The sequence below is a fragment of the Microtus pennsylvanicus genome, chromosome 19 (assembly GCF_037038515.1).
Source record: "Microtus pennsylvanicus isolate mMicPen1 chromosome 19, mMicPen1.hap1, whole genome shotgun sequence".
Classification (NCBI taxonomy): domain Eukaryota; kingdom Metazoa; phylum Chordata; class Mammalia; order Rodentia; family Cricetidae; genus Microtus; species Microtus pennsylvanicus.
The window spans coordinates 25,290,812-25,434,990 of record NC_134597.1 but is presented as its reverse complement, the minus strand read 5'-3'; the positions used below and the strand labels follow the sequence as shown (position 1 = coordinate 25,434,990).

The following is a 144,179-nucleotide window of genomic DNA, read 5'->3' as shown; positions in this document are numbered from 1 at the left end:
AAGAATCTAGCCCATATATGTACATTCAACATGCTCAATAAATACGTGTCGAGTCACAGGTTTCAAACACCTCATGGCCCCTTCTCCTGGCTTCCTCTCATTCTTCATCACTCTCTGAGACTCAGATCAAAAATTTAGTATAAGTTCTCCTTTGACGTCAGTAGCGCTAAAGCTGATGACAGGCACTGGACATATGACAAACACACGCTCATCCTTAACCTCAAGGATTCCACAACCCAGGAGAAAGGCCAAGGGAACAAACTCCCCAGGACTTGCCCTCCTAGGATCCCTCTATCCTCTGATGCTTGCCTCCGCACAAAGCTTCTGCTACTCAAAACAAAAAAGTCCTCCCTGGAGAAAGCCCAGTCATTTATCCAGCACCACCTGCCACACGGGTTAATCCGGCCCCAGACTTTTCTTTTATGGCCAACCACATTTCAACCACAGCTGATGCTCCACCCAACCCTTTAGCGCTCCTGAGATACGAGGGGCCATAAATCGCCATCCTCTCTACACAGCCTGGGCTCCCAGCCACCACACCGCCGCCACCACCGCCTGCCCACACACTTCAGAAGGAAGACTGTATGGGAGCCTCAGATGACGCTGAACTTCAATTAGGCCCTGCTGGCAAATTAGTCACGCAGGGTGACATTTTCCAATCATGGAGCATTAGCATCCACTCTAATTATGGGACTGTGCTACCCACGTGTGTAGACGCAAACAAGGCTGTGTGCTCTGTGGCTTGGGTGTGTAAAAACCTGCACACGTAGGCACATACACGCGTGCACGTGTGTGTGTGCACATACACACACACATACACACACACACACACACACACACACACACACACACACACACCTGGACAGCAGAATTTTTCAGTTCCTTAACATTGCTTAAAAGCAGACTTGGCATTTTGCTTAAGGAGAGATGGAAACCACCCAGAGGAAATCTTTCCATATTGGGGAGTACTCCTAAGTATCTAGTGGGCAAAGAGAATTGCAGGAAACAATGGTGTACTAAGAATGATGTACTAAGAATGCTGAACCCCTCTGCCTCTTTCCTCAGTAGGAGCTTGCATAGTTTATCCTCAGAGTGGCTTGACTGGGCCTCCATCAATAGGACATAATAGCCAACATCTTACGGGCTAGCCTTCCATCGAGCGGGTAAAATAAAAAGCTTTCTTGGGTTCCCCTCTCTGTCTTCCTTCCTTCTGATACCATCTCACCAGGCAATCTTAGTCCAGGTGATTCTAGAAGCTGGAGACAACTCAGGAGCTCGGCATGCTCAGAAATGACTGGAACTATGAGCAGCAGCTCTTGTCTCTATCCAGCCTCCATTGCTCCAAGATCATGGCTCTGTTTGTTAGAGTGAGGGCTTCTAGTCCAGCGTTATGTTTATCCCTTGTTCTCCTTCTGAACTGAACCAAAACAAACTATCCCAGAGACTGGTTGCCAGTTTGAAGGCTGAAACCCACTCTGCCCCCCCCCACCACCTCTCTTTCCCTCCCTTCTTCTCTCCTCTCCTTTTCTCTCCCTTTCTCTTTAAAGCCTCTCCTTGTCACTTCGATCTGATCTGCCAGTGAAATATTTAGACACACTCATGTACCTAAGTCATAACTCTTGAGTGATGAGCAAGGAGAAACCAAAGTTATAGCTATTCCCACCTAGGACGTGGAGAGACACAGAGGAACAACAGGCGGGGAGCCCCACCGTGGGTCTGTGTGCCTCTGGCTAGATCAAATTCTCCCGAGTTCAATACAACTCACTCCAGAGCTCACGGAGGACTGGGAGAGGCAGCGGTCTGTCCTCTGATGGACAAGGTCAAGAGCCTGCTCAGCCGTGTGCACTGGTCCAGGCTTCCAGTAACCACGCAGCTTCTACATCCATGGTCTCTGTCACCCTCTTAGTATCCAGATGAAAGTTAAATAAGCCAGTAATGTGCCATGACACCCCCTCTCTTAGCTAATTGTCACAACAATCCACCATAAAATGGAAATTAGTTTCCCAATTTACAAACAAAAAAGCTGAAGGTCATAGAGGCCCAGTAAATGGTTAGCTCAAGGTCTCTTGCAACCGGTCTCTGACTACAATCCTGTTATCTCAAGTATCTTTGGTGCTTTGCCAGATACTATATTTACCCAAACAACAAAGGGATACACCAGCCATCCCTAAAAAGGAGGTCGCCACCTGTGCCCACCTCCAATTTCACTTTTAATCACCTCCACTAGGAATCCTTGAGTTCTGTGGAAGCTTGCCATCATTTTGGGGGGAAATGTTGCTTAGTTCCTGACCCTAGGAAGGGGTCAAAAGCCAGGGACAGAACCTCTCAGCTTCCCGCCTGAATGGCTGCCCTGTGATGCATTTTTCAGCCCCTCTGGGCCTACTTCTATCTTAACTGTGCTAAAACTGACTTCAGAATGTGGAAGACGGTTAGTTCCCCTTCATAGACAGTCAAAAGGCTACTAGTCACTGAGTGTGGACTTGGATGTCTTCCCTATTACACCTGCTATTCCCAGGGGTAGGTAGAGGCTTCGTGTGGCTCTGTAAATCCACCCCCTTCCTGGAGACACTCTAGAGCAAGGATGACATCCTCTCCCTCTCTCTCAGACCATGGAACCTCAGCCACATTCCTGGTCCTGTTGACAATCCAAGGTGAGGACAGAGACAAACTCTGCAGCCAGAGACTCCCTGGACCTAATGACACATTCATAGTGGAGGCAGAGGCAGATATTATAACTAGTAACAATGCCTTTCTTTCCTGGGGAGGAGGGGGCGCAAGAGGGTTGTCAGACAATCACATTAGACTTCTACATACAAAGACAACCTCGTCATTCTCACTTGTGGGGTACATGCTTGCTTGTTTGCTTACCTATGTTTTTAACAAGATGCCGAATTTTCTAATAAAGTTCCTATAATGTAGGTTCAAGCAATAGAGGGAAAGGGAAGCTAAATCTAACACCCTTAGCCTAACTCGTAATCTCCAAACCAGGTTTTTCCAGCAAAGGATAGCCACTGGAGCAGTAAGGAGCTCGCCTAGCTTCTCAGAAAGTGTGTTTCCCCATTGCATGTGCCTCAATAGTCAATAGTGAGTTGAGACAGAGCAGAGGTGGGAAACAGGAGTCCTAGAAAATGTTCCATCCAATCCCGACATTCCTTCACCCCTGTGCCTTGTCACCTGACTGCACCCAGGATTCTCCTTCTCTCCTGAACCCATCGCACACAGCCAAACCTAAGGAAGCCATGGGCAGGGCTGCAGATGGGAGAAGGGGAGAAGGGGCCAGCAGGGTATATGGTCAGTGAGGCTGGAAATGCTCACACCAAGGAGGACAACTTCCTGCCAGGCAGAGTACATGTTCCTCTCCTACAGTCCAGCCACTCTGGAAGACCTTAGAGAGCACAGCTGGTGCTGTACATGCCAGTGACAGACAGCAGTGAGAGACACTTCCTGGACCAGTGTCAGTTACGTCACTTTCCAGCAAGTCCCATACATAGTGGCCCTCAGGTTCCTCCTCTGTAAAGTAGAGCTTGTGGTTGGTGCATGTCTCATCTGCTGGGTGTGAGAATCCATAAATGATGCCTTTCAAATGTTTCAACTGGGGCTGGAGAGATGGCTCAGTGGATAGCGCGCCTGTCCCACAGGTCCCCAGTGGTGCAGGAGAATTGTCTGTATTCTGTCAATCAAGTTATAAATAAACGCTGATTGGCCAGGCAGGAAATATAGGTGGGAAAACCAGACTGGAAGTAGAAATGATGTAATGAGAACAGGAGAATTCTGGGAAGGAGGAAGCTGATTCCTCCCACTCCTGCCCAGATCACCAAAGCAGCAGGATGTGATCTGTCCCACTGAAAAAAGGTACTGAGCCACATGGCTAACATAGATCAGAAAAATGGGTTAATCAAGATGTGAGAGTTAGCAAGTGAGAGGCTAGAGCTAATGGGCCAATCAGCTTATAATTTATGGAGGCCTATGTGTGATTTTCTTTGGGACTAAATAGCTAGGGGTACCGGGTGGGACCAAAACCCCAAGAACCAATAACAGGCCTCCCCGTTCGTGTTACACCTCAGACCCCACATAAAAGCCAGACAACAGTGCAAGTGTCTATAATCCCAGTTCACTCCTAAAAGGAGATGGCAAACAGAGACAGAGAGTCCCCAGAAGCTCACAGCCAGCTGGCCTGTCTTATCATGCAGCAGAGAGCCTATCTCAAACACACTGGAAAATGAGAATTAATACCAGAATATTGTCCTCTGAATGCTACATGCATGCTGTGGCATGTACCCACACACACAATCATATACACATACATTCACATAGCATACATGTGCGTGTGTTCACGCATGCACACACACAGAGCTCAGACAGTGCCTGGGACATGGTGAGCACTCAGAAGGGTAGGTGAGATACTATCATAACAGCCAGGTATGTGTGCAGTCTTTAAGCTGAAGGAAAAGTATGCCTCAAAATTGTGTACACTATTTTACAAATATGTCATTTTAATGAATTCAACATAAACTCATTGGAAATTACTAAATACACTGTATCATATAAATATAAATAAATATATAAATATATATATACAAGTGTGTGTATATATATACATATATATGTATATATATATATATCCTCATTCAATTAATCCCATACCCATGGTCCTATTATTTTCCAATTAAGAGAATCCCACCAATACATAAACCACATTGTCTTTACAGGGACTTAAACAGACCAGAGTACTTAGAACTGATGTACTTGTTCATCACAGAACTGATGGCTTGATCTATGTTTTCAAACAATGAAGTTATTTCTCTATTGCCCTTTGTGGCGGCTGCTGCTACAGAAAAATTAGGTAGAATCCACTGCATCAGCAAACACCAACCATCCCTGTTTGTCCTGTGATTTCACTCACCTAGATGGATAGCCAGGAGCCACACTGTCAGAATGACTTCCAATCCATAAATAGCGCTGCCATTTAGATGCCGTGGGGAGAACATTAATACCCAAGCACAGAGGCTAAATAAAAAGCCGTTAGCCATTGAATGGCCTTTAGATTTCCGAATTATTGACTAGGTGGAGCCTGTAAAGTTATGGTGGCTGCGTCTAGCTCAGAGAAACCTGTGCTGCAGATTAAAAAGTTAGCAGAAGTTAGAGTCACCTCTAACTGCAAGCCCCAGTGACGGTACTGGGGGGTGGTCAATTGTCCTGTCTACAGAGAAATGTTCCAGGAACTACACACACGCTTATCCATGCTAGTGTGGCCCAGTTTCAATGAGGCAAAGAAAGTTCAAAATTTCCAGCACCTTTAACCTTCAGGTTTTGTCTTCAGACCACTTTCCAAGATGATAATGAAACTAAGGAACAAAAAATGCCCATGATCAAGCAGGAAATGATTGCAAGTGGGGCCCCACAGCCAAGGAAACCTGCAATGCAGCTTCTGGAGTCTGTGTTCTTCCAACAGCGACAGCCTACTTCAGTGACTTTCCCAGTTTTCCTGCTCTGGGGTCTCCAGATGTGGCTCAGGGTCTCCTCTGACTCTTGAATCTTTATTGATCCTGTGAGATCCTTCGGTGTCCCTCCCAAACTCCATCAATGTGCTTGAGCCAGCTAGAATTGATGTGCATGGAATTACAACTCGAAATCGTTCCATATTCTATTCCCTTGTAAATTATTCTAAAGAAAACAGTTGGCTCTGTGCATCAGGCTCTAGAACAAAGATTATCTAATCAAATAGTCTTTTATTTGGTACAGAAGCTCCGTCTTCTGCAATCTCCTTAATGTAAAAGACATTTTTTTCAAAGGAAGGGAAGAGTGGTTAGTGGAAGTGTGTCATAAGTTGAAGGACCTCTCCTTAGCAAAATCTCTCTCTCTCTCTCTCTCTCTCTCTCTCTCTCTCTCTCTCTCTCTCTCTCTCTCCCTCTCTCTCTCTGCAATAAAATCAGGACCAAGGAAAGGGAGACCAGAGGACGGAGACAAGACTTCAAGCAGCAGAGCCTAGATTCCAAACAGTCCTGGATTCACTTGGTGCTCAGGAGGCAGGATGAAGGCCAGGGTCTGCTGTCATTTCTCAGCTCTTGGGCACACCAAGCACTTTGTATCTCCCACCCCGTAACTGTTTGCAACATATTTTGCCTGCGTTTGTGTGGCACTGTTAGCTAGTGGCTTAGAGCAGGTGCTGAGTAACCTGTTCACCTTAGAAGTCACTCTGCAAGGACCTTGAGACAGGAACCCCAACCCCCTGAGACTTAGGATGCTCACCTTTCAAAGGGAACGACAACAGTCACCTCATAGGGGTCTGGTAAAACAAGATTTAAAATGTGTCTGGCAGGAAGTATTCAAAAACCATGCTGATACTCTAGAACCATGTCACGTGAGAGCATTAACTGAAAGGAAAAACATATGGAAGTATAAAAAGTTGGAGACTTTTTTCCCTGGGGAAAAAAAGAGGGGTTCTTTTTGTAAAAAGAGCTGTTATTATCCTCTAGAACTAATTAGAGAAAAGATGAAATACTTAACGCTTTGCCTCCAATAAATCCTAAGAAGGATTATTGGATGGGCCAGCAGGAGAAGAGCTCTAAGTGATTTTCTGAAAAACTATACAGCGGGCTGAGGGCGTTTTTGACACTTTACCACCAAAAGAAAGTTAAGTGTTCTCCTCCGAGTGGAGTGGGGAGACCGTGATGAGGTTAAAGTGGTAATTAATGGCCCGGAAGGATGAGATAAAAAGGTACTTAATTTGGAGGCAGACATTTTAATTTCTCTTCATATCCTTCTATATTGTTGCCCTTCTTTCGTCTCATAATTAAGCAAAGGAGTTATATTAACAGAGAGTGATGTATACCCATTTCATTCCAAAAATTCATACTGTAGAATTCGGGTGTCCAACTTTTCCACACTGCTATATGATGTTGTGATGTGGGAGTGTCATATATCAATCTGTGATTTCATTGGCTAAGCAATAAAGAAACTGTTAGGCCCATTGGATAGGCCCACCCTTAGGTGGGTGGAGTAGACAGAACAGAATGCCAGGAGGAAGAGGAAGTGAGGTCAGACTACACAGCTCCGCTCTCCGGAGCAGACGCAGGAGAGACGCCATGCTACCTGCTCCAGGGAAGACTCACGCTATGAAGCTCCAACCCCGGATGGACTTAGGCTAGAATCTTCCCGGTAAGCGCACCTAGGGGCGCTACACAGATGATTAGAAATGGGCCAGAGCAGTGTTTAAAAGAATACAGTATCTGTGTAATTATTTGGGGCATAAGCTAGCCGAGCCAGGCAGGCGGCTGGGGTGTTTGGGGACGCAACCCTGCCGCCGCCCCTATTACTACAAATGGCACCCAGACGTGTGGCTAACTAAACCCACTTAAAAAACCTGAGAAGGCTTAAAAATAATGGAGAGAGAGTTTAGCACAGATTTTTGCTGTTTGTTGGTGGCGTGCTGTAGAGAGATTTCCTGATTCGGCAACAGCAGCAGAAAAAACGCTGTGTCATTTCAAAGCGTGGCTTCCTGGGGCTGTGCCGCCAGTGCAAACTCTGGCTTTATGTTTGTGTTCCCGCTTGGGATCAGAAGGAGAGTGCTCTGAGACTGTGACGATGACTCAGAGCTCCCCGCCTGCTCCTGGGCAGAAGGCAGAATCAGGCTTAGGCAGGCGGAAGAGCATGGCGGATTCCTGCCGCCATACAGAGACGTGTTTTCAGACTGCGCAGTGCTCTGCGTGTCAGATTTGGATGTAACTTTGATGAAAAGAATTTCTGTGCTGCATGCTCAGTCTCAGAATTAAAGTGCTGAGTGCCGCTCCTACCTGGTAGCCCCAGAGCTAGCACAAAATGGTACGTCCTCCATTTTGAAATTTTCCTGACTCAGCTTCAGCTGCAAATCCCTGCAGCTCATTAAGAGGTCCTGCCACAAAACACTTAAACAGTGTTGATGAAAAGCTGAACACATGCTTTTCGGTTTTCAGCCGTAGCAGGAAAAAAGCTGTGCCGTTTAAAAATGCCGGCTTTCTGGGCCATCCTGCCAGGGCAAACTCTGACTGTTTGAGGCAGGAGGGCCGGCTACCGAGAGAGGACTTGAGTATCATCTGTTGTAGCTTGCTGGCTGGCAGGGACCTTGAAATGCCAGGTGTGGTAGCACCTTTAATCCCAGTGCCTAGAAGGCAGAGACGAACAGATCTCTGTGAGTTCAAGGTGTAGTAGCAAACACCTTTAATCCCAATGCCTGGGAGGCAGAGACGGGCGGATCTCTGAGAGTTCAAAGGCAGCCTGGTCTACAGGTCAAAGATTTAAGCTCAAAAAGCAAAAAGTTAACCTAGGAATGTCACAGCTTAGATTCTTAAGCGCCTAGTGATTTAAAGGCGCAAATCAAAAGTGCTCCTGGATAGTAAAAAATTGCAGATTCACAATAGGACAGATTCAGACCACTAAATGAGTCACACTGTTGGAGTACGTTGGCTTGGGAGAGAGAAGAAAAAGAATACAGAGAATAAAGTTAATGGTTTAAAAAGAAAAAAGTAAAAGTAAAGTCTTTAAAGAGACAGAGTACAGATAGTTATAGATATAAATAAAAATAAGCCGCGTAAAGATGAAAAATTCACAGAGAGTCTGGATTCTTTGTATTATTGTGTTTTCTTTAAAATTTTTGACTGTGAAGGAGCTAAGTACAGAGAGACATTTCATTACATGGGCTGCCAAGCTAAACCAGAATGGATATAAGGGTATTACGATTTCAGAATTTGGGTCTAAGGATATGATGCTTTGGAGAGAGTCTTCTTTTGTTTTCACAGAGGATGAGACTCTATGGATTTCTTCTATTCCGATTTGGTATGATGGACCACGTCCTCCTGAAGGGTTGCTGTGAACATCTTCAGAAAATTGCCTTGCTCAACTGCCAACTGAGATAAACCTGGCACACAGGTTACACCCTAAAATCATTAACGACGCCCCCATTCAGCAGGAAGCAGTTTGGAGAGAAAAAACTGCGCCCATGTTCCCAAATATAGTTTATAAATGTTCTTTTACATTTAAAGGGGGATATGATATAGACATGAATAATTTGCATTAGTATAGATTTTGCTTTATTGATAGAGATTTATGGTCAATTTTGTTATATGTATAAATGTTTCTGATGTAACTTTTACTTGATAACTGTTTTGTTATATGTAATTTTGCTATGTTAAAGTTAAAACCTTCCTTTTTTTGTTTAAACAGAAAAAGGGGAAGTGATGTGGGAGTGTCATATATCAATCTGTGATTTCATTGGCTAAGCAATAAAGAAACTGTTAGGCCCATTGGATAGGCCCACCCTTAGGTGGGTGGAGTAGACAGAACAGAATGCCAGGAGGAAGAGGAAGTGAGGTCAGACTACACAGCTCCGCTCTCCGGAGCAGACGCAGGAGAGACGCCATGCTACCTGCTCCAGGGAAGACTCACGCTATGAAGCTCCAACCCCGGATGGACTTAGGCTAGAATCTTCCCGGTAAGCGCACCTAGGGGCGCTACACAGATGATTAGAAATGGGCCAGAGCAGTGTTTAAAAGAATACAGTATCTGTGTAATTATTTGGGGCATAAGCTAGCCGAGCCAGGCAGGCGGCTGGGGTGTTTGGGGACGCAACCCTGCCGCCGCTCCATATTACTACAATGTTGTCATCGACAAATGTGCTGGGCCTCATTCATGGCTATCCTAATATACATGTAGCTATATCATGTCAGCTAGATAATCCCAGTTCTTGTTTGTTTGTTTGTTTGTTTGTTTATACAGGGTCTCATATATCCCAGGCTGGCCTCAAACTGACTTATTGACTAGCTAGCTGAGAATGAGATCTTCATCTAATCCTCCTGCCACCAGAACCTGAGCACTGGGAAGACTGGTTTACATGGGCTGTCAATCAAACTCAGAGTTTTGAGCAGGACCGCTGAGCACTCTACCAGCAAAGCCCCTCCAGTGCATTAGGTAAACTGCACCCTCCGCACGGGGAAAACTGACGTTTGGATCACTGTGTATTTCACTCCGCGTTCTGCTTTACTCCATTTCATGCAAACGACTTGGTGGCAAATATAGCTATCCTAATTTCACATAAAGTAGGGAGCTAAGAACTCGAAGAAACTTGTATTAGTGAGAAAGCAATAATGAGACCCAACATTTTACCAAGAGCTTTCCGTAAGGGAAAACTTGTAGAAAACACATTTTCGAACAGAATCTCATTTAGTCTTCATAGTAATTGATTATTTTACTCGGGCGGGAGCAGGTTCAGAAGTGTACCAACACCATATACTCGAGGACAGGGGCTGTATCCAAACCTGGGTTAGATCTGCCCCGGAGCATTAGGCCAGGCCAGGCCATTCCTGAGGGCCCTTCTTTCTAACTTCCGTAACCCTTGAATGTCCCAGCAAGAACAGCTGCCTATGTCCTTTCAGTAATAAAAACCTTTCTATAAATGATGGAGAACAAAACCGTTTTCATAGCAAAACCTTTTGCGCAGTGGTTTATGAACAACTCCTGTTTTGTTCCTCAGAGGACTTTCCCTGGCCCAGGGCAGGACTGATGCAAAATTAATAGGAAGCGATAGGCCGGCATTCTTTCCCTGGGACCCAACTGGGCTTGCTTACCATCTCCGTCCCCATGAACTTCACCTGTCCACAGCTGCTGCGCCAGCCAATCAGGACACATGTACATTTGCGCCCCCAAGAGGACAGACTCAGGCATGTCTTTTCAGTTAGCAAAAATCTTCCATGGAGAAAAGCGGGACTGAGGTTCCTCACGCTTTGGCAACCGGAATGGCACGGTGAATACAAGTCTGAAATCTCATACTCAGGCAGACTGCTCGAGGAGGCCCCACCTGGGACTCCCTGCCCTCCCATCTGGATGGCTCTTCATCTTAACGATTCTCGTGTCCCTTTATCGTCTCCATGTCAAAACCACTCTTAGGAGGCTTTCCGCCACTGAAATATTTTGTCGTTACAGCGGTATGCAACTTCAGACAGAAAACTTGGAAACAGGGAGGAAAACCAAGTGGTCCGCACCTTGGCAGCTGGCACGCGGATTGTGAATGGGCACTGAGGTGCGCTCGGGACCTCCTGAGAACCACAGCAGCTGGGCTCTGATTGTCTGCTGCTGAGAAATGACATGCCTGGGAGCTGGGTGCAGGGACTGGAGAGAGTCTAATAAGAGGCTTTCCTGTTTTGCCTGTGGGTTGAGTCGGTAGCAACAGTTAAGACACACACGCACACACACACACACACACACACACACACGCAATGCCAAGTCCATCTGCTCCACCTGATATAAATGTCCTTTGGCCTAATGACCAAAAGCCAAAAGTCGCCTGCAGGTTCATCTACCAGCAGTGACCCTCGCAGAGTGCTCAGAACAAGGACAACTGACCACCAAAGCTGGCCAACTCTCCAACACTTCCTCCATTCCTTAAAGCGTGCGGCATGCACCAATTTGGGTCCGTCCATGTACCAATCTAGGTACTTGAAAACGTGACTGAGGAGACAGGCTTTCTGGGCAGGGTGCTGAACAGACACACTCAAAAGTCACTGGGGTTCAGAATCTGATTTGTCTCGGACCCCAAAGAGCCACCACTACTTGGAAACACAGACTGCCCAGATGCAAACGGAAAGGCGGAGCGCAGGGGCTGCTGTTAGGTTCATGGCGTTCTAACGTCTGCCCCACTGGCTCCTGTCCCCTCCCGCTAGGGCCTCCTGCTAATGAGAACAGATTTTTCAGGCTGCTGTCGGGAGAGGCGCGCTAACATGTCAAGCCACCCTCCCCCTCCAACCGCTTCATTCTCATTGGGGACTCCATTTTCCAGGGCTAAGAGCAGGGTTTTACTCGTTTACCAGAGGCCAGACACAGGCAGGTTCTAGGGACACAGAGAAGGCAAGGGCAACACAGCAGAGGAATCACCACCCGTGGTTAGTCAAGCACACACATACCAACCACATCATAGAAATCCCCTGTGACTTCTCTGCTCCTGTCCTGAGAGCAAGGCTGTAGACTCACAGTCCACACAAGCAGAACCACCGGAGCAAACTCTGTTCCCCCCTCAGGCTCGCTCTGACGTGAGCAGTCTGTCCAGCAAGGAGCTGTCTCTAGAGAAGTCTTTTGGGTGACATTGAACATTGTGTATCAAGAAGAAAGCTAGCATAAATTATTTCCATCTATTTGAACTAATTTGGATGGGTGAGCCGTTACTGGCCTGTATGCAATGACAAGGTCAAAGCCAATAGGGTCCACAGGAATGCCTCTCCATTCCTCAGAGAGAAGACGCATGGCTTCACAGCACCTCATGCTCAGGCCTCCTTCCTCAGCGGCTGCCTCTTGCTACAGCCCCAAGCTTCAGACTTAACGCTGCTGAGCACGGAGCGGTTGCTCTGAGGGTGGAGGCTGCAGTTTTGCCTGGGGTGGAAAGGAAGGTATGATTGACATGCTATGGATATATTTCCCTGAGAGGAGTTGGGGAGCCCCTAGAGACTTCCCCAGGGGTAGAGCTGGCAGAGAGAGGGAGCGTTCAGAAAAGTCAGGCAATCTACATTCGCAGACAGATCAGCCAAACCTCTCCACGTCTTCAAACTCATCTGTTCAGATGCTCAATATAGATACGTCACCTGGATCATTCACCTGTGAGAACCCTCTCCAAATTAGGTCAATTTTATCACTATATCATCTTTAGCGTGAGCAGGTTTGAGATCTTTCTTATGAAATTATGCCGTCTTCTCTGTCACAGCATCTTGGGAGACAATAAGCCTTACTGGACCTAAGAGGAAACGGATTCGTGAAAAGGTGAAGAAAAATATAACAAAAATAAAATAATAACACAGGGGCTAGAGAGCTAGCAGTCTGTGAGGTGCTTGCTGGCTTTTTGTATACGCATAAAGATCTGTGTTTGATCCCCAGGACCCACATTAAATTAATTAATTAATTAAAAAAATAAGGCCCTCGGTATGATGGCAAACACTTGTAATCTCAGAACTCGCGAGGAAGACACAAGCACATCCCTGAGGTTGTGCTACTTGGCCCTGTCTGTCTGTCTCTGTCTGTCTCTGTCTGTCTCTGTCTGTCTCTCTCTCTCTCTCTCTCTCTCTCTCTCTCTCTCTCTCTCTTTCTCACACACAACAACAACAACAGCAACCAAAGAAAAATGGTGGATGGCCCCTGAGAAAGAACACCCTTCACACGCATGCGCACACATGCATTCATGCATGTGTGTGCATATATGAACATGCATACACACATACACCTACAAAATAATAATAATAATAACAACAAAATTTCACACAGACAGGATTAGAACCAGGCATCCAGACTTTGATCCTCTGAGTTTTCTATAGGTATTCATGCATCATACACTCTTTGTTTTAAAATCCTTATTTATTTATATTGGTTTATTTAACATGCATATGCCTGATTGCCGCAGTGTACATATAAAGGTCAGAGGCTATCTTGAGGTATAAAAACTTCCCTTCCACCATGGCTCCCAGAGGCTGAACTCAGTTTACCAAGATTAGTGGCAAGCACCTTTACCTGCTGAAGTGCCTGGGGCTCCCCATCTACTTGAGTTTATTTTTAATTCTCTTGTCTTCCTCTCCCCCTTGAAGAACCCCAAAAGGGACTACGGATGTGCCCAGCTGTCCTTATACAATGCCCAACTATTAGTGAAACCCTCCTGGCTTTGTTCTAGCCGTTCACACGAAACCAGTGTTGCACTGGAGCATGTTCTGCATGGAAATGGATTGAACAGAAACTCTCAGAGCCTCCACTTCTGCATGAGGATAACCCCATACCCAAAGGGCAAGGCAGTCAAGGTCCTGCCAACTGTCGGGGGGAGGAATAGAGCCCATAGGCTTTCAAACACACTTAAGTCTGGTGGGCAGCAATGTAATGGAGAGGGCCCTGCAGCAGAACTGGGGGGGTGGTAAGTGGTCAGTGGTCCAGGGCAGGACCCACCCCTCCAGCGTCCTCATCTACCAGCTGGGAAACCTTTTACCCAGAAGTACTTGTCTTTCCTAGACTAATGTCTAAAAGCAGCTTGGATTTTAGTATCCTACTACTCCAAAATTCTCAAGTGGCTGAGCTCACAAAGTGGATGGTTCCAGAAGGAAAAGATAGAGTCCACCTGTATTTAGAGAAGGGACAGTGGTCACATCAAGGGAGAGAGAGGGAGGTAGGAGTGGGCTTTGTGGTTGCAAGTAGCCGAAGCAATCTGGGTGGGAAAGAGCCACTGGCTAGAGTTTGGACAAGACAGTGGTTCCTGCTGTTATATTGACAGCTTGACCCATACAACAGCACTGTTGCCACTATTGGGAGGTGGAGGGAACTCTAAGGAGGGACCAAGGGAGAGATCTTTGGGTCATTGAGACACACTCTCAAAAAGGATAGTGGGAGCGTGGTCCCAGTTTTTTAAATTCTCTTTGTTCTTTGATAGACATAGGATCAGTTTTTTTACCCCAACATGTTCCTGCTATGAAGTACTGCTTTTGTCAAAGCAAGCCCAGCCAGTCATGAGCTGGAGCCTCCAGAACAGTGAGCAAAAGCAAACCTTTCCTCTTCATAAACTGATGATCTCAGGTACCTTGTTACAGTAATAGAAAGCTGACCAACTTCCCTCCATACTCATCGGCAGGTGAGAAGGTTCCGGCAAAAAATGATTCTGTCTGGCGGGTTTCGGTGAGACAAAGGTTCACATGAGATAAGCTTTAGTATGGGTGACCATGACTCTTTCTCTGAAGCTCAACATGGCCTTCTGCCTCTCTCTGTGAGAGATTGTCACCTGCTCTCCGTGAGAGCAGAAGCTACTCAGACCTGCCACGGGCTCCAGGGAGCAAAGACCTTTGAAGCCTTGGGGACCGAGGATTCTGCCTTCTGTCTGCCTCCCCCCTCCCCTTCCCACCTCCAGCTCCCTTAAACCTAATACCACAATCCCTTACTGATATTAAAAACTGACAAGGAATTTTGCCACCGGCAGTAGCATTTTAATATTGAAAGGTTGTGAAATCTAATAAGAGCTACAAGGAGGTTGATGGGAGGAGAGTTATTTGCCCCCCTCTCGGGCTTCAGTGGAACCGGGATTCAATAAGCAAATGTGACAGAATGTGTAATTTCCCCTTGATCCGCTGTGGCCAGGCATTTCCTGTTTAATAACCTTAAACCAGCCGGCCTCCCCTTCCCCAAGCCTCTGCCGCCCAGAGAATCTGCCCCCTCCATCTTATCAGAATAATCCTTCATTTGAACGCGGCTCCTGCTGGCACTTTTGTGGTACCTTATCACCGCTTGAAGACACAAAGGGAACAAACTGAAATATTATTTTTCCCCTTTGCGGAAAGGTGTTAATGAGATCTTCCTGCTGTCTCCCTGCCTGCGACCACGGGGGATCCACCTGATCCCAGCCATTCCAGTCAAAGCCCAGCCTTAAAACCTGTCCATGAAGACAGGGGTCCTGGCCCAAACCCTGTGCACAGCGGAGGGGGCTGAGACAGATTTCCAGCTGGAAATCTACAAGTGGGCGGAGTCCCTGCCTGGCCTAGGAGACTCAGGCCTGGCTCTGAGTGTCCCTGTTAGCAGCAATCAGAGCTACATGTGACAATGACAGTCTGTATTCCTGCCTAGCACGTCTCACCTCCCTGAGCAGGTCCCATCAGTGGAGGGGTGCAGAGAGACCTCTGTGGCAAGCATCAAGGGAGAGGTATCCTTTTGCCACTGTGGTACCTACGTGGAGTCCCCTGGTGAGCTATGCACCTGCAGAGACAAAGAAATCCCTGGGCCTGTTCCAGTTTTCTCTGGAGTAGGACAGAGGGAGTTTGCCGGTCCTCGGAATAAAGTCAGTCCTCTAGGAGCCTCGCTGAGCACCAAAGTAAGAAAAGCGTTACTATGTGTTAATCACCATTGCTGAGGTAGCTCACACAAACCAGAGGTTTATCCTAACCCTAAAGCTCCAAATTCTAACCCTCTAACCCTAACTCCGATCCCACCCAACTCCAACCCCAACCCTAACTGCGAGGTGTTATGCTGAGTCATCACTAGGTGTTGTGCTGAGTCATCACTAAGTGTTGTGCTGAGTCATCATTGAGCATTTTGCTAAAATCATCTGTTTGCTGCTGTTGTTGGATATATCTTACTGAGTCATCATTGACTTTTTACACTCATTCCTGGGAATTTTTGCAAAGCCATCATTATGGCTTTTTGTTTTTTTGCCAAGTCATAACTTGGCACTGTTTTCTAGAATCATCACTAGGCGTTCTATCAAGTCATGACTGGGTAATTATTTGGGTGAGCATGGGTTTTTTTCCCCCAATCATTGCTGTGTACCTTTTACAGTGTCAGTGACTGCTGCCTCTGAGTCTTTACTGGACATTTTTGCTGAGTCATTGCTAGTTGTTTGCTGAGGCATCACTGGGATTTTTTGCTGACTTGTTATTAGGCATTTTCTTAGTCATTGCAGTCTTTTGCTGAGTCATCATTGTTTTCTACTGAGTCATTACTGGGCATTTGGAATTTTAAGAAATCTATCTCTAAGTATGACTTACATATTTATGTTGTCAACATATGCATACTATTATATTGTTTAAATAATCAGATTGGCATATAAGCTAATAGTTACCAACATCAGAACTGTTATGTTAAAGTCAATTGCTCTTAGTCCATATTGTAACTAAAACTTTAAAACAGAAGATTCGTGAGTTCAGGGATTGAGCTTAGGTCATCAGACAAAAACCTTTAACTATTACCTCCATTATACCTCCTGTCACCCATCTCCCCTCCATGGTCTATTATTACTTTCCTGGCCTTGGCATCCATATATGAGAAGGAATATGTGATATTTGTTTTTCTAAGTGTGGGTTACCTTACTCAGAATGAGCACTTCCAGCTCAATCTATGCACCTACAAATTTCAAAAATCCATTTTTCTTAACAGCTAAATAATATTCTACTGTGTAAATATACCACATTTTCATATAGGAAGAAGAATGTGGAAAATAATAATAATAGATTAAGAAGAATTAAGTGGGATGGAAGATGGGGAAAGAAGATAAAGGAGAGAATATGAGGAGAGATAACACTGAAGGCCTTTCAGAGAGCCTACTTCTATGGATATTTCCTCAAATACATACATACGCACATGTAGAGTTTAAGTGGACTTAGCCTATAATGAGAGGACACTGTCTCTCTTATACCATAGGCTACCTATAAAAAGCTCAAGTGCCAGGAATTACCTCTTTGGAAGTTGTTGGCCAGTGAGGTCCCTCGGATCCACAGTCCCATTGTTTTTGGTTCCTTCCAGAACTTCATGGTGAAACCCTATGTTGAAAACACCCTATACTTGAGGTATAGAATCTAGAAAAATCAATTTGTTGTTGACCTAGAAGCTTCATCTCTACTGATGTTTACAGCACTTGCTATGCATATGACTGGAGAAAAATGTATATAATTACTTTTATCCTGATGTGAACCCTGAAATCTTGTGGTGGTTTAAAGTAGATGGTCCCCATCGATGCATATGTTTGATTGCTTTGTTCCCAGTTAGTGATACTGTTTGGGAAGGATTAGGAGGTGTGGCCTTGTTGGAAGAGGTGAGGCATTGTGGAGGAGGTGTGTCACTGAGGTTGGCTTTGATGTTTCAAAAGCCCATGCCAGACCCAGACCCAGCCTCCTTCCTGCCCCCACCCTATCTGCTGCCTATGGACCAATCAGGATGTGAGCTCTCAGATACTGCTCCAGCACTATGCCTTCCTGCCACCACACTCTCCACCATGATCACGGACTAACACTCTGAAACTATTAGCAAACCCCCAGTTAAATGCATTCTTCTACAAGTTGCCTTGGTCATAGTGTCTATTCACAGTAATAGAATAATAACTAAGGCAGGGTTATAATAATGACTTGCCTGGCAAAATAAGCCTATTGGTGAAATAGTGACACAAATATTATGGAAGTAATCAACAACTTTCTAGTTCGATTTAAGGCTCTGCTCCACAAGATAGAACCCGTGCCTGGCACTGTTGCTAGGACCAAGAACCTGTGGCTAAATTAGGTCGAAGGCCTCCAAGCCTGTCTGGTCACCAAACATTTCCCCCCTCGAGAGCTGAGACACTAAAATCATTTAGGAGTTGGGTGTAGAGTTTGACTGGACACTTCTGATTTAAATGCAGCGTAGGGATGTTTGACGTCTCCACTCTTTCAAGCCTTGGAGGACAATCAAGAGAGTCCAGATAGACAGAGTTCAGTTGTAGCTGGATCCATAAGAGAGAAGCTGTAAAATTACGACAGCAATTAAGCAAGATCTAATAAGGTCCCTACTAAGACTATATATACCAGGCATAACCAACCCATCTTTACCCCAAAGATCTAGAAGTAGTCAGATATAGCTTGAATCTAATTTTGTAGGTAATATAAAGCAAATAAGACAGTGACAGAATGATTAGGAATATAAAAACAGCATTTTATGTAAAGTGAGAAAAAACATACAAGTCCTTTAATCTCACTATAGCTGAAGTGGGTCAGTAGCCCATTCTTGGGTCTAATGAAGAATCCTGTAAGCCTGGTACATTGTCCCTTCAGAAAATCTAGTCTAGTCTAGTTACTTTTGTTTCATATTATTATCTTGAGTGTGAATCTACAGAGTTTAAAACTACTACCAACACTTTAGGAGGGGATAAAGATGCTTTCATTAGAGTATTTCTTAAAAATCTTTTCTTAATTTCTTGCTCAAAAACTCTAAGTCTCTATAACAGATATTCTCTATAGTCTCTATAACAGATGTTCTAAGTCTCTATAACAGATGTTCCTCTATTCTGTTACAGGACACACACTAAGACTGACACACATGATGTTCTTTTCCTGATAAATTCACCCTGTGGAGTAACTACTACATCATATCTTCATTTTGCATATTACCAAAGGAAAGCACAGAGTGAGCCGGCAATTTGCTCTACCATGATGTGTTTAGGTGCTTGAAACCTGACCTTCAGTGCCCAAACCTAAGCTCTGCACTAAGTCAAGAGAAACCAGCAGATTCCACGAATATCCCAGGACTTAGACCTGGACTAGAAAAGATCAGAAGCTGTGCAAGTGACAAGAGAGTCACTTCTCTGAAGGCGTCTGGGTCAGGAGGAAAGAAGGGTAGAGGGTTGGTGAGAGAAGATGGGCTGAGAAAAGTAGGGGAGGGGTGTAGGTGTTTTAGAGTATGAGACTCCAAGTCTAAGGAAAGGAGCCAATGAGCAGAAAGGCAGTAGATGCTGTGGTGATGTCCTGGGATGGGTGAAGGAGAGAATAAAGGGATAACACAAAAGGACAGATCAGTGGGGAAGAAGAAGACTGACTCCCCTAGCCTTACCAGCAAGAGGAAGGGGAGAGAATGGGTCTGGATAATAATCATTCAGAACAAGAACTAGTGGGTGAATCCTCCCCTCCCCATCACCAGGTTCATTTATTTCTCATTCCTCCTCATTTATTCTCAAGAATGTTTCTATTGCTAGGCTACAACTAGCATTTTCAGATTCAGCCAATTCTTTTTACAGTGATGGAAGACTTTATGTTTCCAAGTCCCCAGGAATCCCACTAACTTCTCCGTGTCTGCCTCTGTCCTGGTCAGTTCATAGGAAACAAAGAGTCATAACATGTTGCATACAGTAGGTGAAATCTCGGGGGTCATTTGAGGAGGTAATGTTTAAACACTAGGCTTTGAAAGAATGACTGTAAGCTTTCTTGGGAAGGAAGACTAAAATATACCAGCCTGAGAGAAACTGCTGGGGGAAACAGACTATGGTGTTTAATCTTACTGTCAGCTTGACCGAGTCTAGAATCACCATGGATACACACCTCTAGGCATGTCTATTGGAATATTTCCAGACAGGCTTAGCTGAGGAGGAAAGACCCATCCTAGATGGCGCCCCCTCGGGACTGGGGTTCGGGACTGAGGAAATAGAAGAAAGGGAATCAAGCCCCAGCATCCATCTCTTTTTCTGCTTCCTGACTGTGCTGCACTGTGACCAGGGCTCCATAGAAACATCTGATTCTTCCTTTGTTCCCTCCGCAGGTAAGCCTTAGGTGAAGTCTGGTCCTTGGTACTCAGGGTAGGGACAAAGAGCTAGGAAGACAGTAACAACAAAATCAAGGGAGAGCTACACAGAAGCAGAAACCATGTACATAAATACCAGGCAAGAGTCTGGCCACACAGCCACGGGCTCTGATAGACAAGGCCAGACATCTCCTGCTGCCTGTCGTGACATCAGAGAAAATTGCTGAGGATGGGTCTTCCAGCTGCCTGAAGATAGAAAGGTCAAGCTGATTGCTGAAAGTTGATAGGAAAGTATCTCTGAATTTAGAAGGTCAAGCGCATCTTCTGGTCCACTGTGGCCCTAACTGATCCCGCAGCAGGTGGAAGCTCAGTAGAGGCCCCTCTTCAACACCATCCTATCCCACCATCTCCTTCTGAAAATGGATGAAAGGCAAGGAGAAGGATGGGAGGGTAGAGCTGGGCTCCTGTAGGGAGACCCTTCCTGATTTCCTACCCTGGATCTGGGAGAATATGTCTACGGAACATAAATTGGCCAAAGTCCAGCAAACAACAACAACAACAAAAATCCACGAAGCAACTCAGAGAGTGTGGGAAGCATGGGGTTCTCACACACACACACACACACACACACACACACACACAAATCTCATTTGTCCATCTTCTGTAGAGCTTTGTGGGCTTCAATTTGTTCACCCGTCAGGCACAATATTTGGAAGCAAGTACAAGCAATGCATCTACTTACAAGAAGAAGTTTATATTCCTTATAGACTATTTTAAGATGGTTCAGTATAAAGACAGTGAGATATGAGTGGAGCTGTCTCTTGGGTCACTGTAGAGGGGATGAGCATTCAAAATACCCTAAAATGAGCCATCATAGAGAGCTCAGCCAAAAGTCACTGCCTCCTTCACAGCTGAGCATTTAAAATGCCATGTTCACACACGCCTATAATCCCCACACTCAGGGGGCTGAGGCAGGAAGCGGGAAGATCATGAGTTTAGACACAGTGAGCTCAAGATCATCCGGGGCTATAAAACAACATCATCATTGTGTGCCCACATGAAGGTGGCATAACAGAGGCGATCCGGGATCCTCACAAACATCCCAGCAATGGCAACAACACTGGGCAATAGCCGTGTCCAATTAAGGTGACCCAAGGCATCCTTGGGACCCTAATGTAGCTAGGAAGTTCTGTAACCAATCAGTAGCTCGAAGGGATGTTGTATAAACTGCTGACCTAACTGCTTCACGGGATGGTTAGGGGGACCGTTCTTATTGCAGATGTGAGAGAGAGAGTGTAGCCAGAGGCATCTGGAAAAGTCGAAAGCAGAGAGCAGTTTATACAAATGTCACCTTCACAAAGCGGTTTTGGCTTTTCAAGAGTCTCCACGCAGGATCACATTTACGTAAACTCGCTCCTTTCTTCGAGGTCTCAGCCAACGGCACCCAGGAAAGCCAGCTGTATCCACGTCCTATTATTCTGGCCCACTTGGTCCTCTGGAGTGAGAGCATCACGGGCAAGCCCCTGCATCAGCCTGGCCTGTGTCAGCCTGGACTATGCTGTTGATTAGCTGAGGGCTTCGGACATGCTGTTTAGCCTCTGGATGCCTCTGGTAATAGATGTAAAGCCTTTAACATCGTATTCAGCAAACAGTAAGTGTGTTCATAGTCAGCATTATCACCCGCTCATGGGGGCAGCACCAGGCCCTCTGAACACAAGACACCAGGTTTTATTTTGATGGTAATAACAGCTTCCTTTTAATGAGCACTTTAATCACTATAAGCACACTCGACTGGCTTCTTCATGTACTTTAATCCTTGCAAGTCTTTGGGGGTTCTTATGACTCCCATTTTAAGGACGTTGAAATTGAGGTTTATGAAGATTAGGTCATTTGCTCTCTGTCATGTAGCCCCAAGCAGAAGAAGGAAGACATAAACTAAGCCCTGTGTGAGAAGGACTGGGTTCATGGTGATAAGGCACCAATCCTCCCTGGATTATAAAAGCATATGGGGGTCTTCTACCTGGAAGAAGAATGGGAACTGGGCAGGAGACTGCCTTGTGCTTCCCACCTTGTGTAATGCATGAGCACTCTGGTTTAGGGTTCAGTCTGTTGGACACTGGTTTGGACAATGGTTTAGGTCTTGACTGTGTATTTTTCTCTTTTAATAAATGTCCCAGTGCTTGAGCTACACTCCCCTAGACCAATTAAATCTCAATCTCAGGAACTGTAGCCAAAGCTTCCATTTTTCCCATTTCCTTAAGTGAAGGTAATTCCTACCAAGGTCATACACAGCGGGTTAGGGTTAACCAGCAAGGCTGTACTAATCGAAACTTACAGAAGAGGCTCTGATCCTAACCAGCAAGGCTGTACTAATCAACACTTACAGAAGAGGCTCTGATCCTAATCACCCTTAGGTTTGAGGCTTGTTTACTATGGCCAGGCCATCCCCATTAAGAACACCAAGTCTGTCAGTTCTCTGACGGGAGCACTGAGAAGGAGCCCCAGGTGCATGTGCGCATGGATATACTTCTTCCTGAAAGAGAAAGTAGTATATGAAAGCCTGGGCTGGTTCCGCCCACCTTCTCGACACTTCTCCCCGGTATCAGACCCAGGAATCAGCCTCTTGGAGACAGACAACACATTTGAATCTGGACTATTATCAAAACGAATAAGGCATTGCCTGGGATATAATGAGTCAAATAAAATTTTATAGGTCTCCATGGGAAGGCTGGCTGGGGGCCTAGAGGGGCTGGAGGCTAGGGGGGGAGGGGAGGCAGAGGGCAAATGGAGAGTGGCTGGAGGAAGAGGGGGGAATCTTTCCCCCAGGGCAGATAGTACGGCTGAAGTAGAATCCTCAAGAAGCCGGCAATGAGCAGAATTAGCATACAAACTGCCTTCTCCAGCCATTAGCCCTGGCAGCCCAGCACCCATGAGGGGCAGCCAGCTCTTACCTCCGCAATAAATGTGTAGTAAAGCATGCTGATGCCATAGCTCTCAATAGCGCAGAGGGGAAGGGACCAGTGCCTGGAGTCAGGTTTGGGGTTCAGAATCAGTCATCAAGAAGGTCAAGGACTGAGGACAGGAAGTGGTAAAGGGTCACCATGCAGCCGAGTCACAGGTAGGTTTCGCATCTACCCAAGAAGATCTCTGAATGGTAAGAAGCCAGTCCCTCTGCTGAGAACCTCCAGGTCGGTGAGCCTGTCTGGGACTCTCAGGATGGATTGTCTCCAGAAAGTAGGCAGAGAAAAACTACGCCCAAAGGGAAGGGCTGTGGTGGTGTTAACGGTGTCATAATCTCACGTGGCAAGTGACCCAGAAGGACTTAAGTTTCCCTCAACTTTACTGAATCCCTGGTGGGCTCCTTCCTGCCTCAAACCCAGACCTCTGTCTGCCTCTGGCAGGTAATTTAGCCAACGCTCAGCTCTAACTTCTTCTTCTGCTCTGGGCAGAAGACCTTCCCCCATTCCGTTTTCCACTCAGGAATGCTCAGTCAGCCCTCGGAAGTGCCGGCATCAGGGAGATGGGGCCCCTGTCTCCCACTCTGTGGGCAGAGGGATCTTAACTTCAGATAATTAGCAAACACAGATGTTCCTTAATCTTTCCCCTGATCCCATGAGACTCCCCTTCCTCGAAACCTCATAATATTTAGAAAATACCAGTGATTGCACCGTTCATACTGGTGTTCCCCTACATCCTGAAGTTTGCCTCCAAGCCAATGTAATAAGGAACCCCGAACGCTGTACCAGATCGCAGAAGCCCAGCCTATTCTGGAGAGATGGAGAGGGATGCGCACTCCCACTTCCCAGTGTGCCCACAGCTCTGTCCTCCTCAGTGCTGAGGCCCACAGCTCTGCACTTCCCTTGCCCTCTCCTGCCTCTTCCTTATCACCCCTTTTAAGATCCTTCCTGCTTTGGTACCACCTATCCTAGACCACTACCCGGAACGACCGCTCCCCAATCAGAAGACAAATAAGCATCTTCCCTTCCTCGCCCTACTGCTAAGACCATGGCTTCTTAGATACCAAAGGAAATATCTCTTATATTTATATTTGCTGTATTTCTAAACATCTTACATTTACTAAGCAGCCTTCTGCTAAGTAGGGGCAGTTTGGGGGTGAATGCAAGCATAGCCTCATCACACCCAGGACTCCGCACTTTTCTGTGGCTTGGCCCATCCTCTCACCTCCCGTTCCACTCTTCTTATCAGCCATCTCTGCCCCTGACTCAAACACGGCACTCTTTCCGGGTCTCTCCAGATTTCATGGCAAACTGGGAACTGGGACAAAGCAGAGAAGGCCTCCAGCCATGCAGATTGCTGTGCGCCGAGGCCCTGGCTTAAGTTCCACCACCACTGACCACGTGGACTCGGACCCTCAGCTTCTTTGAAGTCCAGCAACCTTCCAGGAGCAGCTGGATGATTTGGTCACGTGATTTTCTCACCCTATCACTTTTCGCCCACTGTCATACACACCACTATTGCCCTGTTCAGGTCCGAGGTTTATGTATCTAAGATTTTTCAAAAGGCAACTACCTGGGGCTGGAGAGATGGCTCAACAGTTAAGAGAGCCTGCTGCTCTTGCAGAAAATCAGAGTTCAGTTCCTAGCGCCCATGTTAGGCAGCTTACAACCATCTGCAACTCCTCCAGCTCCAAGGGATCCAGTGCCCCCCTTCTGGCCTCTCTTAAAGAAACTAATGATCTGGTTTAAGGTAAGTAATGGGAGAATCAGAGCCGTGGTTGCTAAGATCATAAACTTTAGCGGCCTACATCCTGCCCACCGTATGCTAAATGCCACGGATGGGCTGGATCCTTTATTCTTACAATAACAAAAATGTTAGAACTTAGGTAATTTGAGCTTTTTGCCCATGTTTAAATGCTTAAGTATTAAAGTCAAGATGTGAGCTAGCCTGGGTATGGCGGTGTATGTCCACAGTTATAGCACTTGGGAGTCAGAGGCAGGAGGAACAAGAGATTAAGGTCAACCTGGACTACGTAGTGAGACGCTGCCTCGCCAGATAGCCTGAACTCAGTCATTACACTCATGTATCCCGTCAACACAACACGCTAGCATCCACCCCTCCACACACCAATTTCTCTCTTCCCTCCCACCAACCAAAACACATCTCAGTGATCTTCTTGAGCTCTTTCTGATGAAAAAACATCAGTACCCAAAGGACCCACGGTTTAAAAGGGAACTCACCAGTTAGCCGACCTGCTGGCCTATTGCTAACATTTCCTTGCTACGGTTACCACTTTACCTCCAACCAGTTCTGCAAACTGCTTCCCCTAGCATGGTAACCACATGGCCCAGATGGTCTTGACTCATCTTAATGCTAATATGGTCACCTACGTTTTAAACAAGTCACTAAACACCAGAGATTTTATGACATCCTCATCCAAACCAGACAGCCTCAGTTTCTTGCATCCAAATGAACCCTGGATTCCTTCATCAGACCTCTGGGGTGCTGAAAACACAGAGATGGCCTCATGGGCCCTCACAGCACAGCCGTCGCCTCATTGGCCCTCTTCCATATCGTGATGAGGTCGTTTCAGCCCACTACTCGGGGCCAAGGCTCATTTACACTTTAGCAAAGTGATTGTGGCAAGTGGTGTAATCACCACAGCCGAGGCAGAGCGTCTCTGAGCCTCCGCTCTGTTGTTTAATTGGGCTCTGCAAACCTCTCGACTGCAGCCACCACCACAGCGTCTCTTCTTCCTCGTTTCGGACTTCTCTGGGTCTGCTACTACTGCTTTCCAGCAGTCACCCCCACTCTGCCCCAGAGAACATCCAGCAGATTGTCATAAGCAATGAAGCAAGTCCTTGCCAATACCCGCGTCATGCTGCTGTGTTGGGGTTATAAGCCCCATAAAGCCGGCTGGATCATGGGGGCTGGAAGCCTCGCTTGTGCCAGGGACACATGTGGCAAGGCATTCTGTGGGTTCTGGAATTTATAGGCTACACAGACGTGGCCGCTCACACCTGGCCCTTCACATGTGCTTACACAACCTTCCTCTGGGTTGTGTCCAAGAAACCCTAGAAACATCCCTGGCCAAGAGTCACAGAAGCTGGGCTCTGTGTAGCTAAATCTCAGTTCAAGGCAGAGACTGCGCAACTATTTCTCACTCTCTGTATCTTCCCTCTATGAAGCGTTTATCTATTAAAAAAATCTTCATCAATAAAAAATCGGGAGTCAGATATCGGCGTAAGAACAGGAAAGATCAGAGAAACAGGGAAGCAGCCACCAGTGACTCCCTACCTTTTCCCTTCCTTCCTCCAAAATAACCAAGATCTCTTTGGGGAAGAGACAGAAATCTTTAATAAATAAATAAATTAAAAAAATAAAATAAAATACAATAAATAACCAAGATTCTCCCTAAGCCCTGCCTTACTACTTCCTCAGTCCTTCAAAACCTTCAAAACCTCTAGTGGATAGCTCTGCCCTGTGATTCAAAACAAGCTTTATTTTCAGGATGCAATCAAAATATGACACACCTCTAGGGGACCCCTCAGATTCTGTCGCCAACTCTCTGAACACTGTCTCACTCTGCTGGATAGAGACTGGTGCTCATGATTCAGGGAACACGGGACACGTGGCCTCCTAGGAGTCCAGACTCATCCTCTCTCCTCCAATAGCTCAGCGTTTTTATACATTTGGGATGTTATGGCTCTTTGCTTTTGAAGCAAAAGGAGATTTAAATTAAGATAATCGCAACATAGGGCTGACAATGTTGCTCGGTCAGTAGAGTGTCTGCCTAGCGCGTACTTGGAAGGCCCTGAGTTTGGTCCCCAGTACTGTATAAATTGGGTGTGGTGGCCCACACCTATCCCAGCAGTCTGGCTGAGGAAACAGAGGACCAGGCGTCAAGGTCAGCCTGGACTACAGAACAAGTCTGATGCCAGCCTGTGCTACATATATCAGCACAAGCAAAGATAGTAACCGAAAGTCAAAAGCTGTGCAGAATTACTAAATGTCAAAGGTGCCAGGGTGGAAGGAAAAGGCAAGGCAGAAGAGGTCGGTGCCCTCTGGAGGAAGAGCTTGGGAGGTGAGGAAGAGAGGGTGGCAGGCAGGCAGACAAATGGTCTGGTGGCACAGCAGATGGCAATAAGCCCGACTCTATTTGGCCACCACTGATCCATCACGATTTCAAGAAGGTTCATCTTCTGCACCTCAGTTGACCTGCATGGCCGGCTAACAGAGCAAAACCACCACAAGCTGTCCGCAATGGGCTGGGAGTAGCGAAGGCCAGAGCAGAAGGTGAGCGATCTGGTCAGAAACCCAGCAACATGCCAAAGCCACATCCACGCATCAGAGAGGAGTTCAGGGCAAGGGCATGCTTAGATTGGATTCTAAGAGAGCAACCAAAGGTAACAAATCCAGTAAGGGTGGAAGAGTGGAGGCTGGTGCCCTGAGGTCAGATGGGCTGGAGTCAGTATGAAGGCACAGAGTCCAGCGGGAACTGGGATGCCGTCAGTCGTTGTGGAAGGGAGTGAGGTCATGCCCTCACCTTACCATAAACCAGAATTTTAATGTAGCTCGTGTCCATTCTCTCAATGGTATATGCTCTTGAAAAACGAGAGCAGTGCCTTTGTGAGCACACATTGCCTTTCTATAGTCGTTACTGTGGCACGCATCTCATTCGGCCAGCTCTTGGTTGCTGCAACCTCTCCATATTGCGATGTGTACAACTAATTCTGCTTCTAACCACTCCACATGGCAAGCATCTGCCACAATGCAATGCCCAACCCCCTGGGATGGTGACCCAGGTTGCCTTCAATTAACCTATCCCATCACAGCCTGCCTGGCGAAACTCAGATGCTGTGAGCTGTCCCCTCAGTGACACCACTGTGGACCCATATGTGTGTATGGTGGGGGGCGGTATTTGGGATACATTTCCAGGAGAAAAAAAAATAGTTGGGACTTAAAGAAAATCTATTCCCAATAACCAAACACTAGGAGGTGGCTTTCCAGATGATTGCACAGCACGGTGACGTGGTTTTGGTAGCTGATGGCTCTCTTTTGAAGATCTGTGGCTCTGCCACTTTCTGTTCAGCTACCCCCTGACCAGGCACCAAGTACAAAGCAGACATGTTACAGAGGACCTAGCATCCGCTTGAGGTGGCTCCCAATCACCTGTAATTCTACTTCAGGGAGATGCTCTGCCCTCTTGTGGCCACCATGGGTACCTGCTCGTGGATGGTGGGCATAACATACCCAGAGAAACAGATAAATTTGAAAACTAAAGATTTGTTTTAAAAGGAGTAATATGCTCAATATCTTCCCCAGGTATGAGCATTCTGGGGGGCAATGCACGTTTGTGGAAGCCATCTGGCCCTCTACTAAATGTACCCGTTCCCTGTTGGTATTTTTGCTTTTTTTAAAAAAAATCTACAGTTTCCTTTTATTATTACTCTTATTTTATGTTCACTGGTGTTTTGTCTGCATGTATGTCTGTGTGAGGGTGCCAGAAACCTTGGCACTGGAGTTACAGACCGGTGTGAACTACCATGTGAGTGCTGGGATTTGAACCCAGATCCTCTGGAAGAGCAGCCAGTGCTCTTAAGCACCGAGACATCTCTTAACCACAGTACCATCCCTGCTTGTATTTAAAACCCAAAGTAACCACAGTATATATGTAGGCAATGTGTCTCTGACCTGATGAAAAAACCCTTGAGCCTACTGACTCCAATTGCCAACATCAATAGATGCCTATAATAAAATGACTGTTCAGAAATCTATACTGTGTTAACTCTAGCTGGATTAGACTAATACAATTCTGTTCTAACACACAGGCTTTATATTGGTATTTCACTTTAGCCTGTCTTGTTGTCTTTTGTATGAAGTACCTTCCCATGTCACTTTTTGTTCTACTGTTAACTGTTTTCTTGGATTATTTCATGTGTGTGTGTGTGTGATTGCAATATGTAATAGTTTAACCTAGCCTCTGTTGCCAAGACCCTAAGACCAAAAACAACTGTGTGTGCCCTGAAGGACACCTGCCTCTACCTTATTCAGCTCTCCCTGCTTGCATTTCCTTCTGCCTAAAAGTGACCACTGACCAGTCTAAGGTCATTTAGCGTTCATTTCCTTTCATGTCTTCTTCATTCTTTATCACTAACTTGGTGATAGTTTGTAACTCAACTTGCTGAAGAAGCTCCTGACTAGCCCCTGCAGTCAATGTTCCTATTTGGCCTAGTAATGTGTTGTTACACATATACCCCGGTAACTCCTGTTTTTATTAACTCTTTTGCATTGGTCTGGCTATAAGTGAAAATACCTATGCAATTATTATTATTAATTATTATTATTCTCCTGTCATATAATACATCCCAAGAGCTGTTTCCCCTCCCTCCACTGCTCCCAGCATTCCCCCACCTCTCCTCTCCCCCAGATCCACTGCTCTTGTTTCCCTTTAGAAAAGAGCAAGCATTCCAGAGATATCAACCAAACATGAAATAACAGGACGCAATAAGACCAGACACAAACCCTCATACCAGGGCTGGCCAAGGCAACCCAGGAGGAGAAAAAGGGTCCCAAGAGCAGGAAAAATAGTCAGAGACACTCCCACTGTTAGGAGTTCCACAAGAAGACCAAGCTATACAGCCCTAAGGTTTATGCAGAGGACTTGGCGCAGATCCCTGCAGGTGTTGTGATTTAGGCAACTATCTTTACCAGCACCCTTTCACCAGATATAAGGTGAAACTGAAGCACCAGCTCAGATCATGGGGTGGACAATGCCTGTAAAGGTAATGGGACCAGCTTGAAAGAATCTTGAGTCTCTAGCAATTGTGCGACTGCTTGCCTGGCAAAGGAAGAAAGACCTCTCTTAATCTCTCTCTCTCTCTCTCTCTCTCTCTCTCTCTCTCTCTCTCTCTCTCTGTGTGTGTGTGTGTGTGTGTGTGTGTGTGTGTGTGTGTGGTGTGTATATGCGTGTGTGCGTGTTATCTTAGCCTAACAATACATATATATTCTAGGGGTCAGCAAACATTTTATCTGGTAAATATGTAAGCTTTAAAGGACAAATAATCTCTGCTCAGCTATGCAGCTCTGCTCCTTCAGCACACATGCAGCTATGGATAGCATGCAGTCAACCGAGTTTGGCTATATTTTCTTGAGGACACTTGTTATGTTGGAGTTGACCCGTATGCTGTAGTTTGTCGTCCTTCATATGGGACATCATTTACCTGTATGTAAATGGCTCTAAGACTCCTGAAGTTTGCTGTCTTTTCTCAGTCATATGTTTTGCAGATCTCCATGTTAACCACGTGGCTTTAGTTCCAGCTCTTCTATCGTCAGAAGCATCAGCATGGAGCGAATGGTTCACAGTTGATTCATTCACACTCCTGCTGGTAGCTGGGTTGATGGTTCGGGTTGAAGAATCACGTGGATGGTCCTCCATATTGCTCCTGACGGTTTGCTGTTGCAATGTGACAGGGAGACGCTTCCTAGAATTCACACCTGTGTGTGAAATCACTATATCGGCGCGATGCACATTTTCAGCCTTCTTAGCTGTTTCCAAACTTCCCATGGTGGCTCCATGGAACCATCCATGGTTCCCCAACAGCTTGTCTTCCTGTTTTACCTAACAATGAGACTTTGATCTAAGCACACAGCAGCCTAGGTGACTGCAGCATTTCCCAGCTCTCTTGCTGTGAGGTCTGGCCCATGCTCTACCTTCTCAGACTTGAGATTGCTATCACTCTAAGAGGTCAGGAACAAACTCACCGTGACTTCTGTTTGCACTTGCCTGTTCACAGAGGCAGAGCGTTGTGGGAGGATTTTGAATGCATTCTTCTGTATTTTGACTTTCGTTTTGTAAAAGTCTCTGGTAATATCCCTCACTTCTTTTCCTCATCAATTATTTGTATTATTCATGGTGGCTTGTGAAAGGCTTTATCAGATTCTGAATGCTAATTATTTATCTTTTATAGCTGTAAAAAAAATAAAACATCTTTTCCAAGTCTGTAAGTTTGACCTTTCACTTGTATTTTGATAAATGAATATTTGTAATTTTAATCGAGTCAAATGAATCAAATTTCTCATTTTTTGCGCCTGCTTTTGGCATCTTATTTTAAAAAACATTTCCTACTTCAAAGGTCATGAAGACATTCTCTTGAATTTTCTCCCAATATGCTGAAGCTTTTCTTTTCATCTTGAGGTCTTCAAACACCCTAGGATCTCTGTTAGTTCAGAGCTGAGCTGGCGAGAACACTGTTTTCCACACCAGATTGCCACGTAGCCCGATGTCACTTTGTAATTGCCTCCATGTTCCAAGAGATGTGCAATGCACTCTGTACCACAGAAAATTGCTATGTACTTGCTGCATTATTGTTTTATTTCTGGAATCTCTTTGCTGTTCCTTTGATCTTTGCCTCGTCTATGTCGATACCAAACAGTGCTAATCATTATAGCTTTATAATAAGTCCTGAACTCTGTTTTCTAAAAGATTCATTCTCTCAGTTCCTGTTATTTCTTCCTCAACCAGCACATTCCAGTGTTCTCCCAAATAAAACTGAACATCAGCTCATCAGGATGTATGAAGGGAACTTGATGGGATTTGGCCTTGAACTGCATCCAACTTAAGAATTCACGTGGAAATACTGCATATCTTTACAATGTTCAGTCTCAGTCGCTGTGTTGTGTGTTCTTCCATAGCCTTGTGGCTGGTGGAACAGCTGCAACCAGAGTGTTGATCTCCATTGCTCCATGTCAATGAGGATGAAAATTTCTCCAGTTTGAATATAGGATTTTGTCCTTGGCCCTGTCCTTTCAAAAATATCTGCCAATCAATTATTCAGATGACACCAACCTGGTAGTGAGAACACTTGCCAGAGGGGACATAATGAAAATTCAGAATGATCTCAACAGTCCACATACATGGCCATAGCCGATGCAAAATTTAACAAGTATATATGTTGGGACCAACAGCAGTCTCTGAAACACATACAAATGCAGAAGGGCTGCAGAGGGAACACTGGTTTGGTATCATATGTGGAAAGGATTTTTGTGGCATGAGGGTGGAAGTTAGGTGGTCACTGGGCACACAGGAATATGAGGCGGTAATATAATTGTGACCATCTATGAAATCAATGAGAACTTACTGAGATGCATTATTCAGTTCACGTGAATTCCAAACTTCCTGTACCCTGGTGTGATCCAATGACACCCACAGCACATCTTTGGATGTGTTGTATTCTACTGCTGCTGGGAAGATGTAATTAAATACCTGTGTGCCACAGATAGAGAACTTACAACAGAACGGGGTAATGATACCATCAAAGTCTCCCTTGATGAACTAATGAATTTATGGAGTTATTTAAAAGAGCATAGTAGACTCAAAGTCAGCTGCATCAGAAAAAGTCCCCCAAGCTGGCTGACAACTCACAGGTAGAGTTTGTAGGCAGTAGAATCCAAGCATCAAGCTTATATAACCTTTCTAAGGAAGGGGCCTTGTGAATGTGGTAAGTTTCAGGGACTTCCTGAGGTATGCGGGTTGTTTACTCTCTGAAGCTTAAGGAGCTTTCCTTTAGGATGTCCTGAGTTTTAACCAGCTTCCCTCTAGGATGGAATGTTTCCATTTGGACTTGCTACCCAATGGAATGCCACAGCAATATGTCTCAGAGCATTAAAAGAATAAACAAGGCAAAGAGGTAGACTGTTGCCCATCCCGGATCTGGGTCAAGAGATACCTACATTGTTACTACTCTCATGGCAAAGCCACGGAACAAAAACCACACTATCCTGCCTACATGGGAGAAATGCTGGTTCTCCCTAAATGTGTTCCCAGCAAAGGAAGGGTGGGGCACATTGGAAGGCAGTGATTATCTGCTCTAACTGTGCTGGCCCAGTGTAGCAGCCATCTCCAAGGAATATGGTGGGTGCCTGGCATCAGCTGTTGCTCTGTGTGGTGTGTGGCCACCACTGTGAAGTCATCCTCCTCTTCTGCCTGATCCAGTGCAAGAGTTTCCCATCCTTGATCTGAGGAAGAAACAGGAAAGAAGCAGGCTACAGCAGAACCTCAGAAGGGAACACAATCCAGCTTTTTCTAGATTAAGGAGGATTCCGTGACCTTTGTGTGAAGTGGGGGATTTATGGGGGGGTGTATGTAGGTGTGCCCACAGGCATGTGTATCTGCGTGTGAAGGCAAGATATCAATCCTGAGTGCCATTCTTCAGGATCCATCCACCTTGAGTTTTTTAAACATGGCCTCCTCGTTGGCCTGAGGCTTGATGATTAGCTGAGGCTGGCTGCTCAAAGTCCAGGGGACCCTCTTGTCTCTGTCTTGACACCCCAGAAATTGCAAGCCAGGCGCATGTCTTTCTCTCACTTTCTGCCTTATTTTTAGCTAGACTGTCTGATCAGGAAGTGCCAGGAATACTTCCATCTCTACCTCCCAGTACTAGAATTACAGGCAGTCTAGAATTACTAGACATTTAAAAAAACATATTCTTCAGGACAGCACAGTGATTCTGGAGAATGTCATCACTGCAAAAAAAAATTATTATTTAACAGTATCATACTTATATTATATTTACCTATATATTAATTATATTATTTTATTGTTGTATTATAATTATCATATTAGCCCATTTATGTTCTCTTATCTACTCCCACTCCATCTGACCCTTCCTTCCTCCCAACAAGTCTGCCCCTCACTTTCCCACCTCTCTTTTTCTTAATGAGCCAATGGGTTAATTACACTTCAAGAACATGAGTTGGGAGTTACATACGGAACATGAGCTGCATCACTGAAGACAAATTACTCCCCTTCCCCTGGCAGCCCTTAGCTTCCTGTAACCTCAAGAGTTCACTCCCCATCCATGATGGGATGTTGGTGGGCTGGTACGAGGTGGTGACTGCAATGGTGACCACAGCCACGTCAAGTCCGAAAGACATGATTTCCCTGCACTGCTCCCCATACACAAGCTCTTCAATTCCTCCCAATCCCCTCTTTAGCTTGTTTTGGTCTTTGGCACAAACCTGCAGTACCAGTAACTTCCACGGGGGGCACTCTGGCTTATGGTATAGGAGTTAGAAGGCAAGCGATTTGTAATTAGGTCGATTTTCACTTGTTTCATTTTTGTGACGACATTGAGTTCCTTGCTTTATAATTAACAATGAGGAATTACCTACTAGGCTAAGAGCAAAGTTGAAAGCATTACACATCAAGATACATGTGATTTGCATCATGAACAATCTTGAGGGAAGCAATCACAGTTTACCCTTCCTCTAGCTCCTTTTTAAATATGCATTCGCCTTGGTAAATGCCAGCCTTCCCCATTCAGTCCAAAGTGTCTGTGTAAGGCCGCCATCAGCAGTAGCTCCTCCACTTGCAGGTCACCAGGACTCACTGGAAGGTGCCATCAACACTGGGAATCACTGGCTTGCTGTAATTATCTTAGCGTTTCTCTCCATTCCTGCTTGGAAGCCTGTCTTTATCACCTGTACAGAAAGGCTCCTGTCATGAAGCCCAGACTGCCCAGGAATCGGCTGACCACCCTACTCTGTTCTCCAGCCCTCCCCTTTGCCAACCTTCCAGTTGCCTCCCAGCTTTGCAGTCTCTCACTCCTGGAGCTCCAGCAGCAAACTGAACTTGTTCATCACTGCATGGTGCAATTTGTTTGGGAATCCCTGTCCTAGACCATAGGCTCTTATCAACACAACTGTCCACTCGACCCAGATGCAGTCCTACAGGATGCTAAGGACTTAGAGACAGTCCAGGGAACGGGGATCACTACCTTACCATTGCTGTATTGTGTCCCAGGTTCCTTTGCCATTTCCTGGGGCTCTTCATGGGTGCTAGGGGTTTCATACTATGTAGACATATTTGAAAATACCCTCAGGATATTACCCAGGCTCACAAAGGAAGGCAATTCCTAACCATGCTACAGAGTAGATGAACCTTGGGAGCATACGGAGTGAAAGCAGCTAGAAAGACAGAAGCTGCATGATTCCACTTCCATGAGGCCCTTCGCATCTCCATAGAGACGGTGTGAAGTGATGGTCACCGGAGGCTGCGGAGGGAGAAGGGAAGAGGTGTTTAACGGGCACAGTTTCTGTTTTATAATGTGAAGAGGTTCTCAAGATTTGAGGATGGCTGCACAGCAATGTGAATGTAGATAATGCCTCCGAACTGTTCGCTTAAAAGAGGTTATGATGCTAAGTTTTTATGTTATATATATTTTACCACGTTTTTATACTCCATTTCTTTTGTAGATGCCAGGCGGTGCTCCAGGTCCTCGAGACATTTTCACCCATCATTTCATCCCTATAGGATTCCCACACGATTATTTCATTCCTTCTTCACCATGAACTTATGAGCTATGCATTTTAAACCCAATGACTAGGTAAGGCACAGCAACATTGAAGATCTTGACCGCGGCAAACTGGCAATATACTAGGGAGGACTCGGGTCTTCAACGCCGGGTGAGTTGTGTGTCCATGATTGTCACCTGTACTTATTGATCATTTTGGGGATCCAGAATCAATCCTGTAGGCTCATATGCAGAACCAATGCTCCAGGAGTCTCTATAAGAACAAAACAGAGCCTCAAGAATGATGGGTGTGGGGTATATGGCCTTTCTCTCTCTCTCTCTCTCTCTCTCTGTGTGTGTGTGTGTGTGTGTGTGTGTGTGTGGTGAGAGAGAGAGAATATTGCTAGAAGAAAAAACATACCACTTCTTGTTGTGAAGGGAGGGAAACCTATAAGCTATCAAGCAACATATAGTAGTTTATGCCTTAAACTCTGTTGATGGGAATGTAAATTAGTACAGCCACTATGGAAAACAGCCGGGAGATTCCCCCAAAACCAAAAATAGAATTGCCCATGATCTAGCAATGCAATAGCTGGGTATATATATATTCAAAGGAAATGAAATTGGGATCCAATTGTGGTGTCTGTTCATTGCAATACTATTCATAATAGATAAGATATGAAATCAATCCAAATGTCCATCAAGGGATGAATAATAAGCCAAACTATGGTACAGGAAATTCACACAATTCACCCTTTAAAATAGAAGGAAATCCTGTCATTTGGGAAAACGTGGCTAAAACGCTAAGACATTATGCTAAATAAAATAAGCCAGACACAGAAAGACAAACTGTGCCTGGTCTCCTTCATGCGTGGAATCTAAAATAGTAGAAGGCACCGCAGCAGGAGTTGGAGGGTGGCTGGCAGAGTCTGGAGGGGAAGGGAAGGAAGCTGAGATGCTTGTGGAAGGGCACAAATCTTCATTATTCAGGATGGGCAATTTCTGGAAACCTAATGTATAGGATGGTGACTCCAGTTAACACACTGCATTGTGACTTGAAAGTCTCTAGGAAGATAAATCTAATTGTTACACACACACACACAGGCTATCTAAATATGATGATGTATATGGTGGGGATTATTTTAGTATGTGTGTGTGTGAATGCACGCACATGTGCACGCCTGTGTGCGTGTGTGTACATCAAAGTATTGTGTTGTATATTTTAAACATAAACATTTTTATTTTTATGTGTCAGTTATACCTCAAGCTGGGGGAAGGGGTGAGGGCAAAGAGAGCCCAGGAGTTTTCAAACACAGGTAGCCAAGCCAGAGGCAGAACTGGCCTTGAAACTGGTTGCCATGGGCAACATACCGCAATCTAATCCCCAAGTCCTTGGCCTATGTGTGGTTTGCTATCCTTGGGCTTCCCAGCCTGAGGCATCCGAGCAAGGACCACAGGCATACAGCAGAGGACAATCTGTTTTCAAAGAGGCTCTCATCCAGCACTGTTAGCTCCAGGACGGGGTGCTCTGGGGCAGAGTCCTTCTCAGAGAAACGGGAGGGCGGAGTCTGGAAGGCAAAAAGACACTGTAGATGTGAGCCATGCTAGAACTGGGGTGAGGGGCTTTGAAGGAAGTCAAACTTCTGTTGCTGTAGAGTCTCTGCCTGGGCCACCACTTGTCCACTACTCTCTCTATAAAGACACATGGTGGTTGGTGTGAAATTCTGATTGTTAAAGTTGATGCTCTTTCTTTTAATAACTTAGCTTTCTATAAATACAGACCAGCATATTTCTGTACCCGCTGCTCTCAGCCACTTAATCTGCCTTCTTGATCTCTGAACCCTAAGAGAGAATGGGAGGGAGAGGTGTGTGTGTGTGTGTGTGTGTGTGTGTGTGTGTGTGAGAGAGAGAGAGAGAGAGAGAGAGAGAGAGAGAGAGAGAGAGAGAGATATGTCCCCTATCTCCTACCGCAACATGACATAGGGAAAGAACCCACTCTGTCTCTTACCCCTAGGCCTTCTCCTGGGTTGTTCTGAGTGGTCCTAGGATGGACAAGACAAGGCTTCCAAATTTCGAGCTCACCTGCCTTCACACCCCAAAGTATGGCCCCCTATGTCTCACTCAATAGCTCAACATAGAAGTAGACAAGTTATCAGATAGTAACTTGAGACTATTTCAGACAACTTGCAAATATTCTGCCATCCTTACCAGCTTCTTCCACGAAGTCTCACCCAGCTAGAGGAAGGGTGAGGGCAAGGCACACAGGAAATAGGTTATCCTGCTAAGTGTATCAGTAGAGAGCCGCCTCAGAAGCCAGCCAGCAGCCTCAGGTGAGGCACTTCACCTTACTGATAAAAGTGTAGAGAAGGGGAAGAGAAAACACCACCCCTCCTTCCCAGGGCCTCATGAGAGCAAAAAATCTACTGTTGAAGAGGGCATAGGAGGAGTCAGCCTTTGCTTCCCTAGCACCATGTCCTCAGTATCCCACATCACCCTCTCCAGGATGTGTGTATCACAGTTTCCAGGGCCTGGTCTATTGGATGGGGCTAGGCCAGGGGCAGGGGGAAAGAAGGAGCCAATGCTCAGGAGTTCTGCAGGTGTGCTAGAATATTCTGCTTAGAAAGAATGCCCAGATGTGTGGGGTATCATCCTCAGATGCCAGCTTCCACTGCTGCCTGCATTTGGGGCCTGTCCCCCTCCACGTTCTGTTGTGCCCAGTGGATAACAGCTTATGCTGCTTTTGAAGCCAGTTAGAATGTGCCTCATGTCTCGGGGATGCCAGGAGAGGGTGGCTCTGACAAGGGCCAGAAGAAGTCTATGGCAGGTGAGCCTGGGGGCTATAGCTTGGGCCCTGAGGTTCACTGCCTTTTATGAAGGGGACTGTAATTGAGCCCTCAAAAGTGGCCTTTGAACCGCTGTTACTTTCTCCAGAGTCCTTGTGCTTTGTCATAAAGAGCCACCTTGAGCCATACCCACGCTGCCTGCCACATTTCAGGGAACTCTGCAGCTAGGTTCACAGGCTCATTGTGATTCAGGTCAGCCAAGCAGGTCGTTTCTGTCCATCTGTCAGATAAGATTCTCCAGCAAGCCCGTGAGACAGAGTCTGTCTCTTTTGCTAGACTAGGATACAACCAAAAGGTTCCCCCACCACTTCGGGACAGAAGGAGGCTCCCCAAGTAACTTAGCCACCCTTCTCCCTGCACCCTCAGCTCTATGCTTGATTGCAACCTTTTCTCCTAGAGAAGCAGGTTCTAGTCTATCCCAGGAGTGACTCCATTTCCTTTCCTTTCCTGTAATGATGACAGTGGAAGGCACTCACGGAGCCTCTGGGCTGGGCCATGCTGCTTTCTGCCAATTTTTCTGTCCCATGTTAACTACTTCATCTTTACCCAGACTTAGTGTTTTAAGGCAGAGGTCAGTGTGCAGCCCAGGAGTATTTACATTTCACACGGCATTTCACAGAGGATCAAAAGCCATAATGTCTGAGGGTTTCCGCTAAGCACATAGGCTGGTCCATGGGACGAGAACTAGGTAGCATGTCAGGGAGGGGTCCTCCTGAGACCCCAAGTATATGATGGCATAATTGACCATATCCATCATTTTCATATTGCTGTGATCCTGAACTGGTTTTGTAGATTGAAACAGTCCTTTGGGGGAAAGGCTAGGTGGTCAATCAGCCCTTCAGGACTGCTCCTTAAACTTACGGGACTATTGCAGAATTCCTTCCACTGGATTTGTTTAAATGTTCCCTGTCCTTCCTCTGTACAATTCAAAAGGTTTGGAGTAGTGCCCACCTGGGCATCCACAGGCTTCTAGACATTACAGGTGACTTCGCTGAAGACAACCCAGGGAGCTCACTTTGAGAGACAGGGCTTGGCTGATGGGGGGAGTTCCTTTCTTCCCCCAAGGTGGTGTGGTCCACACACATCTGCATCATCAGTACAGAAGCACAAGTCTTTTAGCGCTTTTGAATCCAAGTGTTTGGTTCAACAGCACCTCCTGGTGATTCCTATGCTAACTGAAAGTTGGGAGGTACAGCTGTTCTCAAACTGGCATGAATGCATGGCATGCGGAGGGCTGCTGTACTAGGCGCCCCCTCCAGCCTTAGGTTCGAGGTCAGGGATGAGGCAGGAGATTGGCCAGTGCTAAATTCCCAGGGGCTATTGGTTTTGATACTCAGGAACCCACATTGAGAATCACCCCTATTAGTTTCTCACAGCCCCTGTCCACTGTCACTATCTAAGAATTTTTTTTACATTTATTTATTGTGTGGGTACGAACCCTCAAATGTAAAGGTCAGAGGACTCATTACATAAGTCAGTTCTCTCCTTCCACCATGCAAATCTCAGGGATCAAACTCAGTTGTCAGGCTTGGCCAAAAGCACCTTTACCCACTGAGCCATCTCACCAGCCATGTCCAGGGAATGTTTGAAATTACTGATGTGTGAGTTCCCTCTTCAAGCTCTGGTCTGGGTGGATCCGAAATGCACATCTTGAATGAGATCTAGAAGCTCCCTATGTGAGTTTAATGCACACATAAGATTGACAATCATTTTTCTAGAACCAACAACTGATGTAGATTTCAGCTGGTGACCTGAGAAAGGTCACTTCAGCTCTTCAAGCCTAAATTCCTTGAAGTAAATAGTGAATGAAAATTCCTAATTAATTAATGATACAATGAGAGTAAAACACATATCTGATTCTTGTTCCCCTACCATGTCTGGACATTGTCTTCACTGAGAGCTCCCAGTTCCTTCCTGACCCCAGATTGTCTGCTCTACCTCCCTCCCTTCCTCCCTCCCTGTCTTTATCCCTCCTTTCCTCCTTCTCTCTCTCTCTCTCTCTCTCTCTCTCTCTCTCTCTCTCTCTCTCTCTCTCTCCTCTCATGTGTCCTTGCATCTAACTCTATATAATTAAAACAGACCTTGGACTTCCGATCATCTCCACCAACTCCCATGTGAGGGATGGCTGTGGACCATCACACACAGTTTTATGTGGTTCTGGGGATGGAATCCAGAACTGCACACCCTGGGCTCATCCTCAACCCTCCACAGTTGTTGCTTATTTGGGTTGCTGCTTTCCTGGACCTCTTCCAGATGTTGAGGGTACAAAGGTTAGAAGCCAGACCTGGTCCTTCACGTCCTTAAGCTAAGCAAGAAGCTTAAACCGAACAAGAAAAGCTGGGACAAAAATAGTTAGAATTGCAGTTTTAAATGTGAAAAGTTCTAGGAAGGAAGCAAGAAGCCAAAATCTGATGACAGTGAAAATAATGCATTCAATGTGTGTGGCCTCATTAATGAAGGCCTTTCTTTGACCTGAAAGAGGGGATTCTTATCATCCCCATGGCACCTCTGAGAGCAGGCCTTCTTACTGAAGGACACGGGTCATACCCAAGGCTGCATCCTCCAAACTGGCTGCGGGCAAGTGTCCCATTTGGTGAGTGTAGGAGAGGTTAGTGGGAAACTATGACTCTAGTAGGCACTGGCATGGGCTGCAAACCTGAACCAGACCAGAATGGGGGAATCTGCTGAATGCAATGTCCCAAGGCACCTCACATGGCCCTCAGCACAGCCACATTAGGGTACAGGGTTGTGGTGGCTTAAATAAAAATGACCCCTGCAGGATCATATGTTAGAATGTTTAGTTATCAGGAAGTGACAATGCTTGAGTAGGGTTAGAAAGCGTTGTTGACAGAGGTTTCTGTCCCGCCTGGTACCGCCATTCAGTCCCAAAGAAACACATAGAGGTTTACATTAATTATAAACTAATTGGCCTATTAGCTCAGGTTTATTAACTAATTCTTGCATCTTAAATTAACCCATAATTCTTGTCTGTATTAGCCACGTGGCTTGCTACCTTTTGTCAATGAAGCATTCTCTCTTTTTTGTTATTGTTTTGTTTTGTTTTTCAAGACAGGGTTTCTCTGTAGCTTTGGAGCCTGTCCTGGAAACTAGCTCTTATAGACCAGGCTGACCTCCAACAAGACTGAGCCTTCCCTCTTCCCAGAATTCTCCTGTTCTGGTCACCCTGCCTATACTTCCTGCCAGTCTACTGGCCAAGCAGCATTTTATTAAACCAATATAAGCAACAGATCTTTACAGGGTACAAGAGCATTATCCCACAGCATTTTTCCTTTTTATTTTTTCTTTTCAAAACAAGGACTCTGAATAGAATCTCCTTTGTTTATCTTTCTTCCTGACTATTATCCATCACAACTTGTAACCAACACTCTAAACAAAGACAAACATCCAAAATCTGGGGGGTTTTTTTTGGAATGTGGGTGTAGTTTTCTAGGCTACTTCCTGCTGATTGTGGCACCAATAATCTTATGGGGAACTAAGGAAAATTTAGGATTATGGTCAAGTCCTGACTAGAATATTTTGTGAGTCTTGATTGTTTTAGTCAACAGTCTTGAAGCTGTTCTGAATGTAGAACCCAGAGGAAACTCCAACAGAGGTGCTCTGAAATGCTGGATCACCTGGACCATCCACTCCTATTGGAGATTTTTTTCAGGGGGTCTTCCTTAATCAAACCTGATTTTTCTTAACACAAAATGAATCCACAGCCCCTCATTTCCTGTGGAAACAAAAGAAAAACCTCTTCTCCAAAGTAACTTATCTTTTGACTTAAATTTTGAAGTCAGAGCATTTTTAAAATATATATGTTAGATTAATCCAGCAGCATTTATAATCAAATGTCTTTTAGCAGTTGTTGCTCCTTCCTCAGCCATCAAACAATTCAAAGACAACACAAGGGCTGGAGATAGCTCAGTGGTTAAGAGCATTGCCTGCTGTTCCAAAGGTCCTGAGTTCAATTCCCAGCAATCACACGGTGGCTCACAACCATCTGTAGTAAGATCTGGTTCCCCCTTCTGGCCTAAAGAACAATGTATATCTAATGAATAAATAAATCTTAAAAAAAGACAACACAATAACAAAAGTATCCAGATTCACTGTGTATTTTCCATCTTTACTTGGCTTTATTTTAAATTCTATTTCTTTTTGAGACAGGGTTTCTCTGTTTATCTTTGGCTGTCCTTGAACTCACTCTGTAGACCAGGCTGTTCTTAAACTCACAGAGATCTGCCTGCCTTTGCTTCCCAAGTGCTAGAATTAAAGGTGTATGCCACCACACCCAACTACTCTCTTATTTTTTTAAAGGACTTTATTCCTTTTTCTTTGCTCTCCCAAGCCTACATATATTTTTAAACACACTGTAAACTGTTTAGAGGTTTGGGTTTTTTTTTGTCTGAATCTATCTTTACTATATATATCTATCTTTTTCTGACCACATGAGTCTTTAATTTGCTAAGCGATATGACTAGGATTAAAGCCGTGGCTTTGATGGCTGGATCCACCCCGTTTCTTAGCTCTCTGAGAGTCTAACTTCATGGCAGAGGTACTGGCGGGAGCCACAACTCTATGGAGTTTCAAGGTCCCTGCCAACAGAAAGCATGTTGTTAGCTACTCATAAATACCATTTAAATGTTTCGTGGTGGGGTCTCTAAAAAGAGCTGCAAGGCTTTTGCAGTTAAAGCTGAGTCAGCAAGCACAGAGGATGCCCTGCAGGACATGCCAGATCAGGTGCATGTGGATCAGGTGGAGACGCTGGTGGAGGCTCTTAGGGGCTACTCAGACAGGGCTCTGACCATCAGCGATTCCAGTTCTGCCAATGGTATAAACCAGCCAGACAAGGCCCATTAACAGGAGGTGATCGAGCCCAGTGACCTTTCTGAGGATAAGATTCGGATGAAGGAGACTGTGGAGGGCCTGCAGGACAAACTAAACAAGAGGGACATAGAGGTGACAGCCTTGACATCCCAGGTGGACATGCTCAGAGCCCAAGTAAATGCCATGGAGAAGAGTACAAATCAGGAGAGAAGATGGACTCAGTCCTGAAGAACTGGAGGCCATGTCTCAGAAGACCCATGATGCCTCGGGCCAGCTGGTACACGCTAAGCAAGAATTGCTACAGAAAGAGTAGAGGCTGAGGGTGTTGCTGTTAGGAGCCAATCGTCACTCCCCAGGGCCCAAGAGAGACCTGAGTCATGAGGTGCACAAGGCAGGGAATGGCGGATAAATGAACAAAAACTGAAGGATGACATCCGGGGCCTGTGTGAAAAGCTGACAGGGCTAGACAAGGAGTCCCTGTCAGAGCAAAGACGCTACTCCTTCATTGACGCAGTTTCAGCATCAAAGCTGCCGCAAAGGCAGCGCCAAGCTGTGGTCTTGTTGGAGGCAGTGCATCATCACTGGGAGTGAGGGCTCTGAGGTTTCAAAAGCCCAAGGCTGGCCCAATGTCTTTCTCTTGCTGTCTGCAGATCTGGACGTAGAACTGTCAGCTCTTTTCTTCAGCACCATGTCTGCCTGCATGCCACCAAGCTCCCCACCATGATGATGATGGACTAAACCTCTGAAACTGAAAGCAAGCCCCAGGTAAATGCTTTCTCTTATGAGAGTTATCTTGGTCATGGTGTCTCTTCACAGCAACAGAACAGTGACTGAGACAACACAGGCTAAGAACACAACAAGGAGCATGTGGGGAGTGAGACACCCTATTCAAGGCCCAAGAATGAGCAGTGAGCTGAGAGGAGGGGGAGGTAAAAGAAAGAGTCAAAGCCTTGCTTCTCCAACTTGACACCAGCCACGTCCAGGTCAGCTTGATCCTGACACTCGGCTCTGTATCTGCCTGTCCTATTTCAACGTATCTATCCTAAGCTTCACGTCCAATAATGGCCAGACACTGTGAAACAAAGACCCAGGACCCAGAGAGAAGACACTATGTGATCTACAGAAATTTTTTAGAGGCCCAAGAACTTGAAACATTGTGAAGATAAATAGCAAACTCTATCAATAAACAAAAATGCAGGGTAAAAGCAAACATTGCATTCTGCCTGCCTGAAACCTCCACACGCATCCAGAAGCCCCCCCCTCCCTGGAGTCCTGAGCCCCCCCCCCCAAAAAAAGCAGAGCCTGTTGAACAGGGAGGAACCCCATATGTTGAACAACTTGGCAGAAGCTTCCTTCAGTTGTGTTGAAGCCCATTAAGCCGTTGTGTTCTTCCCAACACCTGCTGAGGGTGGAGCACCCAAGCCCACGCTCTAGGGCATGCTTACTTTCCCAGCCGCTCTAGAAGACTTTTTTTGTCCATTTCTCTACCTACTTGCCTGGATGGGAGCCTCATCTGTCCATGAATTGTGGCTATGAAGATGGTGTGTAAATGGAATACGCTCTAGTTGACTCCACAGAGTCGTCAGGCTAGCCTTTCCTGGGGTCAGTTTCTTGCAGCTCTGCTGTTCTGCTTTCTACATGTTTCTCTACCTGCCTGTCCACCACATTCTAACTCTATGTACTAAGATAAGATAAGTGGTTGGTTTGAGCATCCCTCACCTGCCAAGTGTCTTAAATAGATCATCCCATTTAATCAAACCATTACAATGTTAAAGAGTAGATATAAATACGCCAATTTTCCCAGTGAAGAAACCGAGGCATGGAAGGGTCAAGGAAATCACCCAAGCTAGTCCATCTAGAAGCAAAGTCAGCATTTGAGCTTCAGACATACACTCAAATTGTCACTGGACCTGCCACAAGCCCTTCCCTCCAGAGCCGTCCTGCCTGTCCCCACTTCAAGCCTTCTGCAGCACAGTGAGCCAGGGTCATCCCAAGAGCACCTCCCACCCTTTCAGGTGAGCTTGATCTTTTGAGGTCCCTCAGTCCTGCTTGAGACACAAATTGGTTCAGCACCATTCTTGACCCTGAGATGTAGCCACAGATTCAAATAAGGCTACATTTCCTGACGGATGCAGATAAACTTTTGTCAAGGCATCGGAACAAAGCTGTCCTGCTAAGCCCTCCGTGAAGGTGCAAATTGCTAACCTGATTTGAATATGTCTCCAGTTTGCTTGGGTCCCATCAAAAGGTTTTGATACAAGAGCTAAAGAATAATGAATAACAGATTCTGAGATGAGCTCTACTCATATTTGAGCTTGAAATGAATTCCGAGTTGTCTGTTGTGGGAGCCAATTTCAGTGTTTTCAAATGGAGTTGGCAAGCAAGACAGGGGCAAGACAGAAATGAACTAATAAAATCAAGAGCGGATTAATTAAGGTCCCAGAGTTTGCTGCAGAAAGCGACAAAGGGAGATGGAAATAGTGCTTTCTCCAAGAAGGACACATTGGGGTGTTTTGATATAAGTTTCTAGAAAAATAATTTAATTTTGACATCATCTCCACAAATCAAGTAGGCTTATCTTTCTCCCATGGAGAGTTAAGATTGCCCTTTTTCTGGCCAGAGGGGAATCTCATTTCCCCTCTCCTTATCATTTATTAGAAATCAAAATATTGTTTCAAATGGATGTGTTTAATATTTCAGACTCGGTAATGTGTCCAGCATAAAAGGGCGACCATGGTAAGCAGAGAACAGAGGTTAGAGAGATGAGAAATGGCCAAAGACTTTCTCCAGTCCACAACTCCTGTCCTCTGAGGCCTGGCTGATTGGCTAGTCACTCAGTTTTAAATTTGATCCACTCTAAAAATGAGGAAAATAAACCCGAGACTCCTTCCCCTTCTCAAAGGGTAGACACACCCAATAATACCAACTGCAACATCCGCCACACAGTAAGTTGGGTGAGAAAAAAATACTAATTGGTTCATATTAATTAACAATGAGGCCCAAATTAATAACTTATTTTTCCTTTTGGTTCTATTTGTCTTTATTTTGTGTGTATCTATTTGCACATGCGGCTGTATGGGAGTGCACAAGCGTGTATATATGTTTGAAAGCCAGATGTCAACATCAAGTCTTCTCAATCACTCCCCATCATGTTTCCTTGAGACAGGGTCTCTCACTGAATCTGGAATTCACCACTGGCTTGGTCAGCAAGCCTGAAGAACCCCTCCCCCACCCGTCTCCCACTTCTCCAGTGTTAGGACTACCAGCTTGTACCACTGTGCTCAGCTTTTAATGTGGGTTTCAGGGGCCTGAACTCATGCCATCTTCTCCGCCCCGCCTTGTGACATTTCTCTCCCAGGGTTCCCTTCACCAACCAGCTTGTCCCTTCTCTCACCTTCTCTCAGACGCACACTTCAAGTGTTTCCTGGCTATTTAAAATGCCCGGCAGAGCCACCCCTGCCACACTATGCCTCAAAAACTGCTCTCTGTATGGAATAACTGATGAAAATAATCCAAGCCCCGTGCACCTTCTACTCTAGACTACAATGGGACCAGAAGATGAAATTCCTCCGCTGTATCCATTTGGCAAGTTTGAAATTCAGAGTGTCAAGTTTACCTATAATGAGGGACACCTCTACTGACCCGGATGACAGGATCAGCCTGAGGGATGGTGACAATACAGCTAACTCAATTATCAAGTGTTTGGGACGTGTGAAGCGCCGTGCGAATGCTAAGCAATAACATTATGGCTGCGTCTGAAAGATGTGCGTAGTGCCCAGGAGCATCAGTAAGTCGGGAACATAATTTGCAATAAGTCATCATTAATTAACGCTAAATTACTGGGCCCTTCCTGGGGAAGCAGCGTATTAAACTGACACCGGTACGTGAAGAGTTCATTACGGTTAATGCTGTGAGAACACAAACCCGAGGACTTAATGGTGGATTAGGAGGTGTTTGTGTCCAAACACCTCCATGCCAGCTCCACAGCTGCCACACTCCAGCAAAGACACGCGCTTGTTGCTAAGGAGGATCACGGGAGACTTGGAGACTGAGGAGGAGGCTCTCACAATGAGGAATAACGAGAAGCACAGGAGAACGGGCCAGGGAGCCGGCACTCAGGCAAAACGAGAAAGGAGGTGGCAGAGGCAATGGTCACCTAGGGCAGGGGGGAGGGGGAGGGGGAGGCTAACCTCAGGTGAGTCTATTTTCCATCTACTTCCCCTACCTGTACTTTGTCTGCTGTTATAAAGCAATTTGCGATATGAGAAGTCACAGCTTCAGACTTAAGGTCAAGTGATCCTAACATAAATTCACTAAGCTCGTGGTCATCAACCTAGATCTAAGTAATAAAACCACTAATCTACATATACTAATATATTCGTATATTTACATATATATCTTGTTATTAAAATACAAAGAAAGTTGCCCCCAGCACACATGCTGATCCGCCAACACTCATGGCAATAAAGGAACAAAGGCCCCTGAACCTGCACTGTGGCTCACCCCAGCCTTTATTTCCCCAAGGTGGAAGGGCTGGTAGCAAATACATTGTTTTCAAAATCTCTTTATTAAGTCATAAGTGCTGATGAAAAAGGAGAAACTTTTCCTCCAGTACTAATAAAACCCTGGCATAAAGGCAACGAGTGTGAAGGCTGCGTGAAGGGAGATGGGTTGGTTCACATGCGTTCCTTCACTCGGTGAGCGCTGTGCATACTAGCCTAGCATTCATGACAGAAAAATGAGCAAGAGAGAAAGGTCCCCACACCCCCAACGACACTTGTGCTAGCTGCAGAGGCAGCAGAAGACACAAATGAGCAAACAGATATAAACAGTGGAGAGGAGGGGGCTTCAGAGTGGTGCAGAGCAAGTGGGTTAGACAGGTGAGGGGGGTGGCTGGGCATGCCTCTTGGGAAAAGGCACATGGAAGCTGAGGGTCACCTGGGAATCAAGGCCAGAGCTTTCCCAAGCAAGAAGAAACTGAAGCAGAGACGGGAAGGACAGGTCTATCTATACCTTGGACAAGGGAAGCAAGCAGGAAGCCTTTCCAACCCACAGCCAAGACTGGCAAAAGTAACATGGGATCAGAGATAATCACTCCGCTTCCTCTCTCATGGAATAGCTTTAAGAACCTGTGCTGAAACTGAAAACTCAAATGTCAGGCCAGCCATTAGGAGGTTAGCTAATGCTATAGAAAAGGGGACCTGGGAAAGGAGTGGCAGAAGGTGACAAATATGGCAGACAGCAGCACTCGGGAAGCTGTGCAATTTCAAAGTAAGGCGTGCAGAGAAGATGACTTCGGGCACTGACCTTGTGGGTCTCGAGTTCTGTGCAAAACTTTCCTTTGAAAAACCTCCCCTCAGTTCCAGATAGCTGGCTAGCTGAGCATGTTAGCTAATTCCTATAATCTCAGCACTTGGGAGGCCGAGGCAGTGGAATTACCATGAGTTCAAAGGAGCTAGAGTGATGTAGTGAGTTCCAACACTGGTCTACAGAGTGAAAGCATGTGTCTCTCTCACACAGAGACACACAGACACACAGACAGACAGACAGACAGACAGACACACAGCTAAGAGGACTCACAGGCAAGCGTCGCTGAAGGATCCTGGGTGGAACCAGGTGACATCACACCCCGACACAGGGTGCCCACTCCAGTGGCAATTTTAGATCCATCCAGTTAATCAACTGAAATAAGTCAGCAGCCTGCAGACAACTGATTGGATTAGGGACAAAGGGGCTGGGTTCATCATGAGGTCTCCTCACCTACTCATCAGCCGCTCCTAGAGATAACATCTCAGAAGCTTGTGCATGCTTCTCTGGAGAGAGATGTGAGATAAATACAAGGCATTGTTAAGGGGAAAAAAAATCTCTTTCTTCTTTATTAGAAAGCTATCAGAAAGGAATTGCTTTTCCAGGCCACAGGGAGCTGCGCTCCGGTCTCTACAGGTAACCTTGAAAACCAGACACAATGGCTGTCCCTTCTCTCAATTCTTTTACTCCCTTTACACATCAGCCCTCCATAGGCACACTTAACCATTCAGTCACCTCCCGCATGGAATGAAACCACCACAGCCCTGTTCTGCTTGCGTCCTAGAGGGCAGGCAGGCTGAACTCTGCCCTGTCTTGTCAGCTGAGTATCTCCTGTTCTTCCAGCCCTCCAGCCCCAAGGTTCTGGAAGTCAGCCTAAGGAATTCTGTTTTTAAAAGAACAAAAGGAAAGAGCCTTCTGTATTGTATAATTTCCTCACAGATCTGTGGTGATGACTCCCTCGTATATCAACAAAAACAGGGCTTAAATATTTCAAATGTGTATTGGCATGCAATTTACACACCTGCAGAAGGACCCTGAAGAACAGAACTGTCTGGCAAGAGGGAGACGAGGCTGCCGAAAAGGGAGGCGTGAGATCCATGGATCGTCTGTGGAAACAGAGGCAAAGACTGCAGGGGCAAAAATCAAGAAATAAGCATTTTCATAGTAAATATTCAAATATTTTTTTAATTTTAACATTTATTTTTTTAATAATTTTTATTTATTTTTACACACCAATCCCAGTTCTCCCTCCCTCCCTCCTCTCTTCCTACTCCCCATTCTTCCCTCACCCTACCCCTCATCTGCTCATCATAGAGGTTAAGGCCTCCCCTGGGAGTCACCAAGCCTACACACACATGCACACACATGCACACACACACGCACACACATACACACACGCACACACACACACGCACGCACACACACACGCACGCACACGCACACACACACGCACGCACACACACACGCACACACACGCACACGCACACACATACACACACACGCACACACATACACACACACGCATACACACATACACACACGCACGCACACACACACACACACGCACGCACACGCACGCACGCACACACACACACCATGCTAGGCTGAGCAAGGTATCTCTCCATAGAGACTAGGCTCCACCGAGTCAGTTCATACATTATAGTTAGATCCTGGTCCTACTGCCAGTGGCCCCATGTACTGCCCAAGCCACACCATTGTCGCCTGTATTCAAGGGACCTAGTGCAGTCCTGTGCAGGTTCCCCAGCTGTCAGTCCAGAGTCAGTGAGCTCTCACTAGCTCGGGTCAGCTGATTCTGTGGCTTTCCCCACCATGGTCTTGACCCCTTTGTTCATATTATCGCTCCTCCCTCTCTTCAATTGTAGTCAGGGATCTCTGCATCTGCTTCCATCTGTTTCTGGATGAGGGTTCTAGCTCCTCTGGGGTTGTGAACTGCAGGCTGGCTATCCTTTGCTTTATGTCTGGTATCCACTTATGAGCGAGCACATACTGTATTTGTCCTTCTGGGTCTGAGTTACCTTACTCTGATTTTTCTGTTTGTTTTGTCTATTTTTCTGCAAATTTAAAGATGTCATTGTTTTGTTTTTTAACCGCTAAGTAGTACTCCACTGTGTAAATGTACCACACTTTCTTCATCCCTTCTTCAGTTGAAGGGTATCTAGGTTGTTTCCAGGTTCTGGCTATTATGAATAATGTTTCTTTTAAATGTTTATAGGAAGATCTGGTCTGGGGACAAAAGCAAGAAGCTACACTACAATGAGCATGTCCTCTGGCTGTGACCCCTGCACAGTCCCTCCACTGCTACTGTGCTATCTGCTGTGAGGTCTATCTACTGTAGGATGTACTATGGACATGGGCCTTTGAGAAGGGCTTAGTAAGGGCCCCTGACCTTGAGTTTGGGGGGGCTGTGACCAAATGTCCTCCAGATCTCGGGGTCCTACCGATGCTCACATGTGACAGTCTTCTGTGTCTAACTTTACATCTCAGGAATATCCGCAAAACCTTCTCTACAGTCCCCACAAGCTCTCTGGGGGCCCTGAGGGGCTCAGAGCCTCATGGGCTATGTTCAGAGTCATTGTCTTCTGAAGTTAAAAAGGACAATCAATCACCAGACACGTGATCTCCACGCTCTCTCCCCTCAGGTAGCACAGCGTGTGTGGGTGCTTGCTGTCCTCTTGGTTCTCTAGAATGAAGGGTCTCGTTTGCATTTTTTTTTTTGTTCTCTGACAGTGAGCACCTACCCTCCTGCCCAACTGGTCATGCAGGAGAAACGTCAGCTCCTCTCTAAATCACCCTGTATGCAGAAGGAGGTTAGTGCTCAGGACTAAGCAAGTTCTGCTAAATAGTGTCTTGATTCACCTGGTCTCATAACCCCTATGGAGACCCGGGTCTGAGCTTCGACATTGGTGTTACCCAGATGCCCGTGCAGCTGACAGCTATCTATTGCTGTGTACTAAGTTACCCTGTAGCTTAGATACTCTGTGAATATGACACGCATGCAATAGACCACAGTTTTCATGAGTCAGGAATCTAGTGTGGCTTAGCTAGCCATTTTTGCTTCAGTGGGGACCATAAGCTATATTCACAGTGTCTACAGAATGACAGCCAAGCCCAGACTCAGCTGGGGAATGCACACTGCCCACACTGACACAGTTGGTGATTAGCACGACTCATTTCCTCACCAATTTCAGGTCGCAGCCTCTGTTCTCTCCTGACTGTTGGCTAGAAGCCTCCCTCAGTTCCTTGCCACATGGGTCTGTCCATAGAACGGCCCACAACATGCTATTTTCCAATAATATCAGTGAGGGCAGAAAGAAGGAGATGTGGAGGAGGAGGAGAGAGAAGCAGAAGGGTAAGGGAGAGGTCACTAGGTTTTGCCCACTCTCACAGGAGGTGATCACACAGATCTGGAACCCCAGGAGGTGAATCCTTATGTAGTTATTTTAAAGCCTGCTTCTCACTTGCTACTGTTTTCCCCATATTTGGACAGGGTCTCACACCACATCCCCGGCTGTCCTGGAGCTCACTATGCAGCCCAGGTTGACCTTGCATACGCAGCAATTCTCCAGCCTCAGTCTCCCAAGTGCTGGGTTTCTAGGACTGAGCCACCACATCCAGGTGCCAACATGGGCTGCATGTTGAGAATTCTTTATCTGGAATTCTGTGAGTCATTCTTTCAGATTTGGGAGTTTTTTTCTGATTTAGGGATCTTTTTGTAGACTTTTCTAGTTAATCATTCTGAAACCCCAAATTCCAAATCTGAAACATTTTGAGTGAACGTGTTGGAACTCAGAAAGTTTCCAATTTAGAGCATTTGGTGTTTGAGGGCAAAGGATGCCTCAACCTCTCTACCTTCTTCATTTGCAGAGCCCCAAATAAAACCACTACCAGCACCACACAGTTACCTGGTTTTCTATCACTGCAGGGGACTGCTGGCTGGCCCCACAGCCTCTGCTGAAGGGTGATACCAGGCAGTTTTATCATATGTGACCCCCTTTGATGCCACTTCTGTTAAGGATCACTCCAATTCCTGAGTTGGGGAATAGACGAGTCCTTAACATGTACAGCCAATTACACATGGCTGTTAAAATGAACAGCCATGTGTAACTGGAGGTTTCTCTCCCACTCGTCAGTTCCCGAATAACCACTCTGAGGCTTAAAATTAAGTACAAACTGTTTGACCTATTAGCTCAGGCTTATTACCAAGTAGCTCTTAACAACTTAAATTAACCCATTTCTATTATTCTATATCTTACCATGAGGCTCATGGCTTGTTACCTCACATTTTGCTTCTCTGGCAGCTGTTGGTGCCTCCCTGACTCTGCCTTCTTTCTCCCTGTATTCAGTTCGATTCTCCCACCTAGCTAAATTCTGCCCTGTCATAGCCAAAGCAGCTTTATTCATCAGCCAGTAAAAGCAACATCTATTCCCAGCCTACAGAAGGACATCCCACGGCAATCATGGAGAGGTGTGGTAGAGTGAATGTTATACTCTAAGGAAGGCCTGAAGTGCTGAGACAGTAGGAATAAGTTGCTGGTAGAAGTAGCCCATCTTGTGAAGCAGTGTTCAGAGAGATGCTAGGGCACAGATCCGAAGGCCTGGGGCAGACACAGAGTCACAGAGGAACACACAGCCTCATCTGACTTCATTTCCCTGCCCATTCGCTCTTGGCAGTCACCGAACCAGCCTCTGCTTGCACTAGCCTCTTTGGGTTTATCCATTTCTGGCTCGGGTCCTCCCCAGTCTGCTGCTCCGGGCAAACAGTTAATGCAGATTCAATTTCACCCCAGAATGTGACCTTTGGAGATAGGAAGTGAAGTGTGGATTCTAAGCAACACACGCTTGTGTGCAAAGCCCAGATGGAATAAGATTCCTTCCCACAGGCCTGGATTGAGAAATTCATGAGAGCAGTGGGAACTTGACTCACCCTAACTCAAACTGTGCAACAGTCATTAAATTGGAACACGGAGGCTAATATACTTAGCCTTCCCCACCCATAGATACTTACAAGGTGAAACATGGGTTATTTTAGTCACTGCTTCTCCCGTCACTGCGACAGAAGAGCCGGGAGAAGAAACCTAAGAAAAGAAAAATTTATCTTGGCTCATGATCTGCAGGGGTCCAGGTCATTGTGGAAGTACAAGCATGGTGGAAAGAGCTTGCTGGCATCTGAGGAAAATCAGGAAACAGAGGAAACAGAGAAAGGCCAAAAAGTAGGGTTGGGTTATCAACATCAAGGCCCACAACATAGCGACTCACTTCCTCTCTCTCTGCCCTACCTCCTACAGGTTCCACAACCTCTGCCTGAGAACCAGATGTTCAAACACGTGAGCCAAGGAGAACATTCCACAGTCAACTGGTAACAGTGACACATTCGTGTGAATGTGTACACACATGTACACAAAACTGCATGGACCAGAAATGTCTCCTGAACCAGGAGATCAAGCCCCAGCCCACAGGCACCTCCTCCCTGCTCCTAATCCCTCACAAGACAAGATGTACCCCGCGAGTCAACGCTCATACGGATCCGTGCTCCGGAGCACATTTCCTGAGCTCTCGACAGCCTGTCAATGGAGCACGCAGCTCTGAGAGTAGTTTACAGGACTCCCCCAGGCAGTTCACGTAAATATTGCAAACAGCAAGTTCACACTGCCAACTCACTGCCGAAACCCAGAAGGATAAGGTTTTACAAGCTCACTTCCCAAAGGAAATCAGGCGGCAAATACAGAGTGAGCATACCTGAAAAGATGCTGCCCCCATCACAGGTGTGACCCGGAGGAACCGTGGGCCTTTTCCGTGTAAACAACGATTTTTAAACAACAAAGGTAAAATGTGCTCAGTGTGAGATTTCGAAAGACTCAAGAAAGAAAATAAAAATGCCAACCGGCAAAGGACAATTAAGGTCTGCATGTGGTATATTTCTTTCGGGTCTTTTTTCATAGATATGTATCCATATATACATAGTGCATATCCACATAAAAATAAACGTAGTATTTATATGTACATATAATGTGCAAATTTCTCTTACAACATTCTATAGCAGCTTTGCTTTGCTTGCTTTTTGGACTTGACACTGTAATACACAGAAGGTATGCTATTTTTTTCCCCTCTTACTATGACAAAATGACTGACAGGAACAATCTAAGAGACCAAACCGTTTTGATCTATGGTTTCAGAGGGTCCAACATGGCCAGGAAGGTATGAGAACCCAAATGACTCTATCCATTCTGACAGGAACATCAAGTATCAACTCACATAACTGAAGATCCAAACAATTCAGGAGCAGGGCCCTGGATACAACAACTCCCCAAACAGCACCTCCAGCTGAGGTGCTCAAGCCCATGTGCTGGTAGGGGTATTCCACATTCAAACCATGATGGGGCATAAGTCTAAATATATGAACTATAGAACACGTCAGATAGATGAACTTGATGTTGATAAGCTGCATGTTGATAAAACTGATTTTAAGAATACCTTAGTGAAATATTTCTGTATAGAGATGGCTAATAAGTATATAGTAATGTGGTTAGAATGTTTTAAATCTTGTTTTAAAAAAAAAATTGGGGCTGGGGAAATGGTTCAGAGGGTAAGAGTAGTAGCTGAGTAAGCATAAGGACCTAAATTCAGGTCCCCAGCACCCATATAAAAAGCCAGAGATAGCTACATATACCTTAACCCCAGTGCTGTGGATGACAGAGCTGGGGGCTCACTGACACTGCTGGCCATCCATCTAGCCTAGCAACATACAGCATCTGTAGATCCAGTGAGAGGCCCTGTCTTAGGGGAATAAGCAGGAGAGTAAGAGAGCAGGATACCCATGCCCTCCCCTTGTATTAGTGAGCACAAAAGCATGCACACCCGCACACGTGTGTACATACACCACACATACGTGCACACACAGGAAATAAATAACCTGACAATTTAAAACACTAGTAAGGAAATTAGGGTAACTGGCAGATGGATTCATAAAGTGGTGTAGATGCTTTGACGGAGTTTGACAACGTCTTACAAGCTGAAACATACACCTGCCAGACTAGAAAATAACTCCCCTTTGGGGTGTTTACTCAAAGGAATGAATGCATATATCCACATCGAAACCTATATGAGAATGTCCATAGCCACTTTGTTCATGTGAACCCTGAACGTTCAGCAACAGGAGAATAGCTGACACCCTTGATCTATTTCTTCAATGGAATAGTATGCAGTAATAAAAAGGAATTACTAACATAAGCAATAACATAGATGAACCGCAAAACTATTATGCCGAGCGAAGGAAGCTATATAGAAAAGATAAATGCTGTTATTTTCCACTTGTATGAACTCCTAAAGGGGGAGATTGTAATCTATCACAATAGAAAGTGGTTCAGTGGTCTCCTGGGCCTGAGAGGAAGGCAAAACAGATGCGTACAAAGGTGCATGAGAGGATATTGGAGAAAGATGGAGATGTCTGTCACAATGGGCATAGTGGTTATGTGGCTGGGCATCATTTTCTAAACTTATCTAGCTGTACCCATAAAAATATTAGTTTATTATACGTAAGCTGAGCCTCGATGGAGTTTAAAAACAGAAGGGAAATCATCACTCTATCCCCTTAAAGAGGAAAGATGTTTGCATGTGAATTGCTTCTCAAGGGATTTGACCTTTTTACTACTTTATTTATTTAGTGCCTGCACATGCGTTCATGTTTGCCAGAGGACACACATGATGTGGAGTACATACGGAAGTCAATTCTCTCTACCAGGTGGGTTCCAGGAATCAAACTCAGGTCATCAGACTTAGCAACAAGCACTCTACCCTCTTAGCCATCTCATGGCCCTGGCGTTGAGTTTTGTAATGGAAAAAAAATGTTATATTGTATTCATTTTCATAGGTCATTGGATGTTTTCCAAATTTTATGAACTTTAGGCAGCAATACTATCCAGTGTCACGCATGACCCACACTTTAATTGGCCTGCTCATTGTTGTTGAACTCTCATTTTCTCCTTCAGTTCTTCCTTTATTTACTTCCTTCTCCATTTCAAAAATAACAACATTGCAGTGGACACCTGCACAGGCAAAATGTTTGTGTCTCTCTAGGTTCTGAGAGATGAGCCAGAGACCCTCTCAAACCTCTCATGGCCTTCACTGTAACTGTGGAAGTCGGTGCCTCCACTCTCAACACTTCAGCGTTCATTAGCCCCATGTCTGCTGAAACATCGCTTCCCAAACTGTGGCTCAAATACCTCAGCTCAGACTCTGGAGGACTTCATGTTAGGAGCTACAGTGACTTCACTGTATATCCCAGTCCATGCCCTTGCAGAAATATAACAGGGCCCCAGACCTTAGCACAACTGACTCCATAATGGAAATACTACCGAGGCCTTGGAAGCCAGCACGTAGACAGCAGCACATGCCAGAATGAGAACAAAGGCCTCATGCATCCAAGTATGTAGTTCTGGGGAAGTATCTACATGTATTAACCTTGCTTCTTGGCTTCTGTAGGCCTGCTTCTGACTAACTGAAGCATGTCAACCCAGGGTATGGCTTTTATGCTAACAAACTCACCCTGAGAGGGGCTGAGGACTGCACTCGGGTCACGAACACTCAGTGCACTAACCAGCTGCCTAAAAGACTTCCTATGGGCTTGAGCCCCTGTCCAAGTGGTCTTCTCTAATGGGTACCTCACACCGAAAACAGTGGCTTCACCATGGAAACAGGGACACTTGCTATTTTCCCACCACCATGCCTCAGAATCAACTTAGTGCATGTTTGGATTGTCTTATGGGAATATATTGGATGCTTTTCAATTGCTGTTTGAATTGCTGAGCTGAATTTCGTTTAAAGAAATAATTAATAAATCCTGACTTGGCACTGGAATTTCTGAAGTATTCTTGAACCTACTGCTGCTGTTTTACACTGCATGCTTATGCAAGCGGCCTGTGTGACGTTGACAATTATGAATCCAAGTGTTGGTGAACTCTGGAGAATGTTGAAGGCGTTCTACACACACGTTCAGTCGAGACTGAACTCTTTGCATAACGGTCTGAGTCTAAACATTCTATCCTGTAGAGATTTTTAAGACTCAAAACCTTGTTAAGGTTAGCTCTGTTAAGACTCGGGAAGTAAACATGGACAGTGGAACTATACACCTTTAATCAGAAGACAGAAGTAGATGGATCAGTGTGAGACCAGCCTGGTCTACAGAATGAGTTCTAGGACAGTCAGGGATGTTACACAAAGAAACCCTATCTCAAATAAATAAATAAATATAAATAAAGCTGGAAGTGGTGGTGCATGCCTTTAGTCCCAGCACACGGGAGGCAGAGACAGGCGAATCTCTGAGTTGGATGTCAGCCTGGTCTATATAGCGAATTCCAGGACAGGTTCCAAAGCTGCAGAGAAACCATGTCTCAAAAAAACCTAAGTAAACAAACAAAAACAGCTCACGAGTCTCAGAAAGTTCCTGGAAATTACCAGATTCACAAGGTTTTTCCCTCTCCAAGGACGGCCGAGGGAAGAAACAGCCGAGCTGAGCTGTCTAGAGGTGACTCTGGACTGTTATGCAGTTACACAGAGTTCTGGGCCCTAGTTTTTGTGAGTTGTTGCTGATGTTAAGCTGAGCTTTTGATGTTGCAGCTGCCTTTAGTCATCCACATTCCCATGTTACCTAAACAAGCTCACTGGCTCAGCAATTTGGACATTAGTAGCAGTGTTACTCGAACCTGTCACTGGTCTCCTATCTGAGATGAGTAGACATTTGTTCATGTCTCCCAGGAATAGTGCCACACAATACTAGCTCATAGGATCACATTCATTTTCCTCTTTAATAAGTGGTAAAATTATATGCATACCGAAGAATTGTTAATGGCTTTAGATTTTTAAATTTTATTGTTTGTACGTGAGCATTTTGTCTGCATATACGTATATATACTACATACATGTCTGGTGTCTTCAAGGTCAGAAGAAAGTGTTGGGTTTCCTACAACCAACAGCTGTAGACCAAGTGCTCTTAACTGCCAAGCCATCTCTCCAGCATCCTCCAAAACTGTTTTAAAATAATTCTTTTATTATTTACTATCAATAAAGGTTTGATTTGCAAACCTTATTTTAGATATCTATATCAAATAGAATTAGACCCACAAGTAGACATCCCATGCATGTGTTTGGAGTACGAACCAGGAGCCACTGGGGGAGGATGGTCTTGGCTCTGTTGCTGTCATCTCCACCTCCCCAGAGAGAAGAAGCTTCCAAACCCCCATTTTCACCATTGCAGACTATGTTCATAACCTCTGCTGGCTTCCCACCGTGTCACCTCCCAGTGTGGCAATCAAACCCTCCACAGTGACCTAATTGGTCTGCACTTGGCTTTGACTCTCCTATTTCTCCTGAGCCACACGCAGCATATCCTCCGAGTCACACAGATGACTGGTGAGTTCCCACCTCTGGGCCTTCAGTAAAGCTTTTTCTGGCTTAAATACACTTCCCTACCCTGCTGCTCTGCTGCCCTCTGTCTGCAGGAACTTCACCCATTACTCAGGGTCCAGAAGATCATTCTTGTCAGACCTCGTCATCAAAAGCTTTCTTTAGCAGGCCAGGCTGGTGCATGACCATATAAAACCAGCTCTTAGGAGGTTGAGACAGGAGGATGATGAGTTTGAGACCATTCGAAAACAAAACCAAAGAGAACCCCACTGAATTATACATCTGTTACAGTTCACCAATCCTATTCTGGGTCCATGTGTCTCCACCAGAGATCTCCACATGATCTCATTTCCCTCCATCCAACTCGCCCCTTCCATGTTCCTGGCATGTAGTCAGTGCCACGTGACTTGGGTGGAGCTGAATTTTCAGAACCTGCTGTGGAAACGGAGGAGAAATGATGTGCCTAGAGGCCTGACGCCATAGCAACCTGAGAGAGCAGAGGAAGAAAATCCTTAGGAAATGGACCTCTCCCCTGGGTTGGTGTGATTATCAAAAGGCAGGAATACTGGCCAGTGTATCCTTGGCAATGCTGCCCTTGAGAAAGGAGAGGAGAGAAAGTGCACATGCCAATGGTGAAACAAGAACATGGAAAAAAGACACGCATGCCCAGCTCTAAGCCAGGCTCCTGGGCATCCGGCAGTCAGCAGCCTACTACCGTTCTAAGGAATTGTCATGACCCCCTGTACCCAGTGTTGTAGCAACCAGCCAACCTAAGCATCCGTAGATTAAAGCAGCGAGACAAATCCTTCCATGGTGCTGCCTGCTCTAGCTGGAAATGATGGACTAGAAGAAGAATGGACAGCGAGGCTGGTCTGGATCCCTTCAAATACCCACGAGGCCAGACTTCAGGTGATGGAGAATGAACAACCTCAGCCCTGGTGTCCCTGGGAAGCAGACTACAGAGTGAGAATTCAAAGGGGAGGGGTTTGAAGGGCTCTTTATAGTCCTTAATATTGCTTCTGACATCAGCCTACGCAGCCTCCCTGGGCTAAGACGCCAGGAAGATGGATGGATTTGTCTTTCTGTTAAACACCATTAGCCCGAGCGCTGGGGAGAATGAAGAATAGGTTGCAGACTCACATTTAAGGTTCCATCTCTTTTCTCCTAATTAAGAAAAAAATGCTACAAAAATAACTTCCCCGTGTGTTCCTCCACTCAGCCCCTTCAACCTCAGGGAAAGATGGGAGGGCCACTAAATTACAAAGATGACCCCCTCAGCACCCACCAGACCCAGGAGCTAAAGTTCAAATCCAGCCCATCAGCACCATCAGGTCCTTACTGTGTCAATAACCTACTTCAAGATCCATTAAGTCACTTGAAGGAGCCGATCATCTTTAAACCCCAACGGCCATTTCCATTAAGACAAATCACAAGGGTCTGTTGTTTGCCACAGGTACAAATCACTCTGCCTGCTGATGGGACTCCCGTCTGCCTTTGTGATCTAAACCATCCGTAAACGTCACAACAGAGGGAGAAAAGCAAAGAAAAATCAGTGCTTCTACTTCCAGCTAGGGGTAAATGCAGGAACAGGTACAACATCTGTGTACCAAATGGCTGGGGAAGACGTATACGTCATTTGCATCAGGGACTAGAAGAACGGCTACAGGTTTTTTAGCAAGGTCATAAAGCTCAAAGCGACAGCACAAAAGTCAATTGTACCTCGATACATGCCAGCAGGAAATAGAAGGAAAATGAAATTTTCCAATTTTTATTTTAATCAAGCTATTTTAAATAGTTTCCTTGATAGTGGTACCCAAGTGAAGAAAAGTTGTTAAACACTATAAAATGCCACTGAAATTAAGTAAGACCTAAATAGATGGGGTTAACCTACATTCAGTGTTGGAAAAACAGCAGGTCTTTCTAAACCAGTCCACAGAGTCAATGCAAGCCCAGTCAAAACTCCATCAGGCTTCTGCTGGATTTGAAAGGTCATTCAAAAGGCCAGTGCATGCTAGAGTACTGGAGACCAGGGTGACTCTGCTAGGGAGTGAAGGAACCTTCTAAGAGGTGGGGTCTGGCTGGAAAAATTCAGTCATTGGGGGTGTGAACTTGAAGGGAATAATGAGATGTTGGTTCTAGCCATCAGGTTTCTAGCCATCTTGGCTCCTGCTGTGTCATGGGCTGGCTTCCCTGATGCAAGAAAATGGGGCAATTGACCATGGACTGAAACCTCTAAAGCAGAGCCCAATAATCTCTCTCTCTCTCTCTCTCTCTCTCTCTCTCTCTCTCTCTCTCTCTCTCTCTCTCTCCAAATGGAGTTATCTCTGGTATTTGTTGCACTAACAGAAAGATAATGTACTGATAAACTGACTGATTCAAAATTCATATGAAAAGTCCAAAGATCAAAAATGCTGCAAATTTGGGGGAGGGGGTAATTAGGGAATTTATGGGAACTGATTTAAATACTTCCTATCACACTCCAGTTTTTAAGGCAGTGTTATCAGTGTGAGGTTAGCTATGAAGATCAATGAATCATAATAACAGTTATAGAGACAGGCATGTGGCCAACTAAGTTTTTGCAACGGTGACAATGTAATTAGAGAAAAAGACAGTCATTTCATAAATGGACTGTGGAAATTAGATGCTAAGATAAGGGGACATGATAAACCAGAACTCATCCCTCAAACAATGCCTGACTTCAACCTAAATTTCTAAATTTTATTTTGTTTTCTTTATTATCCTTGTTGTTGAGATACAGTCTCACTATGTCACCCTGGTTGACCTGGTATTTACCGTGTAGACCAGGCTGTCCTGGTCACTTACTAAGACCTGCCTGCCTCTGCCTCTTGAGGGCTAGAAGCGTACGCCACCATAGCTGGCCTGAGATTGATCATAACACACACCTGGACTGTGAAGCTTTGAGGGGAGGCAAGCAGGATCTTTGTAATTGGGGACAGGTGGAGACGTCTTAGGACACAAAGAACATGAACCACAAAAGAAGAAAACTCATAAGCTGACCATCATCCAAAATTTGAACTGCTTTTTAAAAGTCACTACTAAAAATATGAAAATGCTAGCAGCAGCCTGGGAGGAAACATTTGCAGTGTTCATATGACCAAACCAAATATGGAACTATAAATTCATATCAGAAAATGATTTATTAAAAAGATATACTATGCATGTATTTTATGTATACACATATATATAATCACACTCTGTGCCGTAAACAATTTTTGCTTGTCAATTCTAAAACAATTCAAATATAAGAAACCCTTATAATGTAATGGTGACAGAGAATGCAATTAAAGTTGTACTCAGAGTACAGCCTTGATATAACCGGCTGCCTTCTTGTCTCTTCTCCATCACGCTGAGATGAAGCCCAAGGAACCCCTATCCTTTGGAGTGTCCCCAGCCCTCCCCTCGCAGCTTTACCTAGAACACTGAACCTTCTCTGCTGTGGTCTGTGCTCCTCACACCCAACCATCCGCCTCCCTCACCCGCTCCAGAGCCTGCTGCCTCTTTGCTGGCAAGGGCTGGGTCTTCTGTCCATGCACCATTGAGTAAGGACTGCCATGTGCCCAAAACTGTCCAACACTGTGGTGACTGAGTGGTACCAAGTGCCTGCTTCTCCTTGTTGGAAGGTAGACATAGATAGGAGACTTCCTAACTAAATCAACGTTTTCTGAGCCCAAGTCCTGAGCACTGTGTAGATAATTTATAAGCAATGGGACCAGGAGGGCAGCGTGTGTGGCCACTACAGAGTAGGGAGCTAGGGACAGCCTCTCAGAGGACTCTGGCAGTTTAGCAGGGTCTGAGGACACACAGGTAAGTGACAAGGCACTGCTTCACCTCAAATTCACATGTTAAAACCCTAATTTCAGAATGCCCCACTCTGGCTAAATAAGGTCCCGAAGATGTGCCTTGTTCTAGTAAGGCCAGTGTTCTTATGGGAGGAGACAGGGACCTCTCATCTCCTCTCCCCCTTCTTCCCTCCTTCCCTCCTGACACCAGATGAGGACCCAGTAAGAAGGTGGCAAACACCAGGTCAGGAGCCCTTCACAGAACCATGATCTTCCTGAGAGGTCTCCAGAGCAACTGAGAAAGCGAAGGTCTGTGGTGTAACTCTCCCTCTCTGGTAACTTTACGGCAGTCCTCACTAACCCAACAAGCCTGAAGATGAACTGAGTTCAGTCAACAAGAGTGGGTAGCTATGACAGAGCACACGAAGTCACTGCAGTCACGGGTCTCACCCCGTAATCCTAGTTTGACTCACTCCTCATTCTGCAGCTGTGGGGCTGAGGTGAGACACGGCTCAGGTCAGAGTTACAGGATGCCAAGCCTGAGATAAGTCCTGAGCTACTCACGGGTGTCTGGGTGATGGAGCAGGAGTAAACCCTTGGGAGCTGGAGCTGATCTCCCATGAGACCACCCGTTAGCTAGGATCTCCCATTGCCTGGAAAGCGTCTGCCAGCAGAGCAAACGCCAGGTCAGGATTTGCATCTCAGGTGCCACAGGACCAGAAGGCTCAGATAAACGCAGAGCAGCCACCAAGCAGGCAAAAACAAATGGAACCAGAGCCACCCAGAGCCCCATGCCAGTTATAATATCATAAGAAAAATCAAGAGACAGAAGAGCCAAAGCTGGATAGGACGTAAATCTGGATGTTTTTGTTTTGTGGTGTTTGTTATTGTTGTTTATTTGTTGTTTCTGTTTTTATTTTGTTCTTTGGTTTTTTTGTTTTGTTTTGGGTTTTCTTTTTCCTTTTTCTTTTTGTTTGTTCGTTTGTTTATTTCTGTTTTTGCACTACTACCAAAGCACTCAGACCCAAAGCACAGGCAAGGAGCAACATGAACGCGAGGGCTGTCAGCAAGCCTGAAATCCAACTGACTGAAGCACTAGGTTTTCCCAACTCAAACTACAGATAGCGTGGCCCCATGCTGGAGGTAAGACTGGCCCCGGAAAGCTCCTGAGTAGGAAATGGGGCTGTAAGGAAAAGGGCCAGCCAGAGCCGTGGCAGGATCTAATCAGTGCTGCTCTAGCCCCTGATCTCTGGGCATTGCTGGGGGCAAGTTAGAGACAGGGAGTCCCAGCTATCACCCAGCCCCACCAAACACATTCTGTTAGTGTTCCTGGTCGACCCAGTGAGACTGAACAGCACTGTCCTCTGGCTTGTCGATTAGATTACCCTGGGGTGTGGGTGGAATCTGGAACATTTTAGGAGAAGAATGGGATTAATGAGAGGAAGGGAGGAAAGAAGGAAGAGAATCATTTAAGGGAGGGCATTTGAGCAAATTACATGTTATAGGTATGTGGGAAATGCTATTGCAATGCCCATTATTTTGTATGCTAACTAAAAACATTCATTTCAAAAAATGAATCCAACAATAGGCGTGGTGGCACATGACTGTGATCCCAGAACTTAGCCCTTAGAATGTGAAGTCAGGATGAACACAAATTCAAGATCACCGTCAGTTACATAGTGAGTCTAGGCTGGCCTGGACTGCATGAGACCACATCCCAAACAAACAAAAGGCTTTAAAATAATAACATTAATGTTATATGTGCTTTGTCTAAGATATTGTCCCGTTTGGACTTACTTTCCCATTTGGACTTCTCAGAACCCTAAAAGAGCTGTAGCAGTGGCCTAGAGGACACGCTCAAACACAAGGTGAGAAGAGACTTGGGGTCGTGGTGGATTTGTGAAGCCACTGCTAAGAAAGCCTGATTCAGAGATGCCTGTGATGGCTGCTGAACGACAGCCTTCACGTCACACACCTGCCTCCTCTCACCATAACTGGAAAATGTGACCCAATGACAGCCCATCAATTGACTGTATGCTGGTCCCTACAGCAGCCTAGAAGAAAAGCCTTTGCTCAACGGAGTTGTGGCAGGTGTACCGAAATCTTAAATTACAGAAAGTTGAGATTGGAGGAAGAAAGTTCGGGGTAATAAATAAACACAGTCACTCTGGGAGCAATGCAGAAAATGTCTATTCAAGTTTTAAAATGCACCGAATTTATTGCCCAATAATATTCTCCTTGACATTTTATATCATAAAAATTATCCAATTTTTGCAGCATGGCCTATAAACAAAACTTTGATTTGGAAATAACTTAAACACCAAAGAAAAATGTAATATATGGCACAATAGAATGCGAACCAGCGATTTAAAACAATAAATTAGAAATATGTGGATTGCTGTGGCTAGGTTTGAAACATACATACTACAGATAAAAATATACAGGTTCCAGAATCATTCATAAAGAATACTAACATTGAAGCCAGGCAGTGGTGGCGCACACCTTTAATCCCAGCACTTGGGAGGCAGAGGCAGGCGGATCTCTGGATTCAAGGCAGCCTGGCCTACAGAATGAGTTCCAGGACAGCCAGGGGCTGCTCAGAGAAATCCTGTCTCAAGAAACAGAATGTTCATATTCAATATGGAGCTTGCCTGTCTAGCAGTGTGGTGATTTCTAAGCCCGGCCATCCATCCCACTGGCAAAGAAACAACCACGCTAGATGATATTTCCCAAATGTGCCCAAGTTCATCAAAGAGTTGAGAGGACCAGGCAGAAAACCCAACTGGAGGTGAAGACAGAAGCCCAGAGGTTTATGGAGCTGGAAACTTACTTCAATCTGGGTACATTTGTCTAACCATGTAGATGTGACCTTCCATGTTTACAACTTCACAGGCCAAGAAATGACACAAACAAAGCTGAAGTCCTTAGTTTACCGAACAGAAGTTGTTCCTATACGTGACATATTCCTGCTAGGGCTCACAACACCCCAATGTGCTTATGTCTCATGTCTCACTAAGAGGTTAGCTACTGTACCAGCCATACAGTAAACTTCAAAGTTAGACATCACAGCTCCTTCAACTATGGCCCTTGGGCTCCAGTTATATTAGCTACTTTAGATTCTGTGTTTTCACGTGAATCTTAGAATCAGTACACCATTTTCTACTGGGGAAAACTTTAGAAATTTTATTAGGGCTGCAATGAATCTATTGACAATGAATCGATTAAAGGACAAATGCCATCTGCACAATACTGAGTCCTGCTATATCTCTTGGGATGGCGGTTTCTATTAATTATAGATAACCAGTCACTCTCGTTCAAAAGGGGAGAGGCTTGTAACAGAAACTCAGAGACAAACAGAAATAGACCCATAGAATTATAGGGAAGGAGACAGAAAACAATTGGGTTTGGAAATTTCTTTAATAAGGAAGAGTGAACTAGTTTTCATCCAAATTGCTTCTTTTATTACTGTAATAAAATGCGTAACAAAAGCAACTTATGGAAGGAAGCGATTGTTTAGGTTCACAATTTGAGGGTATATTGAGTCCATCTTGTACTGGTAGGCTTGGTAACAGGAGCTGGAGGTAGCTGGTCATGTTGCATCTGCAGTTAGGAAATAGACAGGGATGAATTCCGGTGCTCAGCTCACTTTCTCCTTTTTTATTCAGTTCACAACTCTAGCCTAGGGGATGGTGCCACCACATCTGGGGTGGGTTTTCCTATCTCAACCCATTCCAGAATTGTCTTCACAGAGATGCTCAGATCTTTGTTTCTTAGGCGATTCTAGATCCTACAGACAATCAGTATTAACCATCACACTCAACTTGAATGCAATGTCCTTCTTGATAGCCATATCTCTTATCTTTTTCTCCACCATTTCTTTTTTTTTTTTGTCTGTTAGCATTTGACCTGAGGGTAGTCACCATCATAGAACTTCATATGGATAAAAGAATGAAAAAAATACAAAAATTCTATCTTTCTCTCCACAGAAACAGAACACTAGTTATTGCTAGAGGGAATCTTGAGTGGTTTTCCCAATTTTTTTTTCTCTTTTGAGGATGTCCTAAAAAGTAACCTAATTTTAGGACTGTGAAAACAAAGGCAGGTAGTTATACAAAATAGCATGTGTGTTTCTGGAAAGAGATACCAAGAAAAGAGCACCTTGGTCAAATGGAATAAACCCACATCACTTTCCCCCCTGTTTTTTTTCTCTTATGATTTCCCAGAGATGATGTCATCTTTGGAACTACATGGTGGTACTGTAGGAAGTCAGATGAGAGTGGGCCATTATAAGCTCACATAGACTAGGAAAGGAGGCCTCTGGAACCAGACAGTCTTGTTAATCTGAGAGAAGAAAAATGTAAAAAAGATAACCCTTATGCTATGTGTGACTAGTACATTGTGAGCTGCACATGAGAGAGGAAATCCCAAACAGCAATGGAAGACCTAAGAAGACCTAGCATTAAAACTACCATCTGCAAAAACTGAGATGAAACTTATATTCTGAGTCTGACTGAACTGATTGCCTGCATTAACAAAAATCAATATTTACATCATAGTTTTAGTAGAGCCCATAAGATAATGCAACATCCAAAGTGCTCAAGAAACAATTCAAAAGTTCTCAGCTCTCAAAGAACCAGAAACATACAGCCAACACCAGAGAATGAGCAGGTGCTGAGATCAAAGGGACACATGCTAGACTTCACAGACAGACTGTAAAACAGTTCTTATAGCTATGCTTCAAGAAGTTAGGATGATTCCTCCTGGATTTAAAAACAAAGGGATTTTAAATCTCAACGGAGACTAAAGATGAATAAAAGAAACAAACGTAAATTTCATAGCTAAAAACTGCAATGTCTGATCTAAAACACACTTGGATTGGCTCAATAGGATAATGGAGATGGCAGAGAAAGTATCAGTGAACTTTAAGACAGATCAATAAAATCACCCAATCTGAGGAACAGATAGATCAAAAGAAAAAAGGGCTTCAAGGACCCATAGGAGAAATCAAAGGTTGCACCATTCGTGTCTTTAGAGTCTCAGAAGGGAAGAGAGATCAGCACAGAACAAAATAATTGCACAGATGATGACTGAATTCTTCCCAGGTTTGATGAAAGACATAATTTTATAACTCGGGGAATTCAGCAAATCTAAAAGAGGATAAACTCAAAGAAAGACCCACCTAGATATATAACCAAACAGCTAAAAGATAAAGACATAGACAACGTCTGGATATCACCCAAGGGGGGAGAAATAGCATCAGGGAACCAAACTTCAGAATGTGGATTTCTCACTAGAAGCATGGAGGCCGGGAGACTGTGACTGGAATCTTTAAAGTGCTGAGACAAAGGAGTTGTTGGCAGAATTGTGCATTCAGAAAGGACACTCGAGGGATTGCACTGAGACGAAGGCACGCTCAGACGAAGGGAGATGAAGACAGTTTCTCATCAGCAGATCTGCTCTAAAGGAAACGCTAACAGAGGAGCTGCAGGGTGAAGGGCAAGAACAGCAGAGAGAAACAGAAAACATCGGAAAAGAACATTGGTGACCTAAAACTTATAGAACATAATAGACTTGGGTTTTTTTTTTCTCCTCTTAAGTTCTTTAATTTTGTTGAAAAAATAATATTATATTATTGGATGGAGTTTTGATACAGGTAGATGAAGCACATTCAAAGGTAGATATAATATGTATAATAGAGGTTAAGAAATGGGCAAGGAATTTATATTGTTTCCACATTTTACTTGATGTGGTGAAATCTTAATTCTAATTAGATTTCCAGAGTTTATTTGTGTGCATTATACCTCCTAGAGCAGCCACTGAAAACAGTATAAAGAAATATAAATCAAAGGTCAATAAATAAATCAAAAGAGGATAGTAAAATAAATATCCAAGTAGTGCTAAAACAAAATAAGAAAGAAAACAATGAATAAAAAAGAAATGTTAGATTCTACTGTTCCGATGAATGCATTAAATGCAAACGGTATAAATGTACACATTAAAAGGCTGAGGTGAACAAAATTGCTAAGAAAAACAAGTTCAAAGTATATGCTCCTTATTAAGAAACCTATTTCTTAAAATAGCTTCATGGATAGGTCAAAAGTGAAAGCGATACCATGGGAAACATTAAGAAAAAGACAGTGAGGGCTGGTGAGAGGGCTCACTGGGTAAAGGAACTTGCCATCAAGACTGACAACTTGAGTTTGAGCCCCATATTTCAAATGGTGAAAGAAGAGAACCAGCTCCTACAAGTTATCCCCTGACCTCCGCATAAGCACCATGGCACATGTATGCACATATACACTACAAAATAATTAAATAAATGCCGAAGCAAAAATAATGTTGGTATGTCTGTATTAGCATCAGACAAAGCAGATTTTAGAAAAATAAACATCATCCTGCATAATGAGTGGGATTCATAACTTTTAAATGAGAGCACCTAATTTCCAAAAGTCTAGAGGAATAAGAGTGGATGAATGAGAGCCTGGGAGTCACTCAGATGATTTCAGAAACAGGATAAGGTCAGATTATCAATGAAGTAGCGAGATGAGAGCCGTATATAAAAAGTGAGTGGTCAAGTGGGAGACAGTGTGTTCTGATACAGTCATCTCATATCTAATGTCCAATGTTGCATGGGCTGCATCGCTTAAAACAGAGCAGAAAGAAGAGCAGGGAGCTGGCCTAGAAAAGCAATGTGAGTAACCATGTACAAGAAAATGATAGCACAATCGTATGACCTATGGGCTAGTACATGGACAACTATGCACCTGGCTCTCCTTGCACCCAATGATCTGCATGCCAAGTGCAGTCTTTTATACAGTACATGGCCTGAGATAGCAGCCCAACCCTTTCCTCTAGGTGCTAGTGTCCCAAGGTTCAGGTATGATTAAAAGTGAAATCTGTACTACAAAACATGACTCCATTACTGCTTCACTAGGACACAGGAGAGGGCAGTCAGAAACTAAATACAAGATGCTCACTATTGCCTGGGCACACAGTGCTGTAATTCTTCTGACATAGGAGCCAAGGGAAGAGAAACTAGCACCATGGACAGCTCCCAAAGAATTTATTAAAGATTTCTGTCTCCTCCCCGCCACCACCTCCCATTTCCCTCCTCCTCCCCCTATCAACTCCCCCTCTCTCATCACCCCGAAGAGCAGTCAGGGTTCCCTGCCCTGTGGGGAGTCCAAGGACCACCCACCTCCTTTCAGGTCTAGTAAGGTGAACATCCAAACAGCCTAGGCTCCCACAAAGTCAGTACGTGCAGTAGGATCAAAACCCAGTGCCATTGTTCTTGACTTCTCAGCAGTCCTCATTGTCTGCTATGTTCAGCGAGTCTGGTTTTATCCCCAAGAATTTCTAACGCTATGTCACACCAAACTTTTTTTTAAAAAAAAATGAGTATTTGATAAATTCTTTTTTTATTTATTTTTTTTTTAATTTATTTATTAAGGATTTCTGCCTTCTCACCACCACCGCCTCCCATTTCCCTCCCCTTCCCCTGATCAAGTCACCCTCCCTCATCTAAAACTCTAGATTATGCAAGTGGCATCACTCAGAGTCTCTGCCCTTAAGAATATCATGGTCATGTGGAGAAGGCAGAAAATGGAGTAGAGAGGCCAGGATATGGAGATAACTACATAGTATAAATGTTGTTGAACTCTTCAAGTGTACAATGAGACTATCAAGTTGATCTGAGAAATATCTCAAGTAGGACTCACTGAGGATGAGAGAAGATGGTATGAGATAAAAAAAAAGGGGGGGTTCAGGGGTGGTAACAACTCAATGAGAGAACAACAGAGAAGTTTTAAGAGCTCACACTCTCTCAGGGGCACAGCAAGGAGGAACTAAAAGACATTGATACAACTTCATAAAGGAATAAAGATAAGTGCAGCAGGATAATGCTCATGTTTCTGGACCAGTTTGCCTACTAATTCCCACAAACCAAGGCAAAGAGTGCAGAAAGTCGAGCTGATGTGAAAGACAGTAAGCCTGCTCCCAGCTAGCATCTATAGTACTGTGATGGCTAACCTCATGAGTCAGCCCAATGAGATCTAGCATCAGCTGGAACATGGGCACATCCATGGTGCATTATCTTTATTAGAGCAAATGAGGTAGAGGACCTCACTGCAGATGGCACCATTCCCTGGGCTGGGATTCTGGATTTACCAGAGCAGAGAAAGCAAGCTGAGCATAGCATTCACTGTGCTGCTTCAAGTTCCTGGCATCTTGATTTCCCCATCATGCCGGACTGTGAACCAAACTAAAGGCTCTCTTAGATTCCTTACAGCTGCAGGAAAAGTAGTTAAGGCAGGTGTGTATGTGACGTATGGGTGATATGGGTAATCCCATACTCATAAGGGCAGTCCCAAGCTATAGGTGGGCTAGAGAAAAGATACAAGAGGAGCCCTGCTCGTCCGAGGAGACTGGCATAAATGAGAAGGGAGAAGAGCTCAGAGTGGGTGAAGCAGAGTCCTCATTGAGGGATATTTGAATGCTCAGTGGTATCCAGCACTGAGTTGGCGTGATCAATCAGACAATTGGGACAAAGAGGTTAAGGCTTTCAGAGCACTGAACTAAACCCTGCTTGTTGGTGCCTATAAAGGTAGAAAATGCAGAAGTTCCAACTCTTCAGTGCTGGAGGATTTTGTGAACGTAATTGACTCTCTCACAAAGCATTGTGCAGGAAGGTCAATACAAGATGAATATGGGTGATCCCAGGAGGTACAAGCTCAGAGGACCCCAACTGTCTACATTTGAGTACAAGACACAGGAGACTTCTTAAACACCAAAGAAATTTCTCTCCTTCAATTTAGGATCAATACCCACTTTCCCCTATGGGCCAAATTTCAGTGTACTTTTATTTAAAAGGACAAGAATTCAGTCCTGAAAGCTGGGGTCCACTTAAGCATACGCTCTGGAGTTCCAGAACCATGGACAGCAAATCCAAGCCTCCTATATATGGAGGTTTGCTTATTCTAGTCTGGGTGCGGTCATTTCTGGAAGATAACTGACAGCCCTTAATGGCCTTTAAAGGGGCGTATGAATTGAAGTGCTTCCTTCATCAGCCCGTCTTCTCTTCAGAACCAGGGTAAACCTGCTTAGAGTTTTTAGGAAGCTATCTTTCAAATGCCTCTCAGGGCCTCTTTTCCAAACAGCTCAATTAAGAAAAGGAAATGGGAAGGACAGTGAGCATGAAACTCACATTGAATACAGGCCATTGTCAATAGCAAGAAACTCCTCCCCATCACCCATGATGGGGTTTCCAGAAATCCTATCCCCTGGCATGAGGCAGAACAGACATGTAAATTGGGCATATGAAGACAAATATGCATAATAAAATAACCTCCCCTATTGCAGATTGGAAGGTGTGTTTTCAAGGAGTTATGTATAGAGGTGATTTGTTCACTGAAAAAAAAAAATGCCTATGGCAGATGACTGGCCAGACAGGCATTGACATGGGTATGCTGTAGGCTTAGAAATGTATTTGCAAATCGTGATATAATGGAAATGGACATCATACTTTGCATTTATATAGCAACTATTTCTCCAAGGACCTCAAAGGTTTCTGCAGCCATTACCTGACTCATCCCTGTTACAGGCTTGTAAGATGAAAGAGAGGCAGGGATTACTCATCTCATCTCATTAAAGGGGAAGTAGACGCCCTAAGGGGATGCAACTGTGGGCCAAGGGCATAGTAGGAATCATTTGTTTGCTCTAAACCATGGACAGGCTGAAATTCAGTCGCAAATTGTCCTCAGACTTACCAGCTCTGACCTCCAGGCTTCTAAGGAGGAAATGACTCAGATGCTTAAACGGGGTGGAAGGAAGAAGTTGACTGGAAGGGCAGAGGGAACAGTGCCAGAAGTTTGCTTGTCCTTCACTGCACTGCCGCTGGTGGCATCCTTCCAGACAAGCAGAGTGCTCCTCCCAGCAGGGAGAAGGAACTGTCCCTGTTCTTTCTGTACTGGACACAGCTCCATGTTAATCACAGCCACGAATGTCTATGATGCATCTTTGTAATGCGCACTTAACATATTCATTGCGTTATCTCATAATGGTTATGTCTACTTGACTTCCTTATAAAAGTAACAGATAGGCTCAAGGGAGGGGGAGAGGGAGTGGGGGGAGTGGGAGGGAAATGGGAGGAGGGGAGGAGGTGGAAATTTTTAATAAATAAATTTTAAAAAATAAAAAGTTAAAATAGGAAAAAAATAATATACCTAGAAATCACTTAAAATTAAGAGAGAGAGAGAGAGAGAGAGAGAGAGAGAGAGAGAGAGAGAGAGAGAGAGAGAGAGAGAGAGAAAGATAGGCTTAGGAAAGACCTGATGACCTGCCTGTGGTCATGTGCCTGGCATGTTTAGGCTCAGAACTCGGTGTATTTTGACTAATTAAACATGTTTATTTCTGCCATGTTCCCCGCTATGGGTTCCTACTCACCTGTGAAGGCCCCAGCGCCAAAGCTTCTCACCAAAACTGTCAGGTAATTCACAAGTAAGCCCCTGGATTCAGTCACTCCACAGTGTATATAAGCCTAGAGACATCATGTTGTATGTGATAAGTACACAGGATGTATCTATTTTAAAAAATTAGCTGAAAAGCTGGAGCCAATTGGTTCCCCAGCCACTAACATTTTTAGAACATTTACAGTATTCCTTTGCCAGATGCGCCCATAGAGCACAGACCCACCTTGGCCACTGTCATCACCAAGATGCTTTGGCCTTCCCGGTGCTAGGTTCCCACTTTTGGAGCCAACTCTAGCCTGAGTTGGTGGCAGAGCTCCACAAGCAGGATTTGGGGGAGACTGACTGACCCAATGGGCCCTTCTCTTGTTTAGCCAACACCACCAGCTAGGATCTGGGATTCCACCATCTACCACCACTGGGCAGAATGGGCAGAGCCTGCCTCACAACAGTGGCATCCTTCACGGAGGAGGAAACTGAGGCTCAGGCCCCTCCAGAGTAACCAAAGAACGACAGATGTGCACAAGTATCAGGAAGTCGCTCTCTCGAGGTTTTTTTCCAGCTTGGCATTCGGTCAACAACACGTGGTACCTCATTTAGCAGAGAATAGAAACTGGGGAGTAGAAAAGCAATGACCACATCTACAGGGGACTTCCGCTTTTCTGCATTCTTTAGAATGCCGTGTCAGTGCCACAACTCTGGGGTAGAAGTATTACAAACCACCCCCACACACCCATCTCTAACTACATAAAGCAAAGTCCAGGGTGGCATAGGAGAAAGCCAGGATTTCAACACGGATGAAGGCTTTGTGCCCTTCCCATTAAGTTTAAATAGCCCTAGATAGTCTGATGCTGTGATCCTGTCGTGGTAGGGCGTGTTTGCTCATCTTCAAGCAAGAATGTGAGTCATAGATGCAGCCCAGCAAGCATGTGTGGGATGCCTTTGCGCCGGTCACTGTATCCTCTGGGGCTAAGGCTATGACCTCAGCCATGCTGCGGCTGCACTTAGCAACCAGGCAGGACAGAAAGAAACCCCAACGAGCAGGCCCTCATGTTACAGAGTCTAGCCTCGTTCACCTACGTGCCAAACGGAAGTCACAGAGATTCAAGAAGGAGGCAGCCAAGTGGGCCAGGTACCTCAGCTCCAGGGAGGCTGACAGCGGTGATGGAGCCTTGCAGTCCGTCTCCAGGCATGGCTCTTCTCCTCCCTCCAGTAGTGACGCAGGAACTGGAGTCTCTGCTGTTTCTTGTGGATAGTGGTTTCTGCTGGCTTGGCACCTGAATTCTCCCTCCCCAGGACTCTGAACAGAAAGATAACAGCGCTGCTCATCTTGATAGAGAAGAAAGCAAGGCCAGTGCCGAGTCCCTGCCTGCTGTTTGTGAGAGCCATAATCAATCACCTGGACGAGCTCGTCTCAGGCGCTCACCTGAAGGAAAAGCTGCTTTGGCTGGTGTCCTCTTAGACACGGAAGCCCAGGCCCATCCGGTGAGGAAGGCTCTGAGACTCAACACAGGGCAATGAAGACCAAAAGCACCACTCTTAGCCCCAAGCAGGCCGGAGTGAAAGAAAGCAATTCTACAGCTCAGACGCTGGTGCGATTGCTGGTGCCAGACAGCCATGCCTTGCGCTCCTCTGACTGAACTAGATAGTGGTCCTCATGGCTCCCAGACACCATGCCTGCAGCACTTTAACATCTTCACGTGGTTAAGGGACTGGACGTTTGTGGCCTTCCAACATCCATGTTGAAACCCCAGCAATGATGGGAATAGGAGGTGGGCCTTTGAGATTGTGTTAAGACTGTCACTGCTGGCTGCTCTCTGGCAAGTGAGGATGAACAGTCCATCGTCTGTTCATAAGGACCTCTACTATGCCGGCATCCTGGCCTCATCTTCCAGCTTCGGAACAGTGAGGAATGCCTTTCTGTGACTTAGAAGCCACCTAGCTTCTGTTACAGAGAAGAGACTGAATAAGATCCAGTACCTCAATGCCACTGCTACATGCTAAGTCCTCCCTTTGTGGCTTGCTGAGGATGCTCACCAAGTCCCAGAATTGCCCCCCCATCTTAATGAATAGTTAATAATGTGCTAATAAAATGGAATTCCTTCCCTGAACACTTCGCCCAGTTAGTGCCACCAGCTGGCACCCACCACTCCGTTCCAATCCCGATAAGACAGGGAGACAGGGCACCATGAGGGGAGCTCTTCTTCCTGCAACAGCCAAGCAGTCTCATCACACAACCTGGGCAACTCCCCCAGAGTGGTCTTACTGCCCTTGCTTGCCCTTACTCGTCCAGGGCAGTGGACTATGGAGCATGCAGCTGAGTATGTCCACACGCTTAGAAACCACCTGAGGTCCCTGGTCCCACAGCCTCTCCAGGCTGCTCCTTCAGCTCTTCAGTTAAGAGCAGCTCCACACTGAGAGAAATCACCGTCTGCTTAGCTTTCCCCACGGCTCTGTCAATCATGCGGTGAAGACAGTTCTTGCCACAAAGCCCGGGAAATGGGCCCCCGAGGGCCACACACAGCTGCTATGTGTTTACACAAAGCGCGCTCTCCTTCCTCAGCAGCCTGGCCAGACCAGGTAGGTAGCACAGCACCCTGGGGATATCTAATCACCCTGCGGGGCCCTTTGCATCACTCCATCGCACCTGCGGTGTCCAGGGGCAACAAAGGTTGTACAGCATTCAGGAGCGGCTGGAACAGGCAATGACAGTCTGGCCTAAAATACCTGCCAGACTCCCAGCCGCTCCTCTCTGCCTGGTGGAGCTGAGACCAGGACTCCCTGAATAGTGCCTGGGCCAAGGTCCTCACATGGAAACGTAGGCAGGAGGCAGCTGGGTCAGTAAGGCCAAGCTCAGGGCTGATTGTACTCAAAGGACTAGTGACCAGAGTTCCCACATGGAAAAGGAAGTTGAGAGAGCGTCCAGTCCTCCTACCTACTTAGAGAGAGGGGACTGGGGCCCAGAAAAAAAGAACTTAAAAAATGTAGGGGTTTGGAAATAGATCTGCAGTACCAGCATTAGGGAAACTGAGGCGGGAGAATTGCTGTGAGTTTGAGGCCAGGCTGGGTACTCAGTGAGATTCTGTCTCAAAAATGAGATAGAGAAAAGAGATGGGGAAGGGGGAAAGGGGAGGGAGGGGAGAGAAGAAATTAAAGCATGATATGGCAGGGCTTTGGCTCAGTCTAAACTTGGCGGAACTATGCTTGCCTGCTCCATTGACTGACTCCTCTATCACCTTTTTCATCTAACATGGGTCCCGTTTCTCTCATCACTGAGATGAAGACAATAAATGTACCCTAAATGATGGTGTGTGGAACCTGCGTGAGAAAACGAGTAAATAAAGCCCACAACACTTAACCTGTGCCTAGGAAGGGAGGAGGGAGGGGAGGGCAGAGAGAGGATCGAAAACAGGTGCAGGATCCAGGGGACAGGAGGAATAACTCCTAGTGTTGGAGTTCAGTAGGGTCGCCATGGTGATTAACTGACTATTTCAAAAGAGCAGGTAGAGAGGGCTGGGGACAGAGCTAAATGACAGAGGGGGGCGGGGGGAGGGGGAATGGCCCTGAGTTGGATCCCAGCCAGGGATGGAGAGAGAATGGAAGGGGGATTATTACACCCACTCCGTGGATGGGGAACCTGAGTCCCTGTTCAGTATCTCTTCTGGTCCTACTAAATAGCATTTTAGGCCCGAGGCCTAGAAGGAAGCAGGCCACACCCTGAGCTGCCTCCACTGTCCTCCACCCCACCTTCTTATTGACCACGGCCCCTCCTGAGCGGCTCTTTGCCTGTGCCGCTTCCCCCAAGACCCATTCACCTGTGAGCTCTTTTCAAAGTCACACCTCCTGCAAGAAGAGGAAGGAATTAACGTGAAAGAGAACAACCAGGCCCAAGTAATGCCTCCTCCCAGGCATGGGCCTCAACACCGGAAGTCAAGGAGCACCTAGCCAGGGATTCAGCTCTCTTCTCAGTCTGCCGTCCCCAGATCAGCTAGGACTGCCTTTTACTCTCGGGTACGGGTAATGTGGGTAATTAGAAAGCAATTCCGAAAACACCACTTGAGAAGAGTGTTCTCTCCCAGCCATGAACGTGCACACGCCCGGAGCCTCATGAATGGTAAATATGACCTTTTGCAAAGTTTCTCGGCAGGTTGATTTATGACAGCTCCTAACCCAAATGTCTCAGGCAGTGGCTGTTTCCGTGTTTGATGAAGTATTCTTTGTCTGGACTTGATAGTTTACCAAGACTTCTGTAGCTGGCTTCCACGTTCTCTCTCTCTCTCCTCTTTCTCTCTCTCTCAGTCAGTCTCTCTCTGACTTTAACTTTCTGCCTGTGTATTTAATCAATCTTGCTGGAAAGAAAACATGAATATATTTATGACTCTCAGTCCCCAAGTTGTCAGGCACACAGTATTAGCTTATTACTGTATCTCCAAGATAATTCTCCCTTCTCATCTCCCTACACCTGCACTTTTGAGTTCAGGGAGCTCTCAGCTCAACCCAAATTACTTTTAATGCTTGGTTTGCCAAAGGGGCTGCTGTGTTGAGCAGGTGTATCTCCTCTCTGCATCCTTGTCGCCTCTGCCTTTGTTCTTCCCTGTCTCCAAAAGAGAAATCTAGTGAATTAGACTTCAACCCCAAGAGGTTGCTTCAGCCCAAGAATATAACTAAGCTTAATGAGCAAGCAGAATTGCATACAGAGAGAAGACCAAGACACATATGTTAAGGATACAAGCGGTTCGTGAGCCACCGCCCGCTCCCCCGAGTGATGTATCACAGAAGTCAGCCATTGCTTACATGGTATCAGAGATCTGAATCTTTCTTTGTAGTATCTGGTATAGAGTGGATTTTTCTATCCATGGAAAATGGAAGATGGGAGGAGAGATGACCCTAAGATCCTTTTTCAGAAGTATGGGAATGAGAGTCTAAGTTTGTGGGAGTCTAAGTTTGTAGTAGGGGTCATGCTTAGATTTTTAGTGTAGAGGCTCCTGGCAGCCACTCCTCTGGGAGCTGTTCTGAGTGCTGAGGTCCCCCCACCCTTTTCCCAGGCCTACAGACCCCACCACAGCTGGCTGTGCACTTGCTCTGACAGCTTTGAACGCATCTGGAATGGTTTTCCCAGCAAGAGAGGACAGGAAGATCTAGAAGTGAGAGCACAGCTGGGCAGGAGACCGTGGATCGGGAAAGAAGCCACTCAGAGAAGCACAGCACATCCCAAGGAATAGTCTGCAGCGCAGAGAAGGAATGGCTAAGTTTGTCCAAGGATCAGAGTCAGCCAGATAGCTGCGCTAGGAGCTCAGAAGAACAAAGGAAGCGCAGTGCCAGAATGAACAGGAATCCAAGCTGCAGACAGAGGAGATGAAACCAAGGCCTGGGGGATTTGGTACCATTTGGTCTTTGAGTTTCATGGTATTTTGTGGGATATAGCAATCATTTAATGGGATTCTTTGTTTCCCAGTCATTTGGGAAGTAATTACAGACACCCACCTTCGCCAGTCCTAGCATCAGAAAGTTGAACGGAGCTGAGTAGAGTTTTCATTCAGATGACACACCTTTCAGGGCCAATTGCACCGTGTGGCCGTTGCATTCCAGGAGCTCCACTTGTGAGACAGAGACAGATGTCACCTCCTTACTGCCATCTGAAGGACAAAAGGAAAGCTGTGTAAGCTTCCTACCCCATACCTGCTGCCAGCCCACCATAGCGCCTAAAATTCCCTTCACCTGCTGCTTAGGCTTTCTGTGCAGACACATAGTTAAAGTACCAATGGTACCCAGAAAAAGTCAGGCAGCTGATGCAGAGCAAGGAACTAGAAAGTCAGAGCAAGCTGGTTTCCCTTTCTTCCTCCCTCTCTCTTCCCTCCCTCCTTCCCTTTTTCTCTTTCTCTCCCTCCCTCTCTCATACACACACAGAGATAGAGAGAGACAGAGAGATACCTGGCAATCCTAAAGGCTCTATGTCCTTGTTTAGGAAAACATAAATTTTAGTAATTTTGCTGGCTAGTCTTATGTCAACTTGACAGACAAACCAGAGTTAAATGAAAGGAGAGAACCTCAACTGAGAAAATGCCTCTATAAGATCCAGCTGTGGGGCTTAATGATTGACAGGGAGGGCCCAGCCCATTGTGGGTAGTACCATCACTGCGCCGGTGGTCCTGAGTTCTAGCAGAAAGCAGGCTGAGCAAGCCATAAGGAGCAAGTCAGTATGTTGTAGTTGGAGTGGCAGGCTGCGTCCCCGGCACCCAGCCGCCCCCATGGCTAGCTTTACCCGAAATAATTACACGGAAACTGTATTCTTTTAAACACCGCTTGGCCCATTTCTATCTAGCCTCTTCTAGGCTGGCTCTCACACCTGGACTAGCCCATTTCTAATAATGTGCTGTATCCCACGAGCTGGCTTACCAGGAATGATCTTAACCTGCATCTATCTGGAGTGGGAGAACCATGGCGACTCCTGACTCAGCTTCTTTCTCCCAGCCTTCTGTTCTGTTTACTCCTCTCACCTATGTTTTAACCTATGAGGACCAAGCAGTTTCTTTATTGCTTAACCAATGAAATCAACAGATTGATATATGACACTCCCACATCATCAGTAAGCATCACTCTCCATGGCCTCTGTTCCAGCCCCTGCCTCCAGGTTCCTGCCCTGACTTTCTTCGATGATAAACAGCATTATGGAAGTGTAAGCCAAATAAATGAACCCTTTCCTCCCCAACTTGCTTTTTGATCATGGCTTTTGTTGCAGCAATAGAAACCCTAACTCTGACAGAGGTTATGATTTATATACACAAACAGCCAACATGGAGACAGACACACATACTGAGAAATGTTTGTCCATTTTACCACTGTCACTATGAAAACTGGCATGGTAGGAAAAGCCTAGACAAGAGTCAAGAGCCGTGAGTTCTCTTTGCGCTCCTCCACTGATGAGCTGTGTGACCTCGCAAAGGTCGCTTTTCCTTTCTGGCCTTTCAACTGGATTCATTCACTTAACAGACATTACCGGGTGCTGAGGAGATGGTTCAGTAGATAAAGCGTGTGCTGGCCGTGTTAGCATGAGGACTGGAGTTCGGATCCCCAGCACCTGCGTTAGAAGCCAGGCGGGCATGGTGACCTGCCTGTCTATCATCCCGGAATTTGAAAGGAGGAGAGCGGATTCCACAAGATGAACTCATCAGCTAGACTAGCCTAGGTGACCTCAAGTGATGAGCTCGCTTGAAGACACCAGTACTGAAATTTCTGGCTTCTACATGCACACACATAAACAAGTGAATATGCACACCACACACACATTGAGTTTCTAACATGTGCCATGAACTATTCATCTGCTTGTGTGGCGGGTAAATGAATAACTGCATGTATGAACTAGTGGTGAGCAACAACCCAATCCCTACAGTAGCACAGTCTTCAGATGGAAAGGCCCTGGGTCGCTACTGAAGTCCTCACGGCAGATCTGTATGAAAAGGTGGCTTCTATACTGAAGCCTGAAGTAGCAAGAGGCCAGCCATCAGACGATCAAGGGGAGACTTTAGGCAGGTAGGAGGGCAGCAAGCGCAAAGGCTACTTCAGAAGAACCAGGAGCGGGTGACTTCTGTAGTCCTGTCTGGGTCCCACAGGCTTTCTCTGTGGTCTCTGTGGCTAAGTCATGACTTTTGTGTAAGACACAGGGATTGGTCAGAGGAAAGTTCTTTAATGGGCTGATTACCATCCCTCAAAGGTAGAGACAGAGAAACTACATCCTCAGTGCTCCAACTGAGCAAGGGAAAACTCAGAACCAAGACAGGAGAGAGAAGTGCAGCGAACACAGACAAGCAGCAGCTGAGCTGAAAGGACTGTGGAAGGGACCTCAGCCCATCATGACACCCAGAGAAGCCAGGATGGAAGGAAGCTGCCTGGACAGCTGGGCACTTTTGACCCCCCTCCCCTGCAGGGAAGCTGAAGAAAAGTAAAACCAAGTCACTAAGTCAGAAAGAAACAACCCAGGTGAATGTAGACATAGGGTCTAGGCTGGTAAGAACGGCACAATGGATACTCGTTCACTCGCCCGTTCACTTACTCAACAGACATGGAGGGAGGAGCCAGTCTTCTGGGCCTGTTCTCACTGTGGGATTTCATCACACAAAGCAGATAAAAGTCCCTAGATAAAGCCGAATGCTGTGGTAGAGGAGATAGGCAGGTATTGAAGGGCCAAGGTCTTGAACCTGAAGTTTAGGGCTTCCGTATAGTCTGAACATGATTTGCCCAATCTGTGCCTAGGGCAGGGATGTTGCTGGGTGCTACACTGACCATGCCCAGGCTGGAGAATACTTCAACCCTCAGATCTTGGATCTCCTTTCACCACTGTGCCATTCCAGGAGCTCACAGAGTCAAACCTCTGCACAGGCTCACCTTGCTGAGAGTCTGGGCTCCCTCCCTGCATCATCTCAAAAGTGGAGCACTCTCCCGCTTAGAGCACTTACTTCTTAGCAGAGCAGATACTGTTGTGCTGTGGAAATCACCCGTTGGGGTCATCCAAGACTGCCAACAGTTCTCTGTGCTGTGTGAGGTAGCCACTGCTTCCGGGCACTAGAAGTGGAGGTGTCAGGGCCTGGTCACAACACAGTGGATGGAGTCTTCGTTAACTTGGGATTTGTTTTTTGTCTTGTTTCTTTGTTGGTTGTTTGTTTTATGTTGTTTTTTTTTAATCAGTCCTGGGTATAAAACTCTGCATGTATACACACACACACACACACACACACACACACTCACACACACATACACACACACACATACACTCACACACAGAGGACAAGCACTCTTTAACTGGATCTCAGCTGTGTTGTAGGATTTGAAAGTTTGTTGTAGGTATGCAGCCAATAATCTGGATCTGGCAGGTTTCCTAAATATATTCTGAGCAGCCCCATATTAATAGCAACAAAGTCACCTTTGCTTAAAAGTAACGAGATTTGAATTCTGTTAAGACTGAGAACCATGGCCACTGTTCCTCTAAGTCTTTTGTCTCGCTTTTATCAATGGGATAAACTGAGTTTCTACAGCTAGAAATATAAATCTGTAATGACTTAAAACAATAGGGGCCTTTCCAGTTGCAGCGGCCAAAGGAGAAGAGCAGCTATGGCCCTGCCCAACTCCATGGTCTTGGGCCTCAACAAGGGTCACAAGATGATGAAGCATGTCAGCAAACCGAGTCTCAACAAACATGCCGAATTTGTGGGACATGATCTAGAAGTTATGTGGCTTTTCACTTTAAGAGTAGTGCCCAGCCAGGCGGTGGTAGTACACACTTTTAATCCCAGCACTCAGGAGGCAGGCAGATCTCTGTGAGTTCAAGGCCAGCCTGGTCTACTGAGGGAGTTCCAGGACAGGGTCCGAATCTACACAGAATAACTCTGTCTCGAAAAACAAAAACAAACAAACAAACAAAAAAAGAGTAGTGTCTCATAAAGAAGCTACATAAGACAAGCAAGCCCTCAGAGTTCATTGTGAAGAGGGTGTGGCCACGCCTCAGGCCAATAGGAAGCAAGCAATTACTGGGGAGCTGAGCAATTGCTGGAATCCTTGAGGAAAGCAACCAATTGTCTCTACCCTGCTTGTCCCCTCTCTCAACAAACCTGTACTGGAAACAAACTTTTGCACTTTCTGTGCCTCTCCGATTGCCTGAATTTTTCCCCAATATGAATTCTTAAATACTTTGAACTAGATAAAGATGGAAATAAAATGCATTGTAAATTGCAGATGCATCAACATGCGGGGTTCTCAGGAAACTGACAGCGTCTGCCGGGCATGGCAGTACTGAAGGAGAAAGGAAAAATAACAAGCTTTCACATTAATTAAATATGATCAACAAGTTTGCTTAGGATGTACTAGCTTACATAGTAAGAAGGAACCAGGATAAAGATCTGACTCTAATCTGAGACAACAGGAGCCAAAACTGAACTACTGTCTGCTTCTATATGCCTGCTTGCCACTTCTACTTTTCTGGAAGAGCGTAGACAGTGAGTTCTGTTTGCTAAAGATAAAATTGTCTTAACTAGAAACGTGCAATTTTGGCTTCTATAAAACTTAGGTCCATGGAATATTTCCCTCAGGCTGAGGGCAAAAAGACTACCGCAGAATGGTCAATGGTCACATAGAAAAGTTTATGAAAATGTCTATGTCTATATAAGCTATGAAATATTTCTGATTGTGGCTGGGCCTCAAAAAGCAATAGCTAGAGGCTGTATCTGTGCACTAATTAAGATTTTTTTTCCTTTTGTCTCTACGTGCTGAGAATTTCTTGTTCGAGAAAGGTAAGCCTCCTTAATAATACAAACCTGTAATCCCTCCCACTTGGGAATTGGAGGCAGGAGGACCAAGAGTTCAAGGTCAACCTTGAATGCATAGTAAGTTTGAAGCAAGCCAGAGTTATATGGGACCCTGTCTCAAAACAAACAACACATATACATATCTATATGAGTGAGTGAGTGTGTGTGTGTGTGTGTGTGTGTGTGTGTGTGTGTGTTAGAAAAAAAGAAAGATGTAAGCCCAATCATCTGAGTTCTCATCTCAGGAAACTAAAGAAAAAAGAACAGTATAAGCCTCAAGAAAGCTAATCAAAGAAATAGTTTAATCAGAGCAAGAATCAATAAAATGGAAACAGGAAATCAATATGAAAAGTCAAAAAAAAGCAAAAGCTCAGTCTTTAGAAAACTCTATTAGAAAACCAGAGAGGTGTCTCAGTGGTTGGGAGCACTGGCTGCTCTTACAGAGGATCCGGATTTGATCCTCAGCACCCACAGGTGGGGGGCAGGGAGTGGGCACCATGCATGCAAATGATGCACAGATACACATGCAGGCAAAATACTTGTACACAAAAATAAGATCAAATAATTTCTGAAGACCAGGCGCTAGTCAGGCTACAAATTACTAACAGGGCAAATGACACCGAATCTGAGCCTACTGGTCTCAGGACTGTTAAAGCTCTATGATTGGGCAATCACAAACAGCCGCATGCCTACATATCTGTTACCTTAAATGAAGCCAACTAATTCTTCTACAGATACAAACTATTAAAATGTACACATAGAGAAAGTAGATCATATGAACAGGAAAAAATAGATCTAATAATTACTAGCCTTCCAAAAAGGAAGTACCAAGTCCAGATGGTTTCATTAGAATTCTATTAAACAGTGAAGGAAAAAAAAATATGATATCAAGTGTCTATCGTTTCTTGTGGGAAACAGAAGACGACAAGCATCTCCTGATACTCTGTGACTTCAGCGTAGCCCTGACACCAGAACCAGATTGAGACAGTGCCAGAAAAGAAAACAACAGACTATCTTACTCATGAACACAGATGCGAAAATATCACAAGTACAATTCACCTGTGCAGGAAAGGAATTGACATCCTGCACCAATGGGTTTATAGTGGGTATGCAGCACTGACTCAAAACTCAAAGGTCCCTAAGGGTGGTGGCACCTTTAATCCCAGCAGTAGAGGCAAGTGGATCTCTAAATTCAAGGCCAGCCTGTTCTACAGAGGAGTTCCAGAACAGCCAGGGCTGCACAGAGAAACCGTGTCTCAAAATAAAAATAAATAAGTAAATAAATACAAAAACAAAACAGAAAAATCTCAAAAGTCAGTTTACATAATCCATGATATCAACAGACTAACAAGAAAATAAATCCATGTTCACACCAATAGATAGAGAAATTATCTGATGAAATCCAACATCCGTTCATGATGGGACGATGCCCCACAAAGCTCAAGAACATGAAAGGAGGTCTCTCGTCCTTCTACACATCCCAGGTATAAGATAAGTTCAAAACCAGCCTGGGCTACACGAGACTATATCTCAAAAACCCAAAGAACACAACATTGAATGTGTGTGTTTGAAAAGGAGAAAGGGTTTCAAATCAATCATCTGGAAAAGCTAATGGAATAAAATAAAAACATGAAACTTAAATCAGTGGATAAATGTAATAAAAATTGTCTTGTTTTTGAAGATGCTATGATTATGTGGAAAATCTTATGAAATCCTCCCCATGCAGGAGCTGGAGAAATAGCTAAGCAGGTAAAAGGACTTGCTGTCCAGCCTGAAGACCTGAGTCCTACTACCTAGAACCCACATCATAAAGGGAGAAAAGTGACCCTAAGAAATTGCCTTTATACCTCCAATGTGCACTGTGGCTTAGGTAAATAGATGATAGATAGATAGATAGATAGATAGATAGATAGATAGATAGATAGATAGATGATAGATAGATAGATAGATAGATAGATAGAAATTTTTAAAAAGAAATTAACTTTCAAAAGTCTCCCAAGAGGGAGCCTAGGCAGTTTGGATGCTCACCTTAGGAGACCTGGATAGAGGTGGGCAGTCCTTGGGCTTCCCACAGGTCAGGGAACCTTGATTGCTCTTCGAGCAGATTAGGGAGGGTGACTTGATCGGGGGAGGGGGAGGGAAATGGGAGGCGGTTGCGGGGAGGAGGCAGAAATCCTTAATAAATAAATAAAAAAAATAAAAAATAAAAAAAAAAAAAAAATAATGAGAAACTAAAAAAAAAAAAAAAAAAGTCTCCCAAGAATTAACAAACAATTACACGATAGCCTGGTACAGGATTACCATACAAAATATTTGTTTTTCAGATATATTCCAAAATGAGCAATTAGAATACAAAATTTAAAATATAATTGCTGTAGGAAAATCCTACATCCAGTAGCCTTTAAGTTACCTGCCCACTGAGGCATGGTCTCTTATACTATTTATGCAGATATAAAGTGTGCATCTTCTCTCTTTTTCGGCTGTGGGATTCAGTTTCTGTTCTCCATTCCAGCAGAGGATTCTGATTTGTGAGTCTACCCCTAAATAAATAACTATCTATTTCTCAATTCTGAGTTAGTTTGGGGTTTCTTTTAAGCGTCCTTCTTCATATAATATTGTCCACATGAGTAGCAGCTAAATACTTAGTAGAGATCCAACAAAATACACACAGACTGTAAGAGAAAACTATAAAATTCTGAGGAGAATAGAAGCATACTGTATTTTTGTGCATAGGAAGGCCAATGCCCCCTAACTCAATCTACAGGTTCATAGATTAGATGAGACCTTATTCAAAATCCTAGTAAGATGTTTTGGGAATAGCATAAAAATCAAAGAAAATCACAACAACTAGAAACACACACAACAGGCAACACAATATTGAAGAAGAACAAAGTCAAAACAGATGCTAGCTGATTTCAAGAGGACAATGAAGGATTGTAGCATTGAGGGGCTGGCTTGTTGGGGTTTCTGTCCCTCCCGATACCCCACGGCTGGCAAGCCCCAAAGAAAATCACACAGAGATAGCCATAAGTTATAATTGGCCCATTAGCTCAGGCTATTTACTAGCTCTTGTAGCTTATATTAACCCATTATCCTTATCTATGTTAGTTACATGGCTCAGTACCTTTCTCAGCAGGGCAGGGTGGTCACATCCTGCTTCTTCAGTGATCTGGGGGGACTGGGAGGAATGGGCTTCCTCCTTCCTAGCATTCTTCTATTCTCATCACCCCACCTCTACTTTCTGTCTGGTTGACCAGCCTATACTTCCTGCCTGGCCAATCAGCATTTATTCAAAATGTGATTAACAGAATACAGACAATTCTCCTGCACCAAAGGATCACTAATCAAGGAGGGATAGACTATCTAAGGAAACAAAACAGTCTAAAAGAGACCCAGATTAAAAACACAACATATCACTAAGAAAATAGCAAAGGAAATTCAATGGAGAAATGCGAGTCATTTCAACTAGGCACTGAGATGCCTTATCAAAACAGATCCTGGAAATACAGAGTTCTGCTTTCCATTAAAAAATGGATTCAGAATGTACCAATAGCATAAATATAAAACCAAAATCTTCACACACACACACACACACACACACACACACACACAGACAGACAGACATACACATGCATTTGCATGCATACAAACCCATGACCATAAATACACACATGAACACACATATGCAAATTCAGGAAGTTCCTGAAACTGACCAGATTCACTGGACCCCTCCCTACCAGAATAAGTAATAAAAGCTGAAAGTCCCCCTCAGACAGAAGAAAGCTGAAATTCCAAGAAGATACTCAGACAAGCAAAGCTTCATAGAAGACTCTCAGACGGGCCCAGCCTCCTGGAAGAAACAGAAACCAGACCAGCTGACTGGAAAAGGTTTAGACCAACTGAGGCCCCTGGAAAGGACACCTCCAGCCTGCAGGCTGCACAGTGTGCTTCAGGCTCACATCTTTGTGAGCTGCCACCAATTCTGAGGTGGGCTTTGGTGATGCAACTGTCTTTGTGTTATTTCTGCTCCTGTACATAATCTCTCACCTATATTACTGTAAGTAACCTCAATAAAACTCATTGCTTCACCAAATCGGACTTTGGTGGTATCCATCCTTTGGTCTGTTGTGGGATCTCTATCTGGGGTGAGTAGGTGTGTGTTGCATCTCCCAAGGAAAAGTTTTGTCATACAACATATGCACAAATTTGTATGCATGTGAATAATATACATGCATACACACATGAATATATGACCATGCATATGTGTATACACACACACAAAAAAAAAATCTTTATGACCTTGGTTTTGGAGATGACTTTTCAGATACAAAACAAAAAGTAGAATAATTAAAGGAAAAATTGTCAGCTTGGTCGTAATTAAAATTAAAAATTGCTGTTCTGCAAGAGATTAATAAAAGAATTTTAAAAAACAAGCTGTAGTTAGGTAGAATATGTTGATAAAATACATATTTGATTAAGGCTTTGTGTTCCAGAATATAAAAAGAATTCTTTAATATTAAGAAAGTAAACAACCCAGATAAAGAAATGGCAAGACATGTAAGAAATGTTTCACCAAAAAGGGCACCCAGATACAGCTTGAAAAAACATCCAATTTAACATCGCACCAGAGAATCAGAAATGAAAACAATGAACTGCCTCTGCACACCTAAAACTAAGAGAGAAGGCACCCAGCCGTACCAAGTACTGGTAGGAATGCAGCCCAGCAGGAGTGGCCTCCGCTCTCTGGAAGAAATCCTAAGTGGTACAGCCCCTTTGGGTGCCAGCCTGACAGCGTCTTACAAAGTTCGGGACAGTCTCGGGTCCTATGGAGCAGTCACAGTCCTGGGTATTTACTCAACTGAGTCGAAAACTTATGCTCACACTAAGTTTCAAACCCTGGGACAAAGGGCTGAAGCTCTTATTTAACCTATCAAAGTAGACCTGGCTCAGGTTCTCCCAGCATCCCTCAGTCCCTACCTGTTAGAGGGTCTGGTTGGCATAACCCGCCCCCTACCCTGAACCCTCAAGCCCAGGGGCTGGGCTGCCCTTTTCCCAGAGATCTTTCCCTATATAGTGCAGACATTTTTGTTACCTACCCTTCTTTTACCTTTTGCCCTCTTGGCTGCTTTACCTGGTCCCCCTCGCTCCCCTCTCCCTCTGGTCATGTTCACTCTGGACTCTCCCAGATGTCCCTGTCTCTGGCCAAGCTCTCCCTTTCATCTACTTTAAACTTTCTCCTCCACCACACCTGGGAGCCGACATGTCCTTTCCTTTGTATTTCTCTTTTCAATTCACACACAAAACCTAAACTCCATGTTTACTGCAACTCCACTCATAATCACTGAAGACTAGGAGCAGCCACGATGCCCTCCAGTAGGTGCCTGGATGTGTAAACTATCCTCCACACCACGAAGTTGCTGTCCAAAAGATGAATTCAGAAGTCAAGAAAAGGTGGCGAAACTTAAATGCATCATATTTGTTCCTGTTACCTTTCTATTGCTGTGATAAACCCCATGAGCCAAAGCAACTTGGGGAGGAAAGGGTTCGTTTCATCATGATTACAGCTTACAGTCCAGCATCCAGGGAAGTCGGGGCAGGAACTCAAAGCAGGAACCCGGGGGCAGGAACTGATGCAAAGGCCATGGAGGAGTGCTGACTACAGGCTTGCTCTCCGTGGATTACTCAGTCTGCTTTCTTGTAGCACCTACAACCACCAGCCTAGGAGCGGCACCGGCCCTTCACACATCAATCATTCACCAAGAAAACACCCTGCAGACTTGCCGACAGGCCAGTCTTACAAAGGCATTTTCTCAGTTAAGATTCCTTCATGCCAGAAATGTCTACGTTTGTATCAAGTTGACAGAAACTGACCGGCACGTTACTAAATGAAAGAAGACTACATGAGTATGCACGATTCCAACAAGGTGACATTCTGAGAAAGAAAAGCTAGAGACCCTAACAAGATCTGTAGACGCCAAGGATAAAGAGGAAGCGCAGGTGAGGGTGGGGAGCAGTAGGACTATTCTGTGTGACACTGGAATAATTCATGCATTAATAAAATCCAAGAGAGCTGTATGTATACCACATCAATTACAGTGTTTCACCATTGGTTCATTAATTGAAAATATACATATATACATGTATATTTGCAATTAATACATATACATGCCACACTAATGCATGATGGTAATAGGTGGATGAGCAGTAAATGTAAATCCTAAACTCTGATGATTAAAAATATTGGTTTCTGTCTTGCTCACACATCACACCCACACCAAGTTAACTCCTTTTTCCTCCTTCTGAGACAGTCTGATGAGCAAAAGCTCCCTTTTTGAATATCACCAGCCTCCATCCAAAACCATGCAGAAAAGCTCTTTAAGGAGAGGCATGGATGAGCTATGTGGTTCCAGCTCACTTTTCATTAACAGCAAGTCATCCAGCCACACCCACCTTTAAAGGAATGGGAATGTAATTGTATCAAGCGCCCAGGGAAAGAAAGAAAAATCTGAAGCCCAGTCATTAGCCCTAATGACTCCCACTTCCTGTGCCTGGGCCAATATTGCCACCAAGAGACGCCTGCTCAGTAACACACAGAGGACCCCATGCAGGCTGTGAAGAAACATGGCGGCTGCTCAGAAGCCAGGCTGCGCGAGCCCTGCAAACCCAGTTATGGATATGGCTATGCCTCAAGCAAGCCTTGCCCGCGTAATTGCTTCTCTACTCTGAAATCCCTCCTGAAAACCTTAGCTCTTTATGAAATTCTCCCTTGGCTTCAGACTCTCACTATCAATTTACAAGAGGGAACACGTCCAAAGAGCGACAGAAGGAAGGAAGGCTGAGAAAAGTGTTTTCAAAAAGCCTTTGTAGGTAAGATCAAGGACCTCCGTACCAGCTTTCCCTCCACTGAGCTGTGCTCAGCAGGCTGCTTGACCCATCTCCTCACCCGTCGTCACAAAAGCAGATGGCATGCTACAAAAGGACATGGTAGTTGTAGAGAATTATAAAGTCATGTTCTGTTGATGACGGCCAAGAATGCCTTAAGCATTCTGAAGCTCAGATGAGTGGAAGCAACCGTGTTACCAAGGACGACTTGATTTGCATGTGACAAAAAAATTGAGCTCAAAGCAGCATATGCATAGTAAGAATGAGTCGTTCTGTAGAACCCAGAAGCCCCAAAAGATGAGCTTACTACATTGACTTACTGAGAGAAATCCGCACCAGAGACTTGCAGGAGGGAAGAAAATACCTCAGTTACCAGTTCCAGCAAGTGCCCAAGAATACTAGGGATGTGCCTGGACCAGAGTCACGTGACCACCCTTGATCCAATCACTCACTGTCACTGTAGTCACTGGATTGACATGGAATCCATTTCTTTTGTTGATGTTATTTTAAGTATTTGTTTATTGTAGAATTGAGAACCAGTTTCACAGCCTCAGCCTGGTATCCACGAGGTAAGTAGTCCATCACTGAGCTACATCCTCATCCCTCAGAATAGGTTTGCCAGAAAGGATATTGCTGTTTCCTGAGTAAGGAAAAGATGGGAAAAGATGAGCACAGCTACCAGAACCTTCTATGTTAGCAGCAGAGTACAGTAGATGCATGCCGGCGTGTGCACACACACACACACACACACCACGCACGCACGCACGCACGCATGCGCACTCACATTCAGGCAAGCCTTCCAGCCTCTGCCCATCTTAGAGATAAACTGTGCTTGTAGGATTGTTCAAGGCTAGCAAAGACAGAATCAGCTCCCCAGAGGAGCTGCTGTGTTACCATCCTCCACAAACATGAGACACGCCGACCCTCCCCAGGCTCTTTTTCCTTCACTGAAAACTTCCTTTGCAATGTGCCGCTTACTTCATGTCCCCCGGAGAAAACTAGAATGTCTTGGGGGAAATGCTGGTCTTTGCGTCCACGTGGCCCCGAAAGAGCCACCCAGCTAATACCGTGTGCACTTCTGGCTCTGTGAACCCGCATTTGGAGAGAAGAAAGGACTTCTAAGAAAAGTGAGAGCATCGGACCTCAGGGTCTTTTTTTTTTTTTAACTTTGTCTAGGACAATTAAGAATGTCTCATAGTAAAGGAGAACAGATTCACAACAAAAGCAAGCACAAGAGTAAATTAACTCTGTGTGACCTAAATTGGAGAGCCATCAGATGAAGCCAGGTGACGAAGTAAACACAGACAGGTCTGTGCTGTCAGGAGGAACACTTGGATACAGCTTTTGCTTCTTGTTGTTTGTACTCAAGTCTTATTCATGGCCAGCCACGTGATCCACGGGCAGATCAGACATACGGTAGCTGCAGAGAGCCGCTTGGGTTGGAAGGGCCCGCGGGGCTTTGATGAACGCAAAGGAACGAAACCAAGAGCTTTAATTTCGGTGCAGGCCTAGAGAAGTCCGTGACTTCCCCCCTTCCTCAGCCACTGGTACCCTACTCAGCTCACCCGTCCTCCATCTGGGAGTGTGGGATTTCTCCATTTGCCCAGAGTCAAAGTCCCTCCCACCCTTCCTCCTCGACATATGCAGACGACACATTAGTATGGTAATGTCTCGTGCCATTAGTGAGTAACGTGCTGAATAATTAGGCTATGAAAATCTAACGGCAGGGATTTTTGTTTTATTAGCAATTTTCCATCCTATTGTGTTAATTTCAGCTCGTGTCAGCCAGCTTTCTAAGTAAACAATGATCACAGGCAGACATCATTTCCCCACGCATTGTGCTGCCAGGGTGACTTAACAGACCAGAAAACGGCTTAAGTTGTCTTTTGTCTTCCAGTCTCTGCCTTCTGATAATGTCACCGTGTATCTCATCTCTGGTTTCTTCTGACTGTGGGATGTTCATTTCCTTTTTTGCGTCTTTGGCTCTGTCTTTCTTCCCAGTCCACCCATCCTTCTTGCCCATTCTCATTTCCTCTCTTCCTGCCTCGCTTGCTCCATCGCTTCTCCGTGTACCAGCCTGCCATGGCATTCCCCTGCCAAACCGTACTCCTTCACAGAATTTCCACGTCCATTCTTCCATCCGCTGGCCCTAGTCTTTCATCCATATACTTCCTAATTTCTTTCATTTTTCTTCCCAGTTGTTTTGCTTTTCTTCCCAATGGGTTATCTAATGGCCATCCCTTCCTCCCTGTTGTAATAAGAGCGGCGGGGCTGCATCCCCAGCACCCCGGCCGCCTCGCTAGCTTATACCCCGGAATAATTACACGGAAAACTGTATTCTTTTAAACACCGCTTGGCCCATTATATCTAGCCTTTTCTCAGCTAACTCTCGCACCTGGACTAACCCATTTCTTATAATCTGTGTAGCCCACGAGCTGGCTTACCAGGAATGATCTTAACCTGCGTCTGCCTGGTGTGGGAGAATCATGGCGACTCCTTGACTCAGCTTCTTTCTCCCAGCATTCTGTTCTGTTTACTCCACCCACCTATGTTTTAACCTATGAGGGCCAAGCAGTTTCTTTATTGCTTAACCAAGGAAATCAACAGATAGAAAGATGACCCTCCTCCATCACCTCCCCAGTCCTTCCACATTTTATTCTTCCTAGCTCTTGGGGAGATCTCTAAAATGTGTAGCAATCCCTCTGTGTAACACTACACACACACACACACACAGAGAGAGAGAGACAGAGAGAGAGAGAGACAGAGAGAGACAGAGAGAGACAGAGAGAGAGACAGAGAGACAGAGACAGAGATAGAGGTACAGACAGACAGACAGACAGACAGAGGTAGAGAAACAGAGTGACATGTCGAAGCGGGAGGGGAAGAATTCATTTTCTCTTTCCTGTTTATGGAGATTGTTAGCCAGCAGACGATCGACACTGGGCCCAGCCTTCCCAGGAAGTTGAAAGCTTTCTTTATGGCATCCCTTTGGTCATCATACATCGATCGGCAAGTTTCTCCCAGAGCTGAGAACAAACTCTATACTTAGTGCATTACCATTGTCCAGGTTACAAAGACAGCTGCCAAATTCCCACGAAACAGAAAGGAGAAAGGAAGCCATGGCATTTACGTGGGACATATCTGATTGCTGAGGGATGGGAGCGATAGGGCTTATGGTTGACCAGAGGCCTCCCTGGTCCTTCTCCTTCCTCTTAGCCTCCAGAAAGTACCAGACCTCCAATGAAGGATCAAATTTATCCACCTTACTCAAATATCAAGGCCAAAGAACTAGAATAATGAGGCAACACAGTCAATAGCTCAGACACATAATCTTTATACCCATAAAAGACCAAGAGCCTGGCAAGCTGCCATCTGGGCAGCCATTTAGGACAAGCCAAGGTCATCCATACTTTTCATAATTCACTTGCAAAATGTAATACAATTACCGTCCCTGCAAAGGACAATAAATATATTGTTTCTTTGATTTCGCCAACCCTTGATCCCTCACTCAGTTCTCCCCTGCTTCTCTGTAATACTTAACACATATAGAATGATTCAACAGCTTTTAAAACCTCAACTGGCTTAACACGTAAGATTGTCTTTAAACACGACAAGGACAGTTGTGGCTCTGGTGAAAAAGAAACCCAAGAAAGAGTAAAATAAACTCATGGAAACACAAAAATGCAAAGGGTGGTAAGTTTGTTGCTGTTGTTGTTGTTGTTGTTGTTATTGTTGTTGTTTGCATATCTATCACACACCCAAAACCGTACATTTGCAAGGACTGCAGATGAAATAGGACAATGGAATGGGAAGAGAAAATGATTGGATCATGCAAGATAAGCTACACACACACCTAGACTTCAAAAGAGAAATAGTAGAGTTTGCTGAAGGCGCAGAAATTGAAGGCAGATTTTAAGCACCACAGACAGGAAAACCACAACAGAAAAGAATCGGAAAGGTAACTGAGCTAGAATCACAGCTACTGTAGTCACTACTAAGAAACAGGAGGCAAGTGGACACGTCCAGCTTCCGCTGTGGCAAAGCCACCAAGCCAGCATCCCCCGGGCCTAGACCCCTAAAACCATTATGCTTCCTTTGCCCTGGTCCAATACTAGAACCAGGGCTGGGCTGGATGACCTCACTTCTGCCTTCTCCCATTCTGCCTTCCTCAGGTGCCCAAGCTGACATCCTGTATCAGACACTCCAGCGGCCCCCAAGCCGACTGGTGCACGAGGAAAAATCACCCACCACGGCCAACTTCACCCTGCACTTGGCCCATCAGTATTCAGCACCACAGTCGGTGCCCGAGACAGCAGGAAGGAGGCAGGCCTGGCAGCGGCTTCCAGGAAAACCTAATCTCCCTCTGCTATCAGCCATTTCTTTCTCTTGTTTCTGATGCCTCTTCCCTTTGGTTTTATTCACAGCCTCTGTAGCTGGGTGTCCATAAAGATACACTGGGTTTACTAACTTAGTTGCTGAGAAGGGAAAAGCGCCTTTTCCTCTGCAAGTGGGCACAGCGCCTTCCTCTAAGAAGGTGACTTGAAAATTCTGCAAACTCCTTTCTGCATCCTTGCATTTGCTGAAGAAGAGGACAGACCTGCTGCATTCCAACTGCCTGGGCCAAGCTCTGCCACAAAACAGCTGCAGCACCTTGGCCTAGTCATCCACCAAATGTAATAGTATTGTCCCGTTGATTTTGTTGCCACTGTTATTATTACTATTATCTGGCCATACCGCCCCGCCCTGCTATTGTTTGAGTAGACTCCAGTCTCAAACCCTCGCATTTGCTGTTTCCTCTGTGAGTGTGTACACGTGCGCATGCGCGTGTGTGTGGCCACGCACAGTTGTGCACGCACACATGTTGAGGTTGACACTGGATATCTTCCTCTATCACTCTCCACTTTAGATTTTGAAACAGTCTTTCACTGAACCTGGAATTCACTGATTGGCTGTGCCGGCTGGCCAAGGAGCTCTAAAAATCCATTTATTTCTGCCATAAGCACTGGGGTTGCAGGCATGCGCCATCACACCCAGCTTTTCCGTGAGTGCTGGGAATTCAAACTTGGGTCTTAATACTTACTCATAAAGCACTTTACCGAGTAAGTCTCTGTAGTAATATGAGCGCTGCGGCAGGGTTGCGTCCCCAAACACCCCAGCCGCCTGCCCTGCCCGGCTAGCTTATGCCCCGAAATAATTACACGGAAACTGTATTCTTTTAAACACTGCTCTGGCCCATTTCTAATCATCTGTGTAGCGCCCCTAGGTGCGCTTACCGGGAAGATTCTAGCCTAAGTCCATCCTGGGTCGGAGCTTCATAGCGTGCGTCTTCCCTGGAGCAGGTAGCATGGCGTCTCTCTTGCCTCTGCTCCGGAGAGGAGAGCTGTCGAGTCTGACCTCACTTCCTCTTCCTCCCAGTGTTCTGTTCTGTTTACTCCACCCACCTAAGGGTGGGCCTATCCAATGGGCCTAGCAGTTTCTTTATTGCTTAGCCAATGAAATCAACAGATTGATATATGACACTCCCACATCAAGTCTCTCCCACGTTTCTCCTCGACCCCACAGTACTCATATTTAGATGCCTGTGCCCAGATAGCTGTGTGGTCGGCTCCCTCTCTGCCTCAGCTCCGCTTAGGTCCTCCGCACCTGCCACGTCCCATTCCCACTTCCTCCCGTTCTTGCTTCCTTGTTCTTCCTGCCGTTCATCGCATCCAATGTGCTCAATGCTCGTCGTTTTGCCACTTTCAGCGGCCATTTTCCTTCCTCGAAGATAAATTCCACGAGGGAGGAAAGCTGAGAACAGGAGCCCCGCTGGAAACTGTCAAACTGGCATCGCGCTGGCCTGCCCAATAAAGCTGCACGGGAAGCTGCAATCAAAATCGCAAGGGAAGTGTTTCTCCATGTATACTCTGAACCTGCGGGGCCCAAAGAGGCTACAGTGCAGAAATCCAAGGAACAACCACAAAAGGACTTACAGCATCCCCTGCCCCAAAGGCTACAACCCCACAAACACAGAGACTGCAGAGGGCAATGAGGCCCACTCTCCCCTCCACCACACACTGCTGTGTAAAACCTACTACAGCCCAGGAGGGCTGCAAATGTCACCTTTCAACCCAGCAGGCCTATGCCAGCGACTCACTCCCGAAGCATCTTCTTTATCTCCTATGTTCTATTATTTAACTACAGGTCTTGCACGTGCATCTCCGATAGTTTTTCTTTGGTTTGTCTGTTGTTCGGTTAGGTTCTGGGACTGCTGTTTGTGTTTCTCCACCCAGTGAACTATAGGACATTTTTTTACAGTGTTCGTCATCCAGATCTCATTTGTTCCTGCCCCTTATTCCTACATCTTTTCTTCTTTCTCTCCTAATTCTCTTCTCTCTTTATTTCTTCATTGCAACTGAAGAGGCTTTAACATTAGTGCAAGCACAACAGGCTGCAAACTAACCATATGAGACTCGGCCTCACCATTACAATAACCAGGAAAAGCCACAGGCTGGACTCTGCAGGGGACCAATCAGAATTGAGACAAGCAAGTACAGGATGCTCCAGAACATTAAGAATAGCTTACCTAACTTGTACATAGGTTGCCGATTTCCTTGCATCAACACCAGCACCAATCCCTGCTTGACAAGACCTCTGCTGCCCCACTCCTGTCCAGTCAGGAGTTCGACCCCATCTAAACTCAGAGTTCCCCTACCCACCCCACACCCCCCCACCCCTACCAACCCCCACCCCCACCTCCCCACCCCGCCATCCTTTATTCCCATAACTGAGCTCAGTGCTCTCTAATCCAGCTGCTGTGTCAGAATGGATGGAGACACCAAGTTTGAGCTCACAATAAAGGCTCTTTCTTTGCTTTTGCATATGAACTGAGGCTCCTGGTGGTCTCTGGGGGGCTCATGATGCGGGCATAGCAGTAACCTTCCATACATTTAACTGTCTCTAAAATCCATGGGCCCAGCTCCCCCAACCATGCTGCTTAACTCACCTGTTTTTTGTTTTTTAGTGGATCTAGGATTTATTTCCTATACTTACCCACCCTACTCCCTTCTCACTTTCTTTCTTTCTTTCTTTCTTTTATTCTTTCTTTAATATTTTGAAACAGGTTTTCTCTGTATAACAGCCCTGGCTGTCCTGGAGCTCCATTTGTAGGCTAGGCTGTCCTTGAACTCACAGAGATCTGCCTACCTCTGCCTCCTAAGAGCTAGGATTAAAGACATGTGTCACAGACTCTCACTCCTAATCTTATTAACTAAAATCTGAATCCTTGTGCTTTTGTCTTTAATCCTCCCACAGTCATTGAAGTATAAGGGGCTACTTTTCTTGATTAACTATGACAGATGCACATTGGTATCATCAAACAGTCTTGCTTCCTCTCACAGTCAGCATCTTACTCAGGGAATAATACAGAACTTACAAAAGACTCCCTGAGATTCCGAATTAATTTCTGAACTAAATGCTAAGTTCTACAGCGTTCAAGTTCCTGTATTTGAATATGGCAAATACTTTAACTAAAGAAATACATCGCTGATTTTTTAAAACTAATAAACCAGGTAATAAAGTAACACCAGATGGGTGAACCCCAACATTAAGAAATGAGGAAACATGAAAAAACAAAATAACGTAATTCCTTAATCCTGCTGTAATGACTTCTAGTGTTAGCGAGTCAGATCCTGGACAGAGAACTAAGAAGAATGTTCAAAGACACAAACTGTAGGACCCAGCCATGACAAGCTCAATAGAGGTCTGGGTCTCAGTAGTTTTCCCTAAGACAATACCTGGTTGCAAGAAAGACCATAAACTGAGACTACCCAGGCACTATCCAGAAACAGACCATCCAAAGGAAATTCCTAATGTTCCAACCATTGTAGATAGGATCACCTGCCAGCACACACCCTGTTAATGTAACTTTTCTGGGTTTTGCCTTTAAACGATGCCCTCTAGAAGGGTGGGGTACCTTCTCTCTCTGCTGTGCTGACGAGGTCCCTGCCAGCTTGTAACGCACACACAATGAATCTTGCTTTTGCATTTCGGTGAGTCACTTTCCCTGGTGGTCTTTTGGGGTCCCCATAGACTGGGAGTAACATTTGGGGGTTTATATGGGATCCCCAGAGAATCCCCCCATCAGGACCCCTGACCCCAAAGGTTTATTCTGATTGACCATGGTAAGTCTATCTGTGTTTGAGGTCTTGTCTGTCTGTCTTCTGATTTTGTCAGTGCCAATGTCAGAATCTGAATCCGAACAGGTCAATTTGCCCTGGCAGACACACTAGAGGGCTGACCTGGTAGAATCAGGAGATTCTACCCTTTCCTCCTCTAGACGGGGATCTCTTACCTGAGGCCATCCTGTCAGGGATCCAGCTGGGTCCCATCTGTAACTCTGAATCTGAAGAATCTGGGGAACAGGTAGCCTTACTGAATGGCTCCCATCCCATCTATATGGTTTTTGGTCTTATAGAGGCTGAATCTCCAGGCTCTCAACAAACCAGACCATCTGGTACCCATGGGAGTCTGTTTTGGACGCTTTGTTTAACTGCTGTGTTTGTCAGTCTTGTGTGTTCTGTCTTTGTATCTCTCTGTTGATGACTGACTTGACTGGACAGGTTTCTCCTTCCACCTAATCCGAATGCACCCCCTTCGCCTTTGCAGGTTTTCCCCTGAAAAACCCTATGCTGCATGCCACCCTGCCCCCTCCCATGCTGGTAGATGGGCTCCCTCAGCCTCTCCTGGGGGCTGTGTACCCTGACTTCTGGCCAAATTTGACCAACGTTTGGCTCCACGGGCCAAGGACACTGACTATAGGTGTTAAGCTGCAGTGGCTTAGTTGTAACACTATTGTCAAACTTCCTTCCACCAGAATTGCTTTGGTCATTCAGATCTAATGGGTTATTAATACCTGTCATCATTTAAAAGGGCTGGTTACAAATTACTATTGGTTAGGGTATGAAAAAAAAACACTATTGTTAGTCTCAAATGTTTCACACTGCTACAGGATTTTCTGTGATGTAAATTTATTTAAAGTTATTTTTGTTATAGTATATGCAAGCTTCTGTTCTTGTTTAAAATATTGTAGCCATGTAATATATTATATACTACTGAGGGAAACCACAAGAAAGATTTTGGTAAGAGTTTTTATGTTGTCTGAAAAGTGAGAAAGACTTTAGTTTAGACTTTGGTATGTTGTCTGGAAAGCAAGGAAGAAAGCAGGAGACCGAAAGAATGAAGAGAAAAAATTGGATTGAAGATATATAAAAAGTTACAAAAAGTCAGAAGGAAATGTGAACTATGCTTGCTGTGGCTTCTCATACCTCCAAATACTGAATATGCTTGTTTTGTTGAAAAGTTTGTCGATGTAAGTTCTTACAAGCATGTACCTCAATGTTTTTATGCTCAAAAATGTACCTTGCTCTGCCAGCTAGACTTTGTTAATTTAAGAGCCACCCAGGTGATAATGGTTATAAAGACATAACGGGATCATAGGAGACAGCTGAGGTTTACAAATGTATGGCAGGACTAAAGTCCTGGCAAAGGGCTTGAAACAGTTTCTCGGCCTTTGATGAAAAAGAAAACCTTCTTACAGGGGCAGCCTAGGACCACCTGCATGTCATATGTTTGCATTAAGATTCATAACAGTAACAAAACTGCAGTTGTAAAATAACAATGAAAAAATTGTAAAGGGAGGATCATCACAACATAAAAAAAGAGGTCAACGCATTAAAAACATTAACTAGTGGTTTTAAAATGTATCTCCTTGCTCAAGGTCTATTCAGGCTTAAAAATGTATGTTTAGCCTCCTTGTCTTTGCTAACTTTTTTGGGTTTAAGCTATTTGGATAAACTGAGTCATAAATTTTTTGTATTGATACTAAGAGAAACTTCAAATGAAAAATTGTTGTTTTCTAAGGCTCATACTTAACAGATAAAACTGCAAAGTTCTTTTCCCAAGGTCAGGCATTAAATAAAGCTCCTCATTCCTTCAGGTTGCAGGGAGAAAGCTCTTACTCCCCCCCCCCCCCAAAAAAAAGGTGTTGCCCTCCTTATCTCTGGCAAAAAGGAACTTGTGGCTCTAACTAAGGTTGTAGTGCCTTAGAACTTGTCAAGGGCAATCCTAGCCCCTAGGCTCCACCCTGTTCCCATTTCACCCTGGGTTCTATTCCTTGCCTTTACGGGAGACAGCATTAACAGCGGATACAAACTTGTTCTATTTTTACTCTCAGAATGATTTTATTAGCTTCAATTCAAAATCATTTTTTAAGGCTAAACCTGACAGAAAGCAAAGTTTTAGTCTTATGAAAGCTGCTAACTTATTGTAGACTGTTAGGAAATACAATTTAGTCAGTCATCCTTAAAGTACTGGTATAATTAATTACTGGGATAAGCCTTATTTAGGTCCCTGTATATGTTTTCAAAGTCAAACTTAAACAAGTGACTAGAAACAAAGTTTGTCTAATCAGACATACCTAGAGAGTCCTCATACATCAGAGATCTGAAGAATGTGGCATTTAAAATAATGATAAAAAAGCTTATTATATTAGACAGAGACTCCAACCAAGATCCTAGCAGTGACCCAAGGCCTCCAAAGATGATTATGGGACACCATGATGTCTCTGCCTGGATTATGATGACTCTAACCATTGGGCAAGATGCCCCAGTACAACACCTGCTCCCAGGACCCGGTCCAGACTGTGATATTGGAGAATTGATTGCACCACTTTACCTAGACAAAATAAGGTCAGTCTTTTCTATGTCGCTCTTCCACAGGGGAAAAAAAATCACCTTATGAGCCTGGTTAAGACTGTAAGACTGCTGTTCTGGATACTTCTGCCTCCAATGCTATGGAGACATGGGTATGACTAACTATTTATGGACTGTGGTCCCTGTCATTTTTAATAGATTCTGAAGCTGCTTGGTCTGTTCTCGGGTATAATTTATTTATCCTTCTGGGATCTCTGATAGTATTGATGGCTAGGCCAGCTATAATGTTGTCAGTTTAGCAACAACAGGTATCCAGATACTTCCACAAAGCTTTAGCCAGCTTGTTGGGGAGGGGGGGCTAGCTAAGATATATAAGGGTCTGAGGATACAAAGGTTCATAAGCTTTGAGGGCCTAAAAAGTGATTTAAGATGTAAATACAGGTTAAGATATGGAAAATGTTTCTGATTTCTTTCCCCTTCTATGGTATAGTTCTGATAAGCTGATAGAGCAATGACTACTTACTGTTTGAGTCACATGCTCAAGATTTTAGATTTATTTTGGTTGCTATTTAAGTATAAACTTAAAGGTGTTTCTCATCATTGAACTGATGCCAAAGGCATCTCTGTCCAATCCATACATGATTCTGTGAACAGCAGAAAAATATACATGCTTCTAACCAAAGTCTGTTGAAGGCGTAAGTCACAAACAATCCCATACCAGTTTGGAATTATGAGTAATAGAATGGTTATTTATTTAAGAGGGAAAAAACTTACAGATCACTGACCCAGACAACATCCCTCTGCACAACCAGGAAGGGAGTCTAGTTGCAGGCGGAGCAGGAAGTGAAGAGAGAGAGGAGAGGGAAGTGGCCGCTTTTTTAAAGGGAGAGAGACCACGCCCCAATGGGCTGGTATCTCAGCAGCTATAGGCTGGAGGAGCAGGAGGACCTCCCGCAACACCTCCCCCTTTTGTTTAAATAAGAGAGTTCTAAACCTATTATGAAATTATATACAATAAGTACAAATATCCTATTCTAACTAGCTTAAGTCTTGTGTAATAAATAACTTGGCCAAGTCATGAGAGGAAAGTAACTACATTTATATAGTCTTCAACCCCATCAAAGATCTGAGAAGGAAAATAATGTTACCTGAGTAATTAGGAAGTGCAATCAAACAACTTCCAAAACACGCAACAAATCACAGAGACAACTAGCTACCTGGGCAACCACCCAAAGTCACGTTTGCAGCGTTGAAGCAACCAACTTTGGCTAAGGCCTAACGTAACTGGCATATCATTTTCAAAGGCAAGAAATTTTTCAAAACTATCTTACCCTGTCTTGGCAGGATATGACAGTCCTGTTTTACGGGCCTGTAGGCTGAAGATGGATGCCCCAACAGTAAAAAAAAAAAAAAAAAAAAAAAAACAACTTTGGGTGACTGTCCAGACAGTGAGATGTCTCTGTCATTTCTAGAGTTTTGAAAGTTGCTTATTTATTGTTTACTTAGGTAATATTATATCCTTCTGGAGTCTTTGATGGAGTTGAAGAATGGTTAGTTATAGTTATAGTTTTCCTTAGTTATGATAAAATATAAAATAGATATAAATATTGTAACTGTAATTCTTGCTTTATAACTGTTTTGTTATATGTAATTTTGCTATGTTAAAGTTAAAGCCTTCCTTTTTGTTTAAACAGAGAAAGGGGAAATGATGTTGGAGGGTCTTCTATCTATTTGTTGCTTTCATTGGTTAATTAATAAAGAAAACTGCTTAGCCTGATAGGTCAGAACATAGGTAGGCAGGGAAGACAGAACAGAATTGTGGGAGAAAGAAAGCAGAGTCAGGCAGATGCCATGAAGCTCCGGCCCAAGGTGGACGTAGGTTAGAATCTTCCCAGTAAGCCACCACCTTGTGGTGCTACACGCATTAATAGAAATGGGTTAATCAAGGTGTGAGAGTTAGCCGGTAAGAGGCTAGAACTAATGGGCCAGGCAGTGTTTAAATGAATACAATTTGTGTGTTGTTATTTCAGGTGTAAAGCTAACTATGCAGGAGCTGGGCGGAACAAAAAGCAGGCCTGCTCGCCTCATCACTACGATCTGTAGTTTTGGCTAGGACTCAAAAATATGAGTCTATTCCTTCTGTTTACAGATACCTATTTCTGCTCTTTTTTTCTACAACATGGATTTCAATATGGGCCATGAAAGTTTCAAATGTGACAAGCTCAATAGAGGCCTGGGTCTCAGTAGTTTTCCCTAAGGCAATATCTGGTTGCAAGAAAGACCATAAACTGAGACTAACCAGGCACCACCCAGGAATAGACCATCCAAAGGAAATTCCTAACCTTCCAACCATTGTAGATAGGATCACCTGCCAGCACACACCCTGTTAATGTAACTTTTCTGGAGTTTGCCTTTAAATAATGCCCTCTAGAGGGGCAGGGTACCTCCTCTTGCTGCTGTGCTGACGAGTTTCCTGCTGGCTTGAACGCACATGCAATAAACCTTGCCTTTTGCATTTCAGTGAGCCAGTCTCCCTGGTGGTCTTTTGGGGTCCCCACAGACTGGGCATAACAAAACAAATAGCTGAATGTAATAAGTAAGGTGATGGATGATGTGAAAGAGGAATTCAATGAAGAAATAAATTAACAGAAAATCAATCTGAAATACTGGAAATAAAAAAACACATACTCAAATTTTCTTTTGAAAAAAAAAAGCTTTGGGGGGAGGTTTAGCAATAGACTGGGTTGAGGAAGGGACAGAATGCCTAAGATTAAAGACAAGGTACAGGAACTGGAACTACTCAGCAAAGACAAAGACAAAATAAAAAGGAATCAGCGGGGATTCCAAGACACACACAGCACTCTGAAAAGATCATATCTACTGATTATACTCAAAGAAGACTCCCATTCTAAAGGCATAAAATACATAATCAAAAGAATTGAAGTGAAAAATTTCCCATGGTTAGGAGAAGAGGTGCCAATACAGAGACAGAAGGCATTTAGGACTCCAGACAATATCACGAAGAACATCCTCTCCCAATATTATACTTAAAATAGTAAGTATTCAGAATAAATGAAGTATGTTAAAAAAGGCAAGAGAGAAAATCAAGTCACATTTAAACGTAGGTCCATCAGAAAAACACCAAATTTTTAATTCAACCTTTAAAAGCCAGAGGGGCTTGGAATTATGTATTTTATGTTCTGGAAGATAAAAGCCACCAAGTCAGACTACTATACCCAGAAAAGCTAGCTGCCATAGTGAGCTCTATGATACAAATAAACTAAAAGATCTTTGACAGCCAAGCACTCCCGCCAAAGATACATGAAGAAATATTTTAGACTGAAGAGAAAAATCAAATCTAGGAACACAGCCATAGGAAATAATAAACCATGCTAGAATAATAAGCAATCAAGAGGGGAAGGAGGGTACAGAAAACAACAACAACAACAATCAAAAACTTTCAATAATGACTCTGAATCTTTTTTATTGTTTTTATTGAGTTATACACTTTTCTCTGCTCCCTTTCTTCCTTCCCTCTCCTGTTCTATCCTCTCCTATGACCCCCACTCACCCAATTTACTCAGGAGATCCCTTCTTTTTCTCTTTCCTATGTAGATCCATGTATGTCTTTCTTAGGGTCCTCTTTGTTGTCTAGGTACTCTGGGGTTGTGGGATGTAGGCTGGTTTTTGTTTTGTTTGCTTTATGTCTAAAAGCCACTAATGCGTGATTGATTACATATTATATTTGCCTTTCTGGATCTGGATTATCTCACTCAATATTGTTTTTTCTAGATTCATCCACGTGCCTGCAAATTTTAAGGTGTCATTTTTTTACCACTGTGTAGTTCTCCACTGTGTAAATGTACCACATTTTTTATCTATTCTTCAGTTGAGGGGCATCGAGGTGGTTTCCAGGTTCTGGTTATTATAAATAATGCTGCTATGAACATAGTTGAGCACATGTCCTTGTGGTATGATTGAGCATTCTTTGGGTATATAACCAAAAGTGGTATTTCTGGGTCTTGAGGTAGATTGTTTCCTAATTTTCTGAGAAATCATCATACTGATTTCCAAAGTTTGCACTCCCACCAGCAATGCAAAAGTGTTCCCTTTACCCCAATCCTCTCCAGCATAAGCTGTCATCAGTGTTTTTAATCTTGGCCATTCTGACAGGTGTAAGATGGAATCTCAGAGTTGTTTTGAGTTGCATTTCTCCAATGGCTAAGGATGTTGAGCATTTCCTTAAATGTCTTTCAACCATTTGAGATTCGTCTGTTGAGAGTTCTCTGTCTAAGTCTGTCCTCCATTTTTTTTTATTAGATTGTTTGTTCTTTTGATGTCAAGTTTCTTGAGTTCTTTATATACTTTAGAGATCAGCCCTCTCTTTGATATGGGATTAATGAAGATCTTTTCCCATTCTGTAGGCTGCCATTTTGTCTTGTTGACCATATCCTTTGCTTTACAGAAGCTTCTTGGTTTAAGGAGGTCCCATTTATTGTTTCTCTCAATGTCTGTGCTACTGGGTTATATTTAGGAAGTGGTCTCCTGTGCCAATACATTCAAGTGTACTTCCCATTATCTCTTCCATGAGGTCCAGTTCAGTGTAGTTGGTGTCATGTTGAGGTCTTTGATTCATTTGGACTTGAGTTTTGTGTATGGTGATAAATATAGATCTATTTTTACTCTTCTACATGTTGATACCCAGTTATGCCAGCACCATTTGTTGAATATGCTTTCTTTGTCCATTTTATAGTTTTAGTTTCTTTATGAAAAATCAGGTGTTTATAGGTGTGTGGATTGATATTTGGGTCTTTGATTCAATTCCATGGTCCTCCTGTCTATTTTTTATGCCAATACTAGGCTGTTTTGATTACTATAGCTCTGTAGTAGAGTTTGATGTCAAGAATTGTGATGCCTCCAGAAGTTCCTTTATTGTATAGGATTGTTTGGGATATTCCAGGTTTTTGTTTTTGTTTTTCCATTTTGAGTATTGTTCTTTTGAGGTCTATAAAGAGTTTTGGTGGGATTTTGATGGATAGTGTATTGAATGTATAGATTGCTTTTGATAAGATAGCCATTTTTACCTTGTTAATTCTGCCTACCCAAGAGCATGGGAGATATTTCCATTTTCTGGTGTCTTCTTCAAGTTCCTTCTTCAAAGACTTGAAGTTCTTGTCATACAGGTCTTCCACTTGTTTGGTTAGTGCTACCCCAAGATATTTTATGTTATTTGTGGCTATTGTGAAGGGTGATAGTTCTCTGATTGCTTTTTCAGCCCATTTATCATCTGTATAAAAAAGGGCTACTGATTTTTTTTTAGTTAATCTTGTATCCTGCTACATTACTGAAGGTGTTTATGAGTTGTAGGAGTTCTCTGGTAAAATTTGGGGGTCACTTATGTATACTATCATATCATCAGCAAATAGTTAGAGTTTGACTTCTTCTTCTCCAATTTATATCCCCTTTATCTCCTTTTGTTATCTTATTGCTCTAGTGAGAACTTCAAGTATTATATTGAATAGTTATAGAAAGAGTGGACAACCTTGTCTTGTTCTTAATTTCAATGAGATCACTTTGAGTTTCTCTCCATTTAGTTTGATGTTGGCTGTTGACTTGCTATATATTGCCTTTATTATGTTTAGGTATGTTCCTTGTATGTCTACTCTCTCCAAGACTTTTATCATGAAGGGGTATTGTGGTGTGGAAGGTCCTATGTATATGTGCTGCTTTTATTGGTTAATGGATAAAGAATCTTCTTTCAGCCAATGGCTTGGCAGAGTGGAGTTAGGCGAGAAAAACTAAACCGAATGCTGGGAGAAAGAAGGCAGAGTCAGGAGACACCATGTAGCTGCCCCTGGAAACAGATGAGCTGGAACCTTACTGGTAGACCACAAGCCTTATGGTAAAATATAAAATAATAGAAATAGATTAATTTAATATGTAAGAGTTTGCTAGGAATATGCTATAGTGATTGGCCAAACAGTGGTTTAATTAATACAATTTCTGTGTGGTTATTTCAGAAGTCTGGGCAGCTGTGAAACAAAAAAGCAGCCTTCTATAACAGTGTTGAATATTGTCGAAGGCCTTTTCAGCATTTAATGATCATATGGTTTTTTCTTTCAGTTTGTTTATATGGTGAATTACACTGATAGATTTTCATATGTTGAACTATCCCTGCATCTCTGGGATGAAGCCTACTTGGTCATGGTGGGTGATTTTTCTGATGTGTTCTTGGATTCAGTTTGCCAATTTTTTATTGAGAATTTTTGTGTCAACGTTCATGAGTGAAACTGGTCTGTAGTTTCCTTTCTTAGTAGTGTTTTTGAGTGGTTTGGGTGTCAGGGTAACTGTAGGCTCTGAATCTTAAAGGTCTCAAATCCACAATCAAAGGTTACAGGCTAGTAGATTGGATGGGTCCAAAATCAGTAGCTATCTATTTGTTACCTCCAAGAAATGTACCCCACCACAAAAGACAGACAGCACCGAGGGTGAAAAGATGGGGAAAGCCTTCCAAGCAAATGGACCTTGGAAACAAGCAGACTGTTATTGGAACGTATGATGTGAAATTCCCAAAGAATCAATAAAAATATTATTTTAAGAAAAAGAAAAGAAATCAGAAGGGCAAGAGGGGTGGGGGTGGCACACACCTTTAACCCCAGCACTCGGGAGGAAAAGGTAGGCAGACCTCTGAGTCTGAGTTTGAGGCCAGTTTGATCTATAGAGTTAGTTTCAGGACAGCCAGGGCTATATAGAGAAAGCCTGTCAAAAAAAAATTTAATTTCTTGAATTAAAAATGTCTAAGCCCAGACAGATTGACTGGTGGATTTTACTAGATCATTAACAAATTAACATCAATGCTTCTTAAACTATTCCACAAAATAGAAAAAGAAGAAACATTACCAAACTTTCTCTTACAAAGCTAGAATTACTCCAGTGCCAAAAACAAATAAAGATGTAACCCAAAAAGAAAATTACAGACCAGTATTCATAATTCACACAGATATTGTGAATCACACAAAAATTCCCAAGATTACCCTGATACCAAAAGCAGATGAAGATGTAAGATAAAAGATAATTGCAGACCAGTATCCCGAATTAACATAGACATAGAAATTCTCAACAAAATACTTCCAAATCAAATTCAAGGGCACATCAAAAAGATGATTCATCATGCTGTTGTTGGCTTTATTTCAGAGATGCATAGATGATTCAATACATACAAATCAACTAATGGTATAAATTACATAAATAATTCCAAGATCAAAAACCATGTGGTCACCTCAATAGGTACAGAATAGACTTTAGACAAAACCCAACATCTCTTTGTTAAAACTCCTGAGGAAACTCAGAACAAAATGAATATATATCAAAATAATAAAGACTATAACAAACCTAGAACCAACGTTACATAAAATGGAGAAAAAACAAAATGTCTCTTTTAAAATAAGGGCCAAGACAAGAGGGTACATATTCTTATTCAATGTGAAAGTCTTAGCTAAAGCAGTAAGTCAAGAGGAGCAAATAAGCAGGATTAAAATAAAAAGGAAGGGAAAATGTCAAAATGTCTATTTGCCCTTGATAAGGTTCTGTGCATAAAGGACCCTAAGGATGTCACCAGAAAACTAGAATAGAAAACACCTTTATTCAAATAACATGTACTTGTTAGGCACTGATAAGCAGCATCAATATTGACCCATTTCTAAAGGCAGTAAACACCACAGTTGGACGTGGTACCTGACTGCCTAAGAGAACTGCCTTTACTTCTGCAGGAAAGACTAAAAGACCATGTAGGTGACTCCAGCAAGATGACGCTCCGTGGGTACTTGCTACCACGCCTGATGATCTGCTCTTGAGTCTCTGCAACCTACATGGTGGGAGGAGAGAATCAACTCCTGCAAATTGTCCTCTGAACTCTACGCATGTGCCATGGCACACTTACATGCCCACACAGAAACTAAAACAAAAAAATAATAATAAGGCATGTAGATGCTTGGCCTTTCCCAGAGAATTCTGGAGACAGAGTGCTGCTTTTGACAATTTTGATATGTAATGTTGCTTCCAAACTTTGCTTCGCAAACAGCATTTGGGATGGGTAGTGATATCAACTTGGTAGGATCTAGACTTACCTAGAAGACAAACAAACTTCTAGGCATAACTATGAGATGTTTATAGATTGGATAATTGAGATAGGAAGAGCCGTCCCAACTGTAGGTGGTACCACTCTGTGGCATGGAGTCCTGAAATAAATAAAAATGAAAAAAGGAAATGAGAAACAACATTTATCTTTTTCTGAATCTTGACTGTGGGTGCTGCCTTACACTCCTGTTACCTGTCTCCTCTACCATGTGGACTATACCCTGTCTCCTCTACCATGTGGACTATACCCTGTCTCCTCTACCATGTGGACTATACCATGTCTCCTCTACCCTGTCTCCTCTACCATGTGGACTATACCATGTCTCCTCTACCATGTGGACTATACCATGTCTCCTCTACCCTGTCTCCTCTACCATGTGGACTATACCATGTCTCCTCTACCCTGTCTCCTCTACCATGTGGACTATACCATGTCTCCTCTACCCTGTCTCCTCTACCATGTGGACTATACCATGTCTCCTCTACCCTGTCTCCTCTACCATGTGGACTATACCATGTCTCCTCTACCATGTGGACTATACCATGTCTCCTCTACCATGTGGACTATACCATGTCTCCTCTACCATGTGGACTATACCCTGTCTCCTCTACCCTGTCTCCTCTACCATGTGGACTATACCATGTGGACTATACCCTGTCTCCTCTACCATGTGGACTATACCATGTCTCCTCTACCATGTGGACTATACCATGTGGACTATACCCTGTCTCCTCTACCATGTGGACTATACCCTGTCTCCTCTACCATGTGGACTATACCATGTCTCCTCTACCATGTGGACTATACCATGTCTCCTTTACCATGTGGACTATACCATGTCTCCTCTACCATGTGGACTATACCATGTCTCCTTTACCATGTGGACTATACCATGTCTCCTCTACCATGTGGACTATACCATGTGGACTATACCATGTCTCCTCTACCATGTGGACTATACCATGTCTCCTCTACCATGTGGACTATACCATGTCTCCTCTACCATGTGGACTATACCATGTCTCCTCTACCATGTGGACTATACCATGTCTCCTCTACCATGTGGACTATACCATGTCTCCTCTACCATGTGGACTATACCATGTCTCCTCTACCGTGTGAACTATACCATGTCTCCTCTACCATGTGGACTATACCATGTCTCCTTTACCATGTGGACTATACCATGTCTCCTCTACCATGTGGACTATACCATGTCTCCTCTACCATGTGGACTATACCATGTCTCCTCTACCATGTGGACTATACCATGTCTCCTCTACCATGTGGACTATACCATGTCTCCTCTACCATGTGGACTATACCATGTGGACTATACCATGTGGACTATACCATGTGGACTATACCATGTGGACTATACCATGTCTCCTCTACCATGTGGACTATACCATGTGGACTATACCATGTCTCCTCTACCATGTGGACTATACCATGTCTCCTCTACCATGTGGACTATACCATGTCTCCTCTACCATGTGGACTATACCATGTCTCCTCTACCATGTGGACTATACCATGTCTCCTCTACCATGTGGACTATACCATGTGGACTATACCATGTGGACTATACCATGTGGACTATACCATGTGGACTATACCATGTCTCCTCTACCATGTGGACTATACCATGTCTCCTCTACCATGTGGACTATACCATGTCTCCTCTACCATATGAACTATGCCACAAACTGTGAGCCAGAATAAACCCTTGCTCTCTTCCTTTGCTTTTGTCACAGCCATGGGAAATTATCTACTACAGTGCTCATACTAATGAGAGCCACACCTGATTCTACATCATCACTTTTAATGTGGTATCATGGAAAAGTCACTGCTCACAGGTCTGCACAGGAGTTGGTATGGAAAAGGAGTGGTCAGTGATGAACTCCTGGTCCTCTCTTTAGCCAGGATCTGAACCACTACCAGTGCATCTGATGCCCAAGTGGTACATTCTTTGTTTCAGACAGACTGACCTAGGGGAGAGCCATGTCCGCTCAGGTTCATCATAGCTGATCATGGTTGAACCCTTTACAGACTCTTGGTGAAGACAGTGTGCCAGAACCTATGAGGCAGAAACTGGCAGTCAGGCTTGGCAAACAGTGTAAAAGCCACAGCTGTAGACTGGCTTGCCACCCACCTGCACCCTGGGAAAAGAGTGTGGCCACCATTGGTACTTCAACAACAGCCCTCATGAAGCCAACCGGCACAGGCGGCAGCTTAGCAGCCACCTTGGAAAGCAATCAGCAGACGTATTACCCGCCTTCTCCGACAGCATGCTAAACAGTCCCGGGGACAGGAAGTCTCTCTAAAGACACCTACCTTCAAGAGTCTGTTAAGGAAATTCAACAAAGGAGTGATGGCTTGGGACTGAAACTTGATTTAGTCATTAACATGCAATGATCTCCCTGGCCTCTGGATCTGAATCTGCAAGGGGCTGGGGGAGGCGCCACCATCCAGCGTGTCAATGACAATAAATGAAATCATGTATTCTCTGTCATCGGAGCTCCCAGAAGTGAGCCCAATATGCATGGCAGGTGGTGTTATTAATGACATCCTCAGGTGTTCTTCAAAGTTTGCAATTAGCATGTAAGGGTAATGGGGAAGCGCCAGCTCCTCAAGACTGCCCCCAAGCAGAGCAGCCCAGCTTGAAAGGAATGGCCTGCTGCTCCAGGCGTTAGCTGGAGGTTTGCCATTTGCACTGGCTTCCTGATGGCGGCTGATACATACAGCTAAGAGAGTTAGTTCCAAGAATATTAATTGATCTCTCCTTATTTGGAGCGAGACTCGCCCATCTCTTCTCCCTACCTCCCTCCTTTGTTGAGTTGATTCAGACAACACTTCCAAAAGCTGCAGGCCCCATCAGCAATGCAGCAGCAGCAACGGGTGACAGCAGCCCCAGCAGTCTCAGAAAAGGCGGCAGCAGGGAGCAGGGTATCACAAGCTCTTTCCTCCTCCAGCTCAGGAAGTGGGAGATCCTGTGCTAAACACTGGCTAGTGGGGGCTGGCTCCCCCAGAATCCCAGAATCTCCAGGAGCCTGGCACCAGGCACGGGAGTCACCATGAGCACACACACCAAATAGAGGGGCATCCAGCTGGCACAGGGAGCTGTCAGGTGACACTGGGGAAGGAAGGACCCCAGTCAGCTTCTGGCTCGCACTGGGAACAGCCGTGACAAGAGCGGAGGGTCTCAAAGCCATAAGGCAGCACCATGGAATTGGACACAATCTCTAGAAGGAAATCCATCTGTCCTTGAGACTCTGAGAGGAAGAATCCTTTTCTGGAAGTCATGGACGGTTGGAAAGAAAAGTACAGTCCTTCCAAAGTATTCAAGCTCTGTATTAGAGAGCCATAAAAGGAACTAGCACATCAATAAATCAAATATTGATGCCAGCAGGCTCTCCCAGCCTTCTGGGTACTGCCAACTTGGCCTGGACTTTAGACAAAACATACAAGTCTATGTCTTCACAGTAGAGAACATTTGAATGGTGCATTAAGATTTGGGGGGAGGGTTAGAGAGATAGTTCAGTAGTTAGAGTATTTGCCACTCCTCCAGAGGACCTGGGTTCAATTCCCACCACCGACATGGCAGCTTACAACTGTCTGAGCTCCAGTTCCAAGGGATCCATTGCCCTCTCCTGACTTCTCTGGGCACTGCATGCATGTGGTACATAGATATATATGTGGGCAAAACACTCATACACACAAAAATGAAATAAAAATCTTTTCCAAAGATTTGAAACCACCCAGAAAAGGCTTTAGGGTTTGGCATTCCTGCCCAAGCTTGCAGATAATCATGTGCTATGAACTCATGCCCTAAGACCACATCACTGGGACAGTGGCCTTCAGGAAAACGAAGAGTCTAAAGGCAAAACATAGGCGCTCTTCCCCTCTCTCCCAGCAGGCCTTCTGTTAAGAGCCTGAGGACTAGGCCCTAGAAGATGGAGCAGGAAAAGTCTCTGCTGCACAAGCAGAAGGAGCAAGGAGGTGGGGTAGGCAGTGAGAGTTCTGAAACCAGATGCCTGGGTGCAGAGAGCTAACCCCATACACCCTACTGCCTACATCAGCTTCAGGGTGCTACCTAACCTTGGTGCCTCTGTTCCCCTTTACAGAAAACAGAGCTAGGCACCAACATTAGTAACCTGGAAAGAATTCAGCATGGCAGTGGCCACAGGTGACAAACAGAAGGTCTGGGGTCCCTCAGGGACAGGCAGAGGCCTATGACAGAGGCAGATGCTTTTAAAGGCAACAGGTGTGGGAGAAAAGCCCATCCTATGTAACTCAGAGATTTTCCTGCAAAGAAAAAATCCCTGGGAACACACAATCCCCAGTCACCAGGCTCCCGCTGTCTTTCCAGAAGTCCCTTCTTCTTTGGTCATTTGGTCGTTTGGATGGTTAATTGGTGGGTTACTTGGTTGGGTTTTGGTTTTGTGACTAATTTGTTTGTTTGCTTGGTTGGTTGGTTTTGGTTTTGATCTTGTTTTTTAACCAGGTTTTTATGTTACCCAGGCTGGCTTTGAACTCCATATGTAATTGAACATGGCCTCGAACTCTATATCTTCTTGCCTCCACTTCCCAAGTGTGTAGTGTGTGCTGCCACTTCAGGCTAGTTAAGGGGTTTGAGACGTCCCTGTCTCCTAAGCCAGAAAAGACCTCCTCTTCCATTAGCCCTGGCTCCTTGGTAGAAAGGGAATCTAAGAAAAGCAGGCAGGGAAGGAAAAAGTGTCTCCCCTCCCTACCCTCTTCCTTCCCCATAGCCAGCAATTCTTCTTTCTCAGGCTCCCCTAAGTCCACGAGACACCTGTTGGGGGCAGCCAAATCTTGCCAGCTCCCACAGCCCCCTGCCATCGCCCCAACTTCCATCCCAGGTTCTCCTTCCCGAGCAAATCTGCACCTGTATTTGTTAATCAAGCCACCGAGGACGCGGTAATTGCCCAGCAGAAAACACGGGTGCAGATGTTAGGGAGCACAGGGGCAAAAGCACTAAATGAGATTCTTGTTTTCCAAACAGAGCCCGAGATTTAATTACAGCCTTTCCAAGTGCTTATTAAAAACCCTTATTTTTTTTTCCTTATTGTTTTCCTGCATGGCGCATATTGAATCAGCCGCTGCTGTTGTCTTGTTTTTGGAGTGTTCATAAAAAGAACCGATGTGGAAAATTGCAAACACAGATTGTACCCAAACAATATCTTCTCCCTTTGCTTGCTCCCTCTTCTTTCTTCCTGCTGAATAACAACATCCGTCTGGGTATTCAGTGCACATCCGGGCTCTTTCCCAACTGTAAAAGGGGTTCTTTGTTGGTGCTCATAGACCACCTTGCAAAGCCCCCAAGAAAGAGCAAAAATGACTGGGTGTGGTGATTCATGTCTGTAATCTCAGAGCTTGGGAGGCAGAGGCAAGAAGGTGAGGAATGAAGGCTATCTTCGCCTTGATAGCTGTAGCGAGAGCAAGGGCAGCCCGAACTACATGAGACCCTGTCTCAAAAAGGCAAAACAGGGGGTGTTGAAATGGTCCAGATGTTAACATCCCCTGTTGCTCTTCAGAAAGACCTGATTTCAGTTCCCAGCACCCATGTTGGGCAGTTCACAATCACATATAATTCCAGCTCCAGGAGACCGAGCATCCTCTTCCGATCTTCTTGGCTTCATGCACACATGCGGCACACACACACATACACACACACACATACACACACACACACACGAAGAGAGAAAGAGAGAGAGAGAGAGAGAGAGAGAGAGAGAGAGAGAGAGAGAGAGAAATAAGCATAAAACCATTTTTAAAGTAATCAAAACAGAAAAGAAACCCAGAAAGAACATATGACCTTGGGGGGAGGGGGATGGAGGAGAAGAAGAGAGAGAATGGGGGGGTGGAGAAGGAGGGGACAGGTACATGGAAGACTTAGAACCTCAGGCCACGGAAGCCAAGATGGAATGCTTCTACCCTCCCGTGGAGAGTGAAGAGACCACTGGCCCAAAGAGGTGACAGGATAGAACTGAGACCAAACTACTTCTCCTGGCCACTGTTCTGAGGTAGCCTTCGGCTCTCTTGATGCATCTGGGGCTCTTACCCACTAAGACCTATGGGCTCCTTTAAGTCTATAAAAGTCTTCATCCAAATAGGGGCCCATCTCCTGACGTCTTCTCGCCTGTATAGTCCATGTTGATAACCAGCTGTGCCCGAAGACCAGACTCAGGATCCCAGCCAGAGAGAGAGCCACGCAGGAGCTCACACACTGAGCTGCCACTTAACTTCTGAATGCCGCTGTCTATCCAAAAAGGAAGCCTGCTTCCCTTTCACAGAAGGAGAAGTACAGATTCAAGGGGCAACAGGGTGGTGTGGGGGGGGAACTAGAGCCTTCCACGTGCCCCCAGGTTCCCACCACAGCCCCCTTACCTCAGTTATACCCCCCACTGTCCCCTACTTGTCACCGTGCAACTTGGAAGTGGAAGCGGCTGTTGAAGGAGAGGCAGCTTGTCCCTTCCCGCTGCTCTGCCGACAGGTGTGGCAGGAGGAGGCGGCAATTAGTGCCAATTTGGAGGACGGATGCAGGCACAGGGAAGGTTTCTCATCAAACAGTGTTTAAATGCCGTTCCTCCTTTCTGTCCCCCACTCCTTAGAAGGCAACGGCATCAGCAGGCTCCTGCCCTCTGCTCTGCTCATTATCTCGCGTTGCTCTGGGGGCCAAGGAAGCAGAGAGGGGAGACAGAGAACGGAGCCCCTGCTTCTCCCTGCTGCCTACACTCGGAGCCCTGCTGAATCACAGCCTGCTGGAGGGGAGGGCCCTGAGTGCCTCAGTAATGGGTCCAAGGCCTTTGTGTGAATGCAGAGAACCCTTGTCATTCCCTGGACTTTGTCTCTGCTCCTCCAATTCTATTTTTTGGCATGGGCATGTATGTCCATGCATGTTCAGATGCATGTGCACATGTGTTACACGTTTGGAAGGCAGAGGTTAATGTTGGGTGTCTTTCTTGATCGCCCTCCACCTTATTTATTGAAACAGAATCTATCACTGTAACCTGGTCTAGCCAGCTTGCCCCAGGGATCCCCTGCCCCCCCCCCAGGATTCCATCTTCATTTCCTGAGTGCTGGATTTCAGGTAGCCACTACACCCACCCAGCTCTGGAGATCCAAACTCAACAAGTGCCCTAGCAACTAAGCCATCCCCAAGCTCCTAAAATTCTGATCTTTAATCTTACTTAAGGATGAGATTTGGGGTGAGGAGAACTATGGGAAGAGATCAAAGCTGGCAGGTTCCCTCCTGAGCCTCTCCAGTCCCAAAAGTGACACTTGGGAGCATTATAATGTCACCAGCCTGCAGGAAACTTTGCCCCTTGGAGGATGTGGGTCACGTACAGGGGGCTAGCTGGGCAAAATGTGGCAAGGTCAGTGATATGAACCGTGGACTCTTCGAAAAGTGGAATTTCTGAGGCAGGAGCTGTATCTCAATGGGTAGAATGCCTTCCCAGTGTGTGCAAAGCTCTGGGTGGGAGCCACAGCGCCACATAAACCGGGCACGGTTGCACATGCATATACTCCCACAAGCAACGGGGAAGGTGGGACAAGAGGATAATTTGTCCAGGGCCATCTTTGACTACATAATAAATTCAAGGCCATCCCGGAATACAAGAGACCATCTTTTTTAAACATGCTACATTTAGTGAGACTCTCCAGGGACAGAATCGCCACCAAAGTCATGGAACTTGGGAGAAAAGGATTGTACCTGATGCTCAGGCGGAGTCTCCCTTTGCTTTCCACTCTCCCACCTCCAGCCGCTGCAGAACTGAGACACTCCCCAGACCCTGCTGAGATGCTGCTCAACATCTGCCTACTGAGATATTGATTCCAGGCCTGGGGGCTGCAGCCTGGGTGATGGCACCCCTCTCCAGAGGAGCGAGAGCACTGTAGGTGGACAACCAGCGCTGGCAGTGGTCCGTGCACTTGTCGCTAGCTTCAGGACTATGAGGCACTGTGATGGTGACCCTGTGGCCAGCAGCAGTTCCCTAGCCTGGGGGCCTTCGAGTCCTTTCCTCTTGCCCAGCTGGTGATACATAGACCTATTTCTCTTTATAAAATCTTTTTTTGTCGGCACCCGGAGCAGCTTCTGTTTCCCGCCTTAGAACCTAGAAACACGTCTCCACGTCCATCTCATGAATGACGCCCACACCACTGAAGTGACCTGTCCAAGGTCCCACCTTAATGACCAGAGTTCTTCAGTGGCAGAATGAAAAGTAGCTGTCCCCTTAAGTCTCCCTGTCCCCCTCAACCCAGATCAGCACACATACACACATGTGAATATGTATGTATAAATACATGAGCTAGCCAGACGCGCGGGCCCTGGTTCACTTTTATTCTGTGGGTCCCAATATACTGAAGGGTTTTGTTCCTGGAACCACCAAGAATCCAAATGCCCCCGCTGCCACCTCTGCACTGTGCTTCGATTAAAGATCTTTCAAAGGAACAAGCTTTCATTTCATGGATGATTCAGAATCTCTGTTTGGAGGAAATTGAGGTTTTGCTGGCCATTTTCCCACTTGAGACGTGGTCGGAGTTCACCATAAAAGCACATAAAGACAAAGTAAGTCAGCTGCTAGGAACCACAAATAAAGGAGCCGCCATGAGAAAAGTCTCTGCCGGGGATGCAGCTGAGATCTGTGTTTCCCTAGGGAGGCTGGTTAACTGTCTGTCACCTGAGATCAGGGAGAGACCCAGCAGACAAAAGTCAGGGAGCAGGCTTCCCAGCTACAGGGAGCTCTGGACCTGGGTTTCCCAGCTGAGGTCCCTCTGAACTTCATGAAGTTGTGCCCAGGCCTTCAACTTGAGCAGAGTTTCTTACAAAACTGGAAAATCCAGTCTATTCTTCAGGAGTGAGAAGCGGCCAGGATTGGCATCAGGAAAGAATGGGATGAGTAAGTTGGTCAACTTGAATTTGGGAACACTCAGGGCCTAGAGAGGTGAGGCCCTAGTGGCGGTGCCTGCAGGACCAGGGCTCAGTCCCAGCACTCATAGGATGATTCTATCTGTAATCCCAGTTTCAGGGGGTCAGATGCCTTCTTCTGACCCCTGAGGGGACCAGGCGTACAGACAGGGCTCATATATACACGTCAGCACAACATTCATACCCATAAAGCAAACTAAGTAAGTCTCAACAATAAAAACTAAGAAACATCTTAGACATTACTGAGGCATACCTTTGGGTGTGTCCATGAGGGTGTTATGTTTCCAGGGAGATTTAACCCTAAGGAGGGAAGACTGACCCTGAATATCGGTGACTTTGCACCATGAGCTGGAGAGTCCAGGGCTAAGTCAAAAAAAGAAAAGGAGAAAGCCACCTGAGGACCTGAATTCTGCACTCTGCTTCCTGATCCACCCAGCTGGGGACATATTCACCTGCCGTAGCTGCCCGCTTCCTGCCACCATGCTTCCCTACTGGCCATGATGGTCGAGAGCCCCTGGGCCAGGAGCCAAAACAAACATTTTGTCTCTTAAGTTGCTTCAGGTCCTCCGTTTATCTACAGCAATGAGAAAGTGGTACCCAGGGTGTGTGACAGATGAGTTTGTTCTCCGGGGACACCTGTCTGGCCTTCAGGGGGTAACCGGTTACTCTCACTCTTCCGCATCTCTTTTCTGCATCTGCATGTGTACAAGGGACACTTTATGAGAAGTAGGATCTCAGGCTTTCTTGGACCGCCAGCGCCCGAATCATAAAATGGAGACTTATTATTAGCGATGGATGCTTTGCCTTAGCCTAGGTTTGTTTCCAGCTAGCTTTTCTAAACTTAAACTAACCCATTTCTATTCATCTGTGCGCCACCCTGAGGCTCGTTTACCTCATCTACATATTGTCTATCCCACTTTCCTGCTTCCTCCGTGTCTGACTGCCCCCCAGCAGGCAGGCCACTGGTGGACTGGCCACTGCCTCTTTTCTCTCTGCCTGCCAGCCCCACCTATCCCTCTTCTGCCTAGCTATTAGCCGTCCAGCTTCTTATTAGACCCACCAGGTGCCTTAGTCAGGCAATGCAAAGCAGCAACACATCTTTATGTAGTTAAACAAATGCAACATATCTTGATGTAGTTAAACAATTATTTGGCAACACATCTATACATAGTCAAACAAATATTCTATTCCACAACACAGTAGCCGTGTCTACTTTGAAAAGATTCCCCAGTCCTACCTGCCCCTGGGCACTGCAGTGCAAGTGTCTCAGACCAGAGGTGTTTCCAGCAAACCTTTCCCTCGTCTCTCTCCATATCCCCGGACCTAGACATGGGATGTAGCATGAGTAGGGTACAGTATATGGTGTGAAAGGGTGGGGCAGGGTGTGTGATGGAGTTAGTTACATAGCGCGGTGGAGTAGGGGTCTTGTGGGTTGGGGTATGTGGTAGGGTGGTAAATGTTGTGTTTGGTGTGCTGGAGTGTGTTTGTAGCTTGGGAGGTGTGTACATATAACTGACCTTGCTTGGTAATTTATCCTTTTTTTCTGAAGTTGTCTCTTCCTTGGCATAGTCCCTAGTGAAACAGCCTTTCCTTTATGAATTGATAATAACTGTTAGGTTGCTGTTGTTTCAAAACTGGGAGTTATTTCTTTTCCCTTTCTGTCTTCTCTGACAGTTTTGGCCAGTTGGTTTTGGTTTTCCGGGTCTGTGCAGTGGGCATTACCAACAATGTCTATGCCAGTGCGCACAAACACACTCCTGCAGAACAGGTACTCAGCCAGGCCGAGGTCGTCACCTCCCCCTCTGCTTCCCACACAGGTGCCCACCTCCATGGAGTAGCCTGGCTGCTCATTGACCTCAGGATGTCAATCACAGGAACTTAAGACCGTTTCAGGCATTGGCGGGGGGTCCCTACTTTCCTGTTCCCTGTATCACATCCTGCAGATATAAATCCAGATTTATATTTGAGAATCATGTCGGTCTCTGCCCCCAAGGAAGCACTGAGCTATTTTACAAGGCTATTATAAGTGTATAAAATACACAGTCCATCCCAAAACCAAGCTGGGTCTCCATCCCAGAGGCTCCCAGGTGAGGCACACCTGGCCCGGCAGAACTATCACACTCTCGCTCATCAAGCCTAGCTCATGGCAGACCCTGCAAATGGGTTGCAAATAAGAACAACATTGGGTGTCAGCTCCTCACCCTTCTTTTCTCATTTATCAACTTAAGCTGTACACTAAGAGAAAAAAAAAAGAGACTGACAACCTAGGAATAGAGTAGGAAGGAACTCTGAGACTGTGGGTTCCAGACACTGGTCACTTCTGTTTCAGACTTTCCCACCATAATGTCACTACAATCCTCCACAGGGCTAGTGATGAGTGCAGACAAGAGGACAGAGCCCGGGGGAAAGTCTCCGGGACCCTGTGCTTCAAGGTCACTGAGAGGCAAGGAGCAGAATGGGGAGGTCTCTAGAACCCTGTGCTTCGAAGTCAATGAGGGGTGAGGACAAGGGTGGTCCCTAAAACTCCATATGCCAGACTCATCCGAAGGATGTAAATAAGAGAAGAGGATTGCAGTGACCTGTCCTGGCTAGTTTTATGTCATCTTGACACAAGCTAGAGTCACCTGAGAGGAGAAAACCTCAATTAAGAAAATACCTCCATTAGATCCAGCTGTATGCAAGGCTGTAGGGCATTTTCTGAATTAGTGATGATTGATGGGGAGGACCCAGCCCATTGTGGGTGGTGCCATCCCTGGGCTGGAGGTCCTGGGTTCTATAAGAAAGCAGGCTGAGCAAGTCATGGGGAGCAAACCAGGAAGCAGCAGCGCTCCATGGCCTCTGTGTCAGCTTCTGCCTTCAGGTTCCTTTTCTATCTGAGTTCCTGTCCTGACTTCCCATGGTGATGAACAGCAATGTGGCTGCATAAGCCAAATAAACCTTTTCCTCCCAAGCTTGCTTTGGCCGTGGCCTCTCATCATAATAGTAACCCTACTAAGCTATGACCCCAGGTTGTAAGTTCACTAGGAGGATCTGGGCAGGAGGAGGGGTCCCCAGGACTCTGCTGTAAGTTCCCTGGAAGGGCAGAGACAGGAGGAGGGTGTCCTCAGGACACCAGGCTCCAGTTTACTGTAAAGCAGCAGGCAAAAGAAGGTTGGGATCCTTAGTGTCTTCAGGACATGCTCAGAAAACTGCACAGGTTACCCCTCATAAGCCCTCAACCCCAGCCATAGGGCTCCCTCATGGTCGCCAAGGATAATACCCACTATGACTGGCTACCCATCTCCCGCATCCATAGCTCCCTCCTTCTCTTTCAGATCTCAGGATTCTCAGGCGTGTCTTGAGGGGCTCACAGACCCCACGGCCCTGGTGCCATCTGTTTCCAGCTGCCATTGTCATCACACACTTCAGTCAGGACACCCCCGCCCCAGCCGCCTGGCCTCTTTGCCCATCACACAGAGAGATCCCGCAGCCCCTTCCTCTGCTCTGGGTCAGAGCCACAAGCCCCTTTGCTCATCACGTGTTTCACCTCTATCCCTTGCCTTCTGCCACACCAACACCCAACTTGATTTGAGTTGCTATAGCGGCTCAGCCACAATTATTAAGCCTTGACTCCAGTGCTTAAGGACGTGGGTCTGCACGCTCCAGTTTTGGCAGGGGCACACCCTCGAGGCTGGTAAACATGTTGGGCACAGGTCACTGGCAGAAATCCCTTGTGGGGATTTCTGGGTTTTCCCACAATATGGAATTAGAGTAAATATACAAGATGCTTGATGTTTCTCAAAGATGCCTGCCTTTCTCTGGTGCTGTCTGCTACCCACTCAGCCCAAGTGTTCTGTTTATCTGTGCTGGACTCACTTAGTGGCAGTAGGACCAGAGAGCGGGAAAGTAGCCCACTACTGGTCTGCCTGACTGCAAGGCAGGACCCTGCCATCTCTTCTCCATCCATGAGAGCGGTTTGGTCACTGCAAATGGACTCTATGAGCCTCAGTGACACTCACTGGGAACCGCCTTTTTTTCCCCACGGCAGTGAAGTCCTTTCTTGGCGTCAAGCCCTCTGTCATCATGTCTGATCGTCTCTCCAGTCTCAACTCCTCCTTCCTCCTCAGCCCTCAAACCCTGCCCCGCCCTCTGATCCATTCTCTGCACTTACTGTGATTCCCGATGATCAAACAGACTTCTGCCCTCCGCACCTGCACACACAGCATCCTGACGGTGCCGCTCACTCCCTAGTCTAGCTGAATTCTACACAGCCTTCAAATCCCAGCTTAGATCTTTCTCACTCATTTATATACATAAATAAAGGTAAGCCGTGTTTTCAAAGGAAAGAAAGGAATCCCGGTGAGGTGAACAAGGTTCTAACAGAAACATTCCTGAAGGCTAAGAGTGCCTCTGAAAGGGGCTGCCTGATGGAAGTGCCCAACTGGTGCCCCTGAGTCTGTAGGACATCTTTGCCCATGCGGGCAGCAGAGAGGTAACTTCCACAGCAGCAGCGGGTAGGCTCCTGACCTGGAAATGCCAGCCCTCGCTCAGCACTCCAAGAGGTCAAGCCTTGCAGAGCTGAGGGAGAACCAAAGTTCTGAACTGGATGCAGAACGGCATGACTAGATTGATCTAGTCCACATCCAGCTGGGAACCTCGGTTTGTGATGTTCCCAGGAAGTAGTGTGGGAAATTCATCCCTGGTTCCTCTGCATCCAAATTGCTCAGTAGACCAATTCCATCGGGGGAGAGAGGGCTGTGAACCAGTCGAGACTGGAGGAGTAAGAAGACAAGGGGTCCAGACACCAACGAATTCTTCCTGGGGTCTGGGGATGAGTGTGTCCGCCTCTGCAAAACTCCAGGAGAGCCGTCTTCCCTCCATCCAAATGTTGTTTTGACATCTGACAGGGACACAGCCTCCGAGGCACCTGCATGCGGAGATATCCCCGAGGCTGCTTCCAGATGACCAGCTTACAGTTCTCCATCTTGATGGCATATCTCGCTCCAGTCAGAAAGTCCCAGCAGCCTCCACTACAAACTCAATCCAGGAGAAAACTTTAATTCCTTTCTAGGTTTTAGAGTGATCTAGTTTCTTCTCTTGCCTCTTCCCTGCCTCCGGCGTCTTTGATCTAAATATTTATGACGTCATGGTCCATTAACATTCCCCTCAGGACATCTTTAATAAATATGCTGGGGGGGGAGCGGCAGCTTGAATATTAAACATTAAATTTATAAGACACATAATCCTCCTAATTAAGTTGCATTTGGTCCTGTGCATTCGATTAGGGGAAGGGGCGGGGGCTAGAGGAAGCAGAGTCTACTGGAACAGCTAGGGAGTCAGTGTGGAGCTTGGCCGTCTTTCACATTTTACCGGTCCCCTCGTCTGATCTTCAGGACACGCAGCCTGACAGAGTTTCTGGGACCAAAGCCAGGAGCGAGGCAGGACAGAAAATAGATCTCCTTCTTCCAGCCTTATGCCCCCTTTCCCCAAACACAGACCAGACTTCACACAGGGAGCCCAGCCAGAGAGCAGGGACTCCTCCAACAGCTCAAGCTGTCCCAGGCCTGGTGTTGACATCCCCAGCCTAGGGTGGTAAATTCCTACCAAGGCCAAGCCATCTCATCACAGAGCCCCTGTCCACACTTCCTCTGCACATCTCTTCCTACCCTGTGACCCCGAAGTGCCAGGTCACAGCATTTTATAGGGAACCTGCCCCGCCCATTAAATCCAACAATTTAAGGGCTTCCTTCTAGCCTGATTAAAGGGCCCCTCAAGTAATGTCCCTTGGGTGGTATCCTAACGGAGCCATGGAATAGCCTGTACCACCTATTCTCCCTAGAAAAAGTCCCTCTGTGTCCCCTCACTTACCGCTGTATCCCACCACTTGCTAGTCAGCTTTCCAGTCTGCAGAAAACACCCAGGTGGAGCAGGCCATGTCCCGTGTGGGCTGTGATCCACAGGCTGCTCCCAAGGTACGAAAGCAGGTGACCTGTTACTCCGCACCTGGGGACCTCTGACCTCCTGCCCTGAGCCAATGGCTGGGAAACAAGGGTAGATGCAGACAACCGATGTCCCCAGGAGGGGGCCGTGGAAGAACCAGAGCCCACTCGTCCCAACCCCTGCCTGCAGCGGTTTCCATTCTTCTGGTTTAAAGTAAAGCAGATGGAAGTAGCACCCCTGGCACTGGGGAAGCCCCAGGCCAGAGGAAAAATAAAACTACGAAGCCCCATGGCCAGTCTTTGTCTCCTAACTCCTTTCCCAGCCCTGGGTGGGGTGTCCACTGCTGCAGAGAGACATGCTAGTTCATGTACTCAAGTCCCTATCCGCCCCTCCCAGACACTAGCTGCTGGGTGTCACCGTGGGACCTGGCAAGCGCTGGTCACTAGTTGGGCAGGTTGTTCTGTTATGTCAAACGCATGGAACAGACAGACAAACAGACAGCCCTGTGCTAAGGGGACAGCATGAGGAGGCTGGAGAGCAACGGCCCTGGGGGCTCGAGGGGCCTCAGGGCTGTGCTGGCAGGAATGCCTTATGCTGAAAGAATTCAGGACAAACGACCAGGAGGGAAAAGGTTCTAGGTGGAGGAAGATACTGGGGTTGGCTCATGGAGAGAGACAAGGGATATGTGACATTCATGCCATAGGCAAAACCTTCAGCACGCGGGACAATAGGGTAGCTGACATATCTGGAGCCAAGTCATGCCCTGCACTGGAAAGCATTATCAGGCAGAGAAGACAGGTTCTTCTAGAATCTTCCAGGCTTCATTCACAGCTGAAAGGGATACTGACTTTGTCTGGAGAACCCCATGCCTTCCCCTGCCCTCCCGTGACCATACTAGGCCAGATGCTCTCGGGTAATCCAAAGGATGTGGCCACCTGCATGCACCAACCAGCTTGGGCCGGCAAGCAAGAGCCAAGAGCCTCTGGGCCTTTCTGTGAAAGAGAAAAGCATTTAAAAGGTCCTGAATGGGAACACATAGGAACAGCAACAAAAGTGGACCGTCCAGAAACAGAGGAAAGAAGGTGGGCTCTCTGCTCCAAAGAGGTGGGATCTAGGCTGTACTTGCAGCTCACAGCCAGGTGGAGGCAGTGTTCCAGAGCAAATAATAAGCGGAAGTAGCGCTACTACACAGGAGTGCCTGCAAGGAGAGCTCTGCCTGGCTTTGGGCTTGAAGTTGATGGAACACAAAGGAAATGGCCAGTTCTCAGAGCAGAAGAGGAAGACGGCCTGGTCTGGTCTAGAATCGGACGGCCTGTAGGAAGCCGGAATGACCTTTGCCCTCCCAGAGCGGAGATTCCACGCCACAAGCCACACAAGAACGAAGCCTCCCTGTACTCGCACAAAGCTTCCAGGTGTGGACGGGACAGACTCACAGCTGCAGCGCTGTATACGTGCGACAAGAAAGCCTGGAAGGAGATACACCCGGGGTTCAGCGCGGCGGACACCCGGCCATAGAATCACGGGTGGTAGGATGAGGCTCGGGTTTGAAGCAGGGTCTCCGTCTGAAGCCCAACCTGGTCTGGAAGTTACTATGTAGTCCAGGCTGACTCTGAGTGCACAATAATCCTCTTCCTTAAGCTTCCTAAGTGCTGGGATTGCCGGCATAAGCCTCTATTCTCGGCTTAATTTCCTACTTAATATCGCAAGCAACTTCCCCATCAGTGTTCTCCCCTAATTATCTCAGTATTATTTTTCATTTTTACATTTTCTCCTCTGTGTGTGTGTGTGTGTGTGTGTGTGTGTGTGTGTGTGTGTGTGTGTGTGGTAGTAGTAGATGAGAAGACAATTTGCAGGCATTGATTGGTTCTCTCCTACCGTGTGGATCCCAAGGATGGGGCTCAGGGTGTCACACTCGGCAACAAGCGCCCTTACTGTCTGAGCCGTCTCCTTGGCACCCCCTAGCATTCTTTAGAGTCTACACGCTGCCCGCCCTTGGGTTTTTGCCTGGTGCCTGTGAAGCGAACAGTCAGGAAGCACTCTATCGAGAGCTTCCCACAAGAGAGTAAGAAAGGGCAACCACAGACAGTGACCGCAAGTGGTAGCCCCAGACAGACTCGGGAGAAAGAGGGCGGGAGACAGACGGCTGATGTGCAAGGCTGTGTCTGCAGGTCAGCGGCCTTGGAACCACGCCCAGCTCTCCGTGTCTGGAGACTCCAGGTGGAGACACCACCAAGGAAGCCAGCCTATGCCAAGACTGAGAGGGGCCCAGGAGGATACAGATGCAAAGCATCGATCTGAAGAAATTCCACTTGACAAGAGTGCTCTCTTCTTAAGAGGAGAGTGATAAATGAATGGAGGGGGTGTCAAATGAGAGGGGCACGTGTGGAAGAGGGGGGAGCAACTGGGCCCCATGAAGATAGGAAGTCAGCCTTGGGCAGGGAAAAGAACAGGTGAATGGGGAGGCCTGGGGTAGAGATGAGCCTTTCCCACATTTATCCTTCAGGGATAAGCATGGGCGCAAGCGTGCTAGGGAGCAAGTGAGGACCCACAAGTCCTCCAGCTCTGGTGCTAAGCCTCTGGCTTGGCATCCATTGCGTTCCCTGGTGCTCTTGCGGAACAGGGTTTTAGATTCCTGTGTAGGAAAGACGGTAACAGGATTACGGCACTTCCTGCATCTTCCGCATCCACAGAAGCACTGAGGGGAGGGGAGCACCCCTGGGGCTGAGCGCAGAGCCTCTGATTCCCGACAGCCATAGCGCGTGTGAGCTGAAAATGCCGCCGCCTAGCCACCCCAGGAGCGCATGGCTCCCGCATCTCTCCACTCACAAGAAATGGCCTCAAATACAACGTGTATAGAGGGAAGGAACCGTGTCAGGTCTCCTACTCACCCTCCAGTCCCAGATGCAAGCCCAGGCTGCCTTGTCTGCTGTCCATGGGACCAGGTACAGAAGCCTGGCTGCATGACCTTCACCACCACAGACCCCACGAAGGGTGAAGTCTTTGTGTTCGTGTATTCTGAGTGTTCGGTTTTTCTGACAGGGTCACTAATTCTGGGCCACCATGCAGACAAGGCCGCTCTCATCTGAGCTCTTGATGAGAAACAGAGGAGAAAGGACAGCAGAGGACAAGAACAGATAGAATCTTATCTTCTGTACCCATTACAAGTAAAGTGTTCCAAGACGGAGTTCTCAGAGTTCTTCCTTCCTACCCCACATCTGTGGTTTGAATGTGAGATGCACCACCACAACACCACACAACTCAACCACACACCACAACACCACACCAGCACAACACCACACCAACACAACACCACACAACACACCACCACACAACACAACACCACACAACACACCAACACAACACCACACCAACACACCAACACAACACCACACAACACACCAACACAACACCACACCAACACACAACACCACACCAACACAACACCACACAACACACAACACACCAACACAACACCACACAACACACCAACACAACACCACACCAACACAACACCACACCAACACAACACCACACAACACACCAACACAACACACCAACACAGACCACACCAACACAACACCACACAACACACCAACACAACACCACACCAACACAACACCACACACCACACACCACACCAACACAACACCACACAACACACCAACACAACACACCAACACAGACCACACCAACACAACACCACACAACACACCAACACAACACCACACCAACACACCAACACAACACCACACAACATACCAACACAACACCACACAACATACCAACACAACACCACACAACATACCAACATAATACCACACCAATACAACACCACACCAACACAACACCACACCAACACACCAACACAACACCACACAACATACCAACACAACACCACACAACATACCAACACAACACCACACAACACACCAACATAATACCACACCAATACAACACCACACCAACACAACACCACACCAATACAACACCACACCAACACACCATCACACCAACACAATACCACACCAATAAAACACCACACCAACACACCATCACACCAACACACTACCAAACCGCCACGCCTCCATGCCACCACACCACCACACCAACACACTGACACGCCAACACACCAACACGCCACCACACTGTAGCCTTATGTATTTAAACACTTGGTGGCCAGCTAATGCTGTTATTTGGAGAGGCCATAAAATCTTGAGAAGATGGCGCCTTGCTGGAGGAAGTGACATGCTAAGGGCAGGACTTGAGGTTTCAGAGGCTACTAATGCTTCTCTGATTGCTAAATGTGGATGCAAAGACCAGCAGCCTCCTGCTCCTGCCGCCATGTCTTCTCTGCCTTGGTCGGCTGCACCCTCAAACTGTGAGACAAAACACACTCTAATAAACCCTCCCTAAGTTGTTTCTCATCACGTATTGTCACAGCAATAGGAAAAGTAACAAACACACCCACTAAAGACTTACATGCACACATACGCACGCGCACACACACACCTTGGAGCCCCATTCCACATCAAGGACATACTTCCAAAGACTACCTTCTTTCTCCTGGGCTGATCTTCTAAAAGTTCCATTATATCCCAATAATGCCAAGCTGAAAGGCCAAACCTTTGGCATATAGCCCTTTGGAGAACATTCTAGATCCAAACTAATGTAGTCTATATGTCTTAAATTTAACATAGTCAAAACTGAACTCCTGGTCTCCCCACTCAGAATTACTTTTTTATTGCTGTATAAAATTACTGACAAAGGCTGCTTAGGAGGGGTTGATTTTGACTCTGATTCTGGCTCGCTGTTTGAGAGGAGTCGTACAGCCCATCTTGATGACAATGGCATGGCTGTGTGAGGTGACTGATCACATGGTCAGAAGCGAATGTCAGGGCTCAGCTCACTTTCTGGCTTTCCCTTTTCTCTCACGTCTGGGACTCCAGCCCACGCAATGGTTCCACCACATTCAGGGTGTTCTTTCTCTGTAGTTAACTTCTCTGGAAATGCCCTCACAGACATGTCCAGATGAATGTGTGTTTCCTGGGTGATTCGGAATCCAGTCAAGCGGAGAATGAAGTTTAACTATCACACCTGCCCCAATTTGCTGTCCACATCACCCCCCACCATGTTTGTTCATGTGAGCACAGTCCCCTTCGGTTGCACAGGCCCAAAGCCTTGAAGTCATCTTTGATTACTCTCTTCTGATCATATCCCACACCCAATTGCTTAAGTAGTCCCAATGGCGCAGAATATACTCACAATGCAGCCACTGCCTCCATTCTCTGGGCTCCTCAGCAAACCTACCACCCTCTGTGTCCCCTAGATCATGGCGATTGCCTCATAGATGATCTGTACTTACTGCGCCTCCAATGGTTCTCAAACCAGCACCTAGAAGGACCACACAGGATGGCTGTCAAGACTCGAGAATTCCCAGGCACAGATAGTCCCTGGCAGAAGACCAAACAAAGAGTGTGGGGACCCTAACATAAAATCTACCTGGGCATGTGGAATAGGCCCTGCAGAAGCACACATGGTCTAAGGACCTCTTGCTCACAAGGAAAGGTTCTGACAGGAGAAATACATTGACTCCCGGGGGCACCTTCTCTGGGAGAAGTCCAGGGAATGTTCTAGTGGACGATGGTCCAACAATGGGCACTTGCTTGGGTGAAGCATTGTCCAGGGGAAAAGGCAGCCTGACTACTAAGCTTGACTAAGGAAGTGCTCAGGTCTCTTCAGTCCGAGAGAAACTGACTGCCCTCTCTGCCTCTGCTTCAAGTAACCACAATCAAGACAGAAACCAAAGACAAGGGCAAGGTGTGGGACACAGAAGATGTAAGAAGACATAGAAAACCAACCCTCTGACACTTGCCTCTTGGCCCCGGGACTTCACTCAATGACCCATTCCCTAGGAAAATGAAACAAGAACCAGGGTGGGGCCCACGGAAAGGAAAGCTTGAGCCAGAGAATTAACTCCCCACAGGTAGTCTAACTTAAGTTACTAAGACCTGAGTTTCCATACAGGGACTTGTGGTCAAATCCCATACCAGCAGAAAAGCAAATACGTATGAGCTATATAGCTGACACATATCTCCATACAGAATCTGGAAGGGAGTACACAGACCAGTGTTCTGGCTAGCTTCTCTCTGGAGTTCCAGCAGTCTTTGTGGTAGAAGACATGGCGTATTTTGGCCTGACTATAATTATAAAGCTGGACAATACAGAATGGGCTGTGGTTTTCCGGTGTCTGAAAGTCAACACCACATCCATTTGCACTGATGTAAGTACATCTCTAGATCCTCCAATGCAGACATGTAAACAGAAAAACCTTCAGCTTCAAGGAAGCTCTCTGTCTCTGAGTTAGAAATGACCACCTCACACCTACACCTCAAACCACACCCAGAGAAAATTCCAGTTCATTTGTTCATCAGCTATGGGTTCACCGCCTTCCCTGAACACCTTCCCGTCATCATCCACTTGCTGCTTGTGGGATTGCCCGCTGCCTCATGTTCAGTCAAAACATCTCGTGCACGAATTGGCTAAAAATCCTCACACCGTGCGCACTGTGGAAAAGAAATATGGAAGAGGAGTGAAGCCGGTGCCTACTGACTCTGCTTCTGGCAGAATCCCCACACAAGACCTCCCACTGTGTGGGGAATGTCTGATGAACACCCACTGTACTTGGCAATTCATCCGTCATCTGTGCGAGATAGATCTAGGAAACCCTGGGATGCAACCTGCTTTGTCTGGTGGGAAATCCCACACAGTACGGCTACAGGGGGACAAGAAGCTACCTGGGCACCCTTTTCCCAATGCTAGCACTTCAGAGAATGCAAACTCCTAAATAAGCTGTAGTTATTTGCCCCATAAGGAAATATACTTAAAATATACATACATACATGCATGTGTATATGTGCTCATATGTGTAGAAACACCAGGACCATGGTATTGTTATCATTATCTTTTGATGATCTTATACAAGTACCATCCATCTCCAAACCCTTGTGAAATAAAAGTCTCTAGATGTGGACTTGAATCAGAACAAAAGTCACCAAAATAGGAGAAAACAGCTTTGCCAGGCATCAGACTTTTGTCTCAGATTCCAGCATTAGTTTGGAAGTAGGAAAGGTCCTAAAAAGCTCAGGAGAAACATCCTGGGTAGCAAAAGTGCATTAATAAGGTGTCTACTTGAGAACTGTTTTGTTTGAGACAATGTCTCATGTAGCCGAAGCTGCCTGGGCATCCAGATGTGCAACATCAGCACCAGGGAACAATCTTTAGAAATGCTTTGTTTCTGTTTGGAAGAGAGTGGTGGCCCAGGAGAAGTGCGAGGCAAGTTTCCTAGCTCATTCACCTCTTCCCTTTCACATGAACTTCCTATCTACACATGAAAACCACAAAGACGAGTGTATGGTAAGGCCTTGGTCTTTGTTAGTCTTGGAATATATCAATCAGAACTTTTAAAAAAATATTCAAACTAGATATTCAGCATCATAAAGAGTCTCCAATGGTGGCAGAAGCGACATGTAGCAGAAACAGACCTGCAGTGGCATCATAAATTAAATTAAAATGTTACTTAATTAGTTGGGCTTTTTGCGGTGCAGGGAATCAAACCCATGCTTCATGAACCAGCCCTGAACTGTTGAGTACGTGCCAGCCCTAAACTACATCAACAGGAAAGCTTTTTAAAAGTCCAGCAGGGAAACAAACATCTATTTTCCAATAGCGAGAATAGAAAAAGAACTAAGTTGAGATTTAAAATTGGTTGACTAGAATCAGAAACTCAATGCAGCCTTTGAGGTGGCTCAGTCGATAAAAGGTGCTCTCCACCAAGCTTGATGACCTGAGTCCCCACAATCTACATGGTGCAGGGAGAGAACTGACTGCCACAAGCTGTCCTCGGACCTGCGCATGCACACTATGGCATGCACACATGTACACACGCACACACACACACAATCATGCCAAATAAGTGTGCACACATGTACACACGCATACACACACACAAACATGCCAAATAAGTGTGCACACATGTACACACGCACACACACACAATCATGCCAAATAAGCGTGCACACATGTACACACGCATACACACACACAATCATGCCAAATAAGTGTGCACACATGTACACACGCACACACACACACAATCATGCCAAATAAGCGTGCACACATGTACACACGCATACACACACACAATCATGCCAAATAAGTGTGAAAACTTTTTTTAAAACCTCATTGGATGGATTTACTAGAACTTTAGAGCATATAAAGAAATAACTGTCAAAGCAGAAAATGGGTCAAGGGTTATGAAGTTTGAAAAGGAAAAAAAAGGACTAGAGAGGCCTCAGGCCTCTGAGGATAGAGGAAATTAGAATCAAATATCACCACCAAACAATCTGAAAACTGGCCTCTTTGTTTTTGTTTGGCTTCTGAAAATGAAGCTGTAGGTTACCAAGTAATCTGAAATCGTGGGAGTCTGATACCTCTGTGGAGAATAGGTCATGAACATTGTGAAAATCCCTCCAGATGCCGCATGAGATGACAAGGGGAATCTAACTAATGAGTTAAATCTGCTGCTAGAGGCCAAGAGGAGGGCGCTAGAAGCCCTGGCAAGCACTCCTTCCAGAAGCTGCCCCCATTGAGTGCGCCCAGAGGGGCCGCAGTGAAGGAAAACCCTGAGACCGTTCTTTCAATGCAGGCCAAAGGAAGGGGAAATATAAAGGGGGGGGGGACTCACAATTAAATCCTGCTCTAGGAACATAATGAGGTAAAAACAAAAATAGCAACTTTTGGAAAAACCCACCAAAGCATTAAACAACCAGCTTCCAAAATAGCTCAGGGTCAAAGCCAGAGCCAGAAAGAAAATTAAAAAATTCTTAGAGGTGAATGAAAATAAAATCAAAATGTGTGGAGTGTGACTGGGGTTGAGGACATGGGCTCCAAACATAAAGCAGAGTAAAGTAAAAACTAAAGCAAATAGCAGGGAGGAACTAGAGAAAAATGAGAATCAGGCTAGAGACATAGCTTAGTGCCAGAGCTACCATGCGGAAAGCCCTGGGTTCAATCCCAGCACTTCCCAAAACAGAAGGAAATTGAAAACGGAGAAAAAATTTAAAAAAATCAGTGAAATGAAAAAGTAGTTAATTTCGTTTAAATCAATATGTGATCAATTTTTCCAGAGAAGTGGTTCTCAATCTGTGGGTCGCAACTCCTTTAGGGGTTAAACAACCCCTTCACAGAGGTCACATATCTAATATCCTGTGCATCAGATATTTACATTATGATTCGTAACAGTAGCAAAATTACAGTTATGAAATAGCAATGACAATATGTTTATGGTTGGGGGTCACCACAACATGAGGAACTGTATTAAACGGTCGCAGCATTGGGAAGGTTGAAAATGGCTGCTCTAGGGTGACCAGAGAGGGTTGGGAAATCACTATAAAACTTATGGGAATTTTAAAGTGAAATTTTAAAATACTACAAGCAATTCTATTATAACCTGAATATTGTTTGTCTGTTTGTTTGTTTGTTTTTTGAGATAGGGTTTCACTGAGTAGTCCTGGCTATCCTGGAACTGACTCTATAGACCAGGCTGTTCTTGAACTCACAGAGATCCACCTCCCTCTGTCTTTCAAGTGCTGGGATTTAAAGGTGTGCACCACTACCACTCAGCTAACCTGAAAATTAAACAGTTGTGTAATGTTTAGATAAAGCTTGGGCAAGACCCAAACACTTTTAAACAAGCCTCAAGTAGGCACATATTCTGTTCGTTAGGGGCAGTTTTTGTAACTGCTCCCAAGAACAGACCAATAACTTAAGAGAACTCCATTGATTTAAGTAGAAGATTGGTATCGATGTAGTGAACTTTGACCTAAGAAATTTTAAAATCATACATACTTCAGAAAAAAATCTTATATTTTATATATAATAACAATAAATACTCAGATCTTAGTAACTTGCTTAGGATTTTCAGCTCTTTCCCACTCTGGAAAAGCATGCTGGGTTCATCATTCTGGAATCCAGTTTTGGAGACTATGGTGGTTTGAAAGAAAATGGCCCCCAAAGAGGGTGTCACTATTGAGAGGTGTGACCTTATTGAACTAGGTGTGGCCATGTTGGAGGGAGTATGTCACTATGAGCATGGGTTTTGAGGTCTCTTTTGCTCAAGCTTCCCTCAGTGTGACACTCAGACCATTTCCTGTTGCCTGCAAAATGTAGAATTCCCCAGCACCATGTCTGCCTGCATGCCACCATGTCCCACTAGGATGATAATGGACTGGACCTCTGAACTGTAAGCAAGCCACCCCAATTAAATGTTTTCATTTAGAAGAGTTGCCATGGTTGTGGTGTCTCTACACATCAGCAGAAACCCTAACAGACAGATGCCAAAGGAAAAACAAGTAGGAGCCCAATGGATGGAGGCTCCTGAGCCCATCGTGAGATTGTAATGGTCTTTGATTTGAACCTTTGAAGCCTGTCCTCTGTTCTGGCTTTTTCTGGTTTCTTCCTATCTATGGCTTGGAATGCTAATAGCCTGCCTCTCCTTTTCCCTCTGTCCCTTTATGGGGCCAGTCAGGGATTTCCTTTCTCCGCCACCCCCCCCCATCTGGCAGTTTTACAAATAAACCACTGACATGCTTTGGGGTCTTCCAAACAGGCCAGTTGGAGAGGTATCTATCCCAGCTGCCATGCCAATGTCCCCACTGATCTCTAAGAGGCCAAGTCAGCCGCATGTCAACTCCGTAGTGGCAAGGTAGAGAAAAGATGGGAACAGAAGGCAGGTGCAGGCCAAGCTTCTCAAGGTAAAATGACCTCAAAGAAAGGTGACCTGTTTCTTTCTTGGCTAAAAGCTGGAAATGTCCTTTGGCCTGTCCAAATGTACGTGAGAAACGCTGAAAGCGTTTGATCCTGGCTCTGACTTCTAGATGACTTTAGGGTACCTCTTCAGACAGAAGAGTAAATACCGCAGCAGTGATGGTCCATTAAGGAAAAACTCCTTTTGGTCAATACACACACTCTCAGTCCCAGGGAAGAGACCTAACATTTCAAATAGGCATTAACCATCCCGGGAAGGCAGGCTCGCCCTCAACTGTGCTAGAGGGACAAGCAGAATAGCTATGCCTTTAATGAAACACTTTTTTTGTTTTTGCTTTTGCTTATGTTTTTACAAGGCAAGGTTTCTCTGTATAGCCCTGGCTGTCTCCGTACTGAAATTCACTCTGTAGACCAGGGTGACTTTGACCTCAGAGATCTACCTACCTCTGCCTCCCAAGTGCTGGGATTAAAGGAGTGCACCACCACCTCCAGCCAAAAACGAAATTACAATAAAAGGATATGCAAGCCAATATCTTTCATATACACAATTTCAAAAGTCTCAAACATACCCATATGTATTATCAAAGGCGTAATAATTGAGTCATCATAATCAAACAACTTTATTCCAGAAATTTAAGAATAGCCCAGCAATCCAAAATAAGTCAGTGCAATTCTCTGAGTCAGCAGACTGAATAATAAATACCACCGGGAGCAGGAAAAGCATGTGACAAAATTCATCATCTAAACTCGCAGTGGGCCAGGGAAGTGACTTCCTGGTTAGAAACCCCTGCTGCCAAGTCTGAGGACCTGAGTTCAATCCCCAGGAGAGCACTGACTCCTGCAGGTTGTCCTCTGACCTCAGCAGGCACACCATGCCGTGTGTGTCCACACGCATGAACACACAAATAAATAAATAATAAATAAATGGTGTGTGACTTTTAACGAAATAAAACTCTCAAAAAATTAAGACTAGTAAGGAACTTTCTCAAGGTGAGAAATAGCATCCTTAAAATCCTACAGAACCCTTAGTGGTAAAACACTTTATTACATCATATTTCAGTGGTCAAGAGGAACAAATACTTTCCCGCATCCATTGGGAATAAAACAAAGATGCTCTCTCTCCACACACCTCTGCAGCATCACACTGGACATGCTAATCACTAAAACAAAGAAGCTCACTCTCCACACTCCTACACAGCATCACACTGGACACGCTAATCACTAAAACAAAGAAGCTCACTCTCCACACACCTACACAGCATCACACTGGACACGCTAACCACTGAAAAATGAGAAGATACTAGAAACACGCAGGTTGGAAAAAGAGATCTGGAGATAGCTCTGAAATAGAGCGCTTGCCTAGCATGCAAGACTCAGGCCCGGGAAACAGTTCCTAGGTCTTTTTCATTTTGCTTTGTTTGTTTTTAAAGCAGATTGGATGAGGTTAATGACCATCCATAGGTAACAATATGATTGTTTGTACCAAAAAAAGCTACCAGAGATAGAGTGAATTTGTAAAGGGTTCATAACACAAAGTCAATGTACAAAATTATTTTATTTCTATAATCTACCAATTAAAATTTTAAATTTATATATGTGTGTGTTTGCATATATACATATGGTAAATTGATTTTGTCAGAAAGACAATGATAATTTGTTAAACAGAAAAAGGCCCTTTCAACAAAATTGAATAAACTGACATCCATATGCAGAAAGAAAATGAACTACTAATCTATACATTTCTCTGTCTACAAAAGCTACCTCAAGATGAATAAAAGACTTAGCTGTAAAAGCTAACACTATAAAACTTCTAGAAGAAAACGGAAGAGAAAAATGTAAAGGCCTGAGGCAACTGTTCCTTAGCAACCAAGTGACAGGCCTGAGAGAAAACAGCAAGTTATACTTTATCAAAATTAAAAAAAAAATTTGCTTCATGAAAGATGCGATTGAGAGAGAGAAAATGCATGCTACATACTGGGAGAAAATATTAATGAATCATTGACAAGAGATTACCATTTCTAATACATAAACACCTCTCAAAATTCATCAATAACCAGTTTCCAAGGGCTGGAGATTAAGATTCTGCCCTTCCTGAGGCCCTGAGTTCAGTCTCTAGCGCCCAGACTGGGTGGCTTACAACTGCCTGTAACTCCAGTTCTGCTCTTCCAGGTCTGGAAGGGTTCTGATGTTCTCTTCTGACATCCACTGGCGCCTCTATGCACATACAAACACACACACACATACACACACACACACACACACACACACACACACACACAAATAAATCCTTTCCACACAAATAAATCATTTTAAAAAATTTAAGGTACTGTCTCTCATTCTGTAGCGTAGGCTGTCCTAGACTGGGCTCAACCTTGCAATCCTCCTGTTTCTCTCCCAAGTGTTAGCATTAGAAACACAAGCCAGCACTTACAGACCCCTTATTTCTCTTCCTTTTTTGTGTGTAAATGCTGTTTTGTTCACATGTAGATCTGTGTACCACATGACTGGTGTCAGCAGAAGTTAGAGGAGGGCATTAATTCCCTGAAACTGAGGTTATAAGTAGTTATGAGCTGCCATGTGGGTGCTGGGAATCAAACCTGGGTCCTCTGTGAGAGCAATAACTGTTCTTAACCACTGAGCCATCTCTCTAACCCTAAACACACACACACACACACACACACACACACACACTACATTATATTTGCATATGCAAGTGCATAACATAACAAATCTGGTCTGTGAATGGAAGCTCACACCTGCAATTCAGTACTCAGGACGCAGAGACAGGAAGATTGCCCAAAAATTAAGGCCAGTTTATATGAGTTCTAGGTCAGCTGTCTTACACAAGACCCTGTCTCAAAGGACGCACAAACAGTCTAGCCTAGACATGGCATATACCTGCAATCCTAGCTATTTGAGAGGAAGAAACAGGATGATCACTGAGCCCAGGAGCTAAAGGCCAGCCATGGCAACATGGTCTGTTGTAAGAAAATACTTGAAATAGAATAGCTGATAAATAAAAGAGATTATTTATCTCTCTACATCTGGTGGCCTAATGATTCCACAAAACCCCACCTTTTCAAGGTCCCACTGCCTCTTAGCCTTAGAGCCAAGCTTCCGATGCATGAACCTCTGGAGAACAAAGCGCATGCAAACTATAGCAAGAACAGCAATAAAAGAAATAATTCCCAGAACTTGGGGAAAGGCCTGGCTTCCGAGAGGCTCAGGGAAATTTGGAGGTGAAGAAATCTATTTTCCCTTTGGATGGTGGTGGTGGCTGTACTACCATTCACATCTGTAGGACTTCAAGACAACAACCGAAAAGGATTCGTTTTACTATATGTACACGGATACCTTATTTTTATAATAGAAACAAGGAAGTGGTACTAGCCATTTAAAATATGTGCAACTTTGTTCACAATAGGGACACACTGACCACACTGCCCTGAGACACTATATCTCACCTGCCAGACTGGCAAAAAGCCCCAACGTCTGACAGCATGGTCCATTGGACAGCCCGTGGAGAAGTGGATACACTCGTATATGCTAATGGGAACACAAAACTGTGCACCCCACGGAGGCAATTTTGCCAATAATCAAATTATGACGCATTTATCCTTTAACTCTGAAATAAGTATTCTAGACGTCTCAAAAAGACATTAGTTAAAATGTAAAATGACATAAACACAATTCTGTTCACTGTAGCATTCCTAGTAATAAAAGGCCTGGAAACAAGCCAGCTGTCCATCATCAAAGAACTGATTGTATCGTCTACAATGCATTCACAAATAGTCCGTGCAGTCATAGAAAAGCACAATCCAGCCCACATTGCTAAATGAATAAGGAACGGGGTGGGGGAGCAGGTCTGGTGTGTCTCTTTCCTTTCTGTTGCTGTGATGAAACACCCAGACAAAAGCAACTGAAGAGAGACTGGCTTGTTCATCTCACAGTTCCTGGCTATAGTCTGTCATCACAGCGAAGTCAAGGCAGGGAGAGCCTGAAGCAGACAGTCACAGTGCACCCAGTTACAGAGCAGAGAGAGAGAGGAATGCTTGCTAGTGCTCAGCTCAACTATTCCATCTCTATAGAGCACCTGTCCAGGGAATGGTCTCACCTACAATTAAGATGGGTCTGCCCACATCAATGAACATAACCAAGATCATACACACACCCACACGCACCCACGTGCACACACACACAGGCACACACATATGCAGACACATACACACACATACACATACATATACACACGTGTGCACACACAAGCATGCACACACATACATATATACACACGTACACATACACACACTCATGCACACATGGCACACATACACACACATACAAACAAGCACACACATTGCACACACATGCATACACACATTCACACACATGTGCACACACAAGCACGCATGCATGCACACACATACACGTATACACATGTACACATACACACGTGCATGTACACACGGCACACATACACACACATGCACACGCATACATACACACGCAAGCACACACATGCTCACACATGTACATATGCACACTGCATGCACACATATATACACGTATACACACACATACACATATACACACACACCAAGCATGTCCAGAAGCCCATCTCCCTGGTGACTGTAGATTCAGTCAACTCGACAGTTAACACTAGCCCTCACAGCATGTCAACATTTTATTTATCTAAGGTAAGCGATTGTGAACTTAAATACACTTTTACCTATACTAACAAGAAAATAATAGAAGGACAAAGCATAAAAGCATTTCAATTATTTCCCATAAAGAGAGGAAGCAAATAGGCCTGGAGAAATAGGTAAAAGGCAGGTTTTGTGGGAAATGGAGAACTATGGAAATGGTTTGCACACAGTATTCATAGATAGTTAAATCTGAAGTAAACCCATCATTTATGTATCTTGGTCACTGTTCTATTGCTGTGAAGGACACCAGGAGCAAGATTTTTTTTTTTGATTTTCGAGACAGGGTTTCTCCGTAGCTTTTGGTTCCTGTCCTGGCACTAGCTCTTCTAGACCAGGCTGGCCTCGAACTCACAGAGATCCGCCTGCCTCTGCCTCCCGAGTGCTGGGATTAAAGGCGTGCGCCACCACTGCCCGGCAAGATATTCTTATAAAAGAAAGCATTTAATTGGGGCTTGCTTACAGTGTCAGAAAACTGTTCCACTATCATCATGGTGGGGGAGTGGAAGGCAGGCATGGTGCTAGAGATCGTGACTGCCGGCAGCAGGCAGAGAGAGAGAGAGAGAGAGAGAGAGAGAGAGAGAGGGAGGGAGGGAGGGAGGGAGGGAGGGAGGGAGGGAGGGAGGGAGGGAGGGAGGGAGGGAGGGAGGGAGGGAGGGAGGGAGGGAGAGACAGAGAGAGAGAGACAGAGACAGAGAGAGAGAGAGAGAGAGAGAGAGAGAGAGAGAGAGAGAGAGAGAGAGAGAGAGAGAGAGAGGCGCACTGGGCTTGACTTAGGATTTTGGAGCCTCAAAGCCCCACCCCAATGGCATACTTCCTCCAACGAGGCCACACCTCCTAGTCCACGTCAACAGTTTGTTGTCTGGGGACTAAGCATGCAAATACATGAACCTCATTCAAGTCACCACAACATATGTTATGATTTGACTGTGAACTGTCCCCGCAGGCTCGTGTGCTTGAACATTTACTCCCCAGATGATGATGCTGACTGCGCTGTGGAGCTTTTAGGAGTTGGCTCCTGACTGGAGGAGGAGGGCTGCTGGGGCAGGGCGGAGCTTCTTATTGCCACTCCTACTGAAATGTAAGCAAGCAAATTGCCAAGAACTCCTGCCCGGCCAGAGCCGCCCCTGCCATGCCTTCCCCATCATGATGGACTGTATCCCCTCAGTTGTGAACCAGAATAGATATTCCACCTACGTTGCTTCCTATCCGTCATTTTATCATAGCAATGAAAAAAGTAATGAGTCCACGAGGCCATTTAGCTGACAGCCCTAGCTCTTGAATGAACAAAAGGTGAGAAAACCCTAAATAACTGTGTATACATACTGTGGGGAAAACAAAGGAGAGATGCTGTAGGTGTCAGAAACCAGGATTAGGTGTGGTAGAATAGAGAACATTAAGTAAAAGCCTGTAACACTGCATTCAACTGGAAAAATACCAGAATGGACTTGAGGCATATCATTCTCTCTAAATATGTATTTTATGGCTCTGGTTATTGAAGAGCCTTTAAAGAATAAAAACAATGACTAACCCAAAAACAAGTTGGTCTGTAGCACATGGGTTAAGGTATTCTTCTTCAAACACTATTGGTCCGTGCCTGCACAAAGGCTCGGCAGGAAAGGGAGCTTGCTACCAAGCTGCCGACCTGAGTCTGCTCTCTGAGTCTTTGGAGAACCAGATAACTCCCACAAGGTGCCCTCTAACCTGCACCTTTCCACTGCAGCACTTTCATGTCCCACAAAATAATACATTTTTTGGAAATGTAATCAAATACTATTTCTTACTCAAAGAAACCAGGAATACTTGAGGACCTAATTTGACCGATTCCAAGTCAAAACAGGAAACGCAGGCTCAAGCATCACCGCAAGCCTGTGCTAGATGAACATGAATGGTCTGAGCCCAAATAAGATTGGTCATCACAGCCGCCAAACCACGTCCTACCAGTTTTCTCTTTAGTTCACTGGTCACTTTGGAAGACAGCAGCAAGCAGAACTGGCAAAGCGAAGGCATTAAGCCCTCATCTGGCCTTCCTGTTTTCAAGTAGGCAATCAGGGAAAGTCTCTCTCTGTCAAGGTATTCCTGCTAATGAATGAAGAAAGAACAATAGAATCAAAGTACCGCCACATTCTCTAGCCCCTGATGACTGAACACATCAAAGTAATCATGACTAATGCCAGCTAATATCATAGAAAGAAAGGGGAAAGGGGAGCAGACAGTGGAAGCTTCTGATAGCAGTATGCAAAACAGCCCACCAGATGCTCTTAAAAAGACATCTTAATCAAATCAAGCCTGGGACTAACTGCTCGTTTACAGGTAACAGAGGGAATGGGAGCATGCTCACTGAGACAGTCTGAAATCAGCCAAGTACAGACAGTAGGAAACCAGGCCACAACCCACCTGCTTCCCCAGCAGTCACACACAAGCGGAGCTGGAGGAGAATGTAGACGGGAAGGGTCATGTTAGTGATTTGTAACTCATGGATCTTCATCAACTATGGCTCAAATGAAGAAACTGTAAAGGCAACAGCAACAAAGAATCTGAAAAGTTTGCAACCCAGGTACTGATAATATTACTGAATTGTCAACCTTTTAGGCAGAATTAGTGCATGGTATGTTTTAACACCAAATTTTAGAGAAGCAATCTGAAATTTCAAGAATGAAATTAAATGGGTTGTTTGCCTTTTGACTAAGTCAGTGGGAAATGGACTTATAAGATATTCTGTTTTTTCAAAATAATCAAGAAGAATAGAAAAAAGGAATGAAGGCATAAATGAGACAAGATTAGTCCTGTCGGATCTAAGTACGGGCCTCTTAGGGTTTGTTATAGTTTTAAAGAAGAAAAAGAAATACGTGCTTGATTGTATTGATATGTATTGCATATCCATAAAGACTCAGAAAAAAAAAAGAGGGGCTGGAGAAAAGGCCGTCAGTAAAATACTTGCTGTGTTAGCAGAAGGTCATGTGTTTGATCCCCAGCACTCATGTAAAAGAAACGGGGTGCACCTGGAATCCCAGTGCTGGGAGGTGGCGGCAAAAGGATCCCTGGGGCTCCACAGCCTGCTATTCTAGCCAATCAGTGAGTTCCAGGTCAGTGAGAGACCCTGTCTCAAAAGGTAAGAAAGAAAACAGTTGGGAAAAGTACCTAACATTGACCCTTGACCTCTACACGCACACACACCTACATGTCTATGCATACCCGCATACAAATAAAAGAAAGAAACCTAGAACAGTCAGGAAGAACAGAGTGCATAGTTGGCTATGGTGGCACATGCCTGTCACCCCACACTTGGAAGGCAGATGCAGGAGGATACTGAATTCAAGGACAGCATGGACACCTAGCAAGACTTTACCTCAAAAAAATATCACACTTGAAGTAGGCAAGGTAGCTCCCATATGTAAGCACAACCCTGAAGAAGCTGAAGGAGTAGGTTTGACCCCAGCTCAAGGTCAGTTTAGGCTGCACGGTGTATTCCAGGCAAACCCGGGATACAGAATAAAACTATCTCAAAGGACCGCACTCAACAGGGCATGAAAATGAACACCTTTGTACGAGCACTCAGGAGACTGGTGGATCCATGTGAGTTCAAGATGAACAGACAGGTGAATCCGTGTGTGTTCAAGGCCAGCCTGATCTACATAGGCAGTTCCTGGACATCCAGGACTACATAAAGAGACCCTGTCTCAAAAGAAAAGAAAAAAACTAACAGACAAAAGTTCTTGCACAAAAAAATAAAAGTGTAATTTTTATTACAAAATAATAAATAAAATAATAAATAAAAAATAAGCCGGTAATTTGTATAATCAGTATAATCAATGTAAATAAACTGCATGGTCCATGTAAAAGTCAAGTGTAATCAGGTTGCACTTTTAATAAAATATATCGGCTGCTTTCAAGGTACGTATCAAAAATATAAGGTTACATAAATATCAAAAGGACATGGATTAAAAATATGTATCTTGCAAATGTCTGCCAAATAAAACAATTATAGTCACACTAAGCAAGAACAGAACCATTTTTTTTTTGATGACTGAGACACCAAAATCAGGCCAGCAACTACTTCAGGAGGGGGATGTGAGGGGGGACATATACCCAAGAGCTTAGGGGTCTTTCTCTTTCCTGGGTCTGGGTGGTGGACACTCGAAGCTATTTTTATATTCTCTACCTTCTAGTATAGCTTGGACTCTTTAGCTTCGTTTTTTTTTAACTTCTTGTTGTGAGGTCATCACTTATCCGCAGGAAGTTGTAAACAGCAGAATGGTCCCCCTCCACCCTGGAATAAGCCTTCTCTTGAGATTCTGTTACATAAAGAGGATGCATATTAAAATAAGAACAGTGGTGTCACTCCATGTCGTTGTGAGATTCTCAATCACTTTGTCAAATGTATAGATTCCTGTCGTTGCCACAAACAGAACTGTTCCACAACCTCAGGACTGTCCCTGGCGCTATAGCCCCAGAATGACACATGTCCTCCCATTCCTTGCCCCTGGCAACAATTACTTTCCTCCCAGTGCTAGAGCTTGTCACCCTAAACTCTAATATAAAACTACCATGTAACACATGACCTTCTGAGACCAATGTGTGTGCCTCGAGATTACCCGAGTTGTTTCCCATATGAACCTTTTTTTCCTGTTTCTGAGTAGCTGGTCTTAGGCTGTGGGTATATCCGCTGAGCTACGGTGGAGCATTCTGGCCGTTTGTGGTTTTCGGCTATCACCAACAAAGCCAATATAAGCAATCACACAGGGAGTCTGCATACACATCCTTTTTAAAATTTTCTGGGATGTAATTGTATTAGATTATGTAGGATTCTTATATTTTGATCTTTTTCTGAGCAATCCTATCAATTTACTTTCCCACT

General features: G+C 45.3%; 1 long non-coding RNA gene across 1 annotated transcript; it reads right to left on the bottom strand.

Annotated features, from left to right (window-relative positions):
• Positions 1–72,844: 72,844 nt before the first annotated feature.
• LOC142838474 (uncharacterized) lies at positions 72,845–108,958 on the bottom strand. The gene is made up of 4 exons (XR_012908578.1): positions 108,912–108,958; positions 78,402–78,553; positions 74,054–74,217; positions 72,845–72,988 (listed from the first exon to the last, which is right to left on the bottom strand). It is a non-coding gene; the product is annotated as an uncharacterized LOC142838474 (long non-coding RNA).
• Positions 108,959–144,179: the final 35,221 nt, after the last annotated feature.